The following is a 144179-nucleotide window of genomic DNA, read 5'->3' as shown; positions in this document are numbered from 1 at the left end:
CCAAGCCAGTACGGACAGTATCCAGGCCTGTAAGGTTGGCTTCTATTTGTCCGGCCTCAGGCCCAACTGTGCCTATATAATTTGGAGAATGCTTATTTAAAAAGTTGTGCAGAATGCAGCACGATAAAATGATAAAATTAAGTTTGTATTCCGCCAAATTAATGGCTGTTTGAAACAGGCGGAACCGGCTGGCCAGAATTCCAAACGCATTCTCAACCACTCTTCTAGCTCTGGCCAGCCGGTAATTAAAAACCCTCCTCTCCGGGGTGAGGGTTCTTTGGGGGAATGGCCTCATGAGGTGCTTGCTGAGAGCGAAGGCTTCATCGGCAATGAAGACAAAGGGGAGTCCTTCCACGTTATCCTCATCAGGTGGCAATCCCAGGCCACCACTCTGGAGACGCTGGCAGAACTCCATCTGGGCAAATACTCCTCCATCCGACATCCGGCCATTCTTCCCCACGTCCACATATAAAAAATCATAGTGTGCCGACACCACCGCCATTAAAACAATACTGTGGAACCCCTTATAATTAAAATAATATGACCCCGAATGGGGTGGTGGCACAATGTGGACATGTTTCCCATCTATAGCCCCTCCACAATTGGGAAAGTCCCAACGGCTGGCAAAATGGGATGCCACAGTCTGCCATTCCTGTGGCGTTGAAGGAAACTGGGAAATCAAACAAGAAAACCAAAATCAATTAATTTGGAAGCTAACATTGCAAGAAAATTAGACAATTAAAAACATTATTCCCCAGCATCAGTATAACATTCAATAATTTAATTGTTCTGGAATAACTAATATGGAAAGGCACACTTATCAGATTGCTCACCCCCTCTGATGGAACATTGATTACATTTTAGGGGGTTGTGAAATCCCTAAAAAAAATTACTTTTAGGACACGCAGGAATTTAGGGACTAAAAAGGCTACAAGACTGCAGTTGTCGCACTCTGCAGGTGCAGTTGCTAACCAGCTTACAGTAAATGAGGTAATGTAAAAAGGCATTCATGTTGCAAGGAGTACACAATCACATGCAAGGGCAATTAATGAAAACACTTTGAGGCTTGCATATGATTTGATGATGGAAATCAGCAGAGCTTCTGCTCATTTACTAAAGCACTGGAACAAATGCACTTGTAGAGTGCACATGCATTTTGCAAAGTGCAACATATATTTGCTTTAGACAAATCAACACCACAGAACATTCCAGCAAATTTTAACGAGGGTGGGGGTGGGGGGGTTGTGAAATCTAGATAATTGCTCATTAGCAGCACACTATTTGGAGTGAGTTTAGGTGGGGGGGGGGGGGTTGTGAAATCTAGATAATTGCTCATTAGCAGCACACTATTTGGAGTGAGTTTAGGTGGGGGGGGGGGGGTGGGGGGGTTGTGAAATCTAGATAATTGCTCATTAGCAGCACACTATTTGGAGTGAGTTTAGGTGGGGGGGGGGTTGTGAAATCTAGATAATTGCTCATTAGCAGCACACTATTTGGAGTGAGTTTAGGTGGGGGGGGGGTGGGGGGTTGTGAAATCTAGATAATTGCTCATTAGCTGCACACTATTTGGAGTGAGTTTAGGTGGTGGGGGGGGGGGGGGTTGTGAAATCTAGATAATTGCTCATTAGCAGCACACTAAATACACTCAAACAAAATACATTCCAAATGAGTAGACTAGGTGGATATGTTCCCATCACTTCATGCTGGGAAGGTTATTGAAGGAAAATATACATGCATGACAAAAGATAACAGTAAAAAATTCCAGCATGTGTGAGGATAAAAAGGGGACATTCACACTATATTGCAATGATGGTAAGTAGTGTTTGAAGCAAGAAATACATCACATTATCAAAGATTACATAAAAGAACATGTGATGCTAATAAAAGAAAAATATCTTACCTTAATATAGTCCTTCTGCAGGACCTGTATGATGGCAGAACAGGTCTCTGGGATAATGATCCCCAGAGCCTGGGGGGAGATGCCTGTCGAGAACTTAAGGTCCTGCAGGCTTCTCCCTGTGGCCAAATACCGCAAGGTAGCGACCAGCCTCTGCTCCGGAGTGATGGCTTGCCTCATGCAGGTATCCTGCCTGCTGATATAGGGGGTCAGCAAAGCCAACAAACGGTCAAAAACGGGGTCCGTCATCCGGAGAAAGTTCCTGAAATCCTCAGGATTATTCTCACGGATCTCACGGAGCAAAGGCATGTGACAGAACTGGTCACGCTGAAGCAACCAATTCTTGGTCCATGAACTCCTCCTCGCCCTGTTCATGGACTGGTCTTGGGCTGAAGAATAAACTACAGCACCAAGCACATACAATGCACGAGCTCTACAACGAGTACGTACAGGTAACATGGCTTCAAAACGGTCGGCTGGTCAGAACGCACTAAACAGAACGCACTGAAGAACAGCAAGGCCTGTGAAGAACGACCTGAAAATCAGGAACGAGCGGCCAATAAAACAAAGATTTCTCAATGCCAACTGACCAAACGCACTGAAAAGCAGATACAAACCTCACAAGCACAGACTGAACAACAGTTAAAATGAACTGAAAAATACGAGTCTCACAAGCGCGAATCGTCTCTCACCAAACTTCTACTAACACGAGATAAACACGAGATTAGCAGAAGGAGCCCAAAGGGTGTCGTACGGGCTATTGAACTTCCGTTTTATAGTCTCGTCGGACTTGGTGTACGTCACCGCGTACTAGGCTGTCGTACTTTTGTGTGGTCGTGTGTGTGCAAGTCCGTTCGTAAGAAAGTCTGCCGCAAGTCCGCCGAAGGTACGTCGGAAGTCTGTCGGACAGGCTGTCGGACTTTTGTAGACGAAAAGTCCGACCGTGTGTACGCGGCATAAGTCTCAGGTAAGCAGAGCCAGGGAAACAGCAGATCATGGATTCTCTTTTCTCAATCTGTTTTCGTAGAGTACAAAGGAGGCATTAGGGGTCTAACGGAAGGTGATAAACAATCTTCCAATGGGGACACCTGCTCTGATGATAACTGGCACACATATGGCAAGAAACAAAACTGACTGGGGCACCAACTCTTGCACACTGAATACAAAATGAAAAAATCAATTTTGGCTTGGGATACACTTCTCACCACCTCCTGAGGGCCCTTTAAATGGGCGTTAATGCTAGGTGCAGCTTCTCTATCACTGACCGCTTGATTGGCTCTCACAATGATCACATGATCAGGACCCAATACCCATTGCTTCTGATCAGAAGTCATGACAAAGAAGTGTCTGGGACAGCTCGCTTGGTCTGTTAGGAGTGGGCAGTGAGTGCATTCTTAGCACAAAACCTCTACCTGCCCAGGATACATATATGCAGCAGCTGGACATGAAAGTCTACCTTTGCTCCTACCGCAGGTATGCGTTAGGCGGCTGGCAGGAAGTTAACCATCATCTTGAATCCCAACTCTTGATCATAACTAATCATTAAACTTGTCAATCCTAGTCAGACTCAGAACTTTTACATTCTTATTGAATTACTTCATAACAAAATTACTTCTACAAATCTCTAACTGTGACACTAACCCCTAATCATCAATATTACTTTTATGTTTACGTTGATGTAAAAAAATATATAGCTGTGGTCTGTTAGCCAGTAACCTATGCCATAACAAATTACAAGTTCAAGATTGACCCTGACACACAATATGCCAATAAATCTGGTCCTGAAGTACAAGTGATCCGGGAAACCCGAAAAGTAAATCCGCAGTTCTGTTTACAGAGTGCATTTTTATTGGCATACCTTTTTTGAGAAAATGTACTTTGTGTTTTACGTTCCGCTCTGATGATGACAGAAACCAGCAGACGGGATTTCTTTCTGCCACAGGTATTCTCACATATTTCAGTTCCGAGTATTTAAAATATACTCAGCTGATAATGTATACAATGTTTATTTCATAATATTGCACTGAATTTCTTCCCACCGGATACAATGTTATAAAAATGTTTATTGAGTTTCCTTCTGGTTAATATTCTGAAGCAGTAAAATCTTCACGAGTGGGAAAACATGTCATCCTGATGTTGAATGAAAAAGACCACATTCAAATGGACCTGTTTTTAAATCACTTCTTTACTGTCATACATGGCATACATACCAATGTACAAAACAGCAATCATACAGCTTCCATCACAGTTCTGCACACATATTTGAGTGATAGGTAAATCTGATAGGTAAATTTAGTAACTTGTTTGTTAGGAAGGTTAGATTTGCCTCTGTTCCAGCTTGGCTGACGTTGCGTGTGTTTCCATACTGAGCCGTGGGTGTCGCTGTTACCGCTGGCTAGTGTTGGAAAGGCAATGTGTCTCCGAGTGGTCCTCCGAGTTGCATTCTGGGCGAGGGTATTTATGGGACAGACGCCATATTCTGGGGTTCATTTTACAGCCACCTGCTGGCCCTCATGGCCAACAGGTATGCGTTAGAGAGCTATCTCGTGGTCCTCCGTTCCGGAGGCCCATGTTGCTGCGGCGCAGGGCTGGGCCCAGAAGCTTGTCTGGGGCCTACCACAGCGGCCAAGCAATGGTCCTGAGCTGTCTATCCAGAGGGAAGAAGCTGGACAACCGAGGAGATCCCAGGGGAGGACCCGTCATGGAAGGATCATGCAACGTGCTGGTCTGGAGAGGGGCCTGGTGACTCGGTTGGAGGACGGATCCTAAAGAGATTATACAGCATAGTGTTGCCGGGTTGGCTTAAAGGTTCAAGCACTGTGACTGACTTTCACCACAAGGAACCAATACATCCTGTGGCAGAGGATCGTGCGGGTTCATCCCAAACAAGTCTGTGGCAGAGACTTTTGTTCGTGCTACCTACTGGCTGCTAGGCTAGTGAGAGAGGCCTATCCAGGCGTGCAAGGAGTGTGTCCCACCAAGGGAGTGCATTCTACTGAAATATCCAACCCTGAAGGACATTTGTCAAGAATCTTACTAAAAAGGTATTTTAGTTTTTCTCTGCGTTTTCCCTTCTGCCTCTTTCCTGCTACTTCCTTCATTGATGGTTTAATAAAGCATTGAAAACGTACTCAAGTGTTGGTGCGTGTGTCGTCCAGAGGTAAACTCAACGGAACCCTAGACACGGTGCCGGTGAAACAGAGGGAAGGAGAGTGAAGGTAACAAGCCCGCTTAAACCAGCAGCTCCACCGAGAATTATTGCTACATTTGCTTTTGCTATTGCTCCAAAAAGTGTAGGTATATCAGAAAATTGGGGTGTAGGGGGGATGAAGGGAAAGGCCTTTAGTCCTTTAGCCTTTCTTTAGAAGGATTGAGGTGGGATGGGGGCAAGTGCAAAAAATTTCTTCAGACAGTTCCTACTCATATAAGTAAGTTTAGGGAGGATTACGGTCTTACATAATTTAACCCCTTTCCGTCGAGCGTACGCAGATGTGCGTATTCGGTTTTCGGGGGTTATACCGGGATGATGCCCGCAGCTGCAGGCATTATCCCGGTACTGTTTTTTTAGAGCCGGCGATTGGCTTTCCAGGTATAACAACCGATGCGGCTAAAAGCCACTCGGCTGTTCTACCGGAGGAGTGGGAGGGGACGACACCCCTCCGCTGCCTCCCGCCGCTCTTATCGGGCCTCCCGATCCACCGGGAGGCCCGATCACCAATCCGCCGCCTCCGGCGGCTAGTAACAGTCTGGAACAAAGCCGTAAGCGGCTTTGTTCCAGCCTCCTAATAGTGAACACGGAAGCTTCCTGTTTATTCGGCTGCCAATGGCGCCGGTTTTAAATAAATATACAGTATTCAGAATCACAGAAAATGGCGATCTGAATACTTTGAAGTGCAAAGGAGGGATCGGGGGTCTTTTAGGGGAGGTGATAAGTTTAGGTTACTCTGTAAGAGAGAGGTTTACTGGATATTCCATCTCCATACAAGGCAGCCCACCGGCCTCAACTTTGAGTGGGATGTCTCACACTTCTATGAGTGACTTTCACCAAACTTGTACACTGGTTGTTTTATACTTGCTTTGATATGTCAGCGTTGTTGGTATATATATATTTTTTGTTTGAAATTTCCCTATCTTGGTATGTTCATGTATTTTGATTTTTATGATGCTCCTTGATAGGGGGTCATGGTTGTCCGTTGTGTGCTAGCATATTCCATCTTAGTTCTGCTTGGCTCACCTTTTTTCTTTTCCTGCTATGTTCCCTCTTTTCTTTCTTCTATTTCTCTTTCTTACTTTTTTTAGTGGTGAATAGAAAAATAGAGGAATTTTAGTAATCTAAACTTTGTCACTGCATGATTATATGGATATGAACTAATATTGAGGAGGGATTGTACCATCTTTTAGAGGATTATATATCTTTGAGCTACATGCACCAGTATGTATACACGGGTGATGGGTGTTATGGTCTTTTCCCTCGTTGTTTATTTGTTGGTGCATGATATATTTTTTATTACATACAGTACTATTTTATATGTTATGTTTTTCTTTTTTATGTTGCACCAGTGTCTCTTTTCTCTAATGCCCCATACACACGGTCGGACATTGATCGGACATTCCGACAACAAAATCCTAGGATTTTTTCCGACGGATGTTGGCTCAAACTTGTCTTGCATACACACAGTCACACAAAGTTGTCGGAAAATCCGATCATTCTGAATGCGGTGACGTAAAACACGTACGTCAGGACTATAAACGGGGCAGTAGCCAATAGCTTTCATCTCTTTATTTATTTACTTCCTGTCCATGGTGTGCTCTGGCCACGCCCTACGCGTTATGTCACTCCACGTGACTTCCTCAGGGGAGCCAGATTGGATGTTGAATCAATCTATTTATATCCTACAGACAGGAAGTATACTGTATATGCCATTTTGATGTAGATAATTGGCATAATGGGAAACGTTATTGCGGCAGCCATTTTCCCTATGACTATCACATCATTACAGGCAATAATAGATCAAGAAGACTTTGTGCCCATTTTCCTGAAGACCAAAACAAAGCGGCCATAATTCCATGGTGTATAAGGCAAACTTACACAGCAAAACGTGGACATTAAGGCTTGAAAGACTGAATGCTTAATTAGCTATTCAGATCAATCGCCAAAGGAGGTGCATATTTTCTATTGATATATCAATTAAAATTAATTGATTAAAATATTTACAATTAAAAATATGAAAATATAAAAATAAAATTTGAATTAAAATGTGACCTTAAACTGGCAAATGATAACAAATCCTATTGAGGATACATGACTGTATTTCATATATAAGTGAACATAATCTTACTATACGAAGTGGGCCAATGAAGGGACCTAGATAATACATATATCACCAAAGGTTAATTACTAAGTGAACCAATGAGCAGGTTGACGCACACCGGAAATAAGATGTGAGGCTTACATACAATCAAAACATGCCTAATTCATCAAAAAATAAATCAATAATTACTAATAAAGCAATTAAGATCAAACTCGATGTTTAATCCATCTGGCACAAATGTTCTCATCTTGTGCATCCATTTTGATTCGTTCTGGCTCAAAGATCTAATTTTATGGTTTCCTCTCCATGACTTATTGTGTCTCTGTATTCCCCAAAATACTAAATGTGCTGGATTTTTATTATGAGCAAGTGCAAAATGTCTAGATACATTATGCTTTGGACAACCTTTTATAATATTTTGTACATGCTCCTTGATTCTGACTTTTAAAGCCCTTTTTGTTCTCCCTACATACTGTTACAGGAGCATTCTAGAACAAACACTGCTCCCTCAGTGTGGCAGCTAATAACATCTTTAATGGGATAAATGCCTCCTGTACTAGTGGCTTCAAAGTCACTCTTTTTTTCCTTGAGTGTTGACATGCAAAACAATATTTGCATGGAAAAAAAACCTATCCCAGTATAGAAGGAAAAATTATTCTTAGGAGGTGGTTCAATCACATTTTTAACAAATCTCTTAATGTTGTTGCTCGTTTATATATAAAAGTGGGCTTATCAGGTAAAATACTCTGTAGATGTCTATCCCCTTTTAGTACATGCCAATGTTTTATAATCATTTTTTCCATATCTTTATGTTGAACATTGTAGTCTAAAATGAGAGCTGGAGCTTCTAAAATTTGTTGCTGAGCTTTTTTATTTTCATATATCATACATTGTCTGTCAATTTCTTTGACTGATTCTATTTGTTTTTGAATAGATTGTTTGGTATATCCTTTGTTAACAAATCTACCACCAATGAATTGAGCCTGGGTCATGTAGTCAACATCTTTATTGCAGTTGCGTTTAATTCTTATTAGCTGTCCCTTTGGGATATTGTAAAGCCAAGGTTTAAAATGACAACTTTCAATTGGCAGAAAACTATTCCTAGCTACATCTTTGAAGTGGGTTCTTGTAACAAGTTTATTGCCTTCAATACTAATTTCCAAGTCAAGAAAGTTAATTTGCTTTTCATCAATCTTCCAAGTCAATTGAATATTCCTATCATTTTGGTTTAAATTAGGTAGAAACTTTTCCAATGAAGCTTTACATCCATTCAAAATTATAATCAGATTGTCGATAAATCTTTTATAAAGTGCTAGTTCCATCTGTGAATTCTTATGCACTGCCTCTTCTTCCCACTGTGCCATGAAAGCATTAGCCACACTGGGTGCAAACTTTGCTCCCATTACTATCCCAATTGTTTGTCTATAATAAGCTTGATTTTGCCAAAAATAGTTATTCTTCAAGCAAAAATAGTTATTCTTCAAACAAAACTCAGTGCATTTAATTAGATATTTTCTTTGCATGCATTTGAGTTTACTCAGCAGCCATTTTGTAGCCTCACAAGCCTGGTGGTGTTGAATAATTGTATAGAGGGAAGAAACTTTGCTGCAGCGAGTAATGTTCTTCCCTCTAACACCGATGGCAATTTTAAAAGCTGCAAAACATGTTTGGTATTCCTTAGATACGGTTTTGATTGTTGTACTGCTAGTTGACTAAAGCTGTCAATATATTGGCCCATTCTTGCTGTTAGGGAATCAATCTGTTCACAATGGGTCTTCCTGGCAGGTTTTTTTTGTCTTTATGGATCTTCGGAATGGTGTAAATCACTGGTATTCTACAAGACTCAGGGATGAGATATTTGGCTTCCGTAGTATTTAATATATTTTTCTTACTTCCCAAATGGATAAACTTTTCCAGCTCTTTCCTACATTGTCTTGTAGTTGACAGTCAATTTTTTCTTGATACTTTTCTTTTGCCTGAATTACCACTCCATCGCCTTTGTCGGCTGGGTGCATTACTATATCCTTTCTTGCCGTATACCTTTTCTGATATGTATAGCAGCCCTCAAATTTTCCACTTGCCTACTCGCATTTTGCGACTGGAAAATGAGGGCTGGCAAGGAGCTGGGCTGCCTGGGAGCAGGGGGGGGGGAGCGCGGGGGGGGGGGCACCGCTGACAGGAGGGGATGAATGGGAGCCGTTCTCCCAGAGGAAGAGAATGTGGAGGAAGAGAGGGGGCGGACGGATCATCATAGCGGAAGACGCGTGGAGGAAGAGGAGAGCCGGCTTGAACACAGAACGGGGTTTGCCCGCTGTAACAGCTTACATTAGAATTGCAGTCCGCACGCCGTCACACGCAGCCCCCCCTTCTGACCCTGCACCTGTGACAGACAGAACGCACCCTGGCATTGGACTGGCGTTCTGTCTGTCACAGGTGCGGGGTTAGGACGGCGGGGCATTGTGTGACAGCGGACAAACCCCTCTCTGTGATCAAGCTGGCTCTCCTCTTCCTCCACGCTCTCTTCCGCTATGATGATCTGGCTGCCCCCTCTACACTGGTGAGGCTGCAATGATGAATACAGATGAGGCTGCAATGATGGACACAGCTGAGGCTGCAATGATGGACACAGGTGAGGCTGCAATGATGGACACAGGTGAGGCTGCACGGGTGAGGCTGCAATGATGGACACAGGTGAGGCTGCACGGGTGAGGCTGAAATGATGGACACAGGTGAGGCTGCAATGATGGACACAGGTGAGGCTGCAATGATGGACACAGGTGAGGCTGCAATGATGGACACAGGTGAGGCTGCAATGATGGACACAGGTGTGGCTGCACGGGTGAGGCTGAAATGATGGACACAGGTGAGGCTGCACGGGTGAGGCTGCAATGATGGACACAGGTGAGGCTGCACGGGTGAGGCTGAAATGATGGACACAGGTGAGGCTGCACTGGTGAGGCTGCAATGATGGACACAGGTGAGGCTGCAATGATGGACACAGGTGAGGCTGCACGGATGAGGCTAAAATGATGGACACAGGTGAGGCTGCACCGGTGAGGTTGCAATGATGGACACAGGTGAGGCTGCGTGGGTGAGGCTGCAATGATGGACACAGGTGGGGCTGTACTGGTGAGGTTGCAATGATGGATACAGGTGAGGCTGCGTGGGTGAGGCTGCAATGATGGACACAGGTGGGGCTGTACTGGTGAGGTTGCAATGATGGACACAGGTGAGGCTGCGTTGGTGGGCACTAGTTACGCTGCATTAATGGACATGGGTGAGGCAGCACTGATGGCCATGGGTGAGGCTGCATTGATGGACATGGGTGATAAAGTTGTTGTTAATATTTATTTGTGTAACTTAATTCTACATAAAACATTTAAGTGTCATTTCATGAGAATTTATGAGGGCGTGTATAGGGGAGGGATTAGGGGCGGGGCATGGCAGGGGTTGGGTGGGGCAACTGGTGGCGAGTAACCCTTAAGGCCTGGCTAGTAGCTCAGGACTTGAACTTTTGAGCCCTGTGTATAGGATCATGTTCTTTTTTAATTTTCAGTTGATTGAAATCTTGTAGCACCAATTTTTTAAAAACTTCAATATGCTGGTTATCATGTACCTGTGGGTTATAGAGAGATTTATTATGTAATGTGCTGTGTTCAATTACATCTGAACTAGGGCATGGTTTATTTGGACGTGTTTGCGGATTACTCAAAATATACTTCTTAATATTGATCTTTCTCGCATATTTCCATATTGCAATATATGTGTCAAATTTATTTAAGTTTTTTATTGGGGCATACTTCAAGCCTTTATCAAGCTCAACTTTCTGAGGGCTTATTTATTGTATTCATGTAAGCAGGTATTTTTTTAACTAATAAATGGTTTTATATGGTAATGCACAATTTGAGGCTTGTCTACTTTACATGTGGGACGGAATCCTTTATTTAAGAGCTGCAGCTGTGATCCCAGAAGGGTAATTTATCGATTTCTATTGGATCGGTATCCAAGGCTTATGTTTTATGCTTATTAGGTGAAGGTTCTGGGAGCACTGAGGTGTTGGTGACAGCGTTTTGACTCTCTGGGAATCATTAATAGACTTCTTTTCACTATTTTCACTATTGGAACACTGGATGAGCTACGTCATTGGACTTTATTCACTATATTCAACTATATTTATTCATTTTTTCACCTATGGTTTATATACTTATTAAGGAAAGTATAACATGTTTGTTATTTACAATCACTTTAAGCTTCTGTTTTCACTAGATGCCACTATCAACTAGACTATTCTTGTACATATGGTGGAAAAATGTACAGATCTTGTTACTGCTTAGTGGGGGAAACAAATTACTTAACTATAAATTAGCACATTTTCACAGTTTTTTGGCAATGAAATTTAAATTAATAATTATTAAGCTTGCAGTGAGTCCAAGGATAAATGATTTTTATTTTTTGAAAACAGCTGATGTCAAAAAAATAATGTAGCTAACAGCTATTGCTTAGACTCTTCATGATCTTCTATATGCTTTAATACTTTCTAAATGACATTACTAGTGTAATTAATAGCTATATCATGTGAAAATTGTGCTTGTCATGATGTAGTAATGCAATCTTAATTTCCTGGAAAATACTTTGTAATCTCTTGTAACACCAGCTAGCTGTTATGTGTAAAAGAGATCAGCTGACATGGGCCAAGGTTATACTCTAAATGTGTATGTTCTATACACGAGATTTCCTGGATCTATTCTATAACATGGATGATAAACCCAGAAAGAATCCCCTTAAGTGCATCTTTCCTAAATTTAAAACATGTTACTCTAATAATAAAATATTTAAAATAAACAACTACATTTCATGGTGTCTTCTGCTTGTCACAAATTCATTTTTTCCTGGGTTTGGTTGTTCTTTTTCAGCTATTATAGTTGAATCAGAAAAAATAGATTCATATGGTGCTTTCTCTGCTCTGCTCCTGCATGAACTGTGTTCTAGTCAGCATATCGAAGTGGAGATGGTGGGGAGATTGTGAGTGCTCTCGGTACTGAATAGCTGATATGTATTTGATGCCCTCCCATTACAAGCTAGGAAGGTTACATTTGCTTTTGACAAAACATTATCCTGCTTTTTATTTACACTAGAATGCGTCTTTAACCACATGGGGACCTTTGATGGGATATACAGTATTTACCGTTGAAGACTTATTTGAATCCTGTGTGTATACATATACAGTATATACAGATACAAGATAAATGTCCAAACCAGCTCACTCTCCATATGCTGTCATTGGAGATAGATTTGGGTAGATGAGCTTCACTATATTGCCAAAAGTATTGGAATGCCTGTCCTTACATGCACATGAATTTTAGCTATAGCAGCTTCAACTCTTCTGGGAAGGCTGTCCACAAGGTTTAGGAGTGTGTCTATGGGAATGTTTGATCATTCTTCCAGAAGTGCATTTGTGAGGTCAGGCACTGATGTAGGATGAGAAGGCCTGGCTTACAGTCTCTGTTCCAATTAATCCCAAAGGTGTTCTATCAGATTGAGGTCAGGACTCTGTGCAGGCCAGTTAAGTTCCTCCACCCCAAACTCCCTCACCCATGTCTTTATGGACCTTGCTTTGTGCACTGGTCCAAATCATTGGGGGGGGGGGATTATGGTGTGGGGTTGTCTTTCAGGGGTTGGGCTTGGGCCCTTAGTTCCAGTGAAGGAAACTCTTAAAGTGTCAGCATACCAAGACATTTTGGACAATTTCATGCTCCCAACTGTGTGGGAACAGTTTAGGGATGGCCCCTTCCTGTTCAAAAATTATTGCGCACCAGTGCACAAACAAGGTTTATAAAGACATGAATGAGTGAGTTTAGGGTGGAGGAACTTGATTGGCCTGCACAGAGTCCTGACATCAACCCGATAGAACACCTTTGGAATGAATTAGAGTGGAGACTCCAAACCAGGCCTTCTCGTCCAACATTAGTGCCTGACCTCACAAATACACTTCTGAAAGAATGATCAAACATTCCCAAAGACACACTCCTAAACCTTGTGGATAGCCTTCCCAGATGAGTTGAAGCTGTTATAGCTGCAAAGGGTGGGCCAACTCATTATCGAATCCTACGGACTAAGACTGGGATGCCATTAAAGTTCATATGCGTGTAAAGGCAGGCGTCCCAATACTTTTAGCAATATAGTGTATGTGCTCCTCCACATCAAGTTTGAAACAACAAGTTGATTAGCACAACTAGAATAAAAAACAAAACCCTGTATATGAGTCCTGTCAAGAATAGCTATCAGCTCTTGCTTCCATGTTACAATAATTCATTGTAATATTATAATGGTTACACTGCTAATATGTTGCAGTGAATAACTGCAGAGCACAGACTTGTTTTGTGGTTTGATTCTAAGTTTGGCTATTACAAAGCTACTGTATATAGTGAACAATAAACACTCTTTTATGTAGCTTTATCTCCTAATTAAGCTCTAGCACTACTACCTGTAGTTTAACTGTTTTACCCGGCAAATGTTCAGCCAGTCTTGTGATCCAGAATTTCAGACTTTATTGCTAGGTCAGAGACCTTACTTTTTATTACAGTATTTAAAGTGCCTATCTAAATGAAAACAACAGACTTGTGTACTGTAACCTTCACTGCTCCATTCACCTCCAGAAGCAAAATCATTAAAGCTGTTTAGCCTCTTGCACACTGCAGCTTGAAAAAGCTCAGTACAGCTTATTTTTTTACTGAGCTAAAATACAGCCCATTAATTGTAATGTGCCTATGCACACAGGCGCGTAAAAAAGTGCTGTGTATTCTTCAGAGAAAAAAAAGAAAAGAAAAATCTGCAGTTTTTTGTCAGTAATTTATGGCTAATGCACGCAATCACGCACATTTGCACTCAATCGCGCATTAACATATGGTGAACGTAAGCAAAAGTGTGTGCGTATGTGCACGAAAATGAGTGAAATTGTGTGAACGCATATGCATGAAAATACACACAAATACATACCAAAAAAAATGCCTGAAAAAATTGATGCTCAAACAGGAGTATCATGTGCAAAGGCCTTAGTCACATCACTTACCTGTAATGAAGGATGTCCCACATTATGCAGGCATCTGAATCCTGGAGAAATGTTCACTGCATTAGTGCCCTGTCTTCTTTCTGTTTCTGGACTTCCAGTGTTTTCCAGATAGCTTCAGGCCCCCCGTCAGGACAGCCGAACATCTGGTCTGATGGGGACCCGCCTCTTCCTCCTCCATTGAGAAAAGTTCTTTCATTGATTACACTGCTTACAACCCAACTTGTGAATTAGACAGTCTGATGAGTCACATGATTCTCTTCCCATTCACAGTTATAAGCAGTGTAATCAATGAAACAACCTTTCTCTTAGGAGGAGGAGGGAGGATCAACTGTACTGTTGTTCTGCCTGAAGACCCGAAGCTGTTAGCAGAAGCAGCGCTGGACGTTCAGGGGCAGTAAGAGGACAGGTATCCATGCAGTGAAGATTTCTCCAGGATCCAGCTACCTGCACAATGTCAGACATCTTTCTTTACAGGTAAATGATGTGACTAAAGATTTAAAGGAATTCCTTTTTTTTAAAGCTAAGCTTCAGCTTTAAAGTGTTACTAAACTCACTGTGGAACTTAAGGGGTTAATCCTCTGTATTGTGTAAAAAAGGCTCTGTGATCCTGTATGGACAGATCCTCACCCTCCTGCAGGGTATCTCTTGGCAAGGCCAGATAAGACACAGTGAGGACAGTACTGCTGCACCTGCTCAGTTTGGTCTATATTGCTGGAGAGAACATTTCCTGTTTGAGCTGAGTTTTTCAGGACACATGATATTGACATCACACATGTGGTAGTGTATACAGATCCTACAGCCCAGTCCCTCCCTCCTCCTCCAGGCCCAGTAAAAAAAAAGTACACAGTGGCTGGGATGTCACATCTTGATTAATGGATGATCTGCCTCCCACAACAGCATGAGGACACAGGCTATAGTGGAAATCTCCTCCTACCTGAACATTCAGGCAGACTCTGCAGTTTATCACGTGACCGTGGTATACAGACAAAAAGGTATATATAGTGGAAGTATTTTCATGTAAAAAGAAGATTTATAAGCTGTGGGCACTGGGGGGGGGGGTTGATGGGTGAACTATTTTCATATTACAGGGTTTAGTAACACTTTAAGCCATGTTTAAGGATAATCTCCACACCCCCTTGAGACCATGTTGGGTACCTGAGTGGCAAATCACTAAGCACCAGCATTGACACATGGAAAAAAAAGGAGTGATTGACATTTTCAAAAAAGTGGTGGAGAAGTAAACGAATGATAAGTATGTAGTGACGGTGAGTAGGGGGGTCAGGGGAACCTGTTACTCTGCACTGTATGGGCAAACCACAGATTAATTTTAAAGTGTTAAGTTACTTTTACTACTATTGCAGGGGCAGTGGGGGCATCATTTGGACATACAGCATGCTATTTCCTAAAGTAAAATCTCCAACATTCATTAACATGTCCCCTCTGCTATGCATTAGAAAATGTATTTACTATGAGATTCTGGTAATTTTTAAGCAGCTTATTGTATTTTGATATATAGAATGTTACAGGCCACGATGCCTAAGCCTTTTTAGCCTGTTCAGATCTGTCACTAAATCCAAAAATAAATTGTCACAGCAACTGTCACCTTTGCACAAATTCTGTTGTGGTAAGAAAACACGTTGGACTACAAGAGAAGGGAAATAGGAGGTAGCTACCTGGGCCAAACTACCTCCCTGCCCACCGCGAAGGTGAGCTTCCAGTGACATTGTTAATTGGCCCTAGACTCAAAGCCACTGTTTTTTGCTATTGGTGTTTCCAGTGCTCAGTTTGGACGGCCAGCTCTAGGAAGTTCTGGTCATCCCAAACGTCTTCCATTTAAGGATTATGGAGGCCATTGTGCTCTTAGGAACCTTAAGTGCAGCAGACATTTTTTTGTAACCTTGGCCAGATCTGTGCCTTGCCACAATTCTGTCTCTGAGCTCTTCAGGCAGTTCCATTGACCTCGTGATTCTCATTTGCTCTGACATGCACTTTGAACTGTAAGTTCTTATATAGACAGGTGTTTTGCTTTCCTAATCAAGTCCAATCAGTATAATCAAACACAGCTGGACTCAAATGAAGGTGTAGAACCATCTCAAGGATGATTAGAAGAAATGGACAGCACCTGAGTTAAATATATGAGTGTCACAGCAAAGGGTCTGAATACTTAGGACCATGTGATATTTCAGTTTTTCTTTTTTACTAAATACGCAAAAATGTCAACAATTCTGTGTTTTTCTGTCAATATGGGGTGCCGTGTGTACATTAATGAGGGAAAAAAATGAACTTAAATGATTTTAGCAAATGGCTGCAATATAACAAAGAGTGAAACATTTAAGGGGGTCTGAATACTTTCCGTCCCCACTGTATGTATTATTATTATTATTATTATACCGGATTTATATAGTGCCAACAGTTTACGTAGCGCTTTACAACTTGAGGGTAGACAGTACAAATACAATACACTTCGATACAGTAGGAATCAGAGGGCCCTGCTCCTTAGAGCTTACAATCTAAGAGGGAAGGTCAAGAGATACAAGAGGTAATAACTGTATAATGTACAATGTTAGGCTGGGCTTGTTCTATTAGATGTATAGCAATACAATATATACATTACATGCAGTAAGCACCTTTACCCTAACTGTCTCCAGATGCCAAGCACAACCACAGAGAAAATCATATTATAAGGGAGTAGTTTGGTATGAAAATGCTTGTCAGTCTTCAAGGTGTAGGCCATAGAGGCTCTACATCATGGGGATAGTTTGAGGATAAGACTTCTGTCAATATCCGGTGATGTTCAAGGTCATGAGTATGGGGGAGTGGCATGAATTGCATGTGTTAGCCCATCTCTTGAGAGAAAGTGAACCCAAACGAATGCGTATTTCACCAATGCTGAAGCTCTCTGTCAACTGAAAAGCCTTTCTATCTATGTGGATACAGAAGACAGAAGAACATCCTGTGCAAGATCTTCTCTGTAAAACTAATTCTCAAGCCAGCAATGGCTCATTTATTGGTTGATGGATACCTGTTAAAATGGTAAATGGCTAGAAACATTTATATACATGCAAAGGCATACCTGAAGATTTATTTTCCTGAGCAAAATATGGCAGATGCCAGACATTGATGCTGGTTATTTCTGGCTACCACTATGGATGGCTAAATCAGTGGCAGAATAGGAAACCCACACCCGACATTAAGAAATCATTCTAGCCATGTATGGCTTCTCGGCCTATTCATTATTCACAGCTCCTTTGTACAAGACCTGATCTTTTTACATTTTAAAATGACTCGTGTGTCAGAATTCCTAAAACAAATCTTTTAGCCTTTGTATTTTCTGGATCATTAGAAGGTAGTTATTTATACTATACACATTGATAAATGGTGTTTTCTCATTTCCTTGTCGTGACTTATTTTTAGATATCAATTTATTTTTGGATATTATTTCCATGTGGTAAGAGGATTGTGCTGAGATTGTCTAGAGCTTGTGTTTATGCTGCTTGCAGACATAGTAGCAGCTGCAGCCTGGAGTCTGATATCTGAGCATGGAATGACTGTATGATCTTGGTTTCTGCCTGGTCATTGCTGGGACGCCTTTAAGGACTCTCTAGGTGACAGCTGGCTCATTTCAGTCTCCATTACATAAATCCAGTTCATAAAAGGATTAACATAACTTCAGTAAAACCACGTAGGATCATATTGTGAATATGCCGTACCACATTACATTGCATCATAAATATGCAGCGAAAAATATAAACCATCTGGTGGTCTGAACAATATTATTTAAAGTTAAAATGTTTCTGGAAAGAGTACAGTCACCTGTTCTTGTCTATTGTGTCAGGGTTGATGTATTAATGTTTTAACTTTGAAGGAAGGAAATACCATTTTTACAATATGCACTAAAGGTAGGCATCATTCAAGCCATGGGAAAAATACAGTGCAGTGGTGCAATCATCAGCACACATGTAGCACGGTCCCCTTGAGGACTGCTTGGATTTACCTGCTCCTCTGCATCACCATGACCCTGTGAACCTTACAACCCACCTGACACTCTGGGTTCCGACATCTTTTCACAAGCACCTTTAAATCACATTTATGTTAACTCAGCTTTTACTGAAGTAGCAAGTAGTATTAGTTTGTCAAGGAGGGCAACACAGTTCTGAATAACAGCACAGACTCAGTAAAGGAATTTACAGCTAAAGAACAGCTTAAGAACAGTTTAACAGTAGGAAGATAGAAGATACATATATTTACAATGGTATACCACCTGTAGCATGACCTGAAGGACAATGAATGGTTACGTTTTTAATGCAAGTAGTTACTCTCTAAAGGGGAATCCCAGGCTGGCCTTTTCAATCCTTAAATCCTAATGAAAGATCAGACAGAATAAGGATAGTGTATGGCCCTTTAATTAGTGACAACAGCAATGTCCGTGGTGCAGGCCTGCTCACCAGCACTTGGAGCTCATTAGATTATATCCAATAAGGCACAGTGATGAATGAACAGACTGACTGGCTTAAACAGGCTAATGGTGTTCCTTGAAGTGGTTATAAATAAAGGTGTCTATGTACAGAGTTCAAATAGAAGTGCAGTAAAGTGTTCCAAAGGTAAAGGTGTCTGTACGCAATGTTCCAATATAGTAATTAGGGAAATAATGCAGAATGTGGGCGGTTGCCCTCTCACCAATGACTGGTCCGAACTAGATGCCTTGAAGTCAGCGACCCGTGAAGAGACATCTGTTGATGGAGCCATCAGTGATGACACACGGATGCGGAGTGTGAACGAGCGTGGTGTCGAGCTGCTGAGTTGGTGCCGTGAAGATGTCTGGCGAACAGCCCCACGAGGGGCCCCACGAGGCCGGGCTGGAGTTTCTTGACACTGCGTGGTAGGCCGCTGTCTCTCTCCGTCACGGAGAGGTATCCATTACACCAGACCCAGGAAATAGAGACCACGCAGCAGAACTCCTATCTCCTTTATAGTCTCTCCCAGAAGTCCCCTGGATGGTAGCAAAGATCCCTTGGATGTGTAGTTCTGGTGTATAGTTATGCAATGGAACCGCTGGTCACACCTAGTCCCACAATCCAGTGGGTTGGCTCGCAAATATGATCACAGTCACTGGCGTCCAGCATTAAAGGGATACACCTATAGATGATTAATGATTAATTAATGTTACCCTATAGTCTGCCGTCGCTACACACATAAGGGAAGAATTCATCTCATTTTATTATATTTGATATAGCTGCTGCCTATAAACAGTTTTAAGTTGTCCAATTAAGATGTCACCTCTCTTCGATGGAAGCTGGGCTGATCTGCAACCGATTTGGTTATTAACAATGATACATGTAACTAGAGTGTGTGCTGCCCACCTATATTATTTAGAAAAACAATGGAAACAGTCACTGAGAGTGACATGTTTGTGCAAATCATGTCTTCAGACAATTAGATCTACTATCTCACCCAAACAATATTCAACTGTGTATTGCTGGGGAAAATAGGCAGCGCATACACAAGCTATTATTAGTAGAAAAAAATCTAAAATGAATCACAAATTCTGCAAATGAAAGGACAGACATGCTAAAATAGATCTAAACCCCAAGAGCGTGGCATTTGACCTGCTAAAGCTTTGTGCTTCATAAGCAATTCCCATGGCTTTTTCAAGTACTGTTTTTTCATACTTTTTTTGCATCTCAGTGTTGCTGATCTTCTGTAGCTCACTTAAACCACTTTGTGTCTACATACCTGTGCTCCAATGTTGGCTGCACATCATTGTTCAAGACTGGTTTCCTGATTGCAAAAACAGTGGACCACTCATGCACAGTCTATGTGTGTTTGCATGGTCGCTTGTAGCCTCTTTTGTGACAGGGTGAAAACTCTAGTGACACTTGTCATCCCATAAAAGGAAGTGCCTTGGCAATTTTATGGGAGGAGCACCAGGTATTATTTTAAATACTTTTAAAGCTGTGGATTTGAAATGGTTAAAACTTACAAAATCATTTTTTAAAATTCTCTTTATTAAAGTATTTCATAATACATATAAAACAAATACATTTATCACCTACCAAAGGTGAACTCTCACATTAGCTTCCATACAAAAAATCTTCTAAAACATATACCGATAGAATAAATAAGAGCTTCACCTATACCCATTAAAACTACCCTAAATCAGGGTTCCCCTGATGAAGTCACGTGATGACGTAACACGTAGGGAGTGGCCGGAAGTGGAGGTCGAGTAAATACACTTATCTCTTGGAGACTGTTCTTGATCTGGCCAACTGTTGTGAAGGGTCTTTTCTTCACCAGGGAAAGAATTCTTCGGTCATCCACCACAGTTGTTTTCCGTGGTCTTCCGGGTCTTTTGGTGTTGCTGAGCTCACTGGTGCATTCTTTCTTTTTAAGGATGTTCCAAACAGTTGATGTGGACACACCTAATGTTTTTGCTATCTCTCTGATGGGTTTGTTTTGTTTTTTCAGCCTAATGATGGCTTGCTTCACTGATAGTGACAGCTCTTTGGATCTCATATTGAGAGTTGACAGCAACAGATTCCAAATGCAAATAGCACACTTGGAATGAACTCTGGACCTTTTATCTGCTCCTTGTAAATGGGATAATGAGGGAATAACACACACCTGGCCATGGAACAGCTGAGCAGCCTATTGTCCCATTACTTTTGGTCCCTTAAAAAGTGGGAGGCACATATGCAAACTGTTGTAATTCCTACACCATTCACCTGATTTGGATGTAAATACTCTCAAATTAAAGCTGAAAGTCTGCAGTTAAAGCACATCTTGTACGTTTCATTTCAAATCCATTGTGGTGGTGTATAGAGCCAAAAAGATTAGAATTGTGTCGATGTCCCAATATTTATGGACCTGACTGTATTTTCACTACATTTACACTAGAACTGTACAAATTTCCTTTTCTATTTTAATTATTCAATTAAAGCTATTAATGTAGCACTGTGTGCTGCTAAAAAAACCCTCTTGCACTGGTAAATCACAAGAGGGATAAACATTTTTTTCTGCGGGCTGGATACTGGGATGTTGCGATGTGCCCTGCAATAAATGAGTGTTGGGTCCTTGTGCCTTTAGCCCTAATTTGGGAAAAAAGAAGGATGTGCTAACCTTGTATGAGCCTGGCTAGGTCACAAGGTTGTTGTGGGTGGGTCCTGTCAGGCCCAAGGGCGGACAGATGTCTTGTCACACTTTCTTCTCCGTATGGGTAGGCTAACCTATATTCCATAAGGAAACCAATTACATAAACTAGCTGTTGACTAGCCTACTGCTTACCCTCCTTTCCTTGGTAATCTATAAAAAGGCTAATAAATTCATCACTTTTATAATTGATGTTCTCAAACTTCAGAACTGAGATGGTGAACTCCTGTTTTTATTCAGCGTGATGAAAAATGTATGTGAATAATACAGACATGGTGTGAGAAGCTGAATGGATTGTGACATGCCAAGGGTGTGCCATGCTGTGCAAGTCCATGATCTCTTCATAATAACTGTCTTTATATACCAGATTTTCATGTGACAGCACTGTGAAACAGTTGAAAGGCAGTAGGTAGGAAAGTCACAGTGCTGACTGAAAGTTGGTCTGTACTCTGCAATGTGTTTATTTTGGTGTGCTGCATACTTTCCTACTGATCGTCAGACTCCAGGTATTTCTAATAGACTTGTAAATATTGCCCAGCATAGTTGGGTGACATTACAGTAAAGGAGATTACAAAACTGAAACTGGAGATTGTCAGTGGGTAGCTGAATAAATAAATAAATAAATATATAAATGATTGAATGCTTTGTTTTATTCTGATCCTTATCATAATCGTCAAAAATGGTTTCGGATAGCTATGCCATATAGACTTGTACATTCCTATGGTACAGCTATTCAGGTTGCATCATTATTTTTATGATTTAATTATTGCTTTTTATATTATTTTTAAGTAATTTCTTATTTTTTATTACAGATAGAGATGTTCCCACAAGTATTGGATTCAAATGACCACCCAGCTTTCATGCAAAAATGCCTTTCTTCTATAAATTTTTCATATATCGTTAGTATAGGGCCCTACAAAATGTTGTGGCACCTGAAATTAGCAAGTTCCAACTGTTCAGCATCTGAAACCTGGGATTAAAAAAAACGTGTACATGAGTACTTTTTGGTTACTGATATGTATTTAAATACTGAGTATTTGTCTCTGATGTATTATGTATATGTATATAAGCTTTCAAGGTTTAACGCTAACCTTATAGCTTACCCATAACACCAATTCATAGCGTTCCTACACTAATCCTGGTTAACTAGCCTTATGGTTACTCATAAACATGATGACTTTTGCTAGATTTAGCTTAATCAGGTGACAAACACATATCTGTTAGTGGTCTGCAAGTTGGCTGTCTACTGTTGAAGGAAACAAATGATTTGATAGGGTAAAAACCTATTCCAGTTGCGGCAACTTTCTTCTCCACTTCCCTCCCCTCCTCATGCTGTTTGTAAACCCATCCAATTATACCTTGATAAAGCACTCTATAGTACTTTAGTGATAGCTTGTCCTAATCAGATCAAAGATTAAATCAGCACAGTTTATCACCCTCTAAAATCTATACGCACCTTTACCATACTAACTACTGTATGCTAGCTCTAACCCTAATGTTTAGTAGCTAACCCTATCCCTAACCCTGCTAACCACTCTCACCCTAAAGCTGGGTATACACTACAGTTTTTTTTTTTTGTGCAAAAAAAATCTGGCAGCTCCATCCAGAGCCATTGTACTAACTTGTACTAACTATGCAAGGTTTGTACAGTGATCCCCCCTGCTGAGCTGTTGTTCTCTGACAGTTGGACGCCCCGCCAGAACACTCTGATCAGCGCTCTCTGCCATTGGCTGAGAGCGCTGATCGGGAGTTGGTCGGCTGCTGGTTTTCCAGCATGCTTGTCCGAAACGGCTGGCTTATGTCGGACTGAACGACATACACACGGACCGAATGTCAGACATTTTTTCTTAACTCGCCTTAGTCTTCCGACATTCAACCCGTGTGTACTGGGCTTAACTCTCTGGCAAGTACCAAAACAAATTTATGCAATTGTGCAAAGTAAAAATTTTTGATAATTTTAATGCTGAAATACTAATTTCCAAGTAATCAGTGCCAAAAGTATGGCAGATTTTTTTTGTACAGTACACAGTATATCTGGCCAAAAGGAACTAATTGAGGGTCTAAGTACTGCAACATCAAAGCCGAAGTGTGAAACAAATTTGCCTCATTGTTTTAGCCAGCATGCTAAAAGTATTGTTGATTTTTAGCAGTTCAGTCAACACATCAATAATTAAGATATTTTGAGCTTCATGAAGCAACTTTAAACGCTGGTGACCCTTTAGGAGGAGAACCCAAACCAATGGAACCAAGACATCATATGATTGACTCCAAGTAGCCTTTTGTACAAAAGCACATACATTGAATAATTAGAAAACTGCCCTTAGATGTTAGGGGACTGTCAGATGTGTGGCCACAATCCATCCATCTTCAGGAAAACCTTGGGGCTCTTCAGAGTTCTTCAAAACTGTAATGGCTGGTGACGCTTTTCCCAGGGGAGTGAATAGTAGTGATTGAAGCCGTTTTGCATGTAATGTTATTTCAAATAAAAGCGTTTTTTCAATAAAAGGACATCTTTCAAGGACAACCAACCAAAATACACAAGATTTGTCTAGTTAGCGCTTAATTAAAGATCTTTCATGGAATGTATTTACATTAGTATCTGGTGTGACAGCTGTCCCTGCTGAGTCAACTTTTGGAAACCTCTTGTGTTGTTTAAAAATAACAGTCACTGTGCAGGTTTTAATGGTCCCCAACTTCAAACATTTTACTAAATGTAGAATTTGATGACCTGACCAAAGGCTTATGAGTGGATCTAAACGTAATGCTTTTTTGGGTACCCAAAGATGGGTTTACATCTTCAAGAGAATTACAAAAGATGACAAAGTATTTTCCCTTGTCATGCAAGCACAAGGATGTGTTGGGCCTGATTGCTCCTTGTACTTCTGACAAGAAGAGACCCTCATTACTAACAGAAAGGTCAGAAATGACTAATTATAGGAATAGGCGCACAAAAGTAGAATAGGATTGTAATTATTGGACAGTTTTAGATGGACAGTTTTAGTATATATTAGCATTACACTTCTTCCTGTGCTGCATAAAGTTAGTGTAGACCTGAATGGGGGTCAATTCACCATTATAATGAGGAAATATTTATCCAATAACTCATTGTTTTCCTTTCTCACAAGTCAGAAAAGTACAACCAGTTCTAAGATTATAGCTAAAGTTTGGCTAAAAAAATGTTCTTTTCCTCTACAGTTCTAGTCGCATAACTTACCTGTAATGAAGTAAATCCCACAATGCTCAGGCTGTAGGATACTGTAGAAATCTTCATTGTAGTGCTGCCTGTCCTCTTCCTGCTGCTGAACTCCTGGCACTGTGGGAGTTAACAGCTTCGGGTCAGCAAGCTCAGCAACACTAAAGATGGTATGCCAGGAACAAGCTCCCTCCTGCCCTCTCCTCTTTCACTGATTATGCTGCCTGGAACACTATTTGTGAATGGGGAGAGAATCATGTGACCAGTCAGACTCTCCCACATTCACAGACCCCGTCACAAGCAGCAAAATCATGAAAAGAACTTTTATAAATAGAGGAAGAGGGTAGGAGGGGGCTGTGTTCTCGTCAGATTATCTTTAGCACTGCAGAGCCCAGAGACCCATAGCTGTTAATGCCCACAGCACTGGAAGTTCAGCATCAGGAAGAGGACAGGCAGCCCTGCAAACACGATTTCTACAGAATCCAGCACCCTGCACATCGTGGGACATCCCTTATTACAGGTAAGTAATGTGATTACAAATTAAAACCTGCACTCAGTGCCCAATACAAATAAAAATAAAGCAATGAAGCCAAAAAACTATAAAAGTGAATGAGAATGAAAAATATGTGGCAAGTAATCACAGACAGCAGCACTCACTGGTATCACAATACAAAAAGCACAAAGAAAAGCATGTTTCATTGCCTGTTTAAATATAAAGTGTCATAATAATACAAAGTCCAAGTGAAAAATAATATAAAAAAAAACAAAAAGTTAGAGTGAAAAACCTATAAAACCTGTGGGGGTGCTCTTGGACGACATTGTTGTGACAAAAGTATTGGGCAGAGCTTAGTAGAAATGTCATCACGCTTGCTTGGTGGTGGCAGTTTGACATTGACATGCTGTTTTCTTATAAATATATTTGTGTACCTTTCTTTTACAAATAAATGATTTACTCTACATGCTACATTATGAAGTTCCTCTGCTTTATCGCCCCATTCTGTCATTCATCTGGTTTGAGCCTTATGAAGGTGTGAACGATTAAGACCGTTTGTACATCAGCTGTGTAGAGCGCTGGTGTATTTGAGCTTTACAAGACCTCCTATAATTTGGGGTCTTAGCATCTGGTAAGATGCTATTGTGTGTCATTGGAGGTGATCACACCCAAGTGAGATATTGAAGATTCACACTATTGATTTGATGGGTTTGCATTTATTTGCGGATGGACACTATTCATGTTTTATATATATATATATACACACACTGGAATGTTACACAACTGGTGTTTTTTTTTTTATATTTCACTATTTTCCAGGAAACAAAATGCGTAAGAGAGGCTTACAGATGTGATGTCATAATGTTCGTCTGACCTGGCATTTTTTAACTATTTGCCTGTATTTCCAGTGCCGGAGTTGGTACATTACATTGTAAAGTACATTTGATTATGTTTTATTTTAATAAATGAGATGGGATGAGATGGTTTTACACAATGGAGATTTCCCTTTGCTTCCTTGTCTGAGATATGGTAAAATGAGGATGGTCTGAGGTTCGTGGAGTTTGCATGATTTACTGTCACTTTTTTAGATACATTTTATAGACGGTTTGCACAAAGCACTTTGATCGTTTAGCAACCACCCACTGTAGATACATTGCGGCAGGGCGGCCACTCTGCATCAGATCATGTACCTGGTACGTGATCTGACACCTCCGGGTCTGGGACGCGCGGCGACACGCTCCCGCTGTAATTGGACACAGCAGGAACGGGACCCGCCAATCGTTCAGGAGAAAGGCAGAACAGCGGTCTGCCTATGTAAACAAGGCAGATCGCCGTTCTGTGAGAGGGGAATGTGCTGATCCTTCTAAGCAGGAACACGGATCTTTACATTTCCCCAGTTAAAGCACCTCCCCCACAGTTAGTAATCACTCCCAGGGAACACATTTAACCCTTTGGTTGCCCCTGATGTTAACCCCTTCCCTGCCAGTGTCCTTAGTACAGTAACAGTGCATATTTTTTAGCACTGATCACTGTATTAATGTCACTGGTCTCCCAAAAAGTGTCAAAAATGTCAGTTAGGTGTCCGATCTGTCCGTCGCAATATCGCAGTCTGGCTATAAGTTGCTGATCCTGCTATTACTGGAAAAAAAAAAAAAAAATATATATATACCATAGTTTGTAGACGCTGTAACTTTTGGGCAAACCAATCAATATACACGTACTGGGATTTTTTTTACCAAAAATATGTAGCAGATTACATATTGGCCTAAACTGATGAAGAAATTAGATTTTTTTACATTTTGTTATTGGGAATGTTTTATAGCACAAAGTAAAAAATATTGGTTTATTTTTCAAAATTGTCTTTTTTTGTAAACAGCGCAAAAGTGATCAAATACCACCAAAAGAAAACTCTATTTGTGGGAAAAGGGGACATTTTATTTGAGTACAGCGTTGCATGCCCGCTCATTTGTCAGTTAAAGTAACGCAGTGGCGTATTGCAAAAAAATGGCCTGGTCATGAAGGGGGTAAACCTTCCAGAGCTGAAGTGGTTAATATCAATTTTGCTGCATGTGAATTTGCTGCATGGGAGCATATATCACATGAAGATTTATATAATACATTTAACGCCGGGCATTGTGAACTTTTTGATTATCAGGACTTTGCGCTTTTTATATCTTTTTTCCACTAGTCACTGTATGTATGGTTTTTTATTTGCAATCAATGTATGGTAGAGGTTTAAGTTTAGTAACACTGTATCTGTAATAGCGCTATCTGTCTATTTACATTCAATGTTTTTATTAAACAGATATAACAAAATGCTTTCAATGGTATATTTACTGCACAAAAGGGGAGAAAGAATAAAAGTCCATTGTTAGGGTTTGCATGCACTTTTAATATTTAGTTTTTTCTATATTTTTTCTATAACATTTTAAGCAGCCTTTTGACCTGCTTTGGCAAACATAAAGAAGGTGAAGACAGACAGCCAGAAAAATTATTCTTGGATCCAACATCAGCTGTGTGTCAGAAAATAATACCCACCATAACAAGCCCTTTATTTTACATATATATTCTGCTCAGGTGTATACAGTGGAGGGCTGATGGGAATGGGGAAAATGCTGCTTGGGTCACGCTTGAGTTTGGCTGTCTATCTAACTAAAATCCGTCCCTCTTTAGATTCATTCAGCTACATGTGGAATTTGATCTCTTGCTAGATCTTGTCAAAACACAGGACATTTACTGCATAGCAGTAAATAACTTCACACAAATGCTGACTTCATCATGCCACCTGCTATCTGCAAGTGCTAAATATAATATATACATAGAATTCTTCTTATTTTCCAGACTAAAACAAAAGCAACGTTATAAAAAAATGTTGGTTTTTACCAAAAAAATTTTGAAAATAAAGAATTACAATTTTATACCTTCTCTAAACTTGGAACATGTAGCAATAAATAATACTAAAACATGCATAAACTTATGTACAGTATGAAAGTAAGTATATATGGTGGGTACAATAAATAAAAAAAGTGAACGTCAAACCCGCATTGTGGAGTGCCAGCAGATTGTACATGTAGAGTTCAGTTAGAACCATTGCTTATGGTTGTAAAGAGAAAATTCTCCCATCATATATACAGTATACATGACATAATTGAGCATGACATGATTTTTTTCCCAAGAATAAATCAACATTCCTTTCCCAATACATTCTTCTGTAGATTGGTGGCTGCCCCTTACACTTCCGCGCACAAGAACATATGCTATACACAATGTACTAACAGAAATAAAAACTCCGTACTGTTTCCATAGCGACAACATTCAGCATTTGAAAAAACTGCATGCAGTCAACATGACTCACTTTAAATGCTCCATTTTCACCAGTTATTTATTTATTCTTATTACAGCATTTCATTCTAAACATATATACTTTAACAAGGCAAATTATCCTTTATTACCGTATATCGCCAACGACTTTAGCAAATTTTCTGTCATACTGTAATATGTTAAGTATGACATCACTTGCATCACTGAGTAAGTTTAGGTTTTTTTTTGTACAAAGTGATTTAATATATTTTTTCTACTACAGTAGTAATCTTAGAACAAGAAATAGATAACTCAAAGAGAAATGAGGAACTGCAAAGTACCTCATAAGGCTTCATGTACACTAACCCACACTGTAGCGGTCCCAAACTTGAGTTTAGGAGCTTTTGGCATTTTTTTGCCAAAGCTCTTAAACTCAACTCCATAAAAGCCTATGGGGTTTATTTACTAAAACTGGAGAGAGCACAATCTGGTGCAGGTCTGCATAGAAACCAATCAGCTTCCAGGTTCTGTGCCAAAGCTTATTTGAACAAGCTTAAGTTAGAAGCTGATTGGCTACCATGCACAGCTGCACCAGATTTTGCACTCTCCGGTTTTGGTAAATAAACCCCTATGTGTAAATGTTCATAGGCACGTTTTGCATCTTCCTGCAGCCGCGGTAAATGTAGGCCAGTGTACATGAAGCTTTAAAGTGATTTTTAAATAAAAATATTAAACATGTTATACTTACCTGCTCTGCTGCAGTGGATTTGCACAGAGCAGCCTGAATCCTCCTCTTCTCGTGTCCCTCTTCCGTGATCCTGGCCCCTCCCTCCTGTTCAGTGCCCCCACAGCAAGCAGCTTGCTATGGGTGCACCCGAGCTGAGTCACAGCTCCCTGTGTCCATTCAGACATGGAGCCCCAGCCACGCCCCCTCTCTCCCCTGATTGGCTAGCTGAATTTGATTCACAGCAGCGGGAGCCAATGGTGCCGCTGCTGTGTCTCAGCCAATCAGGAAGGAGAATCCCAGACGGCTGAGACGCTCGTGGACATCGATGGACAGAGACGGAGCTCAGGTAAGTGTTAGGGGGGGCTGCTGCACACAGAAGGCTTTTTTATCTTAAAAGAATGCATTAAGATATAAAACCTTCTGCCTTTACAACCATATTAAGCTGGCTAGTAGAATTTTGGTAGAAATTGTTTTAAGGATGTTCGTCTAATTTTCTAATCATTAATGGGGTCAAATTCACGGTCTTGTCTGATTGTGTATGTAATTTTCATTTGGGAAAGTCTGTTTGTTCCAAAATTGAATCTTGACAGCACACAAAATTGAAGTACTTTTGAATGACATCGAATGTACTGAGAATTTTCATATGAATTTATGTACCTTTGTTTGAACATCTGCTAACGTATGGCCAGCTTTAAAGTGTATCTAAAGCTCAAACTTTTTTTCTAGTTTGGGATAGTATGTGGAAGGGTTGGAACTTTTGTCAGGTTTAAACAAAAGGCACACCTATATAGTGCTTACCCTTGGGAGATATTGGCAAATGTGTTCATTTAAAGCCCTTGTGCCCAACACACGATCTGCTGGCCCTTCTACATGTGGCCCACTGGTTATTGGGGACCAGTCAGATTGTAGAGTGCCAGTGTGATGCTGAGCACTCAGTTACTCTCTGTAAGTCTGTGCTCTTTTTGAGAGGCTGTACTGTGGGCGCGTTACCTCTATCCACAGTACAAGTAAAATACTGGATTAGGGAGAAGGAGCGTTACAGTAACATGTGATTGGTAATTGATCAACAATGGGGCAGGGATTAACACTTTCACTGCCATGACCCCAATACAGAAGAGGAGGATGGGGGGCTAGTACTTTCACTGCCATGACCCCAATACAGAAGAGGAGGATGGGGGGGCTAGTACTTTCATTGCCATGACCACCCATAGAGAGGAGTTAACACTTTCACTACCATGACACCCAATACAGGGGGGGGGGGGTCAACACTTTCACTGCCATGACACCCAATACAGGGGGGATGGAGAGGTTAACAATTTCACTTCCATGACCACCAATTCAGGGTGGGATGGGGGGGATTTAACACTTTCACTGACATGACCCCCAATATGGAAGAAATACATTTTACTGCCAAGATCACCAATGCAGGGGGGGAGAGGGGTTAATTATTACTACCATTATCAACAATTAAGGGGGAGATAGGGGGTTAACACTGCCATGGCAACAAATGTGGGGGGGAGTGGTAACATTTTCACTGCCGTGACCACCGCTGCGGAGGGTGAGGGGATTACCTCTTATTACCAATACCACAATACAGGAGGGGTGGGAGGGTCAACTTGTCATGACACCCAATGCAGGGGGGGGCAGGGAATAGGGGGGTTAACTTTCACTGCCATAACCACTAATGTGGGAGGGGGTGGGGTTATTTTTCACTGCCACTGACCACCAATGCAGGAGAGAGATTGCGGTTTAGCTTTCACTGCCACTTGCCACCAATGCAGGAGAGAGATGGGGGTTAGCTTTCACTGCCACTGACCACCAATGCAGGAGAAAGATGAGGGGTTAGCTTTCACTGCCACTGACCACCAGGGCCGATGCTTAACTATATAGCCCCCTAGGCAAGATTAACCCCCCCCACATGGGGGTGCCGTTCGTCTTGCCTAGGGTCGCGCAGGTGACAGGATCAGAAAGTGGACCCACCGGACTGCAGCTACGTCTCTACCTCCTCCCCCTCCCCAGTTGTGCCCGCTGCCTCCTCCGCTGACCTTATGCCTGATGCCTCCTCCGCCTTCCCAGCTGTGCCCACCTTCTCTGTCGACCTCATGCCTGGCACCTTCTCCGACTCCCCAGCTGTGCCCGCCTCCTCCTCCGACCTCATGCCTGGCACCTCTACCAACTCCCCAGCTGTGCTCGCCTCCTCCACCAACCTCATGCCCGGCACCACCGCCTTGTGTTCCCCATGTTTGCCGGCCAGGCTAACAGTGCAGTCAGATACCAACAAAGCCTGGGGAATGCCCAGGAAAAAATCCAAGCCTATTTACCACCAGCTCGCAGACAACCAATTAACCTGTCTAACAGTATGCGTTAAAAACAGTGGTTTAGTCTGCACGCATTTGCAAACACATGCTTAAGCCACAGAGCCTCGTCACCGCACCCTGATATCTGTGGTCCTAACACTAAAATATAAGTGTCCCCACAGTGGAGGCACATACATTCTGATGGATAAATGAGGGCAGGTGGACTGAAGGGGAGCCCACACCTTCTTAAATGTACGGGAGCACACCAAACACCCATCAGGTAGCTGCTGCTCACAGACAACCAATTAACCTGTATAACAGTATGCATTAAAAACAGGGGTTTAGTCCGCACACATTTGCAAACGCATGCGTAAGCCACAGAGCCTCGTCACGGCACCCTGATATCTGTGGTCCTAACACTAAAAAATGAGTGTCCCCACAGTGGAGTCACAACAGTGCAGTGCAGTCAGTAGGCCGTGGCTGCGCCCCCTTGGCAGCAGTGCACTCTAGGTGGCTGCCCAGTTCGCCTAGTGAGAGCGCCGGTCCTGCTGACCACCAATATTTGGTAATGTTAACAGTACTGGTTACACCTATCCTGATAACAACTATCATTGGAATTTCCCCATACTTCCTGTTCTGTAGCTGGAGCAGGAAGTAAAGGGAAATCTTTCCAGTGGGAACACAGACATCAATTTAAGCCAACTTACAGGCCAATGAGAGTGCCATAAAAGACCAAGGTTTTTAATAATCAAATTGATTAATAACAGAAGAGCTCAACACATTTTAGGGGCCAAACACACTCTCCCTTCATCAAGACTTAGGAATTTTGACTGTGACTAAATGGACCCAGGTAACCAGACTCCAAATAGATCTACCATGTGATTTACTACTTGGAACAGTTTCAGGAGGGCAGGTTAAGCCAATGTTGTGAATGTGGCAAGGGATCAATTAAACCTGACAAAGTTCTAACTTTCCCACACTCTATTCTAAGCAAACAAACAAAAAAAATGTCAGAATTTTCACTTTAAATAAAGGCATCCTCTGAATAGTGGGTTCTGGACATTTGCCATGGAGTATGTTTAATTGTCTACATCTGGGTGGAGTAACACTTTCAGTCTAAATAATCTTTAGCTACCAAACGTAAAATAATACTTAGCCTAGCTGCATCTTTTTGAAGGTAATGAAAGAGATTCTCTCACTTCTCCACTCAGGGCAAAAATGGTGGAGTCTATTTAAGGGCCACCCCTTGACCAACCTGTGATTATGCCTACCCCCAACATTTCTAGGTAAATGTCTAGATTTGTGTGTGGAACTATTGTATTTATATGGAAGGCTTTGCCCATTGATTCATGGTCCTTGGGGCATACATTATCATGCACCCCCCCCCCCCCCCCCCCAATTCACCAATGTAAAAAAACCTCTAACAGCTTTTCAATTATACGTAAAATCATCTAAACCTTTGCAGTGCCCCATCTGACAGGGACAACCTGTGATTTAGTGCTGGAGTCCAGGCCAATATTTTTTACCCATTGCAGTTTTTTGGGCCCAGAAAGACCCCACCAAGAGAAAACCAATGGGAAGTGCCCATCTCACCCAGGCAGAGATGTGGGTACTCAAAAAGGACCCTCCTTCTCTGTAGTAAAAACATAGAAGATTGAAGACCCTGCGTGTTGTGTGACTTTGGATTCAGGTAATTTAAAGGGGCTTCGAGATTATTTTTGCTCTTTTTGGAGTGGGTAAAGGGAGGGTTTGGGTGCGTTAACAGTCCAGAGACTGACATGCATTTCTATTTCCAAAGTTTGAGTTCCTTTATTGATTTGGGGTTGGGGATTGTGTTTGGTCTACACTTTCTGGTTTCTGAGGATTGCATGAATATATATATATATATATATATATATATATATATATGTATATACTCATACAAGTTCCTGATTGATGCTACAATGTTACTACAGTACATTGTAAAAAGAAAAACAACAAAAACTGAAAGATATGTGCTGTCAAAAAGAAAAGAAAGCCAGCTGAACAAGTCTTATTTTTCTTTTGTTCAGAATGCTCCTGTTATTATAGACTTTTTGGAACAAAGCCTAGCGTTATACATATACTTTTGTATCTATTATTAAATCAGCGCTCTGCAATTTATCCTTCATCCCTTATTGATGTAATGGGCTATACAAACACAGAACATACTGTAAAACACAACCTACTGGAATCAGTGTGATGTAACACAAAAGTGCACGGGGGAAATACAATATCTTTGTACTTAAGTCAAAGAGCTGACAGCTTGTTAAGATAGGAACTTGTGCTGTGTGTCATTGCTGCCACCGGTTATGTGAGAGGCTGCCTGTAGAGCACACCCTTCTCACATGAGCCTGGCTGGGCTGATCCATTCAGACTTGCTTCAACCCATTAAGAAACTCTCCACTTCTCTCCACATTAATAGATCTCTCTTGGAACCTGCAGCTGCTCTCTTCCTTTCCTTCAGTTGTGCCGCACTTACTCTCCAGCTTGTCAGATCCTGAATGTTTTCTGTGTAACTTTACAGGATGGAAGAAGCAGAATTGCTGAAAGAAAGGCTCCTGGCCATTACTGTAAGTTCTTTTATTTTTTATTTTTTTTTACACTATATAACATATCATTGAAAGTTGGATTCATGTTTGTATGATGAGTTGTTATATTAACTTGCTATAGCAGCTGTGAACATTTGTCAGGGTAAGTGTTACACTGTTTACAGAGATATAACCATTAGCGTGACACAGCGAAAGAGTGACACCCTGGCCACTTTGTACTCCATTCAAGGGCACTGGGTCATAGGCTGACCCGGCATTGGGTGACACTTACATTGAAAGAATAAATGGCATGGACAAAAAAAATTGAAATATTCATGAGCTGTTAAAGATTTGGACTTGCAAGTGATTAAAAAAAAAAGTCTGTTACAAGTGTGCTTGGACATGCTGTATTTTTCTAATTATATAGCATTGTATTATCTTAAAAAAAGAACTATGGTTGGCCAGGTTACCACGTCCACAAATATATAGCAACTTTCTAAAATTTTGGGAAGGTGCTAATTATATAGCATATTTTACTGGGTTTGTGAGTGTCCAGATTTAGGACAAGTGCATCCGTCATTCATATATCTCCTGAGCCAACAATGAAGTCACTAGTCCCCTGAGTGTGGGGGTCCACTTAAAGGGGCCATTGAAAAAAACTGGTGCCAAAGCTAGTCAACTGGCCCAAAACTCTCTTCAATTGTTGGTGTCTGGGAAGTGTTTGGTTGGTGGTTGGATATGCACCCAGCACCCCATTTGATGTTTGTGAATGTTATAATTTGGTATTATAACTTTGGGGACATCTGTTATAAATAATCATATGCAAGGGTAGGTTTCCTCCGGGTACTCTGGTTTCCTCCCACACTCCAAAGACATGCTGGTAGGTTAATTGGATCCGGTCTAAATTGTCCCTAGTATGTATGAATGTGAGTTAGGGACCGTAGATTGTAGGCTCCTTAAGGGTAGGGACTGATGTGAATGTACAATGTATATGTAAAGCGCTGCGTAAATTGATGGCGCTATATAAGTACCTGAAATAAATAAGTAAATAAAATAAAATAAAATATGCAAGCTTAAGAGTTTCCAAATCAAAGGAGCTTCCTGCTATAGAGTCAGAAAAAAGAACCAAACCTGCTGATACCTAATAATTGGCAAACGGGGAATTAAATTAGATATATAGATTGATTTGCTAAAGGAGTTTGGGCTGTTCACTTATTGCAAAGTAAAATGTTCACCGAGCTTAGTAAATAAGGTGAAAGCAGTAATAAACCCAAAAGAAAAAAATATATTATATTGCACCTTTCCCATTCTTAAATGTAATGGCCGCATTAGTTTTCTTTTTTGGGCTTCTTTCTTCTATTTTCACTTGGTGATCTGATCAGTAGGTCTGTTGTTTTTCAAAAGAACAAGCTCTCCTCCAGATGTATCCATTTGCAGGGATGATGCAAACCATTTAACACTGGCAGAGGTGCTTACAGTAATCAGCTTTTATTTTTTTCATGTAAACCCTTCATCCCAAAAGGAAAACACTGTTTGCTGTAACTGATTATAAAGTGTGAGCTGGAGTTTGGCTTTAATTTGTTAGTGCATCTAAATCTGCTAATACATTTAACACTCCCCTTCCTCCCAGACTGACAATGCTGCTGTCTGTGCTCCCTGTACTTCTTCATGCAGAGTGGGGGGACTTTAATACAGGGGGTGTGTTACTGGCCAGATCGACCAGGTGAAAACAGAGGGAAAAAAAGCCTAAAAATAAAAAAATAAAACAACCACCACAGCTAATGATGGGTAGGCTGCAATATATTACGTTTTGGTTTTTGGGATTTTTATCGCTTGAAGCTGTTCACTGCAATCAACCAATCACGTTGTAGCAAAAATTCAGTTTTTTTAAATTTCCCTTACACGCGACTAGATATTCAAAGTGAACACAACTTCTTATTTTTGTCATTTACTTTGCAAAAAGAATATACACTTTCTAAAATGAGCATTGGTTTTCCTTGTAAACAGTTTCTATTGTTTTAGTGAATCAACCCCTGAGTGTTGAATGAGCTTTCATTGCACCTTAAAGTAAAAAAACAAGGTCCTGCACAATTTTTTCAGAGCATGTGCACCTGTATGCTGTGGTGCACTACAACACAAATGCATTGCAGTGCATTGTGGATGTGCATTGGTGTGCAATTCCCATCATGCCTCTGCCTCTAGGAGTCATGCCTGTGATTGTCAGGGTCTCGCAATGTCTTATGGTAGTTTCAGAACATCTGGAGGGCAGAGGTTGCCTACCCCTGCCCTAAAGTAAATTTACCTGTATCCACTTGTGTCACATTGGACAAGATACTGCAGCTTATATGATTGTTAGAAGGTCACAGGTGTTTTTTCTGCATGCTAATGATTTACATAGGTGGATGTTTTCTGATCACTGTCACCCATTTCCCATTTTACAACTATTTCATACAGAAGTTTTTACAAATTTGTAAAGCAGAGGAAAAGTGTACACATGAACCATAGATTTACTAAAACTGGTGCAGTCAGAATCTGGTGCTGTTGTGCATGGTAGCCAATCAGCTTCTAACTTCAGCTTGTTCAATTAAGCTTTGACAATGAAACCTGGAAGCTGATTGGTCTCTAAACAGAGTTGCACTACAGTAGGAATTGCACTCTCCAGCCATAGGGGTTGATTTACTAAAGGCCAATAGACTGTGCACCTTGGAACGTGCAATTGCACTCTGCAAGTGCAGTTGCTCCAGAGCTTAGTAAATGAGCTAAAGCTTCACTTTGCAAAGAATACCCAATCACATGCAAGGAAAATAAAAAAACAGCATTTTTGCTTGCAGATGATTGGTTGATGAAAGTCAGCAGGGCTTCTGCTCATTTACTAAACTCTGGAGCAACTGCTCTTGCCGTGTGCAACTGCACTTTCCAAAGTGCACAGTCTTTGTGCCTTTAGTAAATCAACCCCATAGTGTCATCCTCTTCCAACATGAGAAAAATGGCAGATGTAGTGGTTGATTTGATCAAAACAACTTTCCTTTCCTACAGTTTTTATACTGGAGCCCAACAGGAAATAGGGCAGTTGAAAAGAACAAAGAAGAGGTGCAAAGTGCAGTAACTCCTAGCAACTATTTAAAATATAATTTAATGCCCAACTGAATTTTCAGTTTAAATCAGCTAAATAAGAAAACTTGATATCACCAGCGCTGGGATCAAAATGCAGGTCAATTCCTATAGCAAGGGATATCACAATAATCCTCCAAACCTATACAGCGCTGACCTGTAGCATCAATATCTAAGTCACCTAAAGTGCAAACATTCTTTATATACCTAATCTATATATACCAGTGCAATAAAATTTGCACTCTCACCGGGGGGGGGGGGGGGGGGTGTTGTCCCTCCTCTATATACTTTATCCAGCAGTCCTCTCACAGAGCTCATTCAGACGTCACATGAAAAAGCAAGGGGGATCAGCATAGTGTAAAACCTTTAGATGTTTATTTAAATTAAAAACTCAATTTTCCTACTCACATATGGTGGTGCTACATCTTGCATCAAGGAAAATTCACAATAAAACACTTTAAAATCCAGTGCAGTGTATTCCGTTGTAAATTACCGTGCATACCGCTCTCGCTGACGTTTGTCCAGACAGCACTGAGGCACTTTTCCTTAATGGATTTTTGACACCTTTGATGAACTTTTTTGCACATTACTATAGCACTTTTTTCAGTTTTATAACAGGTTACTGTATATGGACACTTTATTAAGTGGTATATGGACTTTTTGGTAACATGTTTTTGATATTTTATTGCACTGGTATATATAGATAAGGTATAAACAGTATGTTTGTCCTTAAATCAGCTAAATACATTCTAGTTACGTCAAAATAAAAGGAGTGCAATGCTTTACTATGGGTTTTCTTTAAAAAGCAGTCATAGCTTGAGTAGAAAAGCCCCTCCTCTGCCTTGCTTCTAATCCTTGCTCTCTGTGGTGAAGCAGCGGTCTCTCTGAGGACACTCTACATGCTTTCTGCTGAGTCAGAGCGAAAAGTCTCCAATCAGCAGGAAGCTAGACTTTGCTAATTGCAGTAATAGCTCTAGAGCTATTGGAGTAATAGCTCTGAATTTGCAGGGGGTATGTTGGACCTCTGCAGAGAGCAAGGCTCCTTCTCTGGTTGGGAAATTTTTTTTCAACTCTTTAAAAAAAAAAGAACAAACAGTAAAACTTACATTTTTGATATAAACTGAAAGTTCCTTTGGGCTTTAAAGTAAACAGTTATTAGATGGTTGCTATGGTTATTTTGTTTTGTGTGTCACCAATACTCATTGTGCTGCATTAATTAGCAAGCCCTATAATCCATTCTGTTGTATATTAATAATTATTGCTTCAGTTAGTACTGCATATGGCCAGAAAGATTCAGTAATGTAGGAAACTCAGCATTCATTTCTAATATACTGAAGAGAGTAGACTACTTGTATTGTTCATCACAGCAGGAGACCAAAATAATGGAGTCTTCAAGTGATAACGCCAGCAGCATACATGTTAAGAGACCGTGCAGATATCCTGGAGGCAAAAAACTCCAGCCATCTAATGGAACTTGGGTGTTAGGCTTAAAGGAAACCATATTCACTCCAAGCACACCAAAAAAAAGGCAAAGCAGTGGCACGTCAGTGATGTACAAATTATCAAGGCTTTTCTCTATCAATAACTACAGTCATAGGCCCCGTCTAGAGACCACTCACTCTAATGCATTTTCCCATATCAAGATTCCTCTATCTCTAAGTCCGTTAACATGTTAGGCTCTAAACGCATTGGTGGCCACATTGGACTTCCACGATGCAGTGAAACATATTAGAGTGGGTGGTCTCTACATGGGAGCTATGGTTGTTCATTTGTACCTCACTAGTGTGCGGCTGCTTTGCCTTTTCCTGTGGCCAACATGTACTGTTAACAATACTTCTGGCTAGCGACTCTGTAATGGTGATGTTCAAAGTTAGAGAGCTCTTTAATGAATTATACATAAATTTGAGTACAAAGATCAATCCAACCTTTTTGTTTCATGGAGTGACAAGAATGGAAGCTAATACAGACCCTAACATAAATCTGAAATGACTATTTATACCAATAAGATCACTGTCACATGTGTATCTGTGGTGGGGCCCGGTGTGGACGGGATGGCTGGGCTTGGGCAGGGTGGACATTGTAACAAAGATGGAGAATTCTAGCAGACATATAATATACATATCTAAGGTTATAGAAAGAAATACCTGACATATAACAACTGGTATTCCAAAAAAAACACATTGGGCAGTCTGCTGCTTCATATCTAAAAACCTAAAAAAACAATATATTCTCTCTAATGAATAAGAGAGTGCTTAACTTACACAACAGTTCAAATCAACATGTCCGTCTGAATTTCAGGAATTAGTAAGCTTTATGTGGGTGGAGTAGAAAAGACTGAGAAATGTTGACTAATTAATAATTTTGTGTATAGGGTTTCAGGTTAATGTAATTACTGTAATGATTTATATCATAAAAACCTGGATTTTAAATTGCTACATTTGCATTTGTTGCTCCGACATGTTGCGCAATTTTGAGTATCAAATGTATATTGTCATTTATAAAGCTGTCAACAAGGATGTATAATGATACTCCTTTATTCCTGACTTCTGGCAATAGTGCTGGCTAGGTATGCAAACTGTGTTACTGCAGAGGACAAGCTGTTGTCCAATCAAGATTTTTTTTCCTATTCTTCAACCCACAAATGACAGCTAGTATCTTGTTGGTTATTAATAGTAGCAAAGCCACATTTAATATATATGGCCTACTGCTCTTTGAAGTGTTACTAAACCCACAACAGTAAAATAAGTCTGTATATGCAGTAAAGCATGCTTGTTATACTCACTATGGAACCTAAGGGGTTAAGCCTGTGCATTGTGTAAAAAGCCTGTTTGATCCTGTCTTCTCTGATCCTCCACCTCTTCCACTGTCCCAAATTCATATCCTGATAAGACACAGCCTTTGGAGTCACTCTGCACATGCTCAGTTTGCTGGGTATTGCTAGAGAGTTTTTTTTTCCTTGGGAGGGTGCATGTGATCAGCACAGGGCCAATCAGCACTGTCCAGACAGAGGGTCAGGGGTCCTGCAGCCTTATAGGACAGTCAGAGGAGAATGAAAACTCCTTCTACAACCTTTCACCAGACATTGATTGAAGTCACAAGAATGCTAAATACTGCTGATGAGAAAAGGTATTTAGCAGTTTATATGTACTATAAAAAATAATTGCATCTCCATGTGTACTGTGGGAGACCAGATATAGTGAATGCAGGGTTCTGGGTTTAGTAACACTTTAAGTGATAAAGTCACCCTTTATCACAATGCTCTCTATGTAGCTACTCTGTATCCTCATCTGAGATTTTTCAACAGAACAAACATGCTGGAAGAATCTATATTGTTTCCATTATCCATTTCTCGTTGATAAATTGAGGTTTGCAGCTAAAGTATAAATTGCAGCTAAAGTATCAATGGGAAACAATATAATATTGAGTGTATTAACAGAAGTCTACATGAATCCTTCTAATGAGTTAATGAATAATTAAACAGTTATAGCCATCAAACAAGCTTTCTTCAAGCATTACCTGAGCCTGTTGAATGCTAAAAAAGCAAAGTGGAGCTATTTATTCAAGTTTGTGCCTGCTCTAATGGGACCATGAAAATCTTACATCTAATTGCCTTAATCCCTCTCAAGATGTTCTGTATAATGTTATAAGGAGGAGCCGGCTGGGATTTAAAGATACAACTTTTTACTGCCAGGATAAGTTTCTCTCTTCTTTTCAGCAATGTATTCAAAAGACACTAAACACAGGGCCTTATATATAAAAGGATTCTGGAAGGAAATGGCTTGCTTTGCACATAGTAACCGCATAGTAGTACAGTCAGAATGTTAAACTGTAACACAGGAGACCAAGATATCTCATCAGACAACCCAGCAACACGTTTTAAGATGGGGGCTTTACCAGATCCTATCATGGGGATCTAATCCAATTACTCTGGCGATGCACCAAGTTGCATACGTACTGGACAGATACAGTGACCACCCTTAATGGAGTATTTCAAACCACTATGCCTGTCGATCCCAAATGCAGTGTGTTGGGTATCCTAGGTGATTTACAGGTTGATAACAGGTTGATAATAATCATTAAAGCGGTAGTAAACCACACATTTTTTTCTTTTAACCCTGTAAGACAATGACATAATGTGCTTGTATACATGGCATACTAGCACATTAGGAAATGTTTACCTTAGAACGAATCCCTCCAGTGGTGTGATGTCACCGCTGAAGGCGCTCCCATGTTCACCTGGTCTTCCTTTCGGGTTTGCCATCTGATTGGCCGCACCACAACGATGTCACTCCTATGAGTCACGGACTGTGGCACGGAGATCTGAAGGGACAGCACTGGTATGTCGTCCCTTCAGAGTGCATGAGCCGGTGACATCCCTGGCTGCATGCAATGTGAATATCTCCTAAACCGTGCAGGTTTAGGAGATATTCACTGTACCTACAGGGAAGCCTTATTATAGGCTTATCTGTAGGTACAAGATTAAAAAAAAGGGTTTACTTCCACTTTAATAGAGATCCATTTCAGGCCCGTAGACTGATTCTTATTCATCGGAAATCTCAGGATCCCCCTACACATGCCGAATGAGTTAAATCTATAAGTAGTATGCTCAGATTGGAACGCTTCTTATACCAGCACAGGGGCTGCCCAGGGAAATTTGAAAAGATCTGGGGCTTGTGGCTGCAGACCCCAGGCCTCAGGCTCGGTTCACATAGGGGCGACTTGTCAGGCGACCTAGTCGCCTGACAAGTCGCCTCCCGTTCTGTGCTACGGAACCGTTCTAATAGGAGCGACGCAAGTCGCTCCGACTTAGAAAAAGGTTCCTGTACTACTTTGGGGGCGACTTGGGGCGACTTGCATAGACTTCTATACAGAAGTCGTTTTGCAAGTCGCCTCAGAAGTCGTTTGCAGGTCGCCTCGCTGAGGCGACCTGCAAGTCGTGCCGCCCCTGTGTGAACCGGCACTTAGACCCACTGACCCTGTTATGGATAGAATATCATTGTGAGGTTATGTGTCCTAAGTTATCTTTATTTTTGGAATGTCCTTTTGTTATTGCTATGGCACTGATGATGACTTTGTGTCTTGTCATGTGTGAAAATTGTGCTGGATCGATGTCATTGTTTTATTGAACTTACTTTCGCAATAAAAATGTATCTTTTTTTTCGGAGGCCTTGTAGGTTGTTTCCCATAGAGAACACAACTGCAAAGTCAATACTTTATTTTAAAGAAGGAATGCAAACACCATTGACATTTTGTTTGCGCTGATAGTTATCATTAGATAGGTATCATAAATAATAGCCTTTTTTTCATAAAATACTGTTTTTTATGATTTTTATACTTTTTACCATCTCAATGTTGTAAATATCCTCAGCCTCTTTCAGCCACTTCCTGTCTACAAGCACTCACTCCAGCTACTTCAACTCCGGTCTGGCTGCTTGATAATGACAACAGTGGACCAATGTCTCAATGAGGCCAGTTGTAGTAACCACCAGTGAAGCATGTAACAGGATGACAACACAGGAACACAATAGGGAGACAGTTGTTGCCCTATTATAAGAGGTGCCTGAACAAAGAACTTTATAGCAGGAACAGTGGGTATTCTTTTAATAATAAAAACTGCAAATTTAAAACAATTGAAAACAACTTTTGGAATCACAATAAATGTTAATGTATAACTAAAGTCAAAACTTTTTTTTTAGTTTTGGATAGAGTGGAGAGGGATTAGAACTCCCGTCAGTTTTTATTGCTGTCTGTTCTCCCATTAACCTCCCTGGCGGTATGATTATTTCAGATTTTTGATGCTGAAAGAGGTACAATTATTTTGCATGGAAATTTGGTGTTTTATATTGTAGGCCTGTAATTCTTAGGAATAACTCACTTAAATCTGTCCAAACCAGAGTCTAGTAGACATCCCGGGTATGATAAAGTTTAAAAAACAAAATCATAAATTATAATATAATAAATAACTATAAATAATTATAACAAATAATAATATAATAATAATAAAAAATATTCAATAATGCAATCAAATCAAAAACACTGAAATTTGCTCAGTTGCAGAATTGTCGCTGTCATTACTTTCAGTGTTTGATGACGGATTTCCCCACAAATCACTATCGCTCAATTCTCCAGTTTCCTGGCAGAAAGAATAGTTATATAATATAAAACTGCATGCAGGACACTGGACAAACCACTAGGGACAAAGGGGATGTGTAAGTATTTGATACAGTACTGTAATCTGTAAGATTACAGTATACTGTATCTATACTGTGTTTTTTACTTTTTGAACTTGACGCCAAACTCCGTCCCCGTGCGTCACAACGCTCGCAGGGAACGGAGCTTGGCACTGTGAATCGAGCGAGACACAGCGGCTTGTAGATCACAGCGGGGAGACATTGCAGGATCCAGGGGACAAGGTAAGTAACCTCTACATGGATCCTGCGATGCGATCCCGAGTGTGGCTCGGGGTTACCGCTTTTGGTTCTGAAATTCCACCCGGAGCCAGACCCGGGAATACCGCCAGGGAGGTTAAGGACATTTCCCCCTCTCTATTTATCCTGTTTACCATTATCACTGAAAGTGAATGTAAAAGAAAATCACAAATTTTGTGTTGTCCCCAAAAAAGTAATAGAAGGGAAATCTTCCAATGAGGACACTAGTTCAGGTGACCTGGGGGTCCCCAAGAAATTCCCTTTATTTGCAGGGATTTCCCCTCACTTCCTGTTTGGCTATAGAACAAGAAGTAAAGGAAAATCTCTGCAATGGGACACAGATGGTGAAAAAAAATCTAACAGGGTCCCTCATCTAAAATGACAAAAAACATTGCCTATAGTTCTACTTTAAAGCTTATATGAAGCTTTAGTGATTTGGTTGATATATACTTTAGAAATATTTAGATATGTATTTCTTAGGTTGCTCCTAATAGAAATACAAAAAATTAGCAAAGTGGCAGCAGAAAAAGGCCAAGTCGTTCATCAAGTCTGCCCATTTCTTTCTTTCTTTCTTTCTTTCTTTCTTTCTTTCTTTCTTTCTTTCTTTCTTTCTTTCTTTCTTTCTTTCTTTCTTTCTTTCTTTCTTTCTTTCTTTCTTTCTTTCTTTCTTTCTTTCTTTCTTTCTTTCTTTCTTTCTATGTTCCAAACATGTCCAAAGTCTCCTACTGCTGACTAACTAATGATAACTCTTATAAACATCCAATGAAGTACTGGAGATGTGTGATGCTACACTGGCTATATACATGCTTTACGCTTGTTGACATGAAGTTCCTTGTATGTGTTTCCACTTGTTGTCCTCATCATAGCGATAAACATGATATCTCCTTTCATTTCCTGATTTCACTAGAGCAATGATACCAGAGCAATGACAATTTGATACCTATGAGTAACACAAAGTCCTACCATTTATTTTGCTGGAGGTGTTCCAAGTAAAGCTATTTGTTCAAATATAACCCCTTTTCCATTCACAAAAACTTTCCTGCTTGGAAATTGGCTCCCAAAACTACCTGTTTGGCTCATTATTCGATTAAACGTCATCTAATAACTGTGTTTCTTGCCAAGACTCAAACGGCATCCTATGTTTTGATGAGTACTGCAATTCTACAAAGGAAATCCACTAAGCACTACCTACTTCATTCTTGTCTGTGTTTAAGATGTATTACCACACTCAGCAACAGATCATTTTTATTATTATTATTCATGATTTATATAGCGCCAACAGTTTATGCAGCGCTTTACAATGTAGAGGGGGGACAGCACAATTATAGTACAATACAGAAGGGACAGGAGGGCCCTGCTCATAGAGCTTACATTCTAAAGGGAGGGGGTGGTGGTACAAAAGGTAATAGATGCGGGGAATGATTTAATGGGGTTGTTAGGTGGGTGTGGGGTAGGCTTCCCTGAATAAGTGAGTTTTCAGGGATCTCCTAAAGGTGGACAGGTTAGGGGCTGATCGAATATAGCGGGGCAGGGAATTCCAGAGGATGGGAGAGGCTCTGGAGAAGTCCTGAAGACGAGCATGAGAGGAGGTAACATGGGAGCTAGAGAGCAGGAGGTCCTGGGAGGAGCGGAGGGGATCATTTAGCATATACTGTAGATATTGACAAGTGGGCAATACCACCCAAACATATAAACCATTGGACTCAACAGATTTATTTGCATTAATATTGCAGTTACATTGAGCATTGCCCAAGGAACCAACAAACTGTCCATCTCTGACAATATCATGTCTTCACTCAGGCAAAAGTCTGCCTGAAAGTGGATAGAGCTTAAAGTGATTGTAAACCTCAGACATGACATATGAACAAAGTATGTTCTGCTGTAGTGTTTACTTGTCTCAATTAAAGTGGATGTATGCCCCTTTTTAAAATTTTTACCTACAGGTAAGCCTTATTATAGTAAAATTAATATCTCCTAAACCTACACGGTTTAGGAGATATTCACCCTGCATGCAGCCGCTGACGTCAGCAGCGCATGCGCAATGAGGGTCCGGCTAAGGTCCGGTGTATCGTGCCTTTACTAGCCACTGGAATGGAGGACTCCCACACGCATGCACGAGAGTGACGTCATCATGGCTCTGGCCACTCACAGCTCTGGAGCCGCGAACCAGGAAGAAACGCAGAGGGGAAAATGTCAGCTCCCTCGGTGGTGACCAGGATGCGAGGCCAGCACTTCCTTCTAAGGTAAACATTTCACAATTTTCACAATGAGATAGTATGCCATGCATACTAGCTCATTATGCCTTTGCCGTACAGGTTTTTTTTTTTTCTTTTACGGGTATACAACCAGTTTAAGGGCATTAAGTTTCACTTTTGCCTGCTGCTTCGTTCCTCTGCTATCAGCATGAGTCACTTCCGAAAAGTTTTCCTGACACCAAGAGAAAAATGGTGACATGGGAGTGTGCTCCAGATGATTGATAGTCTCAGCTCTGTTCCTGTGTGCTGTGTCGAGGGGCGTGTGTCCCTTCCCTCCAATCAGTTCTTATGCCCCGTACACACGGTAGGATTTTTTTGTCCGATCGGAGCGTGTTGTCGGAAATTCCGACCGTGTGTGGGCTCCATCGGACATTTTCCATCGGATTTTCCGACACACAAAGTTTGAGAGCAGGATATAACATTTTCCGACAACAAAATCCGTTGTCAGAAATCCCGATCGTGTGTACACAAATCCGACAGACAAAGTGCCACGCATGCTCAGAATAAATAAAGAGATGAAAGCTATTGGCCACTGCCCCGTTTATAGTCCCGACGTAGGTGTTTTACGTCACCGCGTTTTACGTCACCGCGTTTAGAACGATCGGATTTTCCAACAACTTTGTGTGACCATGTGTATGCAAGACAAGTTTGAGCCAACATCCGTCGGAAAAAATTCTAGGATTTTGTTGTCGGAATGTCAGACCGTGTGTACGGGGCATTAGAGTTTTCCTCAGAGTTCTGCAGAGTGTAACTTCAGCTCTCCACCTCCTTTTTTCTGACCTCTCAGAGAAGCTTTATATTTCAGCACTTTGAACAGATGTAGAAAAGATCGGGCTGCAGAGAGAAACAACTTATGTAGAAGGATTTGTTTCATCTCTGTGTATCACCTGAGGCCAGTCACTTCTCTGGGTATATGTAAGGGTTTACAACCACTTCATAGACAGAGTTTGTCGAGATGGTAGATGGCTATGACAATTACACTTTAAGATTGCACCCTGTGCAGAAGTTTTCCTGCTCTGGGACAACAATCTAAGCACCAGCATACTGAAACTGATTGTCACTGGGGTAGGATAACTACTAGGTTAACTCTTTCCACAGACACAGCAGCTATCACCATGTGCTTTAATGATAATGCACACTGTGCACAGCTTCTGCTGTTTCAATTCTGGCCTTTTAAAAGGAATGTCTGTATCCCTCACTGCCATACCCAGAGAGGAATGTAACAGAGTTTACAAATTGGTAGTTTTCTACAGATGCAAAGTACATGTTTTTCTGTTTACTGCATTCTGAGATTCAGTGTAACAATTTTTAAATATTGTTTTAATGAAAGAAAAGACAAACTGTACGAGAAAATATTTACAGAAGAAAAATATTACAAAACAGAGAATAAGGAACTGTAAGACCCCTTTCACACTGGGGCGGTTTGCAGGCGGTATTGCGCTAAAAATACCCCCTGCAAACCGCCCCTAAACAGCCTCCGCTGTTTGTTCAGTGCGAGGGCTTTCACACTGAAGCGGTGCGCTGGCAGGACGGTGAAAAAAGTCCTGCAAAGTGCTTCTTTGGAGCAGTGAAGGAGCGGTGTATTCACCGCTTCTAAACCGCTCCTACCCATTGAAATGGGACAGCGCGGCTATACCGCGGCAATACCGCGGCTATAGCCGCGCTGTACGAGGGATTTTAACCCTTTTTCAGCCGCCAGCAGGGGTTAAAACCGCACCGCTAGCGGCCGAATACAGCTGCAAGAACGACGGTACAGCAGCGCTAAAAATAGCGCTGTTGTACCGCCGACGCCCCCACCGCCCCAGTGTGAAAGGGGCCTAAGACTAAAAGTAAATTATACTTAAAGCGGAGCTCCACCCAAAAGGGGGAAGCTCTACTTATCTGCCTCCTCCCACCCCTCCACCATCCGTTGCCACATTTGGCACCTTTTGGGGGGGGGGGGGGGAACGGGTACCTGGTTTTGACAGGTGCCCGCTCCAACTTCTGGTTGATCTCGCCGCGCACCCCCTCCTCCTTCCCTGGCCGCCGGGCCATTCTTAAAGTGCAGAGTGCTTTGCACATGTGCAGTCGGGAACCACAAGGCTTCACTGCTGGGTCACCTTACAGGCGATGGCGGCGGCAGCACCCGAAAGTCGATGGAAACATTGGCTAGGGTGCCGACATCCCTGGATTCCAGGACAGGTAAGTGTCTTAATATTAGAAGTCAGTATTTGTAGCAACACACATAGAAATAAGTTGGCGCTTGCGACAAGCTCAGTGTTAGCACGCCAGCCTGTTTGACATCATGGGGGATGGTCAAGGGGAATTAAAAAAATTACTAATACAAGTCCATGTGATAGCAGCTGGAAGGCAGCCCAGTGGAAGGTAAGAAGCAACTTCTAGAACAGCTGAGGAAAAAACACAGGCACCACTCTAAGTGCAGTATAAAAGAAAATTGAATTCATGAACGGGTATAGGTACGCACAAGGGTAAAGTAGTAAAAGGCATTGGGCACAAATTGCTGGGTGTGCGTGAAGAGAGTGCATTCGGGGACATTCTCACCAGCGGCTCAGAGCAGGTTGCGCCTGTGGTAGCCGACACTTTCTTGATCTGGAAGGGAGCCAGGAAATGTCGTCACTTCCGGGATATGGTGAATCAATAGGCGACGCGTTTGCAGAGCATGCGCTCCCTCTTCAGGCCTCTGGATTTGTAGCTGCTAACTTTTAATTTTTTCGTGGGGGGGCTGGACCTCCTCTTTAAGCAAGGTTTGCTTGGTCTCTAGTTCCATGCAGAATTCAGTTTGCTTAAAGAGTAAGTCCAATCTAATGTATCAGAGTCAGTGGTTTTAATGTTGAACAAGAGTGGAGATATGCCAATGCAGCCATTTTTTCTGGTCCCTGGGGAAGGCATTTATAGAATTAACACAACCAAGCAAAGAGGGGTGTGCTGAAGGGGTATTGAAGTGTTATTAGTGTTATTAGGCTCCAGCCAACTATTCCAAATATATTTATATTTCCATTTGACGAGGTACAATCTGAAATCTGAAAACCAGAATGAAATTTAATGGACACAAAATATATGAATCCCATTTATGTCTCTCTTAGTTGGTGTAATGTGTCACATGAGCTTTGTGGACCTTTACTTCTGGGTTACATCAAGCATTTATGACTGGGCACATTGAGAGTCATTGCCGACATTGATAGTGGAGGTTTTTGACATATCTGCATTCTATCTAATCTTTCTGAAAATTGTGTCTGTGTTCTGTCACCTTCTCTTCTTCTTCTTTGGAGAAATGATGGTAGCACTGTGTTCAATATGACTTCCCCATACTCTCCGCACAGTTTGGGTTATCAGACCTTACTATCTCACAGTGGCCTTTGTTGTACCCACAGAAACCCTAGTTACAATGTAATTTGTAAAGACTTCATGTCTGAACCTGCCGCTTATACTGATAGAATTAGTAGAAAATCATTTATACAGCCATACATTTTAAGGCAATCCATTCTATGTATGATTCCTCTTTACATTTTAACGCAAAAGTAGAAAATAGTATTGCATTCATGTACCTGTCCATAAAGACATAGTTGAGTGAGTTTGGGGTGGAGGAACTTGACTGACCTGCACAGAGTCCTGACTTTTTAACCCAATAGAACACCTTTGGCATGAATTAGAGTGGAGACTGCGAGCCAGGCCTTCTCATCCAACATCACTGCCTGACCTCACAAATGCGCTTCTGGAAGATTGGTCAAACGTTCCCATAGACACACTCCTAAACCTTTTAGACAGCCTTCTCAGAAGAGTTGAAGCTGTTATAGCTGCAAAGGGTGGGCCAACTCATTATTGAACCCCATGTGCTAAGACTGGGATGCCATTTAAGTTCATGTGCGTGTAAAGGCAGGCGTCACAATACTTTTGACAATATAGTGTATTAGCAGCCATCTAACTCTTGTCTATATCTATATGTATTATACAATAAAAAAAATTTCATGGAAAAATAAATAAATTAATAATTAAATAAATAAATAAATAAAAATAATTCATTTCATGACAGTTGCTCTACTTCCCGCCCGCCCACCGTCATATGATGTCCTGGGATTTGAGCGGGTATATCTGAATGATGCCTGTAGTTACAGACATCATTCAGATATTGCCGCTTTTAGCCGGCGAATCTCTACACCATAGGAATGATCATAGCGGCCGTTCCACCACTTGATCGTTCTTACGGGAGGCGAGAGGGGACGTCCCCCCCCCTCCCGCCGCCCTCCGGTGCTTGTTCCGACTCACTGTTACGATCAGTGAGGTGGAGAGCGGATCCGCCGACGCCGGATGTAGATCATAGAGATTTCCGGCGGACCAGATGGTCGCCGGAGTCTCTATGATCATATGAGGCCAGGCGTGATGTTATGACGTCACGCCCGGCCTCTCCATTCAAAAAAACGGCGCCCCCGGCTGGGAAGCTGTGATCGTTTTATTTTTTTTTTTTATTTCAGGCTTCCCAGCCTAGTGGTGAGATGTGGGGTCTTATTGACCACATATCTCACTATTAAGAGGACCTGTCATGTCATATTCCTATTACAAGGGATGTTTACATTCCTTGTAATAGGAATAAAAGTGATCAAATTTTTTTTTTTCAAAAAAGTGTCAAAATAAAAAAAAGAAAATATAATTAACAATAAAAAAAAAAATTTTAAAGCGCCGCTGTCCCCGTGTGCTCGCATGCAGAAGCGAACGCATACGTAAGTCCCGCCCACATATGAAAACGGTGTTCAAACCACACATGTGAGGTATCGCCGTGAACGTTAGAGCAAGAGCAATAATTCTAGCCCTAGATCTCCTCTGTAACTCAAAACATGTAACCAGTAAAAATTTTTAAAGCGTCGCCTATGGGGATTTCTAAGTACCGAAGTTTGGCGCCATTCCACGAGCGTGTGCAATTTTGAAGCGTGACATGTTAGGTATCCCTTTACTTGGCGTAACTTCATCTTTCACAATATGCAAAAACATTGGGCTAACTTTACTGTTTTGTTTTTTTTTTAAACACAAAACTGCTTTTTTCCCAAAAAAAACGCATTCGAAAAATTCCTGCACAAATACTGTGTGTGATAAAAAGTTGCAACAACTGCCATTGTATTCTCTAGGGTCTTTGCTAAAAAAACATATATAATGTTTGGGGGTTCTATGTCATTTTCTAGCAAAAAAATGATGATTTTTACATGTAGGAGAGAAATGTCAGAATTGGCCCGGTAGGGAAGTGGTTAAATAGTACTTTGCCAGGTTTATTAAGCAGTACACTGCAAAAAGCTCAGATGATATTCAAAATACAGCCATCAGTACAAACTAATTATATGTTAGCATCAGGGCAGCTAAAACATTCTTGCTGAACTTAGGTTGACTTCATATTGTGCATTGTGATAGCGTAAAGGCTCACAATGTTTTATCCTGTATGTGAGTGGGAAGAAGAATGATGATAATAAACATCATAATAAAATAAGCAAAAGTTAATAGCTACCACCCCAATTTCATCTCACCAGAAGGCACATCATAGATGCATTATTGAAAATCATTAGTCAAATCAGATCGATCATTTCTGATTGGTTGATATAAGACACTTTTACAACATCACCATTGCTCCCTGCAATGTCTTATGCCCCGTACACATGAGTGGAATTTCCGTCGGAAAAATCTTGGATGGTTTTTCCAACGGAATTTCGCTCAAGCTTGCCTTGCATACACATGGTCACACAAAAGTTCTCTGAACTTTCGACCGTCAAGAACGCAGTAACGTACAACACTATGACAAGCCGAGAAAATGGAGTTCAATGCTTCCGTGCGTCAAATTGTTTCTAAGCATGCGTAGGAATTTTGCGCGTCGGAATTGGTACAGACGATCGGAATTTCCGATCGGAACTTTTTGGGACCGAAAAATAGAGAACCTGCTCTCAATCTTTTGCTGGCTTGAATTCCACCAGCAAAAGTCTGATGGAGCATACACACGGTCGGAATTTCCAACCAAAAGCTCACATTGGACTTTTGCTGGTGGAATTTCCTATCGTGTGTACGGGGCATAACTCATTGCACCCTGAGAACCCATACACACTATACAACTTTTGTTGTCAGATTTCCTTTAGATTTACCAAAACCATGTAGTGCAAGGGCCTGCCTGATTGCATACAAATTGAAACTCTAAGGCCCCTTTCACACTGGAGCGGTTTTCAGGCGGTATTGCGCTAAAAATACCGCCTGAAAACCGCCCCTAAACAGCCTCCGCTGTTTGTTCAGTGTGAAAGCCCGAGGGCTTTCACACTGAAGCGGTGCGCAGGCAGGGCGGTGAAAAAAGTCCTGCAAACCGCTTTTTTGGAGCGGTGTATTCACCGCTCCTTCACCGCTCCTGCCGATTGAAATCAATGGGACAGCGCGGCTATACCGCGGCTATAGCCGCGCTGTATGAGGGATTTTAACCCTTTTTCGGCCGCCAGCGGGGGTTAAAACCGCACCGCTAGCGGCCGAATACCACTGCAAGAACGACGGTACAGCAGCGCTAAAAATAGCGCTGTTGTACCGCCGACGCCCCCACCGCCCCAGTGTGAAAGGGGCCTTAAGGTTTGACCTCATATTATATGGTTTTGGTAAATCTAAAGGAAAAAAATCTACAGAAATTTGTATAGTATGTATCCAGCTTTAGAGTAAAATAAAATAAACTTCCAGAAATTTGAGACTAGCTTGCCAGATCTCCGCTAAGTGAATCTGTTGCTATGAAACCATTTCCTATGTTGAGTAATATTGTAGCGTGAGATTGGAAGAGATATATATAATGTATTTTATTTGGTACATGAATTATAGAAAACAAATAAATAATTTATTTCCTGTTATATGATTTACAGATGTAAATGATAAAGTGGAAAGCGCCGTAACCATAACAACCAATCAGATTTCACCATAAATCAGTTTAGAGCACTCAGTAGAAGGTGATTGGTTTCTGCAGGTTTGTGTTTTAGCCTTATTAAATAAGCCAAGAGGAGTCTGTGCAATGTTTGATCCTTTTATTAGAAATGTACAACAATTACCAGCAGTCAGTCTGCCCACCAGCTACACTTCATTCATTTCTGTCTCTGCATAGTTCGGTTCAGTTCAGTCCAGTTCAGAAGAAACATACCTTTTTAACAACTATAATAAAAGAAGCAACACCCACAAAATTACACAGAACTAACGTGCCAGTGAGTGCCTTTTTTATTTCACATATGCCTGTTTTGGCTTGCTATATAATGTTGGCTGCTAAAAAGTCAAGCTCAGCCAACAAATGACCCACATTTAGGAGTAAAAAGAAAGTTGAACTATAACGTAAAATGGCCATTTAGCAATTTTTGTAGCAGTAACTTTCTGCTGTGTAATCAATTCTATTTATTCTCTATTGGGATAGAATGTGAAGGAAAATCCAAAGCTTGTAAAGTTGTAACTTGGACAGGAAATGTGAAAATTATTCAATAGGGACAACTGTCTGAATTTGCGGATAATTTATTTTGCTTCCTGTTGTACATTAAGAAAAAAAAAAAAAGTGAAAGAACCCCCCCTCCCACAAATAGGATACAGAAAGGATAATAAACACCCAACAGAGGTTGTAACAGTTCCCTACTGTATATAAAACAGAAGAAAACATTTTGGCATTTAATAAACTTTAATTAACCTTCATAACTATGTGTTATGTGGGATTTCAGCAGATTCATATCATAGTTCAAAAATAGCGTAACTGTAGGACATGGCCATAATAAATGTATTATGCTTAGTCATTATTAATGCAACTGAGAATTGCATGGAGAGAATAGGAAGGGTAGTTGTCTTTAGTAAACACAATGACTTTGTCAAGATGTCAAAGACACAAGATACATGGACGTCAATAGGAAATTGTCACAACCTATGAAAATCGTCACCTTTATACTAAATCAAGAGCCATTGTCAACTTTGCTTAGGTACAATGACACAAACGCTTTCTTTTGTGTCTTCATACCAAAGCACAGTTAAGTGAGCAGTAGCATGCTCCAGGGATCAGTTTCTTTAAACATATGATGCCGGCTTTATTATTTATCAGTCATACCATTCTAAGTCAAAAGCCATGTACTTGAGCATGGGGTTTTTCACCTTGTAGCAGATGTAAACATCTAACTAGAAATGCCCTCAGAATTCCTGTGAGGTTGCAGCAGTGTCAGGTTATAATTCTTTAGCTCAGATCATGTTGCAGTAACATGCTTGGTGTCAAAAAACAAAACAATGGCCAGTAAGGGGATAGGACGATTTTCCTACTAGAACTGTTATTTTTGGTAGTGGTTGTTTATAGATGGGCGATAAGAAATCAAATGTTGTTAGTCAAGCCATCTAGAGTGCAGATAGCAGGTTTCCTATTGGTTGTCGATAGTCAATGTCACCATGGTTTTTAAGACATCTTGCATTAGGATGCAAATATTGTAATAGCAGTTCAAATTTTCTGGAACCCAAAATGACATACACTATATATCCAGATGTTTGTGGACATGTAACCATCACACCTAGATGAGCTTGTTGGACATTCCATTCCAAAACCATGGGCATAAATATGTGAATTGCCAGCCCATCCCAGTGTTGCTATAGCAGCCTACATTCCTCTTGGAAGGCTTTCCACAAGATTTTGGAGTGTGTCTGTAGGAATTTGCGCCTATTTAGCCAAAAGAGGATTTGTGAAGTTATCTAATGATTATGAACAAGAAGACCTAAATTGCTGCCTAGTTCCAATTCATCACAGAGGTGCTCTTTGGAGTTGAGGTCAGAGCTCTTTACAGGTCACTCAAGTTCCTCCAAACCAAACATGGCTTTGTACACAGGGGTCCAGTCATGTGGCCACAAGGTTGAAAGTGCACAAATGTCATTGTATGCTATAGCTTTAACAGTACCTTTCAGCGGAAACACTTAACCTTAATAATTTGGGAGGGGGTCCAAACAGTGGCGTCGCTATGGGGATGCGCCCTGCACCCGGGTGATACCTGCCAGAGGGTGACACCAAGCCCTGACTGACACCGGCGCCGCATTGAGAGGAGTGCTGGGGCTCCCTTCTCTTCCCCCTTCCCTTCCGAGATTTTGTTAGCTACACACGATGTGCGGGGAGGGACCAAGGCAGAGACAGACAGACAGGCAGGGTGCCCGAGGTCTGATTGTCACGGTCCCACACACACCCCCACACGCCGCAAACGCATTCCTCTCCCCACCGTCTGCACTCACTGCACACCAGACTATAGCCGCCTCCTCCTCGGCTCTGACATGACAAGTACACAGACCGGGAGGAAGAGCCAAGGAGGAGGAGGGACAGCGTGTACAGCATCTGCCCAGGGGCTGGGGCTGAGGTCTGTAATAACAGTAGTCTTGTGGGACATTGTGATGGGGGGGGCTTCTGAAGGGCCTGGAACTGGGTAGTTAACAATTATGCTGCCAGGATTACATTTTAGGGAGGGGGTGGGGGTTAGAGGATATGTGGTAGAAGGGTGCTTTGTTTTGGGTTAGAGAGGACTTGTGCTAGAAGGAGGGGGGCAGATTTGAAGTTCGACACCCCCAGCACAATTCCTCTCCCCTCCCAAAGCACTCCCTAGCACATATCCTGTAACCCCCATCCCCCCTCCAATCAAAGATCCCATTCCAGCTCCAGCCATCCCCCCAATTCCATCCCAGCTCCAGCCACCACCCCAAATCCATCCCAGCTCCATCCATCCCCCTGATCCCATCTTGACTCCATCCGCCACCCCGATCCCATCCCACCTCTATCCACCACCCTGATCCCATCCCAACTCCATCCATTCCCCCAATCCCATCTCAGCTCCATCCACCACCCCAATCCCACCCTGGCTCCATCCATTCCCCTGATCCCATCCCAGCTCTATCCATCCCCTGATCCCATCCTGGCTCCATCCATTCCCCTCAATCCCATCCCGGCTCCATCCATCAACCCGATCCCATCCCAGTTCCATCCATGGCCCCGATTCCATCCCAACTCTATCCACCACCCCGATCCCATCTCAGCTCTATCCATTCCCCCGATCCCATCCAAGCTCCATCCACCACCCCAATACCATCCTGGCTCCATTCATTCCTCTGATCCCATCCCAGCTCTATCCATCCCCTGATCCTATCGTGGCTCCATCCATCCCCCCGATCCCATCCCGGCTCCATCCATTCCCCTCAATCCCATCCCGGCTCCATCCATCACCCCGATCCCATCCCAACTCCATCTATCCCAATCCCATCCCAGTTCCATCCACCACTCCGATCCCACCCCAACTCCATCCACCACCCCGATCCCATCCCGGCTTCATCCATTCCCCCGATCCCATCTCAGCTCCATCCACCACCCCAATCCCACCCCGGCTCCATCCATTCCCCTGATCCCATCCCAGCTCTATCCATCCCCCGATCCCATTCCGAGTCCATCCATTCCCCTGATCCCATCCCAGCTCTGTACATCCCCTGATACCATCCTGGCTCCATCCATCCCCTGATCCCTTTCCGGCTCCATTTATTCCCCCAATCCCATTCCGGCTCCATCCATTTCCCCAATCCCATTCCAGCCCTATCCACCACCCCGATCCCATTCTGGCTTCTTCCATCACCCCAATCTCATCCCAGCTTCATCCATTGTGGCAGGTTAAGGGGGGAGAGCCGCGCCAAACCACTAGCCTGCTCAGTGCCGGGGGGGTTGGAGTGACACCATGTTTTCTAGGTTGCGCCAACCCTAGTGATGCCATCTTGACTCCATCCGCCACCCCGATCCCATCCCACCTCTATCCACCACCCTGATCCCATCCCAACTCCATCCACCACCCCAAACCTATCCCAGTTCCATCCACCACTCCAATCCCAACCCAACTCCATCCATTCCCCCAATCCCATCTCAGCTCCATCCACCACCCCAATCCCACCCTGGCTCCATCCATTCCCCTGATCCCATCCCAGCTCTATCCATCCCCTGATCCCATCCTGGCTCCATCCATTCCCCTCAATCCCATCCCGGCTCCATCCATCAACCCGATCCCATCCCAGTTCCATCCATGGCCCCGATTCCATCACAACTCTATCCACCACCCCGATCCCATCTCAGCTCTATCCATTCCCCCGATCCCATCCAAGCTCCATCCACCACCCCAATACCATCCTGGCTCCATTCATTCCTCTGATCCCATCCCAGCTCTATCCATCACCTGATCCTATCGTGGCTCCATCCATCCCCCCGATCCCATCCCGGCTCCATCCATTCCCCTCAATCCCATCCCGGCTCCATCCATCACCCCGATCCCATCCCAACTCCATCCATCCCAATCCCATCCCAGCTCCATCCACCACTCCAATCCCAACCCAACTCCATCCACCACCCCGATCCTATCCCGGCTTCATCCATTCCCCCGATCCCATCTCAGCTCCATCCACCACCCCAATCCCACCCCGGCTCCATCCATTCCCCTGATCCCATCCCAGCTCTATCCATCCCCCGATCCCATTCCGAGTCCATCCATTCCCCTGATCCCATCCCAGCTCTGTACATCCCCTGATACCATCCTGGCTCCATCCATCCCCTGATCCCTTTCCGGCTCCATTTATTCCCCCAATCCCATTCCGGCTCCATCCATTTCCCCAATCCCATTCCAGCCCTATCCACCACCCCGATCCCATTCTGGCTTCTTCCATCACCCCAATCCCATCCCAGCTTCATCCATTGTGGCAGGTTAAGGGGGGAGAGCCGCGCCAAACCACTAGCCTGCTCAGTGCCGGGGGGGTTGGAGTGACACCATGTTTTCTAGGTTGCACCAACCCTAGTGATGCCACTGGGGTCCAAACACTTTTGGCTATATTGTTGTAGGTGTGATGATCACGTATCCACAAACATTTGGCCATATAGTGTAGATACCAATGGACTATATGCCAAAATCCCAAGCAATGAACCTTGAAAATATACTGTTTAACATGCTTGGGCTGTGTATCTCTACCCTAAATGATATGAAATCCAATATAAGAAATCAGAATGCCACTGTTAAAGCCAGTTTAACACAGGGCTGGGCGGCATGCAGTCTTACATCCTGCTGGAACCTGTTGTTGTTACCCAACCCTATCTTCTACTCACCAACTGCTCTAGAGAACATAGAGATAAAAACTTAAATTGTACCTCAAACAGACAGTTATGCACATACAGGAGCTGAACACTATAACCTTGGAGATAACTAGGTGCATAGGAACAACTGCTCCTGAGTACTGACTACTGATCTCTCCAAAATACAGGTGAAAGAAAATCATGGATGGACAGCTTATTCACCCTGCAACATTCCCTTCCCTCCAGCAGTGTCATGGTCTGCTTGAGTCACAGTTCTTCTGTTTGCGTAAAAACCAACGTAGAATAGCCAGTGCCGCTTAAGATATTAAAATGTCAACTTTTATTCATTCTTTTAAAAGAATTACAACACAATTACATGTTTCAAACTAGCGTCCTTACTCATGACAACCCATACTCACTATGGCTTCACTTTTCATAAAACTATTTTTGGAGGTGATGGCTATTGTTCATTGATTCAACCTACTCTTACGTGGTGCTTATCCTTTTAGCTGGGAGCAATATGCTATTCTTTAAAAATGGATTATAATCTCTCTGCTACCTAAACAAAACACAGCTGTACAATGTCATTATCAGAGCCCAACATATGAAAGTGACTAAGCTGCTGACAATGCCACCTGTGCTAAGATGAAACTGGGAAAGTCTGATTGAAATGTTATTGTAACCTTGAAGTCTGTATGCCTCAGTAATATCCTGCTTGCACATACACATATACACACAAATACACAAAGTGGAGTTACCATGGAATTGTCAGATGGATTTTTGTAACTACCTACACCCATGTCTGTAAATCTCCAATTGCATCAGTCGTCTTTGTGGGTGAGACACTGGAAAATTGGCCTGTTGGCTTTGGCACTCTCAGGAACAGCTGTGTTACCAGCATAAACTTGAATTACCAGTTGCTAGATCCTAGATTCACAGTCACTAGTGAGATGTCTCCTTCATCTACAGTTAACCCTCTATGTGGAGTGAATGAGTACAAAAAAAAATCACTTTTGAATTGATAGAAAATATATTTAATTGCTACATAAGCAATTTTGTAATTTAATGGTATTAAGGTATTTTTTGTACCTAAACCGTCAGTCTGAAAAAAATATATAAATTCAATTTTCTTGATATCCACTTTTGCCACTCTGCTTTTTTTGTTCTGCTATGATCGCTGTGAAACCTGTGGTTAACATTCTAGCCCCTCACACAATAAAAAGAAGACCATGCTGCCTCTACATGCACTGTAAGAAGCCTCACCATTGTCGCCTTTCTATGCAAATTCTGAAAGCAAATTACCAGGGGACAGGTCCAGCATTGAGCATGTCACATCATTGGACAGCTTTGGCATCGCCCATCACAGCATCACTAGGTCTTGCCCTACACAAGCCTTTGTCAATCTTTTCAACACACTGAAACCCTTGAACCAATTTTCCAGTCTCAGGGAACCCTGGTAGAATTGACTATATATACAACTCATAATGCATCAGTGTGATGGTCATAGGGAACAATATTTATTCCACTTTTGGCCATTGGGAAGAATTACCCCTTTACAGATAGCTCAAAAGATCAGTGGTGCTAGAGGGAACATATCTGGGAGCAGTTGCTCATTGTTCAAGGAACACCTAGCAACCTCTGGAGGAACTCTAGAGTTCCATGGAACCCTGGTTGAGAAACCCTGCCCTACACAGTCACCACAGCACAGTACAAACATATTTCTATGCAAGGATAGATGCAATGGACTCAAGAGATAAGCTTAAAAAGCTTAGGTAATATTTTATTTTTAAAATTACCTGATTATTTTACTATGGATTTGCAAAATTTTTATATTTAGGGTTTATTACTGCTTTAAAAGTTGTAATACTCATACTCCTTCCGCTCTACAGAAAAGTACCCGCAAAACAATCAAGTATTCAAACACTAATTCTGCTGTGCTTAATAAATCCCCCAAAGTACACAAAAACATGTGGAAACTAAGAGATTCTCCCAAAGTACAGCGCTAGTGCCCAAAGAATATTACATACGCTCATATAAATAAGAAACAGTCAAAAGGTTATTATTGTAAAGTGAAAAAAAAAAGGAAAACAAATATAAATTAATCAAAAGTCTCATAAATAGTTCAATGTGCCCAAAAAACGTCACCACTAAACTGAGTGATGCTGTGTATATATTTAAAAAGTGAATTGTTCATTTCACACACCACCTGGACCGTTTCTCAGGGAGCCATCCTCCGTTCCCCGCTCTGTACATAGCTCAAGGGTCTCAGGTTGGATAGACAGATAAACTCTCCAAAAAAAGAGGACTTCACATAATGTAAAACCGTAATCATAAATGACTTAAAATGATTAAAACAAAATCTACTCACAGATTGACAGAAAAATGTAGGCAGACCTATACCAGCAGAGGAGGTATGCAGCTTGCAAATCCTAACCACTGACTAAAGCCTTGTACACACGGTACGATTGTTGGCAGGGGATTGTCTGTTGACAGACCGTTGTCCTAAAATCTTACCGTTAGTACGCTCCTTTTGACAATTGTTGTCCAACTTTCAGCGAATAAATGTTGGATGACAGGCCAGTAAATTTTCCGCGGACAACAGCTTGAGGTCTGATTTTCGTATGGTCAGTACACAAATCCGTCACACAAAAGTCGAAAGTACAAACATACCTGCTCGGAATCAATGCTCACCAAACACAAAATTAGCAGAAGGGGCCCAAAAGGTGGCGCTCGAGAGCTGAAATTCCTCATAGTACGTCACTAAGTTTGTGCCACAACAGTTGTGTGCCGTTAGTATGCAAGACAAGATCCTGGCACACGCCCTTTTGACAAGAATCAGACGGTCGGTTGGCAAACAATCGTACCGTGTGTACAAGGCTTTAGACACAATGAGGCTGAGTTACTAAAACCAGTGCACTCATAATCTGGTACAGCTGTGTATAGTAACCAATCAGATTCTATCTTAAGCTTGTTCAATTAAGCTTTTGGCAATAAAACCTGGAAGCTTATTGGCTTCTTTGTAGAGCTGCACCAGATTTTGCACCCTCCAGTTTTAGTAAATAATCCCCTGTATCCCACTGGCCACTTAGCTCACTGCCGCTCAGAGCCAAGTGGTGGTCCAGGTAATCTATTTGAAATAGACCCATGCTGTAGTTGCCTTTCTGTGGCAAGATTGGCAAAAGTTTCTGGTGAGTGCATTTCCAAACTTTGATGAAGGGAGCACAGCGTAATGCATTTATCTTTGGATTTAAGAGTCACTGGGTGGATTGTCCAAGAAGTGATCTTTTGAATGATTTATGGATTACTTACGTTGTAAAAACAATTCACTTTTTAAATATAAACACAGTTTAGTGTGAATGTTTTTTGGGCACATTGAATTATTTATAAGACTTTTGATTCCTTTATATTGGTTTCCCATTTTTTTTTTCACTTCACAAAAATAATTTCTTTCTTTTTTTTATTTATATGAGTATATATTGTTTTAGTTTCTTCCTGGTTTTTGTGTGCTTTAAAAGTTACTACTGTTTAAATGAGTAATTATATCATTTTCTAAAAGCTGATATAGAATTCAAATGTTCCTGTCAATATAGACCATCTCATAGCACTATATATTATGCTGTATTCTAGTATAATACAGTACGTCACAGTATCAAATAATATAAAATACTATAATAAAAAGCGTTTGAAAATGGTAAAATATAGTCAACTATGATATAATAGTACAAGGTGGCACATTATAGAATATTATACTACACAGAGAGTAGAATACCACAATATATGATATTACAGTACAGTGCAGCCTTGTGCAGAACATTATAAAGTAATGCCACATAACATAGTATATATAGTACAATAAAAGATAGTACAAGGGGGGCACATAAAATCCCTGTAACCTATTCTAAGAGAGAGCCCTCACCCTGGTAATTACTTACAATACCTTTCCCTGGCACCCTCCTCCAGTGTTTCTGGCTCAAAGGACCAATTGATAGGGAAATCCCAGAACTTAGGGGTTTCCAGTAACATTTTGACTGCTGGACCACATTCAAAAAGATGTATTTAATATTCAAGCCTATAGTTTTAGCTATAGGCAGGGAGAACAATACAGTAAGTACATGGTGACATTCAATATGATTGTTCTAAAATGGCTGAGAGCCTCATAGTACAATTTATACATTCTGAAGGGGGTGGCACATTGAATGGGACTTTTTTGAAGTCACATTCAACTCTTTGGTGATATTCATTGATATGCAGATGGTCATTTAACATATACATGTCACTTTCCAAGCTCTGTGGGAAAGCCAGAGATAGAACTTTTCACAGCTGAAGGTGTGAATGGCATTTGACCACAACCAAAAACAGCTGATAACTCATATGACTTCTAACATGGTTGTATCAAGTATATTTGCTTAATCAGAATACATGTTTTGATAATCAGAACTAAATGTTTGATAAATAAATAGCTATTCCATTTACCCTATCAATGGCCACCATGGCATTGGGGACATTTCACTCTGTGTGCAGAAATAGCCTCCTTGTGTGATTAACTCACTGCTTTCTTCATCAGTTTTTTGCTACGAGGCTGATTATGTAAACAGGCAGACCCATACACTTAGCACACGGGATGTTGAAGTCAGTGGCATGGGTGAAAAAATTAAAAACGTTGAAGACACAGGCAATTTGTTTCCCAGATATTTGCGAAAAATGTAAAATCCAAGAAGAGTTATTAGGTTAAAATATAATACAGTGAAAAAAGGATTTTGGGGCAAACAGAGTGCTGTCAACGCTGCTGTAGAGTTAGTGGACTTTGCTAACTCTTCAGCACTTTTGACAGCAGTTTAAGAAGCTGGTGTTTGATTTGTAATCTCATTAAATAAGTGGGCAGCTATTTACCACAAATGCACAATATGGTTATTTGCACTGTCTCATAAATTTAGAACATGTCCTGTTTGTTACAGGTATTGCTGCACACTTTCTAAAGTAGTGGGACTATAGACATATAAAGTACAGTTTAACAAAGGATTTTCTTGCTACAGGAAGGAAGTTTCTTGTATGATGCCAATTAATGTTACAGTACATTCTGTTGTTACTCAGTGCTGTTGGCCTGATACATCTGAGAACATTCACCAAATATTTAGAATTATTGTGTTGCTTCAACTCTTGTGGTATGCAATAAATGCAGTAATATATATATATATATATATATATATATATATATATATATATATATATATATATATGTGTGTGTGTGTATTTCCATATTTTAATAGCTGTAACAAAGCAGTAAAGTGTTTGTTAAACCAAAAAAAAATGATTTCCTGGTCCCTTAACCCCCCCCCCCTAATCTGACACTTCCTGTATGGCCTCTCTAAACAGACCACGAAAATCAGGGCTGCTCCGCCCTGATCACTGTAGTCAAAGTGTGTACCTCCATCATACGCTGTCCTCTCTACTCTCCTCTTTCCCCCTCACCCCCCTCAATCCTGCCTATCATCTTGTGTCTGTGTGTTCAGTCTCTGCCCCCTCTCCCCTACCACTATTAGTAAAATTAAAAATTGTAAATAGACACTGCCAGCCCCTCTATGATATCCTAGTATACCACACTGCAATATTCTTTAATAAAAACGAGCGCCGGAAATACTACAATTTTAGTACTGTCTTCAGGCCGGTCACGAGACTCTCGGCTACATTACCAGGGCTACTGCAGGAGAGGCTGAGATTAGATGGAGATCATGGCCCCTCCGGCAGAAGCCATCCATTGGTTGAATACAGCGGCCGCGAGTCATGGGATCGGCCTGAAGTTTGTTGTAAATCGGTATTTACATCACTCATTTTTATAAAAGACTACTGCAGTGTGCTCTGCCAGGCTCTAATAGAGGGGTCTGGCAGTGTTTGTATTCTATGGGTTAACAAAAACTTTAATGCAAGAGCAGGGAGAATATATAGGGGGGAGAGAATATAAATATTTAAATTCTCTCTCACCCCATCCAGCTCCTCTTTCTAAATATATTTATATGTACATTATATACAGTAATACCTTGCTCCCAATTGTCCCTTATTTGAGAGAGCGTTCCTTTGTTGGAACCAAAGCCCTCTGTCCCTTGTTCCTTCTTTAAATGTCCCTTTTTTACCTGTGATTTAGAGATCGGTTTAAATAAAGTACTGTTTAACAATGTATCACCCAACTTCAATATTCTTTTGAATACCCTAGGGCACCAAGTGCATGTAGCACTGTGCCTGTTCTGACTCAATAAAAGCACATTTTTATGTGTGTGTGCTGGCTGTCAGCTCCACCCCAGTCTGAAGTCTAATTTATGGGCATTCCTATGGTGGAGTTACATCACAGCACAGCACTGTAGCCATCACCCCCTCTCTTATCTTCCCTTATAGCAAAATAAAACAATAAAATTGAGAATTAGATCACTCATTGTGGAGCAATGCCCACACACACACACACGCTGTCTACCCTGGTTTAGCTGTTGCAACCCTGCCTTCACTGACTGATCCTGTGCTATTATGAATGCAGTGGATGTTTACTAGCAGCCGACAGATCGCTCACACAGCCCTGCCAATGCTGACTGAGCCCTTATTATTATTAGAACCAGTAGAAGCTGCAACTCAACCCCCACCATACAGGATCTATTCATATCACTGAAGCCTGCAACCCCCTAGAGAGCCAGCTGGAGGGGGAAGACCAACAGGGAAACACCACCATCTCTATGTAATTCTAGAGAACAGGTTTCTACTGTGTGTGTATGCCTGGTGCAGGTGAAGGTGGTGTTCATGCATACATCTCCCTGACAGGCAGGCTACTGAGGAACAGATGAGACATACTGTACATTTCCAGGTGACTCCACAAACGCTCCTCCTATTGCAGCACTAGTAGCTAGTTTTGTAGGAGGTTGCGTGAAGATAAGATGTAGTGGCAGGTGGTGCCCCAGAACAAATCTCCAGCAATCAAGTGAACCAGCTTGGTCGTAGATTGCATGATCTGAGAAAACCGTCAGCCTGCAATGAATGTGCTACTGATGATCATGCCTGGGTGTATGGCTTACCTGAGGAAGTTCTATCAATAAAGGCAAGCACCTGGCAGCGAGGGTGAGATGTCCATATGTGCCTGGCTATATACAGAATAAGGGCTGCACTCAAAGAAGTCAATCAGCACTGACTGGGCTGTGTGATCAATCTGCAAGCTCCTAGTAAACTTCCACTGCATTGTGCAGTGGATGTTTACTAGCAGCCCATATATTGATTACACAGCCCCACCAGCGCTGACTAATCCTTTACTATGGTGAGTGCAGTGGATGTTTACTGGCAGGCAGCAGATACTGTAGATTACCCAGCCCCACCAAATACTTTAGGGGTTTAAATAAGGGACAATCAGGAGTGTTTGTCTTATGACCTGAGCTGAACCCTCCCCCTGCTGTGGTGAATGAGGATGCTGGTCTCCACTGTGCACCTGCTGCCAGATATGAGCATTCTCAATTTTCAACCTCATTAGATATACAGTACCTCTTTTTCTGAGCAGTGTGGTTAAACTGAAGTGTCGGGAGGGATCACACTGTTGACCACAATAGCTCAGCAAAATCACAGCATGGTTTAGAATCTAACCAAGTGCTATATCATTTTTTTCATCCATCTTTCTGAGCATTGTAATGGTTAGTTTTAAAAGCAAGAAATAAAGGAAAAGTGGTCATAAAGAAAGCCTAGTGGGTTTAACTGATCATTCATATGTTTTAAAGGAGAAGTATGGCCAAAGCTTTTTTGGTCATATTTCTCCTATGGATCACAGGAATGCAGTTCATTCTGCACTCCGGTGACCCATTTTTAGCCTACAGTGGGCTAAAACCCGCTGTCGGCTGAGGTCATTCAGCCGGTCCAGGCTCAGGAAAGATCCCGACCACATGGTCGGGATCCACTCAGATGCCTGGACCTGCACCTGGGTCGACCTCTCAGCGATGCTCTGAGAGACTGAGCCAGCCCCTCCCGTCCCCTCCACAGCCCAGAACTTCAGTGAGCACTGGAGGAGAGAGCAGAGAGCTGGTGACTGACAGTCCTGGCTCTCTACTCAGAGCAGGGGGGGAGAACTGAGCAATCCTCAGCATTTGATTGCTTAGTTCTTACTGCAGAGCTGGCGGGGGACCTCACCTAGCTGAGTATAATCGTTTGTCCTTTTTAAATTCCAAACTTCTAGTGGTCCATGTTACAGGGACCTGTCTATTGCCTGAATATTCAATCCTACAGCATGTCCCTCTTTTCCATATTAGAATTGTGGAATTTATGTACAGTATATGACACTGAGCACATGCACACAACTCCTTTGGTCGACCAAGTACTGTTCTGAGTGGAACCTGACCTGTTAAACCGCTGTATGGTCTTGGCCACCGTGCTGCAGCTCAGTTTCAGCGTCTTGCCAATCTTCATATAGCCTAGGCCATCTTTATGTAGAGCAATAATTCTTTTTTTCAGATCCTCAGAGAGTTCTTTGGCATGAGGTGCCATGTTGAACTTCCAGTGACCAGTATGAGAGAGTGAGAGCGATAACACCAAATTTAACCCCATTCACACCTGAGACCTTGTAACACTAATGAGTCACATGACACCGGGGAGGAAAAATGGCTAATTGGGCCCAATTTGGACATTTTCACTTAGGGGTGTACTCACTTTTGTTGCCAACGGTTTAGACATTAATGGCTGTGTGTTGAGTTATTTTGAGGGGACAGAAAATTTACTACAAGCTGTACACTCACTACTTTACATTGTAGCAAAGTGTAAGTTCTTCAGTGTTGTCACATGCAAAGATATAATAAAATATTTTCAAAAATGTGAGGGGTATACTCACTTTTGTGAGATGCTATACATATATATATATATATATATATATATATATTAGTATATACAGTATATATATTCAGTATGCCAACAATTATCTGTTTTTGTCTGCAAAAATATGTCCCACTGTAAAAACTATAATCTTTAGATCTCCCAGATTAAACCTTAATATCTACTCTTGGTTTTTGCTGACTGTTTTAGGACATGTTTCCCCCTGCCAGAATTATAGTGCAGATTCTCAAAATGAGGTGTTAGTTGTTGAATGGTGCTAAATTACATACACAAAACAACATAAATATCCAGTATGTGCTTTTGCAAAGGTTTCTACATTTTTCAAACGTGTAAAATCCCCAAGCTAAGTGCTTCCTGCATGCTCAACACAATTAGTTCTTGGTGCTAGGTTTATGAAAATTAAAAGAATAAAAAAATATATGTCCAAAATTGTCCTCTTACCTAGTACTAATGAGATCCTAACACAGTGGTTCTCAACCTGGGGGTCGGGACCCCCGATTTGCCAGGGGTCACCGAATCCTGGGTTGTTCTTGAAGCCCGCACCGCTCTCCAAGCCAATTCGCGGCTGCCCGGCAGGGCTGTCCCTGGTGCCTGTAGCCGCCCTGCTGGGCTGTTCCTGGAGCATGCAGCCGCCCATTCAGTTCATGGCATGGCTGGGAGGGAGAGACTAGAGGTCAGCTAGAGAGGAATGTGAAGTGGGAGGGGCCGGAGGAGACCCTATACCTGATTTCAGCCTAGGTGTCACTGCTGCGAGACACCACAGAGCTGGAGACACAGTGAAGCCGGAGACACAGTGAGTAACATTACCTATGATTAGAATTGTCATTAAATGTCCCCACTACAGTTCTCAGATCAGCAAATGACCTTAATCAAGGGCACCTAAGTTGGCTGATCAGAACTCCCCCCAGCACTCCACTGATCCCACCCCCCACAAGCACTGCCACTCGCCACTTATTCCAACTGCCCGCCAGCACTGCCACTCATCCCATTCCCCCCCCCACCAAGGAGTAAGAGAAGGAATAAAAATAGAGAATACATGGAAGGGAAAAGAAAAGAGGGGGAGGAACAAAGAAAAAGGAGAGAAAGAACAAGAAAGATGGCTAGAGAGAGGGATGGGGGGGGTGGGGGCACAAGAAAATAGGATAGAGAGGGATAAAAGGGAAAGAAAGGAGAACAAAGAGAGAGTGGTACATCCTAAAGTCTACCATAAGGGGTTTTAATACTGTACGAGTGGAAGGGACTCAGAGAGCACTAAATGTCCATGGGTTAGGGGCGCAAATTACTTGTCTTGCCTTGGGTGCTGACAACCCACACTACAAAAATTTTACTGTTAGGGGTCCCCACAACTTGGGAAATTTTATCAAGGGGTCATGGCACTAGAGAGGTTGAGAACCATTGCCCTAACACATAACGTCAATTCTCACATTAATCATAAAACTTAACACACAATTTATTAAATTACCATAAACACTTAGGCCCCTTTCACATGTGCGGACCGTTCAGATCCACCTGTCAGTTTTTTCAGGCGGATCTGAACAATCGCTCCATACAGCTCTATGGAGCGACAGATGTCAGCGGTGACATGTCCGCTGACATCCGATCCGCCCTCGATCCACTCCGCAAAATCCAGACGGATGGATGTCCTATTTTCCATCCGTCTGGTGGATCGGATCCGTTGAAAACAGATAGGCAGTCCGTAATCTTCCGATCCCCCCATAGAGGAGAGCGGTCTCTCTGACAGATCCATGCCTGCAAAGTGTGCAGAGATGGCTTGTCATCCGCCGGCTCAGCCGGGATCAACGGAGCGATCCCCGCTGAGCAAGAGGGTGCCTAAATACGGATCCGCACATCTGAAAGGGGCCTTAAATGGAAGCTCAACTCATACTCAATGAGTTGATAGTTTTAATTACATATTAACTATAAACTTATACCTGACCCTTAACTTTAACCCTCTCTCTTTTATCCTAACCTTAACTTATTCCTTAAAGTGATCCTGTGTTTTGCCCATAAAGGGCAAAGCAACAGGTTCACTTCAATCATGCTCCCCCAGAAGCATGTTGTCACCTTATTATTTTTGCAGAAACTGGAGATGTCTGCTGTGTAAGCTACAATTTGCTTAAGTCATAGCTTAGACTAGGCTATGGATTCTCCACATGTGATAGTGCTTGGGGATTAGCCATGGCTGTCAAATACTGTATATATCTCTGTCCTTTTGTAAAATGAGCCTTTGAATAAAATTTTAAAATGAACTATAGGCAAAACTTTTTTTTTTTTCATTTTGGATAGAGTAAGGGAGGATTATAACCCCTATTGGTTAATTTTTTTGCCATCTGTGCCCCATTGGGGAGATCTACCTTCACTTCCTGTCCCATAGCTAAAACAGGAATTGAGAGGAAATCCCTGTAAATTCCTTGGGAACCTCCTAGGCCACCAAAACTAATGTCCGCATTGGAAGATTACTCCTCTATTAGTTTTTTGAGGACAACCCAAAATTTGGGACTTTCCTTTACTTTCACTTTCGATGATAATGGTAAACAGGACAAATAGAGAGGATGAATCTCCCAAATGAGGGCACAGACACCAATACAAACTGACAGGTGGTATAATCTCTCTCCACTCTATAAAAAACTAAAAAAAAAGTTTTGCCTTTACTTATACTTTACATTATTTAATGTTTGTATAAATACATGTGAAAAAATTTAGCTTGATTAAAAATTAAAAACTTTTCTTCTGTATACTTTGTAATTATGTATATTTATGGGGCAGCCCTTCAATTCCTTTTATCTAATTTTTTGCATTAAAAAACATATACTGTATTCTCTATAGTAAACACCAAAATGACCTGGGTTGTAACTTGGGAAATGCTGATATTTATTTTTGGCATGCAAGAGAGTCTTATTTACGCAAAATACTCTGATCTGGCAGTGTTGACCTTTGGTACAATTGTCCCTTATTTAATCCCCTTAGCACAGACGACCAAGTCAAATACTTGACTGTGTGGCTCAGATTGACGCTGCACATTGCACAGCCTTTTCAGGAAAACATCCCTGTTGGCAGTGGCGGCTGGTGCTCAAACTTTTTTGGGGGGGTGCAAACAAACTGAAAAAAAAAACCCATCAATTGCAGCTACTGTGCCCATCAAACATAGCTACTGTGCCCATCAAACGCAGCTACTTTGCCTATGAAGCGCAGCCACTGTGCCCATCAAACACAGTTACTGTGCCCATCAAACGCAGCCACTGTGCCCATCAAACACAGCCACTGTGCCATCAAACGCAGCCACTGTACCCATAAATTGCCGCCACTGTACCATCAAACGCAGCTACTGTACCCATCAATTGCTGCCAGTGTGCCCCATCAATTGCTGCCAGTGTGCCCATCAATTGTCGCTACTGTGCCCCATCAATTGCCGCTACTGTGCCCCATCAATTGCTGCCAGTGTGCCCATCAATTGATGCTACTCTGCCCCATCAAATGCTGCCAGTGTGCATCGCCCGGGAGTCGGGACTTACCTGTCTCGCAGTGGGTCACGGTGGTGTCATCCACGTCCATGCTCCTCGATGTCTCCAGTCCTCTCTATCAGGCGTCTAATCACAGCGTCTGTTTCAGCCAATCAGGTGACAGGTGACCAGACCCAAGATCCTGATTGGCTGAGAGGTGAGTCAGTGTTAAGAAAGCGATTTATTCGCTTTCCTAACACAACACTGAGTAAACAGCGAACACACAGCATTGCACCCGCTGTTTACCATTTTGGAAGCCCATTAGAGCCTATAGCTCTAATCAGGACGCCTATTAGAGCCCACGGCTCTAATCAGTCGCTTCCAAAAAAACCCGCCGCTGTAATTCAGGTGCCCGGCTCCCGACAAAGGGCCGGACACCTGAATAGGAGGCGGAAGCGGCGACCATAGATAGATTCATGGAATGCATGAATCTATCTAAGGTGAGAGAGAATTGACAGGTGAGAGGGGGCGGCGCTCCTGCGCCCTTTATGGACGCACCGCCACTGCCTGTTGGGCTCTTTTTTGCTGTGCATGCACACCCATTCATTCCTTATGCTTGGTACACACAATGAGTTCATCGGACGAATGATTGTCTGTTTTTATTTTTTGCATTCTAGTCTCATATCGAAAATGAAGAGTTTACTAAAGTGCCGAAATATCTCCTACGACAGAATAAAAATTTGGAAGTGATGTAATGTGATGTATTGTATTTGTATTGTATTTTTGAGCAACAACTGTACTAATTACATGAAAATCGTATGATCTGATATCGTTTGAGAAAAATTTTTGTGCTTGTCCCATCGGGTAATATCAGATGAACTGTCGTGATTGGCTCTTGAAAGCTGTGTACTAATGATCAGATTATTGTATGATCACTCTGAAAGCGGTATTTTTCGTATGATTTTCTGATCGTGTGTACGGTCCATGAAGGTGACATGTACTCTAGTGGATGACTGTGGGCCCTAATGAGTGTGGTTCACCTTTAGATATAAATGTGTGTGTTGGTGATTTATTTGAGTAGACACTATTTCATAAATGTGTTCATTGTTATGATGTGATTTTACAGCAACTTTGCAAGATTTTTACATTTATACATTTAAAGCAATTAAAGTGGTTGTAAAGTGTTGTTTATTTTTCCTATAAAAATAACAAACATATTATATTTACCTGCTCTGTTGCAGTGGATTTGCACAGAGCAGCCCGGTTACTCCTCTTCTCGGGTTCCCCTTCTGTGCTTTTTGCCCCTCCCTCCTGTTGAGTGCCCCCACAGCAAGCAGCTTGCTATGGGGGCACCCAAGCTGAGCTGCAGCTCAGTGTGCCCATTCAAACACCAAGCTGCAGTTCGGCCCCACCCCCTCTCTCTCTCCTGGTTGGCTAACTGACTTTGACAGCAGCAGGAGCCAATCAATAGAATGCAATATTGTGCTCCCCCATCCTTTAAGGTGGGGGGCACAATATTATTGATTTAGGGCATGTGCTTTGTTTCTTTGAACGCCTATTTAAAGGAAATAGGGGGTTATCTTTCACAAAGCTAGGCAACCAAAAGACCCTGTGAAGTACACTGTAGTGATGATGGCCACAGGTGGGAAGGTAACTTCTAGAGAATGACAGGTGCGGAGACATTTGTCTGTCCTCTGTAGGATTATGACTTGTCATTTCTCATGCTATTCACCCATTGACATTTTGAGATTTTCCACCTAGCCAGGAAATCTCTACTGTAAAAATATACATTTCCAGCAGGTGATGTTCTTGTTGTTGCTCCCTAAGTAACAATAGAATATCCCTAAATAGCCTGTCCTTAAAGTGGAGTTCCACCCAAAAGTGTAACTTCAGCTTTAAGGGCTCCTGACCCCCTGACACGCCACATTTGGCATTTTTTATTTTTTTGGGGGGGGGGGTACCTGGTTTTGACAAGTACCCAACTCCCACTTTCACTCTTCCTCCCTGCAATCTTCTGGGACACATCACAGGTCCCAGAGGATTGCCCGGCCATTCAAGAGGTGCAGCACGACTCATGCATGCACAGTGCGCACCCAGCTGTGAAGCCGCAAGCTGTCACAGCCGGGTGCCCACACTAGTGATGCCGACGTTGGGGAGAGAACAGAGGCTAAAAGTGGCCACATCGCTGGATCGTGGGACAGGTGAGTGTGTGTTTATATCTTTATTTATTTTTTTATTTTTTTTGGGGGGGGGGGGAATGGGTCTGTTCCCATTCTTCTCTTCTTTTCTTTTTTTCTTTTCTGTTATTTAGATGGCCCAGGAGAATTAAGAGTATATGCTGCGGTATAGATTCATTTTCGTATTTAAGTGCATGTTAGAGGATAGATCCATTTGTGTACCTATATGTATATATGTATTTATGTATTTATGTGTATTTTGAGAAATGATTTGTATTTTTATGAATGATTTGCGGATTGTTTTCTAAAAGTATGTAAGAATTTTTTATCTGTAAAAACTTAATAAAAACAATTTAATCAGAGTGTGTGTTTATTAAAAGTCAGCAGCTACACTTTTTGTAGCTGCTGACTTTTAATAAACACAGAAAGGGCTGGAACTCTGCTTTAACTGGGCAACATAGGGCCATTATATAATGAAGGTAGGGTTGGGACTTTTATGACCATACCTTAGTTAGACTTTTCCATAAATTATTCATCCATCGATTTATATATATTTTTTGCTTCAGGATAAGAGGAAGTTGCAAGAAGAAATTGCACAAAGACGCCTTAAAATTGAAGAAGGAAAATTAAAACTACATCATTTAAAGGTACAGCAAATTGCAGTATATCAGCATTTGAAAATAGTTTCTTTGTATCTCTAGAATTTGCTTATTTGCATCATTTCTTTTATGGATAAATATTATGTTATTTCACTTGATTGGCTTTAATATTATGCTGTGTGAGTTTATTTGCTTTCATTGATAAATATTATGTTAAGTGGGTTTATATTCTTTAATTTTTACATTTTGTTATTCGTGTTTATCTGCTTTATTTTTATGGGTTTTTTTTATTACTGTTGTTTGGAGCATTTTAAAGCATTTAAAAAGTACTGTGGAATTTAATATAAACTAAAACACTCTCCCCGCCACAGATGCATGCTTACCTTAGCCTCTTGATTGTTTACAAGTCTTGCTCTCATGGCCACATTTTTATTATAGCCCAAAAGACTTCTAAGTGGTTTGTGTCCAGAGATCGAAAAAAAAAAACCCAGAAAAAATAGTTACACCAGTTACATCTATGATCCATGATGAAAGTGGTTCTACAGGCTGAAGGTTTTTTATCTGCATGCATTCTATGCATGCAGGTAAAAAACCTTCTGTGTGCAGCGCTCCCTTCAGCCCCCCTAATCCTTACCTGAGCCCCCTCCGATCCAGCGTTGTTCATGATAGCCTCGGCTGTATGGGGACTCTCCCTCCTCATTGGCTGAGACAGCAGTGGGATCCCATTGGCTCCCACCTCTGTCGATCACAGCCAGTGAGCCAATGAGAAGTGAGCAGGGGTGGTGCTGAGCCGCAGCTCTATGTGTCTTATGGACGCATAGATCAGTGGCTTGGAAGCCAGCATGCAGCGGCACCCACAGGGCACGCTTTCCCTGTGGACACTTCATGAGGGGGAGAAGCCAGGAGCGCTGGCGGGGGACCTGAAAAGAAGAGGATCGGAGCTGCTCTGTGCATAACTAGAGCAAGTAAGTATAACGTGTTTGTTATAAAAAAAAAAAAAACAATACAAAAATGTTAGGTGTGTGCCAGATAGGCTTTTCTGAAGAGATAAGTTTTCAAGGATCATCTGAAAATGGACAAAGTAGGATATAGTAAAGTAGGATATAGTCAGACAGATTTGGGTAGATCATTCCAGAGGATAAGAGAGGCTCGGAAGAAGTCCTGGAGGCGAGCATGGGATAAGGTGACAAAGGTGCTAGAGAGCAAGAGGTCTTGGGTGGGACGAGTGCGATTTGGTTGGTATTTTGAGACTAGGCTAGTAATGTAGCTGGGAGGCAAGTTGTGGATGGCTTTGTTAGTTATTAATAGTATCTTGAATTTAATTTATTGGTTGAGTGGCAGCCAATAAAGGGACTGGCAGAGAGGGCTAGCAGATGCTTTGTAAGGTGGACAGGCCTGGCAGCAGCATTCATGATGGACTGAAGGGGAATAGCCTATTTAACCACTTCCCGCCTGGACTATAGCAGATTGATGGCCGGGAAATGGTTTTGTTATCCTGACAGAGGCTTCTTACCACGTGATCAGCTGTGACCCAGTCACAGCTGATCATTGCGTGAACCAGGAAGTGCCGGTAAACAGCATTCCTCGATCAGCGGCTCTCCCTGTCAGAGGGGGAGTCTGTGCTGATAATCAGCACATTGATTATCAGCACAACCCCCATCAGATGTGCCCATGAGCTGCCAATCAGTGCCCAACAGCTGCCAGTTAGTGCCCTCTCAATAAAGACTCTCAGTGCCCACCACAGTGCCAATCAGAGCCCACCACAGTGCAAATCAGTGCCCATCACAGTGCCAATCAGTGCCCAGCAGTAACACCTTTCAGTACCTCATCATCAGTGCTGCTCATTAGTGCCATCTATTAGTGTCCATCAGTGCCATCTGTCAGTGCCAATCAGTGCCGCCTATCAGTGCCAATCAGTGCCACCAATCAATGCCCATCAGTGTCGCCAGTCAGTGCCCATCAGTGCTGCCTGTCAGTGCCCATCAGTGCCGCCTATCAGTGCCCATCAGCACCACCTATCAGTGCCCATCAGTGGCACCTATCAGTGCCCATCAGTGCTGCATATCAGTGCCAGCTATCAATGCCCATCAGTGCTGCATATCAGTACCACCTATCAGTGCCCATCAATTCTACATATCAGTGCCTCCTCACCAGTGCCCATCAGTGCCACCTTATCAGTGCCAACTCATCAGTGCCCATCAGTGCCACCTCATCAGCGCCCATCAGTGAAGGAGAAAACAAAATTTTATGACAGAAACAAAAAAACTCTTTTTTTCCAAAAATGGTGGTCAAATACCACCAAAAGAAAGCTCTATTTGTGGAAAGAAAATTACAATAAATTAGTTTGGGTACAGTGTTACATGACTGCGCAATTGTCATTCAAAGTGCGACAGAGCTGAAAGTTGAAAATTGTCCTGGGCAGGAAGGGGCAAAAGTGCCTGGTATTGAAGTGGTTAAAGGTAAGCCAATGAGGAGGGAGTTGCAGTAGTCATGGTGAGAGATGACCAGGGAGTGGATTAGGAGCTTTGTGGTGTCATTGGTTAGGCAGAAGCATATCTTGTAGATGTGGAGGTTGAGGCGGCAAGCTTTGGACAGAGATTGAATGTGTGGCTGAAAGGATAGTTCTGAGTCCAAGATTACACCTAGGACCTTGGCATGGGGGGGCGGGTTGACCGTTGATTTTGACAGAGAAATCAGGGGAAGAGGCACGTGGGGGAGGAAATATCATGAGCTCAGTTTTTGATAGGTTGAGTTTGAGGAAGTGATGTGATATCCAGGCTGATATGTCTGTGTAAGTGTAAGCTGGTGATGCGTGAGGAGACTGGTGGAGTGAGCTGGGGGTAGAGAGATAGATTTGGGTGTCATCCGCGTAGAAATGGTATTGAAAGCCATGGAAGGCAATCAACTGACCCAGGGAGGAGGTGTAGATTGAGAAAAGGAGAGGTCCAAGAACAGAACCTTGGGGGACCCAACAGAGAATAGAAGAGGAGATGAGGCAGTACAGTTGTAAGTGACACTGAAGGTAGGGTGGGATAGGTAGGATGAGAACCAATGAAGAGTACAATCACGGAGACCAAAGGAGTGGAGTTTTTTTAAGGAGGGGGTGATCCACTGTGTGGGGTTTTTAAGGATGGGGTGAGGGGTTTTTAAGGATGGGGGTGACTAGCACATGTTATAGAGAGTTGGGGAAGATGCCAGAAGAGAGGTTGAAGATGTAAGCTGGGGAGTGTAAGATAGAGTCAGAGGGTGAACATGGCATTTGCTTTGGAGCAGGATCCAGGGGGCAGGTGGTTAAATGGGTGTTAGAAAAAAGTTTAGCAACCTTGTTAATACTAGCAGGGTTGACTGAAGAAAGTAATGATTGTACCTGCGGACATGGGGTTTTAATTGAATGAGGTTTCTGCACAATGGAGATCTCCTCACGAATTGTATCAATCTTATTTTTGAAGTGATTGGCGATCTCTTGGGCAGTGAGTGAGCTGGTGGGTGGAGGCAGGGAGGACAGAGTAGAGAGTTAAAGGTACAGAAGAGTTGACGGGGACTAGATGAAAATGTGCTAATGAGTTATCAAATTAGTCTGCTTGGCAGTGAGGAGTCAGGAATAGTATTTTTGGAGGGCTGATTTATATTGGTTGAAGTCCTCCTGGGATGTTTTCTGAGACTTCTGGTGTCGTCTGTTTGCCAGGGTTGTAGACATCGGGGCCTGATTCTGCACATAGTGAGGAGGGCAAGCTTGTCCAGGAAGGATGAGAGTGAGCTGTTGTTGGCTAGGTTGGGGCAGGACGGGGTGATATTTTGTCATAGAGGTGCTCAGTAGCAGAGTAGAGAAGAGAAGGGTTGACGTGGTGAAGGTTTCTATGGGTAACTGTTAGGCAGTTGGAAGGAAAGGAGGTGGAAGACAGGGAGAGAGTAAACTGATAAGGTGGTGATCAGAGAGTGGTTGGTGAGGTTGCAGGGAGTGCATAGGTAGGAGAAAACAAGGTCAAGGGTGTGGCCATTGGAGTGAGTAAGAGCCTGTATCCATTGCTTCAGGTCAAGAGATGAGGTTAGACTGAGGAGTTTAGAAGTAGAAGTAGTAGTATTAGCATTAACAGAGATGTTGACATCGCCAAGAATGATTGTGGGGATTTTAGAAGAGAGAAAGTAGTGTTGCCAGGCACAGAAGTCCTCAAGGAAGGTTGATACCGGTCAGGGGGCCAGTAAATGACAGCAATTCTTAGAAACACAGGAGAAAACAGACGAATACAATGTTCCTCAAAAGAGGAGAGTGTCAGAGAGGGAGGTTATGAAGTACCTGATAGGTGCTGCATGGGGCTAGAAGGATTCCCACTCCACCTCCCTTCCATCCACTGGGTCTGGGGGTGTGATTCCAGAGAGGGCCACCATGGGAGAGGGAAGCAGGAGAAGCAGTGTCAGATTCATGAAGCCAGGTTTTGGTAATGGGAAGAAAGTTAAAGGAAGTTTAACAAAGGAAGTTGTGATAAAGAGGTCGTAGAGGGAGGTGAGTTTGTTACAGACAGAGCAGGCATTCCAGAGAGCACAAGAGAAGGGGGGCTGGTTTTGGGAAGAAGAGGAATAGAGACTAAGATCTGTGGATTGCAGCTGCTGCCAGAGGGTGTAGGGAGATAGGAGTGCCGGGCAAAGCCAAATGATGTAGGCCCAGTGTTTGGGGTTATGTCATCAGAGGTTAGGAGAAGCAGGAGGGTGAGGAAGGTAATGTGGGAGTGCAATTTATATGAAGGGACATGCCCCAGAGTCCTGGAGGTTTTGTTAGTATATGGATGTAGAATTAGCAAGAGTTGGTAGGAACATAATAGGGAGAGGACAGAAGGGAGGGTAATATATATAAGCTGTGGGGTGGAGAAGAGGGGTGAAGGTAAGAAAGTTTGAGGAAAGAGGACACAACTGCCAGAAGGAGTGGTAGAGAGCGCATGTTACAGAGTGGAAGGAGAGCTGAAAAGAGAGACAGGGTTACCTGCAGCCTGTTTGGTGCTTTTCAGTGTAGTTTGCTATGTATGTTCGCTTCATGCAATCGATGAAGTGAAGAGCTTGAAGTGCATATCACTTGTATAAAGAATCACTTAGAAAAAGAAGCCTTAAGGAAAGAAGCCCAGAAACGTGCTCCCCCAGCAATGGGCATCGATAATATATTTATTATCGATGATGAGCCATAGCAAGATTATTCCATCAGCATATACATCTGCGGTAGCAGAAATAAGGCTGCCTTGTCATTAACCACTTCACGCAAAACGATGTATCCGTACGTCAGTACTTTGACGCTAAATACCGGGGTTATGGCAACAGCTAGCTTTCGCCTGAATCATGCTCATTTTGCGAGACAACACTCGCAAACCGAGTTATTGTAAAACGCTCGTTAACTGCGTTACTCGCAATCCGAGGTTCCACTGTATAATTTTTTTTTTTTTAAAGCGCCCCGTCCCCACGAGCTTGCGTGCAGACGCAATGAGAACGATGTTCAAATCACACATGTGAGGTATCACCGCGATCGTTAGAGGGTGAGCAATAATTCTAGCGTTAGACCTCATCTGTAACTCAAAACTGGTAACCTGTAGAAATTTGTAAACATGCCCTATGGAGATTTTTAGGGTTAAAGTTTGTCTCTATTCCACGCAATTTTGAAGAAGTTTTAAAAAAGTGTATTTTTTCCAAAACAAGTGTGCTTGTAAGACCGCTGCGCAAATACAGTGTGACAGAAAGTATTGCAACGACCGCCATTTTATTCTCTAGGTTGTTATAAAAAAAATATATAATGTTTGGAGGTTCTAAGTAATTTTCTAGCAAAAAAAAAAATTATTTTAACTTGTAAATAACAAGTGTAAAAAAAGAGGCTTGGGGATGAAGTGGCTAATTCAGGATATATTATTGTTCATAAGCCTTGACTTCACTTATGCCTTGCCCTTCTGTGTTTGCTTGAACACAGCAGGGTTTTATAAGGAAATAAAAATTCAAGTTAAGAAATAATAAATGAAAAAATATATAAATGCTAATCTGAGTTAGTTAGAAAATATTAAAATATAAAAACTGGTGGAGGGTGGGAAAATAACCGGGTCTGTGCCAATATTTGGCTCTCAGCAGTATCAGAGCTCAAGTTTCTGCCCTTTCTACCTTGTTTCAAAGGAAGTTGGTCTTCCACTCCTTTTTATAAGATGTAATCTGTCTCATAGATCAGCAGTAAAGCAGATCTGCTTTGTGTGGTTTTTTTATTAGCTCATCTTCCTTGCTAAAGCATGCTTTCTTCCAGGACTGGGAGGAATAGATGTCATTGGATCTCACCTGCTGATTTTTAAAACACCTACAGTGGAAGTTCTCACCCTGCCAAAAAAACTCACTATTTAGCTGTGCTCAAACCAATACCTGTTGTCAGAGCATTAGGGTAATTTTCTAGCCCTGATGCATGTTATTTCCTGCGTTCCTTTTTCTCAATTTACTGACTTCAGCTTGTATCTGGCTACATTTGTTCACCAGCCACCCTGACCTTTTGCCTGTCCGTTTCTGATATTGGTTGTTTTTGATTCTATTCTTCTTCAGCTGCCATCTGCAACGTGCTGAAACTTGGTCTGGCCATTGGTATAGTTCATCACTCCTTGTGGGGGGTTTGGCATAGATCTAGTGTGTGTGCCTAGATTCTGTGCCATTTTAAGAGCTCATACCCTCTTCAACGTCAACGTTAGGATATCACAGAGGGGTCCTCCATTCATATTTCATGTGACAATCAGTTTTTTTCTGCACTTCAGAAATGGCATTTTTCTCTACTCTCGCCTACAAGATAGAATTCCCTGTAGCCAATGGCAACACTTCTGCCAGTGTACAATGTTTTTATTTTTTGCTGCAAGCCAATGCACTATGCATAGTTTCACTGTATTCATCTGACTTTTCTATGTTTATTCTTTCTAGCTAAGACTGCCTTTCTGTCCTTTATATGTCTTCTTGACTGGCTGTAATTAAATCACCCACATTTTGATTTTTACTGATGCACTAAGTATTCTATTTAAATCCATCACTTGATAAATACTTTGATTTGATAGCTTAGATGAGACTTCCATTTTTTTTAAACATCACTGTCTGTCTTTTCTATAATACTATCAATAACCTTTACCTGCTCAGAAAAGCTGGAGAAGGGATGCAGTTGAGACCAAATCAAAAGGCTGTGTTACATCCTAAAATCAATTTGAGGATATTTCCAAGAGAATTCCTTCTAGCCATAATCACTTCTGCCAAGCCAATGTTGAAATATGGGCTGGACACTACAGTTGTGCACCCCTAGCAGCCACTCTAGGCTGTACAAACAGTGCACATGCACAGTGCTCTCTCTCTTTCTTTCGTTTAATGAGCTTATTATGGCTGCTCAGGGCCATTAAAATTATCTGTGTACTGTGTGAATATGTGCTAAACTCGGCTGCTTCAGCTAGAGAAGGGCAGAGCGAATTGCGCATGCACGCAGTTTGAACGACCTAGGGGGAGCACAATTGTTGTGTCCAGCCCAGTCTCTAAACGGCAGGGTGAAGGGTGATTGGAGGGGCTAGTGGTTTTTGAGGAGGGCCACCTACCCAGCTGCATGTGCAATGGGAGGAGGTGCATCATCTAAAATAGAGAGGTGCTGGTATTGTACTATTCAAAAAACATGGAAATGCAAAAGGACGGCCTTAAATATGGCCTTCTAAACTCACAGCACTAATCTCAGTATTTAGCCAAATGATCAATATTTTTTAACTCTCTTTTTACAATTTTTTTTTGTTTTTCTTCTTCATTTCATAATGGCTTGTCACCATTAGTGACTGGTGATACAGTATCTCACAAAAGTGAGTACACACCTCACATTTTTGTAAATATTTTATATCTTTATATATTTATATCTTTGCATGTGACAACACTGAAGAAATTACACTTTGCTACAATGTTAAGTAGTGAGTGTACAGCTTGAATAACAGTGTAAATTTTCTGTCCCCTCAAAATAACTCAACACAGCTATTAATGTCTAGACCGCTGGCCTACAAAAGTGAGTACACCCCTAAGTAAAAATGGCCAAATTGGGCCCAATAGCCATTTTCCCTCCCCGGTGTCATGTGACTCATTAGTGTTGCAAGGTCTCAGGTGTGAATGGGGAGCAGGTGTGTTAAATTTGGTGTTATCGCTCTCACTCTCTCATACTGCTCACTGGAAGTTCAACATGGCACCTCATGGCAAAGAACTCTCTGAGGATCTGTAAAAAAGAATTGTTGCTCTACATAAAGATGCCTAGGCTATAAGAAGATTGCCAAGACCCTGAAACTGAGCTGCAGCATGGTGGCCAAGACCATACAGTGGTTTAACAGGACAGGTACCACTTAGAACAGGCCTCGACATGGTCGACCAAAGAAGTTGAGTGCACGTGCTCAGCATAATATGCAGAGGTTGTCTTTGGGAAATAGACGTATGAGTGCTGCCAGCATTGCTGCAGAGGTTGAAGGGGTGGGGGTCAGCCTGTCAGTGCCCAGACCATACACCGCACGCTGCATCAAATTGGTCTGCATGGCTGTCATCCCAGAAGGAAGTCTCTTCTAAAGATGATGCACAAAAAAGCCAGCAAACAGTATGCTGAAGACAAGCAGACTAAGGACATGGATTACTGGAACCATGTCCTGTGGTCTGATGAGCCCAAAATAAATGTATTTGGTTCAGATGGTGTCAAGCATGTGTGGCAGCAACCAGGTGAGGGAACCATGAATGCCAAAATGTCCTGTGACATACTGAAGCAGAGCATGATCCCTTCCCTTTGGAGACTGGGACGCAGGGCAGTATTCCAACATGGTAATGACCCCAAACACACCTCCAAGATGACCACTGCCTTGCTAAAGAAGCTGAGGGTAAAGGTGATGGACCGGCCAAGCATGTCTCCAGACCTAAACTCTATTGAGTATCTGTGGGGCATCTCAAATGGAAGGTGGAGGAGCGCAAGGTCTCTAACATCCACCAGCTCTGTGATCTCCTCGTGGAGGAGTGGAAGAGGACTCCAGTGGCAACCTGTGAAGCTCTGGTGAACTCCATGCCCAAGAGGGTTAATGCAGTGCTGGAAAATAATGGTGGCCACACAAAATATTGACACTTTGGGCCCAATTTGGACATTTTCACTTAGGGGTGTACTCACTTTTGTTGCCAGCGGTTTAGACATAAATGGCTGTGTTGAGTTATTTTGAGGGGACGGCAAATTTACACTGTCATACACATAGGTGTGCGCAGCCTATTGCATTAGGGTGTGCACCTTAAAGCTCAAACAAGTGTGTGTGTGTGTGTGTGTGTGTGTGTGTGTGTGTGTATATATATATATATATATATATATATATATATATATATATATATATATATATATATATATATATATATATATATATATATATATATATGTATATATATATATATATATATATATATATATATATATATATATATATATGTATATATATATATATATATATATATGTATATATATATATATATATATATATATATATATATATATATATATATATATATATGTATATATATATATATGTATATATATATATATACATACACATATACACACACACACACGCACGCACACACATGCTTCCACACTTAAAAGTATCATGGGCCCCTGGGCAAAGTGATACACTGGGGTCCCTACCAGGGAGATGGCAACAAAAAGTGTGTGTGGCAGGGTGAGGGGGGTTAACTTTTGCTTCGTACAGAGTGCAGGGCCCAGGCGTGTACTACATACAGTGTCCAGGGTTCAGAAGAATGCTACATACAGAGTGTACTGTTCAGAGGTGCACCAGCAGACTTCAGGCGTGCGCTATGCACAGGGTGCAGAGTTCAGAAATGCTATATAAAGAGTGTAGAGTTCAGGAGTAAGCTAGGTACAGGGTGCAGAGTTCACGCATGTGTTGTGTACAAAGTTCTGTCGTTCAGAAGTGTAGAGTTCAGGTGTGCGCTACACACAGGGTGCACAGTTCAGGAGTGAGCAGAGATCATGTGTGTGCTATGTACAGAGTTCAGACGTGAGCTACGTGCAGGGTGCAGAGTTCAGGTGTGCGCTACATATAGGGTGCACAGTTGAGGAGTGAGCTATGCACAGGGTGTAGAGATCATGAGTTTGCTATGTAGAGAGTTCAGACGTGAGCTACGTAGAAGGTGCAGGTGTTCAGAAGTGCGCTATGTAGAGTGCAGAGTTCAGGAGTGCGCTATGCACAGAATGCAAATTTCAGGTATGCACTATGCAAAGAGTACAGAGTTCTGGCGTGCACTACACACAGGGTGCACAGTTCAGGAGTGAGCTAGGTACAGGGTGTGGAAATCATGTGTGTGCTATGTACAGAGTTCAGGGGTGAGCTGCTCGCTGGGGTGCAGAGAAGTGCGCTATGTAGAATGCAGAATTCTGGAATTCCCTATGCACAGGGTGCAGAGTTCAGACGTGTGCTATTGTACACAAACTACTACTTACAAAATTCAGGGGATGCTACACCAGTTTACAGACCCTCCCCCCAGTACAGAGCTCTCTCCTACAATATCTCCCCAAGTGAAAGCTTTCCTCTCCTTCCAGTGCAGCTGGAGTTACAGCTCTTCAACCTTCCCTGTCCTATACCCACAGCAGCTCTCCTCTGCCCCGCAGAACAGAATCTTAAACTCACTGTGGCTAGTCAGGCCGCTGCCGCGGGCTTCTCTTGATGCTGCGGGTGTGAGGCTAGAGCGGCTGAGTGGATACTCTGCCCCGCCCCTCCTCTGTTGTTTAGGGAGAGCAGGGAGGGATTTGTGTGTGCAGACACTAGAGGCCAGCGCTGGAGGTTCCGATCCTTAAAAATCCCAGCCGCCGACAGTGTACTCCTTCCTGTGCCGGGTGCTGGTACACAGAGAGGGTTCCAGCGCCCAGCTTCCGCTGCCACTCTGCTTGCATCTCCTTTCTGTGCCGGCTGCTGGAACACAGAGAGTTCCAGCACTGGCCACCCAACTGCCGCTGTGCGTGTTGCGCTCGGGGTGATTAGGGTGTGCCCAGGCACACCCGGCACACCCCGTGCGCACGCCTATGGTTATACAAGCTGTACACTCACTACTTTACTTTGTAGCAAAGTGTCATTTATTTAGTGTTGTCACATGAAAAATGTGAGGGTGTACTTACTTTTGTGAGATACTGTAAGTACTTGCCACCTATTATTATCTCTGCTATCACTGGGATTTAAACTTCTCAGCGGTTTTGCTGATACTGGATTTCTGTCACAATCCGAGTTACCTGGTGAATGTCAGCACTAACTGGAATGAACATCTCAATTTTACATATGCACACATTCTGTTCCCATAGTCCAAAATTCCTTTATGACTGTGCAGATTATAATATTGTGAAGCCTACACAGAATTATATAACTACACATACCACAGAGATAGATTTGATTTACTCCTTTCAGTAGAGAACTGGGAACAATGGAGTGCATGCCATGTGGTCTGCTGAAAAATAAATACAGTGCAGGCACAGAAAGACATCCTTTGTGCATAATTATGTTTGCTCTGAAACACGTGCATTTGGTAAACAGAAATGTGTTGAAATGCCTTTAAACAATGTTCATTCCAAACTTGGGTTACATCAGCCCGATACTTCAAGATAGAAAACAAAGCTTTGACCTTTAAGCAGCCAAGATGAATTTTGATTAAAGTGGCCATAGAGGAGATGAGAGTTGGCCATTTTTATCTGATTGATTGGGCAAGGTTTACAAACCTTTTACTTGCTCCTTTCTGATTTATGCCAGCACCACCAGTGACTCTTCCTTGCTCCCTTCTCTTTGTCCTTCCCTATTTCACAGGCATAAATATGAATACTTTGGCAACTCCAGTGTTAACATTTATACCAACATCTGGCCAAATAACTCTACTTCTCACAGTTGGACCATGCCTCCATAGCTCAGAGTTCTGTGGCCAGCTTTAGCTGTTATAACATGTCTCCTTGTGCCCAACACAGTATAACTTTCGAAAATGTTTAGATTTGGGTTAATTAAGGAAGGGTTACAACCTTGGTCAGTTTTTTTAAATTGATGCCTAAACCTTCTTTAGGGAGCTATCCTTACTTCCTGTTTTGGTGACCATTATCTGGAAGTAAGGGGTGGTCTCTCCAGTGGGGACACAGACAGCAATAAACAAGGTTTTTAACTCTTCCCCAGTCTACTAAAAAGTATTATTATTGCTATATATGCCCCAATTGTATTGGTATCCCCTCATTTCCTGCTTTGTGACAACCATCACTGGGACAGTAATCGTAGGAAATCTACATAAATATAAAGAACTCAAAGACACTCGTAGACACTCCAGTCAGGTGGGGTGGGCGCAGCGCACGTTCAGAGCACCTGGAAGTGACATCAACAGTTTCCCAGTGTCTCCGAGTTCTCCAGGAAGTGCTGGGAGCCATCAGTGCCCCCGCGGACCAATGGCCACGTTACCAGCGGCTTTACACGGATGAGCACCAGACTCCTTAATGCGGGATATTGTTTTTAACATTGAGCGTGTCATTCCACTTTTTTTACATTAAAACTGTGATCATACTACTATAAACTTAGATGGCGCTGCTCTTTTTGCCCTTCGTGTCACCTGATTAGGACTTTTTAAAAGAGACAACCCCAGCTGGAGTGTGCCAATAACCTGTGTTTTTTGTGCCTCTAATTGTAGGAATATGGTTACAAATGGTTGTGCAATGAATCATCTGAATTTTCATTATTTCTTATGGGGAAATGTGCTTTGATATGGGAATGCTTTGGATTACAAGCACATTTCAGGAACAAATTATGCTCGCAATCCAAGGTTTTACTGTATTTTTGATTGTGAGTTAGACTGTATTACTATTGAAATTTCTAGCCAGAGCGTTCTATATAAAGCATGGCATTGCCATAATGCAGTGGATGAGATAAAGATCCCAGCAAATCCATGAACCAAACTGTCCTTTATCAGCTATAGGGGCAAAGCTTGGCCAAAACTGGTGGCCATTGTTTTTTTTTTCTGTTTGATAAGACTTTCTACCACCTATAGCTTTTCCAATGCCATGGGACCAAAGCTGGCCTATTACTGATACAAAATTGTAAGTACTCCTGATCTGCCTCCCCCTGAAATTTAATCAGCCTGGATTGCATGGTCTCTTGCCAGTAGTAATGTAGATTATCTCATGTAATTTGGGAATGCAGAGAGTCTGTTGTTCTCCATTAGATAGATCTGAAGTCTGTTAAGAGGGACAACAAGTCACAGCCACTATGCAGACCTACTAATCGGAAAGCACAATGTACATATAGAATAGGAAAATTCGGCTGTCCCTTCGTTGTAAATGTGCAACAAGCTATCCACAGACACAAACATAAAAAAGGTGAAGTTTACCTGAACATTTTTTTTCTAAAACTTTAGTTGCATTAATTACCTGTTATGTAGTATGTCCCTTGATGTGCAGGCTGCTGGACTCTGTATAAATCTTTACTGCAGAGTGCCCTGTCCTCTTCCTGCTGCTGAATTTCCGGCGCTGTGGGGGTTAACAGTTTCAGGTTTGCTATTGTTACACAGTTACACAACTGGGTGGGATCGGGGTGCAGAGGACTGCGCCACGAGCCCACCCTTTTTTGAAGCCTATTAGAGCCTCCCCCATTGGAATCCATAGTCTGGTGCCCTGTATGTAGATCAGGGGACCGGACGCATGGATAGGGGGGTCGGTGCCCGTGCGCCCCTAGTGGACAGGCCGCCACTGCTCCAGCAGCACTTTGGGGGTGGAGGATGGCAAATTAAAAGTACACTGTGGCACTATGTGGTATCTGATTTACAACTCTAGCTTTTAGCTTGTATAATAGAGCAATACATGTATACTTTGAAGCTTAATAAATAAATACTCCAACTACGTAAAAAGTTGAAGTGTTTTAGCTGGGATTTGTGATTTAGTATTGGGATCCAGGCAGTCTGGCCAGAGTACACAGACAAATCATTGACCTCCACTGCAGCAACAACAGCAGCAGAGCCTGGTCAGGAACACATCTTGAGTCTGCTCATACAACAATGATGGAGCAGCAGCACAGTCTCTGCTGTCTCCTGCTGTCAGCATGCTCACTGATAGCAAATATGAACTGCAGCAGGACCTGACTGTCTGCTAGTGCAGGGCGTCCCTCTCCCAGTCTCAGAGGTGCTTTAAAAGGGAATACAGGGGAGTGATGTGAAGACAAATTCTGTACTTACACTAGCAGCATTTAAAATACATTAAACCATCTTAAAATGAATATAAACTCTAAAAACGATTGCTTTACATTTCTACCATTTCAGCTTTGATATGATCTATAAAAAAGTTAAATCAAGTCTAACAAAGCTCTCCATGACAACACAATGATTGCCCTGGTTCCTCCTAAAGTCACTTGTAAGTTTTGAATGAATTCATAGTTGCTGTGCAGTGGTGGGCACAAACAACAGTGGGCTTCTGTACAGCAGTGCCTGAGTCAGCAGAGCAGCCGCCTACATGCCTGATATATACATAACTCTTTGCCTACCCTAATGGGCCAAAAAAAAGATATTAAATACAAGCTTTAGAATTGTGGAAAATTTGAAACAACTCTTTGTAGTATCTACTGCAGATATTGGTATTATGATAAATATGAAAAAGTCTTTATTATTACATTTTTAGAAAAAAGCCACGCGGGAAAAATGGCTGCTGGATGGATTAAATACAATGAGCCCAGAGGAACAGCAGGACATGCTGAGACAAAACCAAGAAGACCAGAATCAGATCAAAGACCTGGAACATAATATTGGCAGGTTTGTAATGTAGCAATAGTTGTTGGCTTTACTCAGAGCTGTTTCCCTGTTGATGCAAGCATTTTATGTTTTGTTTTTGGCAGGGGTGGTTAATAGGACGCTGCTAACAAAAATACAGCATTGCACATTTAGACAGCATTACGGCTGCTTTCTCACATTCGCATGTCAGTTTTAAAAAATAAATAATGATATAATAGACAACAACATATGATGTTTAGCTGTTCTTCCAGTTTTTTTGCAATCTACAAAAATTAATTCTCATTCATACTTGAGCTTATTCCCATTCACTCCTACACTCAGTGGCGGCCCATCCATTAGGGACACAGGGCCCCCCCCCCCCAATCCAAGAGTCCCCTAATCTACATGCAGGGCGCCAGACGCATGGAATCCAATGGGTTTTTTTTTGGGTTTTTTTTTTAGAAGCACATGATTAGAGTTCTAGACTCTAAATGGCTTCAAAAGGGGTGGGCCCAGGGCACATAGTATTGCGCCCCAAGCCCACCCAGTTGTGTGACATTAGCCAATTAATATTCGCTAATGTCTTCCTGTTTTCTCCTCCTGGCCAATCAGGAAGTGGATCCTGAGTCCCGATTGGCCGGGAGTTCTGAGACCCGATTGGCCACGAGTCCTAACTCCTGATTGGCCGGGAGAAAAAGCAACCGCCGGTTGAGATGCGGGGGAGGGGAGCTGCCACCTGGATGGGGTTAAGTGCAGGGGCTTGTGGAGGGCCTGGGGGGCGACAGGCAATTGATCAAGCGACGGAGCAGCCGATAAAGCGAGCGACGGGGGGGTTATGTGGTTGGCTGCTTAGAGGGGGTGGCTGGCTGGCTGGGGGGGGCGGCCAGGAAATTGAGCGCATCGATTTACTGGTGTTTTCTGGGCATTTTTTGCAGCTTTTTTGCAGCTATTTAGGTTTTTAATATCGTTTTAGAGGCGTATTACAAGCATTTTACAGCTTCAGGCTTTTTTGTATAGTCAGTAGAAAGCACTAGGGGGGAGATGGAGAGGAAATTAGGGGTGGAAATCTGCTGTTTGAGCAGAAAATTTGCATCAAAAAGCTCATAAAACGCCCAAGTCAGGCACTTCTATTGAAGTCTTTGGGACCAAAAACACTTGTAATCTGCCGAAAAGAAACTCATATACTTTTTTGAGCTTTGGGCATTTTGCCTCAGGTGATAGAACACTCAGATGTCACCAGGGCCATTGAAATAAATGGGATTTGGCTTGTTGAGCATTTTAGAGTTACAAGATTCAAGCAAAAAATCATTCAGGTGTGAATGGGACCGATCTTTCAGGATTGCTGGGAAACACTAAAGAATAAAACACCTATGTCATTAAGCCATGCTGGCACTGACTGCACACTAAAGCCTAGTACACATTATCAGTTTTTTTGTCGTTCAGCGACAAACAGTGATCCCCCCGCTCAGCTATTGTGCTCTGACTGGGTGACACTGGGGGATGCCACCCATCCCCACCAGAACACACCAGAACACACCAGAACACACCAGAACACACCAGTCAGCGGTCAGATGCTGATCAGCAGACCTTTTTCGGTCATACCCCTTCGACAGAAGTTATACGTTCGACCACCTTCTGTCATAACAGCTGCCATACACACTGACCGAATGTTGGCTTCTATTAAACCGGCCAATACCGCCTGATATTTGGCTCTTGTGTACAGGGCTTAAGGCTGCAAGTGGGCACCACTGTGCGGGATAATTTCACGTCCAATAAGCCCTGAAGACGTCATCTTGACGAAACACATAGGTTGGGGCTTATTGGAAGTGACGTTATCCAGCACAGCAGTGCCCGTTTGCAGCCTTATGCCCTGTACACACGGTCGGACATTGATCGGACATTCCGACCACAATTTCCATGGATTTTTTCCGATGGATGTTGGCTCAAACTTGTCTTGCATACACATGGTCGCACAAAGTTGTCAGAAAATCCGATTCTGAACGCGGTGATGTAAAACACGTACGTCGGGACTATAAACGGGGCAGTAGCTAATAGCTTTTGTTTCTTAATTTATTCTGAGCATGCGCAGCACTTTGTGCGTCAGATTTGTGTACACACGATCGGAATTTAACCGATCGGATTTTGTTGTCGGAAAATTTTAAAGCCTGCTCTCAAACTTTGTGTGTCGGAAAAAGTCCGATGGAGCTCACACACGATTGGAATTTCCGACAAAACAATCCGATTGCACTTTTTCCGTCGGAAAATCCGACCGTGTGTACAGGGCAATAGTGTGCAGCTGAAGCCGGCACAGCTTAAAGACATATGCATTTTATTCTTTAGTGTCAGGAGTGACACTTAAACCATGTAAGTGCAATGTATTGCTTTTAATGTTCTTAAAAATAGAGTGTTTTACACTATGGACCCTTTGTTGCTTTCCACCAGTATCCTCTTGAGTTTTAGAGAAATGGGAATACCATAAGAGATCATTTGTTTTGGAAGGGAGCTGGACCTGTATTGTGTTTTGAGTGACATAAGACAGATCTGGTCATTGCCTCTGGTGAGGTATTAGAGTGGAAGGTGGAGGATTCACAGCGGTGTGTGCACTTTGAACCAAATTTCATTTCTGCAAGTGAAGATTTGAAGTGTTATATTTATATGTTTTGATATTTATTGATGTCACATATGAATTTGGAGCACATATATTTTTTCTGACATATAAAATAAGATACTGACAGTGCTGTCATATATTTATCTTAATACCTGGGGAATGCCTATTTTGTTTGCGATTGATGTGCGATTTGATCACAACAACTGAATCCACAATTAATTGAATAGCCATAACTTGCCCCTCGATTGATTTAGTCTCAATTTAAATTGGATTTGTTTTAAACTGAGTTGATTGACCAGGGTGGAAAATGTTTGATTGAGTGCAGCAGCACTGAAATACTTTGTTCATGAATGCGATCGATCAGATTATGACATTAAGTTGTGATAGTACCATCGATCTATGAAACCTGAATTGCTGCCCACATCCCTGAAAACTGGATACAAAATCAAACGGGTTCCTCTGTGGGACTTTTAAAGGCAGAAATTCCTTGACAATAAATGTAATTAAAATATATTGATATTTTATTAGAAAAGTTTAAAAAATGAATTGGTGACTTATGGGAAGTCACAATAGGATGCATATATATATTATACAAAAATACTAAATAGATTATGACATTACATCACAGAATCGGAGATGCAATCGATAATTTATGATCATAAGTTATGATCGTATCTTAACTACGAATTGAATTCCACTTCCCTGTGTGTGTTATATCGATTATATCGACTATTTCTATCACAGGAGGATATTCGGAAAATAAATTGATCATTTTACACAGCATGTATGGCCACCATAAGACAGATTGAATATCTTCATTAAAGTTTTTTTTGTTTTTTGTTTTTTTATTAAAACTGTCATAGAGACTAAAATGTACTATATAGCATGTTTAAAACATCATGGCTACTTTTTCCTTTAATAAGTAAGGTAGATACCCTTTGACACAATGACACAGATATTGTGCATACAGTAGTACAGTTGAGCTCTAAATAGAAGCAATTACTTAGAACAATGCCTTAACTGCTAATATGTGCTAAGCAGATTTCTTAGCATGGTTTTACTCATCTGATTAGAATACTCCTTTATGTTAGTTAAGGTCATGCCCCTTCTTTGTTTCTCACCTGAGTTCAGCTTTTCTTGTAGTTTCAATACCCTAGGCCATAATCTGTATGACTGCTGACAGAGGTCAGAGCGTCTTGTTAGCCTGGCCATGTTATGGCACATTCTATGATTACTGTTAAAGGGATGTTTTTCTCAGCTGGGGTCACCCTCACATTTCCATTGTACTTCTATTTAACGGCTTCAGCCCCGGAAGGATTTACCCCCTTCCTGACCAGAGCACTTTTTGCTAATCGGTACTGTGTCGCTTTAACTGACAATTGCGCGGTTGTGCGACATTGCACTCAAACAAAATTGACGTCCTTTTTTCCTCACAAATAAAGCTTTCTTTTGGTGGTATTTGATCACCTCTGCAGGTTTTTTTTTGCACTATATACAAAAAAAGAGCGACAATTATGAAAAAAAGCAATATTCTTTACTTTTTGCTATAATAAATATCCCCCAAAAATATATAAAAAAAACATTTTTTTCCTCAGTTTAGGCTGATATATATTCTTCTACATATTTTTGGTAAACAAAAATTGCAATAAGCATATATTGATTGGTTTGCTCAAAAGGTATAGCATCTACAAAATAGGGGATAGTTTTATGGCATTTTTATTATTATTTTTTTTAATCGGTAATAGCAGCGATCTGAGATTTTTATCATGACTGCGACATTATGGTGGACACATCTGACACTTTTGACACTATTTTGGGACCATTGTCATTTATACAGCGATCAGTGCTATAAATATGCACTGATTACTGTGTAAATTACACTGGCAGGGAAGGGGTTAAACACTAGGGGGCGATCAAGAGGTTAAGTGTGTCCTAGGGAGTGATTCTAACTGTGGGGGGGATGGGCTACTACTCACATGACAGCGATTACTGCTTCCGATGACAGGGAGCAGTGATCTCTGTCAGGTCACTAGGCAGAACGGGGAAATGCCTTGTTTACATAGGCGCTTCACCATTCTGCGGCTCCATGACACGATTGCTGGGATGTCCGCCGGTCCCGCGGGCACGGTCACGCTATATGCGGCACGCGTGCACCTGCTATCCCCGGCTCTTAAAGGGGACATACAGGTACGCCCATTTGCCCACTGCTGTCATTGTGCTGACGTATATCAGCATGCAGCGGTCGGCAAGTGGTTAAGGGGAAGAGTCTAGGCAAGAAGAAAAAAAGGAATTCATACATGTAATACTATAAATACTTGTATTAACCATGTTATTGGAATGCAATGGGGTTGATTTACTAAAATTGGAGAGTGTAAAATCTGGTTCAGCTCTGCATAGAAACCAATCAGCTTCCATTTTAATCCATTTCCATTTCCAGCTTAATTGAACAAGCTGAAGGTAGAAGCTGATTGGCTACCATGCACAGCTGCACCAGATTTTGCACTCTCTAGTTTTAGTAAATCAACCCCAATGTTTTTACAATAGTAGTCATATCGAATATTCTATAAAGATAACTGTACAAGTAGAATACTTGGGATGATTTTAGGGTAACATCACCATTCCAATTTTCCCATTCAAAGAATTGACACAAATTTCATAAGATAAGCTCTACACCTCAGATGCATGCCAACCAGAATGGGACGGCTGTGACTTCTTGGAATCTTTTGAACCTTCTGCCAAATGTTTTCTTTTCCCTGGCCGCCTCTGTACAGTTAAACCACATAGATGTCTTAAGGGCCCTATCCTGACCCAGAAAATGAGCTTCCTTAAGCATGAAATGGTGTATAGTTTTTGTAATATGGTAGTAAAAACATGGGGCCACTCTAAAGTTATCTTTTGGTGTACACTGAAGTCTGATTGGTTAAATGGGTTTTCTGCACCCTGCTCTATCCAAACAGTATCCTTCTGTGGATTTTACATTGTGGTTATTCCCCATATATCAATTATTTAGTTTAAGAGGCATTGATAAGTCCAGCTTGGGCCTTGTTAAAAGAAAGCTACATAAATTTCTAAGAATTTACACTGCTGATTTTGTATCAGTTTTAGTAACTATATACGGTATTTTAAATAAAGAGACGTGACCAGCTCTACAATTTGCATAGACACAAAAATGGAATATATCTCTTCTCAGATCTGATTGCATTACTCTCCATTTTTCAAGCTTACTTTCCCTTTATTTTCTCCTGGTGATCCTGCCAGTAACACACTTCTTGTCCTAGAGTGACAACGCTCACTTAGTATAAAGTATTTAATAAGAAATAAGGGTTGGTAATCTTAAGGCATATAAACATTTTTCCATTTTGTGGGTTTGCCTTTGCTGAAGCAACATTACTATAGAAACCAACAAGCCGGTCAGAGAATGTTATAGTGTCTCCAGCAGATCAAATCATGGAACTTTACCCATAACAACTTGATAAAAAATAATGTTCTTTAGTAACATACACTCACTGGCCACTTTATTAGGTACCCCTTGATAGTACCGGGTTGGACACCCTTTTGCCTTCAGAACTGCTTTAATTCTTTGTTGCATAGATTCAACAAGGTGTTGAAAACTTTCCTGAGATTTTGGTCCATATTGACATGATCGTATCACACAGCTGCTGCAGATTTAACGGCTGCACATTCATGATGCGAAGCTCCCTTCCAACACATCCCAAAGGTGCTCTATTGGAATGAGATCTGGTGTCTTTGGAGGCCATTGGAGTACAGTGAACTCATTGTTCAAGAAACCAGTTTGATATCATTTGAGCTTTGTGAGATGGTGCGTTATTGTGCTGGAAGTAGTCATCAGAAGATGGGTACACTGTAGTCATAAAGGGATGGATATGGTCATCAACAATACTCAGGTAGGCCGTGGCATTTAAACAATACTCATTTGGTACTAAGGGGCTCAAAGTGTGCCAGTAAAATATCCCCCTGACCATTACACCACCACCAGCCTGAACCGTTGATTCAAGACAGGATGGATCCAAGGTTTCATGTTGTTTACACCAAATTCTGACCCTACCATGTAAATGTCACGGCTGAAATCGAGACTCATCAGACCAGGCAACGTTTTTCCAATCTTCTATTGTCTAATTATGGTGAGCCTGTGCGAATAGTAGCCTTAGTTTCCTGTACTTAGCTGACATAAGTGGCTTCAAGGTTCGATGTGTTGTGCGTTCAGAGATGGTATTCTGCATACCCTGGTTGTAACGAGTGGTTATTTGAGTTACAGTACTGTTGCCTTTCTATCATCCTGAACCAGTCGACCCATTCTCTTCTGGCATCAACAAGGCATTTTTGTCCACACAACTGCCGCTCACTGGATATTTTCTCTTTTTCTGACCATTCTCTGTAAACCCTAGAGATGGTTGTGCGTGAAAATCCCAGTAGATCAGTAGTTTTTGAAATACTCAGACCAGCCCCTCTGGCACCAACAACCATGCCACATTAAAAGTCAATTAAATCCCCTTTCCTATTCTGATGCTTGGTTTGAACTTCAGCAAGTCATCATCACCATGTCTAGATGTCTAAATGCATTGAGTTACTACCATGCCTTGTGTTAGGAAGCTATTGAACAGGTGTACCTAATAAAGTGGCCGGTGAGTGTACATTCCACATTAATAATTATGCTACCAAAATTACTGTCTGCTGTAAATAATCCAGCATTGCTCCTGATTCTTCTTGCCATAGGCAGCTTGTTTGCTAAAGCCCAGAGCCCCTGCACAGCAGTAAATCATAAAGTGGAACTAAGCCCATCGATTTAACGGTTTAAAAAAAACAGTTAAATTTCTGAAATCCTGGGGTTGCTAACTGTCACATTTTCTTGTGTCCTCAACCAAACTGTTAATCCATCAAATGCCTTGTGACAGAACAGATCAAATGTGCAGCACCATGGCAGTTGCAAATCAAACAGAAGCAGCTTCCTTGGCTGTAAAGGATAGGTGGGTTTAATTCTGGTTAAAGGCTGTCAGCAGATCGGCCTCTACAAACTCAGCAGTGCCTAAAAATAGAGAGCAACTGAACATGTGCATAGCAGGGTGAGACAGTCTATTACTGGATATTAAACAGTAAAGACGCTTATTTTTAATGTTTTACATAGCTATACCTGCAATAGGGGCCAGCCTATAGTGATCTAGCAGGACTTAATTTTCTGACTAAAGTTCCACTTTAAAGCAAAACTAAACTTTATTTGTAGGGGACTGTGAACAGGCAGCTCTTTATTACAGAAAAAACATGCTATGTCTTATCTGCAATACATACAACACACATCTACCTGCCTGCTCACAGACTTCTACTACAGTATATACATGCAGCTCAGCAGACATTCCCAGCAGACACCAGCTGTTTCCAAATGACTGAATCCTGTGTGCATGCGCGGGATGATGTCACTGTAATCAGTAAATATAGATGTTTTAAACAAGGAAACATTTCCATTAAAAAGATCAAACTATTGGTTGAGCTTTGTCATCCTACAATGTATCAGACACAGCACTCATATTATTACTACCTTATTTGGACTTGTATAATCCTTCCAATGGAACATTGATTGCTGAGCAACTGTAGAGTGCAATGACCTTTTCATCACCCACCCTATTTGTTAGCCTTTTATTGTTCTGTTTCATGTTTTCATGCAGTCAGAGTACACATTGTTCAGCATTGAGCACTGATTAACTCCTCCATGTAGATATGCAGCAGGCAGAGCAAAGCAAAGTGATGCCCATGTTGTATCCTGTGGCCACACACATTTCACAATTTCACATCAGTTTCAGGACCCCAGATAACGAGGTTCATGGCCACACTGTGCAAAACGAACTGCACAGTGGAGGTAAGTATCATATGTTTGTTATTAAAAAAAAAAAAAAAACAAGGGTTTACAGCCCCTTTAGGTTCTTCAAGTTGTTAGGTGGGGCCTCCATGGTTCGGACTTGTTTTTCTAACATATCCTACAGATGCCTGATTGGATTGAGATCTGGAGAATTTGAAGGTCAAGTCAACACCTCAAACTCATTATTGTGTTCCTCAAACCATTCTTGTACCATTTTTGCAGTGTGGCAGGGTGCATTAGCCTGCTGGAAGAGGCCACTGCCACCAGGGAATATTGTTTCCATCCTTGGTCAGCAATAATGTTTAGGTAGGTGGTACAAGTCAAGTAACATCAATGGTAGGATCCAAGGTTTTCCAGCAGAACATTGCCCGAAGCATCACACTGTCTCCCCCTAGCTTGCCTTCTTCCAATACTGCATCCTGGTGCTATCTCTTCCCCAGGTAAGCGATGCGCACCCCCCTGGCCATCCACATGGTGTAAAAGAAAACATGATTCATCAGACTGGCCACCTTCTTCCATTACTCTGAGAATCAATTCTGACGTTCACAGACCCATTGCAGGTGCTTTTGGCTGTGGACATGGGTCAGCATGGGCACCCTGACTGGTCTGCGGTTACTCAGCCCCATACACAACAAACTGCAATGTCCATTTTTTCTGCTTTCAACACATCAACCTCAGGGACAACATGTTTACTTGCTGCCTAATATATCCCACCCACTTTGCCATTGTAACGAGATAAGAAATGATATTCACTTCAAAGAGAAGAAATGACACTTTGCTACAATGTAAAGTAGTGAGTGTACAGCTTGTATAACAGTGTAAATTTGCTGTCCACTCCAAATAACTCAACACACAGCCATTAATGTTTAAACCCCTGGCAACTAAATTGAGTACACCCCTAAGTGAAAATGTCCAAATTGGGGCAGCTGGCTCAGCCTCTTAGTGATCTGCCGAGAACCTGAGCCAGCCGCTCCCACCCCCTCCACAGCCCAGCACTCCAGTGAGCAATGGGGGGCAGAGCAAAGAGCCGGTGACTAGCCGTCACCAGCTCTGTACAGCCTGCAGACCGAGAGGTAAGCGATCAGCAGTGTTTGATCGCTCTGTTCCCTTAGAGCCAGCGGAGGACAGCTGCTGTTTCAGGATGGATGCTGCATCCACCTAGTAATATGTATTGTCACAGTGTCACCCAGTGTTAGTTCTCCTGCAGCCTGCTCTAAAGAGCGGACTGGGACAGACTGACGCTGTTTGAAACCCATTTTGGTAGTGGAAAGCTTCTTGAGGATGCAGAGAAGTATTTGCATAGTGGGGATATGTCTGCCAACCAGGGGCCCCTGTGCAATTCACAGACGATCATCTGGGGGGATGTGTTCACTCTACAAAGACATTATCGGTTATGGGGGATGTGCGCTCGTGTGTCTCTGTGTGTCTGATCAGCACGTAGGGAGGCTATGTCATGTCCCTGCAGATAATCTCCCATCCTCAGGAATGGTAGTATAATCCGGGTATGCATTGTTCTCTGAACAATGCAGAATAAGGATTCACGCCAACGGTGAAAACGGCAACCTTTAAATGTGTTATGGTCGAGGTCCATGATTTCAAGGCCATCCATGCGGCTTCCTTTGTCTTACTGGAGTGCATGGCTTACAGGTACAAAAAGCGGGAAATCATACACACTGCCCCTGCCCAGACACGCCCATAGACTTCCCTATTCATTGTTCATTGGTTGAGATTTGTATAACTCCTCCTGTTTGAAAGAATGCCTGTGCTTTATTGGCCGATTGTGAAGCCAACAAGCTCTATTGTTATATAAATTAAGATTGCTCCCATTATCGGCAGGTCTGCCTGTGGAGCTAAGGCTGTGAGGATGGTGGTCATGTCTGTTTACTTGGGAAGATATGGGAAACAGGGCTGTGCACAGATGCATTATACCAAAGGGCTGGAAGGGCGCTTTATTAGCGCAGGAGACATGGATTACGCACAGCGTAAAGTGGAATTTCCACGACAAACCCAAACTTCTCTTCTAATCTATCAGTGGTCATACATTTATGGCTGATGTATGTCGTAGTAAGAAAAGATATAATGTAGCAATTCAAAGAAAGAAACAGTGGTTACTTTTATTTGTTAATTCCCTCCAGCAATCTCTAGAATTGTTATACTGTATCTCACATTATGTCTTTCCTCATGCTCATCAGCTCCATCTAGTGGCCACAGTGCAATATTTTACTACTTTACTTCGTTCAGAAGAGAAAATAGCCGAACGAACATCTGTTTCAGATTCCAAATGGATGAATGGCTATGTAATTTTTTTTTTTAAATATAAATAGACCCCTAAGTGTTATATATATTAAGCACACATTTAGATATCTTTTATAGAAATAATAAGTGTTGAAGCTAACAAAGTTAGAAAAATATGCGTTTTGAAATGAAAAGCCTTACTCACAGTAGGCCTGAGAAATACAAATGATTAAAGAGACTTATTTCTATAGGCACCTTAACTTCGGACTCCATCTAAAAACCTTTTTATTTGCTTTGGAAAGTGTGGAAAAGGGTTAAAACTTTTGTCAGACTGATTTTCTGTTGTGTCCCTGTTGTAGAGATTGCCCTGACTTTTTGTCACAGTGATAGTGAATATTGATTCAGGAAGTAAGTGTGAATCATCCCAACAGGGAAACAGCACAGTAGAACTTATAGTTCTTTCCTATTCTATTTAAAATGGAAAAAAAAAAGATGAGTTTGATTCACACTTTTATGGACACGTTTACTTTAAAGTGGAACTGCAGTCTGTTCACATAATCTGTAATAAAAACATCTTTGCCATCCTGAAGCTTCCCTCCAACCACTTTGAATCTTATTTAATATATACTGTGATTCTGTACTTGCCAAATATGCTGCAGAAATCTCCCTCCACTGAGTCTGACTGCATCCGTTTTAACTGTGGGCAGCTGAAGCTGCTGCCTGTTCACTTCCTGGATTTACACAGACACACAGAGGCACACCTCCAGCTCTGCAGCTCTCATAGGCCCTCTTATGACTCATTCCCCTCCCTTCCTGGCAAACTTTCACGAGAGTGAGAGAGAGAGTGAGAGCTGTGCATGATGTCATAAGCCTAGGCTTTTTACCAGACTAGAAACAGGAAGTGGGCTCTATAAGGTATTTACTGGCAGAAAAAAAAAATTACTGAAGGTCCACTTTAAATGAAGTGCATCTACACAGCACAATTTCTGTTCATTCCCATGGATATCTATGCTTAGGTGGAATATATACAGAGCCATCAACAGCAATGAATGGGGACTATATGACACATAAGCATAAGTCTAGGTTCACATCTATGCAGCTGCATTTGATGTGTTTTTTAGATATGTTTTGCAGTGCTTTTTTCATTTTTTTTGCGTTTTTAACCACTTCAAGCCCACGGACGTCATATGACGTCCTGGGCTTTGAGCAGGTATATCTGAATGATGCCTGTAGTTACAGACATCATTCAGATATTGCCGGTTTCAGCCGGCGAATCTCTACACCATAGGAATGATCATAGCGGCCGTTCCGCCGCTTGATCATTCCTATGGGAGGCGAGAGGGGACGTCCCCCCCCTCCCGCTGCCCTCCGGTGCTTGTTCCGACTCACCGTTACGATCGGTGAGGCGGAGAGTAGATCCGCTGGCGCCGGATGTAGATCATAGAGATTTCCAGCGGACCAGAAGGTCCCCGGAGTCTCTATGATTGTCGGAGGCCAGGCGCGATGTTATGACGTCACGCCCGGCCTCTCCATTCAAAAAAACGGCGCCGCTTCAGCTGGGAAGCGGCGATCGTTTTATTTTTTTTTTTTTTCAGGCTTCCCAGCCTAGTGGTGAGATATGGGGTCTTATTGACCCCATATATCACTATTAAGAGCACCTGACATGTCATATTGCTATTACAAGGGATGTTTACATTCCTTGTAATAGGAATAAAAGTGATCAATTTTTTTTCAAAAAAGTGTCAAAATAAAAAAATAAAATATAATTAACAATAAAAAAAAAAAAAATTTTTAAAGCGCCGCTGTCCCCGTGTGCTTGCACGCAGAAGCAAACGTATACGTAAGTCCCGCCCACATATGAAAACAGTGTTCAAACCATACATGTGAGGTATCGCTGCGAACGTTGGAGTGAGAGCAATAATTTTTGGCCCTAGACCTCCTCTGTAACTCAAAACATGTAACCAGTAAAAAAATTTCAAGCGTCGCCTATGGGGATTTTTAAGTACCGAACATTGGCGCCATTCCACGAGCGTGTGCAATTTTGAAGCATGACATGTTAGGTATCTATTTACTCGGCGTAACTTCATCTTTCACAAAATGTAAAAACATTGGGCTAACTTTACTGTTTTTTTTTTTAACACAAAACAGTTTTTTTCACCAAAAAAACGCGTTCAAAAAATTCCTGCGCAAATACTGTGTGAGATAAAAAGTTGCAACAACTGCCATTGTATTCTCTAGGGTCTTTGCTAAAAAAACATATATAATGTTTGGGGGTTCTATGTAATTTTCTAGCAAAAAAATGATGATTTTTACATGTAGGAGCAAAGTGTCAGAATTGGCCCGGTATTGAAGCGGTTAAACCCTTTTTTATGCATTTGTGCATGCAGTTTTCATGCATTTTGCGCTTTACATTTTTTTTCTCTTTAAACACATTGTACAATGCTGGTTGCTAAGGAGCAGCCGGCGCATCCTTTACAACCAAAAAGTCATCAGCTGTAATGTGAAAAAGAAATTCAGTGACGTCATTGGATAGCCACTTTTCATGGCTATATAAGAAAAGGCAGACAGCAGGAGACAACACAACGAAGGAAGACAGCGTTAGAAGAAGATCATTTTTTTTTAATCTTTAGTGGTTAAGCAGCGAGAAAAAAGACAGCTCAAGGAGAAGACAGCACAAGGAGAAGATAGCTCAAGGAGAAGATAGATCAAGGAGAAGATAGATCAAGAAGAAGACAGCACCAGGGGGAGAAGACAGCACCAGGGGGAGAAGACTGCACCAGGGGGAGAAGGGACTACCGGAGAAAGAAGACATTGGAGCTACGACGGGGAACATTTTTAATTTTTAATAAAGGACCTGTCAAAAACCGTCTCTTGTTTTTTTAACACTTCACTGCTTTTTGGGGTGAATGGGTAGGGGTACAATGTACATATTCACATAGGGGGGGGCGGGATCTGGGGGCCTGCTTTCGGGGGCTTCCAGATTCCGATAAGCCCCCTGCCCACAGACCCCCACAACCACCCATCCCCCATGTGGCCTGGTATGGTTCAGGGGGGGTGCTCACTCCTCCCCTCCCTTTCCTGACCTGCCAGGCTGCATGCTTGGATAAGGGTCTGGTATGGACCTGGGGGGGGCCCACACCGTTTTTTTTAAACATTTTTTTTGTTGCCAGCAATTTGTTTGTTTTTTACATTGAGCTGTCAGCGGGTAACCCCGCTGACAGCAGATGACTCATCGGTTCTTGAGGATGCATTGGCTGGCTTCCCGGCCCACTCCTTAGCAATCAGCTATATACAGTATTTAAATGGAAAAAATAAAAACTGCAAAACACATAAAAAATCACGTCAAAAACACAACACTTGTGTTTCTGGTGCGATTCCATTGAAGTCTATTACACGCAAAATGCAGGAAAAAAGTCCATGACAATTTACAAAAACGCACAGCTGCAAAACGCATAGATGTCAACGTGTACCATAGGAAACCATGTTAAATGGACTGTAGTGTGTTTCTGCAAGCTGCAAAATGCACTAAAAAACGCATAGGTGTGATCCTAGGGTAAAGGACCAACCAGGACTGCTTTGAAGGAAAAAGTTCAGCATTGGAAAAGTCCATAATGAAGCTCTCAGGAGCAGGACCTGAAGAATCGATTATAGGGGAGGGGTTCTATAAAGAACAAGTTCACTAAAAGCAGAGTTTCCATTGCGATTGGATTCACACTGTAGCTTTCTGTTGTGATGCATCAACACACGCCTATGAATGGGCTACCAATATACCACAATGGAGAAAAATAATCCTCTTTGCAATGTAGTGCACTACAGTGCTGATGTGGGTTGTGATCTTCTCTACAGTGTATTAGGCTGTCATTTACAATGAATAGAGCAAGTGCACTGATGTGTGTAAATTTGCACCAATTAAAGTAAACCTATACTGAAGGAGGCATATAAGCTGGCATTGCTGATCTTTCAGGAAAATGCAGTTTCCCAACTGTTAACTACCTCCCGTTTGCCATAAAGACAAATGATGGCGGCGGGGTGGCTCTCTTGTTCTGGGACAACGTCATATGATGTCGCCTTAGTCTGACCGGGCTTGCACGCCAGCAGGGGCACGCAGCGCAGCGATTGGCAGTGCACTGTGTCCCTGGGACATGATGAGGCTCTTTACCCATTTGATCAGCTGTGTCCAATCACAGCTGACCACATGTAAACAAGGAAATGCCAGGTATCCGCTCTTCTCTCCTCATACTGACAGCGTGTGAGGAGAGGAGAGCCAATCAGCGGCATTTCTTCACAGGGGAGACCTATACAGATAATCAGGGCACTGATCATCAGTGCCCTGATGATCAGTGCAGCCCCAACAGTGCCCAGCAGTGATGACAATCAGTGCCCATCAGTGATGCCAGTCAGTGCTGCCTTTCAGTGCCCATCAGTGCCTGCTAGTGTCTCCCATGAGTGCCCATCAGTGCCACCTATCCGTGCTGCCTATCATTGCCCATCAGTGCCACCTATCAGTGCCCATCAGTGCCACCTATCAGAGATCATCGGTGCTGCATGTCAGTGCCGCCTATCAGTGCTGCATATTAGTGCCGCCTCATCAGTGCCATCTCATCAGTGCCGTCTTATCAGTGTCCATCAGTGCAGTCTCATTAGTGCACATCAGTGAAGGAAAAAAATGACCTATTTAAAAAAATTTCTAAAGCCGCGCACACACGAGCGGAATGTCCAACAGAAAAAGTCAGACGGAAGCTTTTCATCGTATATTCCGATTGTGTGTGTGCCTCATCGGACTTTTTTTTTCCAAAATTCTGACGGACCTAGAAATAGAACATGTTCTAAATATTTCCGATGGACCCAATTCCTATCTGGAAAATTGATCGCCTGTATGCTGTTCCGACGGACCAAAAATGACGCATGCTCTGAAGCAAGTACGAGACGGAAGCTATTGGCTACTGGCTATTGAACTTCCTTTTTCTAGACCTGTCATAGGTGCTGTACGTCACAGCGTTCTGGACGGTCGGACTTTGGTTTGACCGTGTGTAGGCAAGACCGCTTGAATGGAATTCCGTCTGAGTTCTGTCGGAGAAACAGCAAAACCGGTCGTGTGTACAGGGCATCACAGAAACTGCGAAAAAAAAATGTACAGTCTTTTTTTTTGTTTTTTAGCAAAAAATAAAAAACTTAGTGGTGATTAAATACCACCAAAAGAAAGCTCTATTTGTGTGAAAAAATTATAAAAATTTAATTTGGGTACAGCATTGCATGACCGCGTAATTGTCATTCAAAATGTGACAGCGCTGAAATCAGAAAATTGGCCTGGGCAGGAAGGGGGTGAAAGTGCCCTGTATAGAAGTTGTTAGTCTAATCCAACGGCCTCCGTATTTTTATTAGGTAATATTTCCATTCAATTTAATTGTTTTCTGACTATTAGCTTTTGATTATGGGTTACAATCAGGGGCGGATCCAGAGTCTAGTCTCGGGAGGGGAACTGCCAGAAAATAAGGTGTTGCTTAACTAAACTAAATTTAATGTATAATACAGTGTACAGTGTACAGAGGTCAGTAGGATGTAGGGCAGTGTACAGGGAACAGTAGGGCAGAGAACAGGGGGTCAGCAGGGCAGTGGACAGGAGTTGAAAGGGGTAAGTAGGGTGGAAGACAGGGGACAACAGGGCAATGTACAGGGGTCAGTAGGATGAAGAGCAGTGTACAGAGGTCATTAGAATGTAGGACAGTGTACAGGGGTCAGTAGAGCAAAGGACTGTGTCACCGGGGGGGGGGTCAGAACGGCACATGTTGGGGGGGCATATACTGGGGGGGATCAGGAGGGCATACACTGGGGGGATCAGGAGAGCATACACGGGGGGGATCAGGAGGGCATACACGGGGGGGATCAGGAGGGCATACACTGGGGGGGATCAGGAGGGCATACACTGGGGGGGATTGGGAGGTCATACACTGGGGGGGATCAGGAGGGCATACAGTGGGGGGGATCAGGAGAGCATACATTGGGGGGGGATCAGGAGGGCATACACTGGGGGGGAACAGGAGGGCTTACACTGGGGGGGATCAGGAGGGCATACACTGGGGGGGGATCAGGAGGGCATACACAGGGGGGGGATCAGGAGGGCATTCACTGGGGGGGAGATCAGGAGGGCATACACTTGGGGGGGATCAGGGGGCATACACTTGAGGGGGATCAGGAGGGCATACACTGGTGGGGGAAATCAGGAGGGCATACACTGGGGGGTAGATCAGGAGGGCATACATCAGGGGGGATCAGGAGGGCATACATCAGGGGGCAGTCATAATGCTTTAATGCGTTAAATTTATCACTGTGCTATATGAAGAGGTGATGCAATCCCATTTGTCAGCTAACAGCACCTCTATGCTAAGCTGCAGTAACTCAGCAGACTCAGGTTCCTGTAAACTAATCTACAATGTATTGCTAGCAGAGCTCACCTCCAGGAACATTCACTCGGCTCCCTCTGCTCAGCTGCTCACACCTCCCTCTTCCAGACGAGCGTGATCTCGGGGGAAACGGCACATCCCCATCCCGCCCACTCAAGCAGCAGCCTGCAGGAGAGGCTGAAAAACTGCTGGGGGAGGTACAGGGGGCGGAGAGTGCAGTCCCGAGGTTTCTGAGCAGTAATTCATGCTTAGAATGGCTGCGAGTTGTCCCAACCTTGGCTCTGGTTACCCGGGGTGCGCTCGGCCTCAGAGTCTGTAATATTTTCTCGGGGGAGCAATTGACCTGTTGCCCCCCCCCCCCCCCGGATCCGCCCCTGGTTACAATTGAGATATTCATTGAAAGAGTAGTGAGCTTAATGGCCAAGACAAGAACTTTATGATACCACACGTTGGTCAGTCAAAAGTAGCATATTTGTACATAACCACTGTGGCTGGCCACTATGATTGTGTTTTTTGTATTGATATTATTTCATTCAGGTGCAAGCCAAGTAATTCTGCAGACACTCACTGTATATAGAAAAATGTACAAGAATGATGCATGGGCCAAGCTATGTCACTCAGTTGCCATGGTGGTTTGGGATGGAACTAAAATTTCCCTCTTGGAGTTGAGTTGAGTCAAAGATTTTGGTTTCACGAAGAGATCAGTTTTGGATGGACCCTTCCTCCCTACAGTATTTGCTTTACAGATTGACTTCAGTCAGAAAAAGTGGCATTTAATGAGAACCGTATAAACGAATTGGACAGATTGTGATTTCAGATTCAACAGTAGACATACAGTAGCTTACATTTGGTTTTTGGTTTTAGAAAATGTTAACCCTTCCACGCTATTACATGAAGAGGACATTCTCTGTCCTGGTTGAATGCTTCCTAATTTAAGAAGTACTCATTTAATGATTTCAACTGAGAATATAAGTTTATTTACATACTGTGTGGCATTAGCAAACATTTAATAGCTTGCAATCCATTACTCTTATGCAAAGGTCATCTTGCGCTATTATGGCTCTGTGTCAGAACTAATTGTGTTGTTCCTCTACTGTAAGTCAACTAGAAGGTATAAATCAAGGTGCAAATTGGAGCAGATGCTTCCATCCAGAAAAGTGGGTGTTTATTGTATGTCCGCAGCTCCCAACCAGAGGTTGAGACTCAGTGACTCTCGAATATGGTTGATAACATGTTGTACTTTTGTCTTGCAATGGGTGTTTAATAATACATCTGTCCAAATGCCTGCTACATTAAACTGACACATGAAGGCAGCTAAGGAAAATATCACTAAAAGGCCCATAGCAAAAAATATTATTTGGTACCTGTATGGGGTTATTGCCCACAACGAAAGTATTCAGTAAATTAATTCAGTTTTGTATTTCACTTGTTTTTTTAATATCATTTAAATGCCCATAGCAAAAAAATATATATATATTATATTCTGGTACCTGTGTGGAGTTATAGCCCACAACAAAAGTATTCAGTATAAAAATTCATTTTGTATTCCACTTTTTAAAATATTTTTTTCCACATTTACATGGAGACTCAAATGTCCAGCAAAAGTGACAGCTACCAGGGTCACAGCAAACCATATAAAAGTGCTGGGGTGCTTATAACTGTCCGTTTTTATTAATTTGGTTTAAACCCTTTTAAAAAAAAAAAAAAAATTCACCGGGTGACAAGACTGCATGATTTCACAACAGAATGAACAGTGTTTTCGCCCCAGTAACAGGATATGAAAAAACAACAATTCTACTGGCAGAATCAAAGGTTAATAAAACTATTTTATGGAGGGATATAGAAAATGAAAAGCCTCTGTGTTAATGCTAGTGGCAGACTGCATCTTAAAAGACATTTTTGATATTGTCCAAAGTTCTATTTTAATTAAAAGTATTGTTTATGTTCATTTTTGCATAGCTCATTTCTTTGTTCATTTTTTTGTCTTTATTTTTTTAGTAATTTTTTACTAAATCTAGGCATAGGTTTTGATAACTATTGGATGCGTTCCTTAATGTGAGATAAGTGGTGGCGCATGTATCACTGATTTATCCTATAAAGCCAAAGCTTCTATAATCCTGCGATTTAGCAGGCTGATTGTTTCAGTCTCCGGCACTCGTGAGGATTATTTGTTCATACTCCTGGCTGTTTAATCTTTAACCAGAACTGTGCTTTCCTAGCTGAGTGTAACTGGTCAGCATGTGAAAAGGAACGTTATATAATACTTTTTCAGTTGTGGGAGGAACAAGGCGGGTTTTGATTCCAGCCTTTAGATGTTCCCATATACATGGGGTGAACTTCCTTTTCCCTCCTTTCTGGAGTCCAATATTAACATATGGAAAATCCACAAAAGCACTAGTCTCACCAGTATACATATACCAGCACTACATCCTAAACTATCAAAATGGCTAGTGCTAAAGTTACTGATCTCATGCAAGGATCATGGTTGAATTGAGCATTCTAGTTCTAATATCTTAACAATAAAATTATGATTTTGGTCTTCACTGCTGGCTAATATCAAATGAAGAGAGATCATATCATGAATTGCCAGAATGGCAGTTGTAGGCAGATTATGTTTTTTTACATCTTCCATGGTTGCATTGATGGATCCATTCACACATTACAGAAGTTTGGCTTATGCAGTAAATGGCCAAGGGTTCATACATACTGTATGTTTTATGTTTATGGAAAGATCTAAATGCTTTTTCACGTCAAGATCTGTAGAATTTGGAGTCTGTTAAGAATGAATTAAGGTGAGCACAATGTGCCCACCATCATGGGCTTGTGGCTGCGGCTCAGATCTGAAGGTTATCCCCATTCAAATGAAGGCTAATTAATACAGGTGTGTGGGGTATTTGGCCCTTTAATTGTGTCCAAGCTTAGCTGTGTAGGTGTCTTATTGGGTTTCCCCTCATCACACGCCGTTCTGGAAGTTCCTCCCTTGGTGGAAGTAGGTTATATAAGCAACCTTCTCTAGAAAACGGGCCTTTCGGACAACCTCAGGACAAGCAAGCACCCATCCACCCACCCTTCTCGCAGGCACTGTTATGTGGTCTGTCACCCTTGCATCAAGGGGGGACTTGTAATTTAAAGACTGTTGCGTTATCTGGCTTCAGTCCTTTGACTAAGCCAAAATAGAATACGCTATTTGATCTTGATATCAATTTTTTTTATATCCGATGGATATGCATATTATTTTGTAAACCAAAAAAGTGCCACGGCCAATCTTTCTGCCAATTTCCGATCTGTGTATATTTTATTTATTAGTATTTTTTGGTGGTATGTGAGCATGCAGCCTGCAATCCCACAAGTCCAGTAAACCTTACACTGAAGAAGTTTAAGAAGTGCAAAATTTAGTTTTTCTTCCAGGATCATCCATCGCTAGTCAGAGACCCATTGTTTCCTACTTTAAAATATCTGGAAACAGCAATGCCATGGCATTGTTTTCAATCACTGCCCTTTTATGCCGTGTACACACGGGTGGACTTTTCGACCGGACTGGTCCGACGGAACAAATCCGTCGGACAATCCGACCGTTTGTGGGCTTCATCGGACCTTTAGCAGACTTTTTCTGACAAAAATCAGACGGACTTTAGATTTGGAACATGTTTCAAATCTTTCCGATTGACTCGGGTCCGGTCGAAAAATCTGTTTGTCTGTATGCTAGTCCGACCGACAAAAAAGGATGCAAGGGCAGCTATTGGCTACTGGCTATGAACTTAGTCCCTTCATACGTCATCGCGTTCGAACCAACGGACTTTCGAACTGACTTTAGTCCGTTCATGTGTGGGCAAGTCCGGTCGTCCGAAAGTCCGTCGTTACTCCGTCGAAAGTCCGTCGGAAAGACCGTCGGACGTTTGATGCTAAAAAAGTCCGCCCGTGTGTAGGCGGCTTTAGATTTAAACTGGTTAGCAGAAATTTCAGAATAAAAAGTGAATAGCATTTTGTTTGTTGTGTCAAATATGGACCATTCAGTTGTGAAGGGAAATACAAAATATTGAGTTGTCACTATAAAAGGGATAGAGGAGAAATTCTCCAATATAAACACTTAGTCTGGGGACATCTATCTGAAAGGAGATGTCCCTTACTTTGGAGAAACGTCCTCTCACTTTCTGCTGTGTCTATCAGACAGGACGTAAAGGCAAATCTCTCCAACAGAACGCAGACAGGAAATAACCCTGACAGGGCTTTTAACTATCCTCCCAAATAGCAAGCAGTTAAGCTGCAAGTTTGAACATGACTTGCTAAGCTATTGCTAGATTTGCCAGGCTTCACAAGTTTGTTGCACAATTGTAGCAAGTGCACATTGCATGACTCCAGATCAACTTTCTTTGCAAACATTCTGCAAGTCTGCTGCAAGTTCTGGTTCAGTTATGTTGTGCAATAGTCATCCCACCACAGGGGTCACTGTGACTCACAGAACTTTAGCTGGAGACTCACCACTGTAACTTCGCTCTTGCTAGAGACTTGCCATGCAAATTTGATACAAATCAGAAAAGTGTCGACTGGGGCTGGGGAAAAAATCGATTTAAATCTTGAATCGAGTTGAGAGGTCAAATCGATCCAAAATTTAAGCAAATCGATTTTTTTTAGATTTTTTTTTTTCACCGCGCCGGTCCTGAGGCGCTGCGGGCATGAGTTTTTACGCGATGCCGTGGCCTCGGCCTAGTCCGCAGCTTCGGCCTGACGCCGTGGACTAGGCCGAGGCCACGGCCTTGCCTAAAAACTCCTGCCTGCAGCTCCCGAGGACCAGCGCTGACACCGCGCCGGTCCTGAGGAGCTGCGGGCAGGAGCCTTTAGGTGAGGCCGCAGCTTCAGCCTAGTTCGTGAGGCCGGACGCTGCGGACTAGGCTGAAGCCGTGGCCTCACCTAAAAACTCATGCCCGCAGCGCCTCAGGACCGGCGCAGTGTCCAAATAAAAAAAAAAGTTTTTTATAAGAAAATCGAAGATTTTTTTTTTAACCACTTCAGCCCTGGAGGATTTGGCTGGCTAAAGACCAGAGCACTTTTTGCTATTCGGCACTGCAACGCTTTAACGGACAATTGCGCGGTTGTACGACGTGGCTCTCAAACAAAATAAGAGCGACAATTTTGGAAAAAACGCATTATTTTTTACTTTTTGCTATAATAAATATCCCCCAAAAAATATATAAAAAAACATTTTTTTTCCTCAGTTTAGGCCGATTATTGATTGGTTTGCGCAAAAGTTATAGCGTTTACAAAATAGGGGATAGTTCTATGGCATTTTTATTAATATTTTTTTTTTTACTAGTTTTGGCGGCGATCAGCGATTTTTATTGTGACTGCGACATTATGGCGGACATGTCGGACATTTTTGACACATTTTTGGGACCATTGTCATTTATACAGCAATCAGTGCTATAAAAATGCATTGATTCCTGTGTAAATGACACTGGCAGTGAAGGGGTTAACCACTAGGGGGCGGGGAGGGGTTAAGTCAGTACTAGGGAGTGTTTTCTAACTGTAGGGGGGTTGGGCTGTGTCTGTCAGTACACTGATCTCTGCTCCCAATTTACATCAGCATCTCCCCATTTCTGCTCTCCGTGGGACGATCGCGGGTATCCCCGCGGTGATCGAGTCCGCGGGACCCGCGACCTGACTCATGGAGCTCCCGAGCGGCGCACGCGCGTGCCGCCGGCGGCGCACACGCAATGACACGGCGGGAAATTCAAATGGACGTATATATACGCCCATTTGCCCAACCGTGCCATTTTGCCAACGTACATAGTCGTGCGCCGGTCCTTAAGTGGTTAAAGAAAATCTCCCAGCCCTAGTGTCAACTAGAACTTGTGCCTCAAGTGCTCTGCAAGTGTACAACTTGCCAGTGAAAATGTGCAGTAAGTTAACAAGACTTACAATTCAACACTGCCACAAATTTGTGGCAAGTTATTCTTGCTAAAAAGTCCACATGCGGCGCTGAAGTAAAATGTGAACAGTCTATTAAGTAAATGAAGAGATGAGGTCCCCACACCAGCTTCAGTGTGAAATATGTAGCACACCACACCACAGTGACAAATCAATCTCCTTACCAAAAAGAAATATGTAAGAGCATATAACAATTCTGTCACCAACGCCAACGTCAGGCTCAATGGATGGATGTATACTGTGGCACCATCACAGGGCCGACTGATATCCAACTCCTCTTCCAAACCAAATTAAACCAGTATATCCGATATCCAATTGCCTTATGACATTCCCCAATCATAAAACCGGTATCACCAGCAAACAAAGAGATAGCACCACGTAGTGAAGCCCGTAGGAAATAGTCAAACTGTTTATTTGAGTTTGTACTTACAAAACAGTAGTTAAAATGATCATTGGTTTGTATACAAGTAAAGCCGCGGCTCAGAGTTGGCTTGTGTCTCGTCGCATGCATATTTTTGTTAATTCCGGATATTACGTCAACTGGAAATTTACACAAACCGATTATTATACACTTATTGGGATTTGTTTTCACCAAAGGCATGTAGCAGAATACATTTTGGCCTAAATGTATTAATAAATTAGATTTTATTGAATATGTTTTATAACAGAAAGTAGAAAATATATTTTTTTTAATCAAAGTTTTTTCTTTTTTCCGTTTATGTAGGAAAAAATAAAAAACCCAGTGGTGATCAAGTACCACCAAATAAAAGCTCTATATGTGTGAAAAAAAAATTATATAAATTTCATTTGCGTACACTGTTCCATGTCCGCACAATTGCCAGTTAAAGTAGCACAGTGTGAAGAACTTGAAGAAATAGGAAGGAGATCTCAACAAATGAGTCTTTACTTATTCTAGGGTTTTACTGGTACCACATTCTCTATTACAAGACACTTAAAAATTTACCACAAAGAGCTACTAGGACTTTAGCGGTACCACACAAAATCAAATTACAGGTTTTGCAGGACAAAAGCCCGCTTCCTCAGGGAGAACTTCATAAATCTCTGCTGTAGGTTAGCATTATATGTAACTTGTTCCCAAAACTTGGAAGATCGCAGGCACCATGCTGGAGAGGCAGTAAGACTAGTTTGCTGGAGCTTGATTCTCTGGATGGATTCTGGGGGACCTTTTGCTTTTGGACGCTTGGGGTAGTCTGAGAGATAGTTGTGGACTATTGGGACCACCATTAATAATGCCTTTACATAGTAATTGATGAAGTTGTACTGCCTCTCCAGCATGGCTGCTGCAATTCTTCAATTTTTGAGAACAAGTTACTTTTAATGCTAACCTAGAGCAGAGATTTATGCAAGTTCTCCCTGAGGAAACAGGCTTTTGTCCTGCAAAACATGTCGGAGAGAAAGAATTCTATGTGAGATCCTCTTGGTGATCAACTGGGAGCTCCAACAATAGCATGATCTGTAATTGTATTGTGTTTTGAAACAATACCTGGATGTCTGACATTCGTATTTTGTGGTACCTCTAAAGTCCCAGTAGCTCTTTTTGGTAGGGAATTAACTATTTTTCAGTGTAAAGTAGCACAGTGCCAAATAGCAAAAAATTGCCTGGTCATGCAGGGGGGTAAAACCTTCTGGAGGTCAAGTGGTTCAAACCTCCAGCTTTCAGACCATGTATCATGTAAACCCATATTTACGATGTACCATGAAACATGGCTGCCATTCACAGTTCCCATCCCCAAACTGCCCCTCCCACTATCAGGACTGTAGCTTTCTTCTTGACTCCTGCTTCTGTCATTTTTCCCACACAGCATAGGAAGCTGTAAATGAAAAAACGACAGTTCATCTTGATGACTGTGGAAAAGGGACTATAGCTCTAATTGGAGCACAAGTGTGGTGACATCAATGCACTAAGGCTGCTCTCACATTGCCCCCTGCCTGCAGGGTTTTTGGTGCGCTTTCAGAAAATATACCAAAACTACAGGACATAATAGCAGTCTATGGAAATGTGCAACTAAACTGCACTAAAACCGCCGGTACACTGCGCTGCAGCCATTGCAAAGTGGATCCATATTGTCCACTGATACTTCCTCCAGCTCTGTGGCTCTGTAGCTGAAGGTCAGTATTTTTGTATGACCCAGGGGAATGGAGGACTAGTCTGAAGGAGTAAAAATTCTCCTTTAGAGTTTGTAATTCAAAAAGAAAATCAGAATAAAAGTGAAATATGTGTTTCATCTACCATATACTGTATGTACCATTTCTAGCAGTTGATCTAAATACTGTATGCATAAGTATAACATAAGATACAGAAGGACTTGGGAGGGAAAAAGTAAAACATATAACAAAACTACAATCACCCTACAACACTACCCTAAATCAATAAAAAGCCTATCTATCTAAACAAATCATTAAAGTGGATGTAAACCCAATGTCATCCTTTCTAAACTACTGCCATAGGGGTTATCTATAAGGATATACATGCCTCCTGCATGTATCTTTACCTGTCAAATGTCTCCCCTCTGTCTGTTATTAGACCCGAAAAACTGCAGATTCTGTGGGTGTGTCTGTTGTCTGGAGCTCGGTGGGTGGAGTCGTGATGTCAGTTGACTCCCCGCCCACCTCTACACTCCCCTGTGTATTTCTAACACTGAACTTCTGCTATGATCTCTAACATCCAGTGAAAAGACAGGAAAGTAACCACATAACTTCAGCATGCCAAATCATGCTGAGGTGTGGAACAGCCAATCCTTACAGAGCTGCTGAAGAAAGGAGTGGGGGAAGGAATTAAAAAATACTGCATGTCTCTTAGGCAAGTGCACGAGATGTAAATCACCTGTCACTCACAGCAAGGGGGAGGATTTGACAAAGTTTTTCTCAGTTTGTCAAGAATTATCTCACTGAACAATAAAAGAGGATTGCTCAGAGATGGATTAACTGTGTGGCAAGACTGGGCTCAAATGATAGGAAATCTTATACTCTACAGTATGATATAAAAAAAAAAAAAAAAAAAACATTTTTTTCGGGTTTACATCCACTTTAAGCCTATGTTCATACAGGTAAAAAATATTTGTTTGTCAGAACATTGCTTTTATATTGTATTGTGGTTAATCTTTCCAGTTTACATAGGACAAAATGAGAGATCCTACAAGTTCATTTAGTGTGTTAAAAGGTTGCTAAAATACAACAGCTACCCTGGGTTCGCTTTAGCTAGTGTCATCCAAACCTAGCCATAGTTATGGCACATGTGGTTGGTGTTAAAGCGGTGGGATTTGTATTTAGGCAAATCGATTGTTTGATTTGTCTTTACTGTCACCCGAAAAGAGACAACGTCATGCTTGTCTGTTGTGTTATGGTGCTCGCAACTGAAGCAAGCTCATAGGTAAGTATTATAAAGCATTATTTATTTGCTTGAATTAAAAGATCTGATAAAACAGGTGAGTATTACATTAGGGTTTAGAACTGCTGTAACATGGAGGATGCGCAAAATTCAATAAGCTCAGTCCTTAGAGTAATTATTCTTGAGATGTGGTTTCCAATATAAGACCATCTAGTTGTCATTTAAGTGTGTTACATTACTCAACCTTTTGTTGATTCTCAGAGTTTTTGCAATATTGGCTTACAGTATATATTTTTATAAAGCAAATTTCACACTGATAATAACAAGTTGAATCAGTTGAGAACACTAATTGAGCACAATTTTTATCGTAGATTTTCGAGGCTTTATTAGTTATGGCACCAGTACAAGAGTCTGAGAACTGAGATACCTTAAATAAGCAGTGTTATTATTTATATCATTAGGATATAATTATAAAGACTCTTTTGCAATGAGTAGTTTGTTGTGAGAACAAACATATTCATGAACATACAAGGTTTGTCTGGTCTTGTTAGTAGCTTATGATCCTTGTTTCCTCAAACAGAACAATAGAATGCCTTTGTAGCTTTCTAAAGCTGTCCTGTTTAAAAGTGTGATCTTTGGTAGGGAGCTACAAATGCTGATGTAGGAACAAGACAAACTGGGGTGTGTGCAGGGAAAATAAAATTATTCTACTGAGATGATGTTTTTTTGTGACTTTCCTGGTCACTGCCTCAACTCATGTGAAGAAGTCACAAACTGTGTGAACTTAATTAGACTACTCCCTTCTGTTACTTTATACTGTCTCCTGGTGAAAACAAGGCTCTTTCTGGGAGCCATGCTTCTCTTAGGAAAGGTTTTGGGATCTTGCTCTTAAAGGGGAGCTCCAGGCTTCCCCCAAAAAATTAAAAGCCAGCAGCTACAAATACTGTAGCTGCTGACTTTTAATAAAAGGACACTTACCTGTCCAGGGATCCAGCGATGTCGTCTTCCAAGCTGATTGTTCAATCAACTTCGGGTGCAGGTGCTGGTGTCTTGCCAAGAAAGTTCCCCCGGCAGATAAGGACCCCCCTGTACTGCGCATGCGCTGAGCTTGCGCAATACGAATGACTACGGAGCCGCCGAAAATTGCCGAACAAGAACAGCTGATCGTCAGCTCTATACGGCGCCTGAGCACTACATTCTAACCTAAGTCCACGTTAAAGCCCCACCATCCAAGTGGACATAGAGTTAGAACATTAAAATGCCGAGCGCAGCGAGGCCGTGCACGAAGCATGGCGAGGGGCCTGTTACAAAGTGTTTTTTTTTTACTATAGTCTTGGCACGCAGGCGCCCTGTACAGCTGACTCAGGTGTTCAGCTTCGGCTCTTTTCGGCGGCTTCTTTGTTGTTCCTACTGCGCAAGCACTGCGCCTGTGCACTACAGGGGGGTTATTATCTGCCGAGGGGAACTTTCTCGGCAGAACACCGGCATCTCTAGTAAACAGGAAATGAAGCCTTGCGGTTTCACAGCAGGTTTTCTACTGCTCATGCACGAGCCACGCTGCGTCTTGTGAATGGTCCCATAGTCTTCTGGGACCTGTGGGACCTGTGATGTGTCCCAGAAGACTGCGGTAGAAGGAGGGTAGACCAAACTTCTGGCTCAGATTGCCGTGGCAATCTGAGCCGGAGGTGGGAGCGGGTACCTGTCAAAACCAGTGCCAAATGTGGCAGCGGAGGGGGGAGGGTGCAAACAAGCGTAACTTCCCCTTTTGGGTGGAGCTCCGGTACAATAAACCATAATAGTCCATCCTATATTGCTTTGATCCCAAACCATAACAATTTAAGCTAATTTAACTGTAATAATAATTTAATTACAACTAATTTAATTGCCATTGAAAATCTTATATTGCTTTTAACTGTTGTGTTTACAATGTACTGTAGTTTTGAAGAATATTGCGCATGCTATGTGACAAGGTGGGGAAAAAAACCTACCAAATGTCCTCTAGTTTTATTTATAATTTAATAGATTTTTCGGAAAATACGATAATACTCCAACATAACTTTATACAAAACCTTACGAGCTACCAATTTATATATCTAATGAGAGCTGCTGACACCTAAAACATTCCCATATATATATGTGCAACCTTAATAAATCAAAATATTGTGTTGCACTAATAAATTAAACACTCTTAATTGCGTTCCTAATTAATGAATCAATTCCCCTGTGTATTAATTACACCATCCCTATTAGATAATGTGCTCTTGGATATGTTAACATTGGTGAAGTATTAGTAACAATCCTTGGCAATCATCTTGTGATCCAAATAAACATATATGCCACTATATATAAATCAAATAATAAGTAAAAAATTATAAAAAATATATTAAAGAAAAAAGTCCAAATAATAATATCACACAAATAGTCTTTCAAATAAGTGCCTCCTCCTCTTACAAGATTCTTCCTTGTGCGTATGCCCTTGCAGTGGTAATTTCATATAATTGACTCGTGCTCACCCACCATCACATATTCGCTCACCTGATAGCGTGTGACTTTACAAGTACTTATAGATATATCTGACAGGTTCTCCTTCTTCCTCTGTGTAGATCCTCTCATAGCATGTCAATGTTAGCCGTGGCCACAATAGAAAGGAAGAAAATTGCCACAATCGTGCTTATAACATTTAAAAAATTAAATACTTTTATTTAAAACTCCATACAATTTACTCACATTTGTTAGGTGCTTACAGCGCACCATACTACTCCTGCATAGTTAAAAATCATTTGTGTCCAAGTGACTGTAAAACGACACCAGCTCAGCAATATGTGTTAAGTATGCTCTTCTTCCGATGCTCAGCGTTGTGACATCAGTATGTCCCTCCCCTACGCATTACGCTACTGGGTCACGTGGCTTCCTCAGGGGGATTCCCACAAAATAAAGCTTGTTCAAACCAATACCCAATACAGGAGATGGATATTACAAGTTAATAATGCAGATATGTATATCAATATAAGGATATAAAAGCACAAGCATAGAGGAGAGGTAGGGATCCCTCTAGGACAGTAGGGAGCTAGGTAGGTGTACTCATGGCGCTACTTGTACTTCTATATCTTTTAAAGTTGTGGCATCATAATATGTTTAAACCTCACAGGAATGTACCTAACAAATCTTATAAAATATGGAGGGAAGAAATGTATCTTATGTACTTGTGTCATGTTTATGACCGTGATAAATACAGTGTGTTCTAGGAGCGTGCTTTATCCATTGATACTGATATGCAAACTTCCTCTGAGAGTCAAGTTCACTGCAGGTCTGTTTAAGCCAATCTCCAGGAATAGCAGGAATGCAAGAGCATTAAATATCAGTATTTAAAATATTTTGAATACATTTGTCTAGCACATTACAATGGGAATCACTGCTATCTATTTACAGACTAGAGCAAGAGATTGACGATCTTGAGATGCAAGAAACACAACTGTCTGCCAAGGAAGTACAGGTCTTAAAGAGACTGAAGTCTGTGGAGAGAACTACAGAGGATATCATAAAGGTATGTAAAGGCTTACCAGTAATGTGGTATAGTCAATCTAAGCTTTATGCCCAGGGTTACAATTTCAACTGTTTGCATAAAGCCAGAAAATGCAGGAAATAATAAAAAATATGAGCATCCACGGATGGAGGGGGTGGTAGGGGCAAGGGGACTCTTAGCTCATGGAAAACTAAGGCGCCACCAAGTGAAAATAGTTCAAGAATTGCCTTTCCCCTTGACCTCTAACCTTAATATGTGTGTATCCAAGAGCCATGGTACCACATCATGAGCAGAAATCAAGTCAACTGCTCCATCCCAGCAGGAAGGGTATATTCACTGGGCCCATCTGATTGGCTGTTGCCCTCAATTAGAAGCCAAGGGAGGGTCCAGTATGCAACCAGACTGTCAGGATAGAGTTCTTATGGTCCTTGCCCTACACAGATATAGGTATGTGGAAATGTGTGTCCATTCAGCTAAAAGAGCTTTTGTGAAGTCAGGTATAGATGTTGAATGAGAAACCCCTGGCTCACAATTGGTATTCCAATTCATCTCAAAGATGTTCAGTAGGGTTGAGGTCTTTGCAAGCCACTCGAGTTCCTTCTCACAAATTCATCAAAATATGTCTTTATGACTGGCTTTGTGCACAGGGGCACAGTGATGTTTAAACAGGGAAAAAAAAAAAAGTTTTCCCTATTTACAAAATGCCATTGTTCTATATGCTGTAACATTAACAGTACCCTTCACTGAACCCATGAACTAAAATATAGATGTTGCTGCAGCTTTTATATTATTTACATAACTTCCCAATCTGGATCCCTTTATCAAAAGTAATTATTTTCAGAGACTTGATTTGGAGAAACAAAACTCGCAGGATTAAGTTAAGCCCCTACAGTACCCCAAAATTTCAGGAGGCCTTGAAGCCCCAAATGCCTGGGTGTCTTTTATTGCTGCCCAACTACAACATCTGACAGGCTGGGACCGTGGGAACCACTGTACCCCATCTTTCAAAATACTTAGAGTTGTATTCTATAATAGACATCCGACATATGCTTTTAAGACTCCTATTCACACCAAGCTACAACCCACCCTAGTCACTTCCCTCCTGCTTGGGAATATTTGTGCTGCAGCTAAGAAATTACTGGGAATCTCAAACCTTACCGGGTTTACTCCAATTTGGGACAGCTTGCACTTTCCAGAACTCCTTAATTTACATTAATTTTACAGTAATCTGTGAATGAGAGAATTACAAGTCCTGGCAGACGACTTGTAGTTCTCAATGAACTACGGGGTCACTGATTAACACCCTTGTAGTTCATTCACAAGCCCTGCAGCTTTCAGACTGACAGCCTGTACAGAGGTACAAGCTGAAAGCTGTAGGGCTTGTCTGCAGAAGCCTGACATTGCACCCATGATCCACTAATCACAGGTGCAATGCTTTCCAGACTCCTGTGGAAAAAGATAATAAATGCACAATCCCAAAAATATATTTAATATTTTTTTCTCAAAAGGTGAACTTAGTCTTTAAATCCTCTCAATTATCCTCTGAATTCTCCCTAGACCCAAAATGGTTTTAATAATACCTTCAACTTAAGCATGATCCACAATTGCAGATGGAGTAGGCCTCCATATCTTTTCCCCCCAAGAGTGGTAATAGACAGTTTAGTAGAAGTGCCCACGACCAAAGGTCTTATTTCATCATCGTCCAGTACCTGACTCTGTTAGACAGATTTTTATTGAAGTTTCCCCAGCTTCCAGATTCAGATTTAGGTCCTATTATCGATAATGCTTGGGATCAAATTGTGTAGTCTACACAACTGGTCTCTGTACCCCCCCCCCCCCAAACTGACCAAGGTGTTTCTCCTACATAGAGTACACAAGACCCCCTAATTTCTTCAAAGATTCAGAGTCAGGGCTGACTCTAGCTGTGACAGATGTTGCCATCCAAATGGGACCCTAATTCACTTTTATGGCACTTCCCAAAACTAAAGAGGTACTGGGCTGAAGTAGTTGGCACTCTAACTGGCCTGTACGGCACACACTTACCGACAGAGCACCTTATTATTTGCATAATGCCATGGGTAAGTTTGATGCTGTATGGTCACATTGGATGGATTGTATGTTTCTACCTGTTCTTAGAAGTTGGTAGCAGGCTATGTGTTATACATAATTTGCATCGCAAATCTTTAATAATGTACTGCAATGTGTTAGTTTTTAGTCTTTTTACATTTTTGAATATTTTTTTTCTCCCACTTAAGCCAGCTGTTTCAGAGTTGTTAACAATGAAAAACATTTTTAAAAAATCAGATTAAAAAAATAAAATAGGGGTTGATATTAAAGTCAAATGGGCTGTTCACTTTGAAATTTTCCTCAACTTGCTGAATGTGGTAAACATTCACTGCAAAGAATACCCAATTTTGTGCAAGGAAAATAAGAACACTATACTTTTGCTTGTACTTGTTTGAATTATGGAAGCCAGCAGAGCTTCATCACATACTTTACTAAGGTAATTAAAAATTCCTTTGCAAAGTTAACAGCCTATTTGCCTTTAGCAATTCAATCCCATAGCCTATAGTAAATATATTGCAGTTATTTTTATTTGCATTCATTTTCTTGAACCATCATATTTAAGGATCAGGTTTATGTTCTAAAATCCTGGCTAATGACAGTGCTGACCTTGTTTAATACTTGAGGTTTACCATTTTAAAGGCTAAGTTCACTTTCAGTAACATGTTATCTGTTAGACCCCTATTTAGGGTGTAATATGTAACATGCTACAATGCAGCCCCCCCCCAATGGCATAACAACGGGTGGAATGGGGGTGCGTTCCACCCCAGGTGCCACACATTGGGGGGGGGGGTCAGGCCACACCCAGGTGAAACCTGCCAGAGGGGTGACACCCTGGGCCGGCCGCTGGATTGCCTCCGCCGCTCACTAACACGGGAGAGTGGAGCAGGAAGCAGGAAGCAGAACGGGACAGAGAAGCAGCAGTCCTGAATAGACAGCGGGAGCTGCCGGAGTTATCTTCCAAGTTAACCAGCAGGTGATTGGTTGCTAGGTGATCCTAGCAACCAATCACCTGCTGGGTAAGTTGGAAAGTTAACTCCGGCAGCTCCCGCTGTCTATTCAGGACTGCTGTTTCTCACTCCCTCTCTGTCTCCTGCTCTGCTCTTCTGTGTCTCCTGCTCTGCATGCTCGAATAACGTACCAAGGGGCTGAGCTGAGGGTGGTGGGGGCTGTGTCCAGAGGTGTGGGAGGTGCTGTGTAATATAAAAGGGTCCAGAGGTGTGGGGGGCTGTGTAATGTAAAGGGGTCCAGAGGTGTGTTGGGTGCTGTGTAATGTAAAGTGGTCCAGAGGTGTGTGTGTGTGTAATGTAAAGGGGTCCAGAGGTGCAGAACTGTGAAATTTAAAGGGGTCTATAGGTGCAGGAGCTGTGTAATGTAAAAGTGTCCAGAGGTGTGGGGGCTGTGTAATGTAAAGGTGTCCAGAGGTACGGGGGCTGTGCAATGTAAAGGGTCCAGAGGTGTGGGGCTATGTAATGTAAAGGGGTCCAGAGATGTGGGGGCTGTGTAATGTAAAGGGGTCCAGAGGTGTGGAGCTGTGTAATGTAAAGGAGTCCAGAGGTGTGGGGGCTGTGTAATGTAAAGGGGTCCAGGGGTGTGGAGCTGTGTAATGTAAAGGGGTCCAGGGGTGTGGGGGCTGTGTAATGTAAATGAGTCCAGAGGTACAGGGGCTGTGTAATGTAAAAGGGGTCTGCCTACCTTTTGCCCGCAGTTATAGCTGCAGTCCAATAGATTTCTATTAGCTTGCGTGTTTTTTTCTGCATTTTCTGAAAGCACACCAAAAATCTTCAGAGCACTTTCAGAAAACAGGAAAATATATATTTTTTTTTGGGGGGGGTGATACCATGTTTTACTGCACCAGGTGACACCAACCCTAGTGACGCCATTGGCAGTAGCACATAGTAAGTGTGCCACTGCCAGTTACATGTATTTCTGTCTGGCGCCGGCCACCCTATGACAATCCTTGGGTCGGTCGGTGCCATTTTTGCAGAGGAGGAGGAAGGGCCTGGCTGCCCGGGGGTGCAGAGGGAGGAGGATTCTTCTGGGTTCCAGGCTGCAGTGCGCGGAGGCGCTACATGTGCGTCGCCTGCCCGACTTGGGGGGGGTACCAGATATAGGATCCGCCCCGGGTGCCAAATGCTCTAAGTATGCCCCCCACCCCAATTCCTCACTGTGACAGCAAATGCTGGTTCTTCTCCCCATACCTGTTGTCACAATTCAAAGTTGGTGCAGCTGCGTGGAGCAATCGTGGGTGCAATGCTCCGCAGGCTCTTGAGAGAAAAAAAAAATAAATGCACAATTTTTTTACCTTCAAAAACATTTTTTATTTTTAAAAAAAGGTCAACTTAACCTTTAATCAAGAATTAATGGGGCGGTTTACTCGAAGGAGGGACACACGTGGGAGGGAGGGGAAGGGAGGAGAACCGTATGAGATATTGCTTCCTCCCTTTTTTTTGTTGTTATGGTTTTTGGACTCTGTGGTGCTTTTTTAAATAAAATAGGAAGGAGGAGACGGTATGACATTTATGAATTATATAAAGAGACCCCCCCAGAGCCCGGGACACTTTTTAGGGCCCTGGATTTGGGGGGGGGGGGTTACTGAGTGCATGACTGAGGGGAGATAGTTACTTTTAAAGTATTTGGTTGCTATGTTTTCAAGTTCTATGAAAAATTGAACCTAATGTATAATGGTTTAGTAGATAGGTATCAATACCCTGTCATGTATGATTTCTGTAAAATGTGCTCTTTGATTTCTTCCAAAATAAAAAAAGGGTATAAATTGAAAAAAAAAAAAAGTATTTTTATTAAAAAAAACGATGTGTGCCATTCTTTCTCTTGTTCTAGAAATGCACTATTAGGATAGAGTTTAATTTGTTTATAAAACATTGTGACCTGCATTGTGATGCTGTTATAGATTAAGATTCCTTAGATGTGGCAGCTGCATTTGTTTTCATTTTTAGAATTTCCTTACTTCTAACCTGTTGATCTGGCCAAAAAATCTGTTATTTTTCAACTTCCTTTAATAGACCAAGCTGTCCAGCAAAAGTGTCAGAGGGTTGCAACAAACCGTTTACCACTGACAGGGGTGCTTACAATGGTCGGTGAATCTAACATTACCCTCTCCCCGGATTGACAATGCTGCTATCTAAGGGTGTTTCCATATCGCCACCATACAGTGTGGAGACACCCTAAGACAGGAAGTGTGTTACTGGCAGGATCACCAGATGAAAAGAAAGGAAAACAAAGGCCTAGAAAAAGAAAACAAATGCACCACCACATCTAAGGACTAGCAAGCTGCAATATATTATTTTTTTGTTTTTGGGTTTAATACCGATTTAGTAAACTTAAAAAAAAGTACACAAAAAATAAGATTTAATACAATTATACCTTTTTTTATTTAAAAATAAACGACACAATATAGAAGTTTTTTTGTAAAATACATTTTTGCTTAAGAGATTGAAACTGTTTGTGGACAGGACTTAGATATACATTTTAATCAAGCTATCTTAATTATTGCAGGCCGTGAAAACAGAAACTCGAAAAGGTATGTACATGGGTGGTATTCAGTAAATAATAATATTTGTAATGTATGAATGAAACTTGTAAGCAGGTGCTTAATAAGCGCCATTGCTGCCATGACCATTGCTGCCTGTGTTAATTATCTTTTTGGGTTAAGTGTATTTTCAGCTTAATCAATTGCACTATTTAGTTAATGTTGCCCAGCAGAAGTGGTGCTGCCTGAGAGTAAAGGGTTAACACTGCTGGCCAGGTTTTCCTGGGCTTTTCTGAGAAGTACCGCCCTCTGCTGGAAAAAAGATATAAAATGGAAACTGTATCTAGGTCAGGGATTTTTGGTTGCTCTCTGCATGGGTAGAAAAGGAAAGAGGTGCTGGGAATGTAATTGACCCTTGTGGGGGCCTAGTCAGTGTTCCAAGAGATATGAACTTTGCTGTTAGATGGACTAATGGACTTTTTCACCTATTTAAGGTATGACCACCTCATGGAGCAAAAGAGAGCACCAGGGACTCATCTAAAAGGGCATTTAGAGGACTTTGTACAGGAATGTATATAGAAAAATGTCTTTGGGAACTGTTCATTTGTTATGTTTAACTACTTCAGTAAAAGAACTTTGATGGTACCTAAACTGCTTGGTCTGAAGTCACTAAAGGGGTGCAAGGATGGTGCATCCAAGGAACAGGGCTTAGCATGGAACAGAGATGAGTAAGAGAAGATGCTGTACAATAGTCTAATGAGCAGAGAAGCTGTCCGGAGGAGGCTATATTGCCGTTGCTAATGACTACAGTACTAGTTTTGTGTGCATACGCAGCCAGCCAGTAGACAAGTGGGTGACGGAGGTCCTGGTAGTAAAGGAGCTAGGTGCTTAGGCTCCTTCCTTGGCAACCAGTTTCCCTCATACTGGGAACAACCTCACGGCACAGGGCATTCCAGGGACCTAGCCTGGGAGTCACGGAGGAAGATGTAAGGAGGCCTCAGGAGAAGAATAAGCACAGACAATGCACATGCATGAGCTTCCTAGAATCCAAGTGAATATGATTACTGGATAGGTCAGCGATACTGTCTCGGAAATGTTGCAAAATGTAGGTGAAGGAGAAGTGTTTTGAAGCGTATTAAGGAATTGTGTCCATAGTGAACAAGGTGAAGTGTTACAAAAGTTACCCACAGATTACAAAGAGTTAACTGGAGTTTGGAGTGCAAAGAGTTCTGGAGGAGGAGCCTCGCTTTCAAGTTGGAGTGCCGCCTTAACTCTGTATCAGTGTGAAAGTTGGCCTCAGCCAGCCATTGGAGGCACTAGTGAGAGCACGCTCCAGGTCTCACACTTGAGCGCAGTAAGCCCCGCCCACACATTGGATTGCTATTTTTTGGCACAATGATCTTAGGAGTGGTAAATGATAGTGTGAGGGGTGTACTCACTTTTGTGAGATACTGTATATATATTTATATAAATGTTTGGGGATTCTAAGTAATTTTCTAGAAAAAAAATGCTGATTTTTAAATTGTAAACTAAATTTATCAGTTTAGGCTTGGTCTTCAAGTGGGTAATTTTCCTTTAATCCCCACTGCTCTGTTTTTTCACAATGCTTACACAGTAGATATGGAGATGAACAAAGGCTTGTTTTAAAGTGGTTTTACTTCTTGTTCAAAATATGTATACTTTATACTTAAAGGGGTTGTAAACCCTCGCTGCATTCTATGCATTGAGGTAAAAACCTCTTGTAGTGCATCTGTGCCCCAGAGCCCCACTTTTACTTACCTGAGCCCGATCGTTCCTACTCTGGAGACGAGCACCCCCAGTCAAGTCCGTGTCTCGGGTCCTGATTGGATTTATAGCAGTGCAGCCATTGGCTCCCACTGCTGTCAATTAAATCCAATGATGCGGAAGCCCGGGGCGGGGCCAAGTCCCACTGCCTGTGTCGACGGACGCAGCAACAGGACACGGGTGCGTGCCCGCACGGGTGTCCCGAGGGAGAGCGCTTCTTTGACGGGGCACTCGAGAAGAGGAGGAGCCAGGATCGCTGCTGGGAGGCCCCAGAAGAGAAGGAACGGGGCCACTCTGCACAAAACCAACTGCACAGAGGAGGTAAGTATGACATGTTTGGTTTTTTTTTTAAAGAAAAAAAAGTGAACCTTTAGTATCCCTTTAATACTTTAGCATGCATGATCTGGGCACAGATCCATTTTAATGGTTTAAGAAGGAAAGTCAATGGGGTCAGGTTAAGAAATAGGCATGGGCTAGATGTCATGGACTTTTTGGGACATGGCTTAATTTTACCATGATTTTGTCACCAAAGACTTGTAGCAGTTCTATATGGAAGCCATGTGGGTAATTATGACAGATCAAATATCAAATAAAGACGTATGTAATCTCAGTTGTTCTTTACACAAGGCTAACCTGTACTTTGGATTTCAATCTTTTTTTTAACAAGAACAAAAAAAAAAAAATACCAAGTTGTAAATTGCATGCCTAGATTTTACTGTCTATAACGCCTGAACTTTTATTGTTATATATGTTTCATTTTCTCAATAATGATTTCTTTCACAGAACCCATAAAGGATATTTATGCTGGCATACCCGACCTACCACTTTCTTATAAGCCAAAATTTGTCAGAAAAATGGAAAGTGCCCATGCTGAGAATGGGGAAGAACCAAGAAAGGGTATCTTTATTTTATGTATCACTTTACTGTTAATAACTTTTTGCTCTGCTAACAGACATAAACTGGTACTGAAAAACTCACACTATCCACCGACTTGTCTACATAAGGTGCTTGGAAAGAGCTGCTTTTGTAGGGTTTATTCATAGTATTAAAGCAGAGCGCCGCCGAAAAAATTTTTTTTAAAAGTCAGCAGCTACAAATACTGCAGCTGCTGACTTTTAAAACATGGACACTTACCTGTCCAGGGCGCCCGCGATGTCGGCACCAGAGGCCGAAGCGTCTCTCCGTCCTCGGGTGCTGCCGCCTCCATCTTCGGTAAGGGAATCAGGAAGTGAAGATGTGCGGTTCCCTACTGCGCATGCGCGAGTCGCGCAGCGCAATACGGATGGTCCCTGCTGCCTCTGGGACCCGTGTGTTTCCCAGCAGGCAGCGGGGAGGGAGCAGGAAGTGGCGTAAATAACCGCAGATTCTGCGGCTATCTATGCCGGAAGTGGGTACAGATACCTGTAATATACAGGTATCTGTACCCCCCTCCCCCCTGAAAGGTGCCAACTGTGTCACCGGAGGGGGGGAGGAATCTGATGAGTGGAAGTTCCACTTTTGGGTGGAACTCCACTTTAAAGCACATTAATACGTTAATAGTGAAGAATTATTAGCAATAACTTTACTCTTAACCCCCTTCCCGCCTGCCCTGATGTCCCTTTAAATAGTCTGGAACAGTTCAAGGGTGGGAAAAAAGATTGGCACTGTCACAGTGGTCACATGATCGGAAGCTAGTTGTAGCGTCACATATGGCGACATATGGCGACCCATCACATTTGGCTACTCACTGGACAACGCATGCGCGACACCTCCATATGCCTTTCATCACTGTGGGGATCTGCGCTTGCACAGAATTTTGTGGCCACACCCCTGAGTCCAGGTTCAAGCCCCACCATCCAAGTGGACATAGAGTTAGATTATAATTAAGCCAAGCGAAGCGAGGCCGTGCCCGAAGCATGGCGAGCGAAGCAAGGCCGTGCCCGAAGCGTAGCGAGCGAAGCGAGCCCGCGAGGGGCCCTGTGGCAAAGTGGTCTTACAACAGTGTTGGAACACATATGGCGGCATCGCGCATGTGCACTCCAGCGGGTAGCAAAATGCGTTGGGTAGCCGAATGTGACGTGACATAGTCCCTATGACTACTGATCTGCAGCCCAAAGCGCTGACTGCGAAAGCTCAGTCTTTGTGCTGACAGCACACAGTGAACGCAGCACATAAACAGCGGCCGTCCAGCAACACATACACTATATTACCAAAAGTATTGGGACTTCTGCCTTTACACGAAACATGAACTTTAATGGCATCCCAGTCTTAGCCTGCAGGGTTCAATATTGAGTTGGCCCTTTGCAGCTATAGCAGCTTCAACTCTTCCTGGGAAGGCTGTCCACATGGTTTAGGAATGTGTCAATGGGAATGTTTGACCATTCTTTCAGAAGCGCATTTGTGAGGTCAGGCACAGATGCGGACAAGAAGGCTTGGCTCACAGTCTTCGCTGTAATTCATCCCATCTATCAGGTTGAGTGGCCTGCACAGAGTCCTGAACTCAACCTGATAGAACACCTTTGGGATGAATTAGAGCAGAGACTGCGAGCTAGGCTAAACATTTTACAGAGATATAATCTTTAGTTGAAACCCAAGTTGAATTTGAGGCTATTGCACAGCAACTCTATGCAAAGTGCTCTCTGATTGGAAGAGGTGGAGGGGCAGGGCGGGGATGACATGATCTCCACATCATTCAATCAGTGAATGCTTTGGATTGTTTGAGAAAATGCAATGTGTTATCTAAATGGAGCCTGTGCTGAGCAAGTGACCTCTGGTGTTCACTAAGCAGCAGGGCACCCACTTGTGATGAGACCCAAAAGCCAATGCCATCACTGTATTAGCTGTGCCTATTACAGTGATTTCCAGCTTTATTCATAATCAAAATCAAAAACTGAATATTCTACATAAATAATGTAATTTCGTTACAGCATTATTTGCCATGGAAATCAAAGTTGAAAAAGACACAAAGACTGGAAAGAACATAGTGTTATCCTCAATCCCGGTCCCCTCCAGTGAGTTTAAAGATACAGGAGTTAAAGTTTATGATGATGGCAGGAAGTCTGTGTTTGCTGTAAGCTCTGAAGGAAAGACAGCTAAAAATGACATAAACAGTCTTGCTCCCATTGAAGTAGAGGAACTCTTGAGGAAAGCTACAGAGAAGAGCACACAGTCTCCCACAGAATACCATGAACCTGTGTTCTCCAACCCTTACAACAGTTCCACCCTTCATAAAGGGCAGGTTCAACAAAATTTAAATGGCCACAACTCACCCATCATTGTGAACCAGCAAAATGGTCACAGTCCAATAGTAGAGGAAGATATATTCCCAAAGATTCAATCTGTGCCAAAAGCCCCAGTTTATTCACAGCCAAAAGTTATCATGCAAAATGGACAATCAACCCATGTAGAACCACAATTGAAAGAAGATTACCATCAGGCAGTGTTTATTAACTCAGAAGGATGCACCACCAAACACTCTACTGCTCCTAATATGGAAGATGATCTCCAACACAGTGTTGTCAATGCCACACCATGTTACATAGATGGCTCTGAGCCAGTTACTATGATTTTCATGGGCTACCAGGATGCTGATGAAAATGAAAGCAGACCACTTACAGATTATGAGGGAGTCATTCGAGCAGAACTGGTCATCATTGATGATGATAATGACAAAGAAGAAGCAACTGTGGAAGGACTGATTAAGCAACCGGAAACCAAAGCAGAACCCGTTTCTAATCCACCTTTGCCAAATAGCGTTGCACATAAACTACCCAAACACAATATCACACTGCATGGTCCTCAACCCTACAAGAACTCAATATCCTTACAAGAACAAGAATCTAGCCTAGGTTCTCATAACTATGTTCCCGTTTCTAAACAGATCACAGATGATGGAACTGAGGACCCATCATTAACAGGTGAGATACGAGTGAAGAAATGCAACTGCTGTTCTCTAATGTAACATTCCTGCTTTGTTCCCACCAACTTGTACTAGCAGAACTATCATGCCAGTTTAATGTGGCTTCATTTTGAGTTATTATTGTTAGATTTGCATGTTTTAGTAACTCAGGTGTTGCTAAATTTAGAAATCAAATTTAAACTATAGTAGAAACAGGACTTGTTTATCAGTGAGTTACAATCACCAATATGATTCAAATCTGCTATGGGAATTGACAGTTGGAAAGTGAAAATTGCAATCTGACTGGTTGGTATGGGCAATTTAGCTCTTATATGAGATTTACTGATAAACAAGGACAAACACGTAGGACTTGTTGATTTTACCTCCTATTGACAGAACAACAGTTCATACTTGCACTTACTGCAACTCAGGGAAACCGGGCAGGGCTTTTGAGCACACTGATAGCAGCCTACATATTTTATTGAATACTGCATGTGAGTTGCTTTTATTCCCCATACAAATCAATATGAATGCAAAAGCAACAAAAAGCAGTTCAAGGCAACTCAGAAACTGGTCCATGCAGTTTAGGATCAACTTCTCAAGCAACTGGAGGACAAATTAAAGTAACTCAAACATTTGGCAACACATCGCAAAAGTACCTGACTTGCTTATAAGCGTGAAACTTGTGTATACACGTCCTGGTTTACATTAACTTCTTATGGACCAGATCTAGTTATGTGCCTTTATAACAAAGTGATTTTCAGAAGTCTTTTATGGAAGCTTGTTCTGAAAAAGTATAGTTGGCTAACATTGCCATAGTTTTCTTCTGAAAATACTTGCTGCCTACTGCCACCTGATCGAGCTGTCCTTGGTCTAAATTGCTTGCTCCAGGCCACTGATTAGGGTTACCACCTCATCACTTTAAACCCCAACACATATTAATTACACAGGTTCTGGGGCTAATTGAATGCAGGTAAGGCATTAAGTGAATTTAATTACCACCTTAATCAGCCACAGAACCTGTGTAATTAATATGAGTGCAGTTTTAAAGGGATGAGGTGGCAACCCTACCACTGATGTAAAGTATTGATTCCAGAGACAACCAGGTAAGTAGCATTTTCAGAAGGAAATCAACATATGCAGCCTGCATACAGTATTTACTTCATTATTAATGTCCTTGTTTTCTCTGTTTGCCCCTTGACACAAAGGGCATGGGGAGGTAATCTTTGTTGATGAAGCAATGTCTTTACGACAATGCTTGGTCAGGTGACCGCTTTCTCATGAAAACAGTTATCAGTGTGGAGTACGTCTTCAACTCTCAGGACGTTTACTATGCCTTTGCTGTAGAGACTTGAACACAGCGAGTATACAGCACACCTATGGATGTATACTTTGTGCACACACTTGTTTTCACATTTTAACATCTAAAATATTAAACACTCTCAGAGAACTGTTATATATATATATTTCCTAAACTTACTTTTCTTATTGCAAGACATTTTCACAAGCGATACACAAACTACATTACATTTGTAGACTACAAATAAAGTAACCATTATTACTGTGATAAGCGATATGCCATGGAAATGTATGCACTCTTCAAGTGACGGTTAATGATTGCTTATGCTTATTTCCATTGACAAGTACTGTATATATTTCAGAATATTTACACATTCAACACATGTCCTGATTTTTATGTAGGATGAATTACTTATGACATCGGCACAATCATTTGATTAGCCTTATGTGTAAATCTTAAGAATCATAAATTTTAACAATCAAAATAATGATCCTATTCAAATCACTGTGAAACAGCCTTCTTTCATGACGATATTATAATTTTGTGCGGTTTAAATTTATAATATAAAATTATTACAATTATTTATTTTAATTTAAATAGGAAAATATTCTTAGGTATCTACCAAACCTATTACAACAGAATGAATAATGTCTTCCCAAGTATGGTATTCAGTTTTTGGCAAACTTAAAAAGAAACACCATAGGGTTTGCTATGCAACTCAGGGACTCAGATGAGAAGATCTCTGACTTTAAGCCTAGGTTCACACTAGCCAGCACGGTAAAATGCAGTGTTTTATTTTTTTGGTCTGCACACCTGCTTCAGCCAGTAACCCCTTTCCCCTCACAATTTGTATATTAGCTTTCTCCATGCTGAGAATACGTTTATAAGCCATTCCTCTTAAAAGCCAACAGCCGACACTTTGTGTGGTTGGTAGCTGTCAGCCCCAGGCTGTCACTGACCTGCGGCAACTGTTTTTCGATTATGTGATCATTGTGTCAGCTATAACAGAGTAATCACATACAAGCTGGGCTAGATTTCTGCATAACCATAGCCCAGATCAGCAGGGCTTCTAGAGGCAGCACACAGCCACTGATGCTCAAAGCGGAACTAAACCTTTCGATTTAACGGTTTCCCAAACAGTTACATTCAAGCCCTGCTGTGAATGACAACGCTCACATTTGCTTATGGATTCAACCAAACTTTAAAGTCATCAAATGGCTAATGTCATAACTGGGGTTGCCACCTCACCCCTTTAAAACCAAACACATTTTAATTATACAGTTTCTGCGGCTAACTTAATTCAGATAAGGCGAGTTTAATTACCACCTTAATCAGCCACAGAACCTGTGTAATTAACATGTGTTTGGTTTTAAAGGTATTAGGTGGCAACCCTAGTCATAACGAATCACATGTGCAGCATCATGGCAACTGAACTGCAGATCAAACAGAGGCTACGATGGCAGCTTCCTTGTCTGTAAAGAATAGGAGGGTTTAGATCCACTTTAAAGGATAGATTTACCCATACCAGCATGTTACACCCGTATTTAGGGTATAACATGGAACATGCTTGTAATCACCAGCCCCCTCAACCCTAGAGCCCCTGTAACAGCGCGGGGGGGGGGGGTGTCTTCTCTCCACAGTTGCTGTTATATTTAATTGGTGCGACTGTGAATGATTAAACTACAAGTAATTTCTGCCACTGTGGCAGACGGACTAAGCATGCACCGATCAGTGCCCTCTTATAGTCCATTGACACTTCCTGCAGCTCAGGCTCAGTAACTGTCTGCCCATACAGGGGTACTGGCAGAGAGGTATAGGTAGTGTCTGTAGGAATCTGAGAGAACAACCACAATCCACTGATCCACAGGCTTCTGTGAAAAAAATAAAATAAATGCACATTTTTTTACATGCAAAATCATGTGTATTTATTTATTTCTATCAAAGGTGAACTTAGCCTTTAATGACAGTAACACATTCCTAATGTTATTATCAGCCCTTCACAATTAAGGCGTGAAAAGGGGGAAGGCACTAAAGTCTAGGGGGGATGGGGGGTGGTTTAAAATGCTAGCTATCAGTGTGTTCCCGATATCCCATTTTTGTTTTATGTATATATACGGTACGTGAAAACATGAATGGGCAGAGCATGCATGTTTATGGAAAGATACTTCCTCACATAGGTGTGCGGAGCCTCTTGCATTAGGGTGTGCACCCCAAAGCTCAAATACATATGCATGTGTATATGTACTGATGGTGTCAGTAGGGTAGTGGACAGTGTAATTTAGTTTATTTTATTTTTCAAAAAATTATTTTCTTTTGTAACATTTTTTTGGGGGATGAAATATCAGTGGTCTAAACAGGGGGGAATATGCACCACACAAGGCGATTGGGGTGTGCCCAGGCACACCTGGCACACCCTGTGCGCACGCCTATGCTTCCTCAAATAGATCTTTCAGATCTTTCATCAGCTGAATTGTGCCTGCAGAATTGACTGCAGTTTAATATATGAGGGAGCGTGGGAGGGAAGGACGTACAAACAAGTGTGAAGTTTCATTTCAAGATGGATCTAATACTTGTGATGGCTGAGGCTCCTAACCGGGACTAGTGTCCGGTCTATATAAGTCCTACGTAACATCATGCACAGTCAGTAACTTCCATGGACCTAACATCATTTCTGGAATACAGCCAATGCCATTGTCCTGCTAAGGCAGGAATCTCTGCTAAACTTGCTAACTACCCTGTCAGATTAACTTTCAAGAAAAAAAACAAAAGTTTACAGGAACATTTTGATATCTTATGCGATCCCATTTTGGAAGTGCTTTTAACTTTCCATTTTTAAAAAATCTCAACAGTTGCAAGCCAGCTTTTTCCTTTTTTTATATAAATTACATAAAGCAAATATGGCTCTGACTCTGTTCTTTTTGTCTACAGCATTGAGGATTAGAATGGCCAAGCTGGGGAAAAAAGTGATATAAGACTCATAACTACATAAAGAGATATGGATGAAGAAGATCCCCGGAATTTTTGTGTATACTAGTTTTACATGGACTTTCGTCTTGTTCCTGCGACAGACAACCCATTCATGGTGCTCCAGTGGTTCAACGATAGCTGGAGGGTCACTGGTGTTCATCTCCTACTATACTTCAGCTTTCTGTCTATTGCTATGCAAGCTCATGTGTTTTTATATAGGAATATATTATTTTGTTTTGATAATGGAAGGCGATTCCTTATGTAACAAGGAAGATACATGCTGTCAGTGTCATTTGTTATTGCATTTAACGTAGCCATGTAAACAGAAGCAGATCCAGGCAAGATTTGTCTCAGTTTTCCACCTATTTACAAGCTTGGTCTTACATCATGAAAGAATGCTGGCAAATTAAATATCAAACCTGCATCATAATCACGCTAATTGAGAGTTACATAATTACTGGTGAATTGTTCTTTTTGTGTGTGTCGGTGAAGCAGACAAGTACTGCACTGACAGTGGTGATGGGTTCATGAACAATGCTGACTCCCGAATGCTGTCTGTTGTACTGCATCAGATTATATATTCGGACATAAAAGGTGCTTAGGCATCTAAAGTTCCAGCCACTTGAACCACGTAAAGGGCTCTTAAATATTTTTTCCATACATGTATATTAGCATGTCTGAAAACTCAAATGTTTAGTATTTAAGTTGAACAGGAAACGGATGCAACAGCATTGCACAGGAAATGGTGGCAACAGCGGTAGGATAACTGTATATATACTTAACAGATGCTTTTGTATAACCAGATGTTTTATTCTGTCTAGTTAATGTCTGAATGGATTTTGTCAAGTCATGGGAGTTGTTTTCATCCCATATACTGTTTCATTATTGGCGTTAAAACAACTCTGTGAGCTACAATGACTACCATGAGAGTTTCAAGAAACCCATCATAAATTCTCAGCAGTACATGATCAAGTTACAAATTTCAGTAATGTTTGTTTCTCACTAAATTTTCAAAAGGATAAAGATAAAACTACTACATAAAGTATAGTAGTGCTGCAGGCAAAAAGTAAATGGATTATTCCATTTATTGCATACCACCATGAGCATATTCTTTAGGGCAAAACTGGAATGTTGGTGGCTGTAGATCAATATAGGTGATAATCCCATTATCTTTACTGTAGGTACTGCTTTTATTGGCTTCTCATATAATATGATGTCACTGGAAAGACAAGAATCAAGGTGATCACACATAAGCGCATTATTTTAGACCTTCTCTGTTGACAACTGAAACATATAGATGCTACCCCTTTTATAGAGGAACTATACACATGATGAAATTTAAGAAGCCTTTGTGTGAAGGTCCACAACGGCAAGTGGATGCAGTTAAATGGCAATGTAGCCAAACGTATCGTAACTTGCCTATTCATAACCAAGAAGCAGAAAGGCTACATGACCCAACCTGCTTGTGTATCAACAGCTTCAGAAACTTTTTCTGATACCTGATGACTGTTCCTTCTTCCTAAAATACTTTGAGACACTGGTGATGAAGCCAATTTTTGTTGATTGGCATGCCCATAGCCATGCACACAAATATATTGTTACCCAGCTAATTCATTAGATAAGAAGAGGACATTGGCTGCTGTACTGGTGTTTGCTTTACAGTTCAGCATAAATAAACAGATTGTAGGTGAAATTAGTTTTGGTGTGTATCTACTATGACAGGCATTCCACTTTCTCATGAGACAAAGAGATCAAAGTATGGTGGAAAATCTTTGGATGAACCCATCACTAAGACTCAGTCATTCCATGTACTCCATGCAGTTTCATTGCAAACAGGATTATTCCATATATGAAACAACCTACTCCAGAGAATAACCAGTATGGCAATGGGCATATATCATTACCATTCCTCTTATGTAACTATTACTGACTATAGACAGTTGCAATTGCAGAAGATATCACTTGACAAATAAATCAAATTTCTTTCTTTTTTTCTGCTTTCATATTTTAGCATCAATGTTAAAAATTGTAAATGTAAATGAGTCAGTTTTCTGCTCACAAATTAATCCAAGCCCTCATATGGCATTCAGGATAGATTGCTCTTTTTACTTGCTTTAAATAAACAAAAAAGCCTTATTGTCACAGAAGAACTCCAGACAAAACTCCTCATACATATTTATTGTGAATCACAATTTTCAAGATGCACTGTTGGAAGAAAAATAATCTCAAAAGCCTGAGACACAAACTTTCGATTGCACAAAATGTTGATTAATTCAACAGCAGATCCTCCTATATGCACAAGTGCCATTATGGAAAATATCCACATTTCATCCAGGAAGTGACTTAACCTTGAGCGCAGGTATTTCTGCATAGTAGTTAATAAAAAACTGTTAGGCAGTTGCAAAACAGCACATTAGCATAAGCCTGGTATAACTAAAGTCAAAACTTTTTTTTTTTGGTTTGGGTTAGAGAGAAGATGGTTTGGAACACCTGTTAGTTTTTATTGCTATCTGTGTCCCTGTTAGGGAGATTCACCATCTCTTGTCCAATTGACCATTATCATTGAAAGAAAAGTAATAGATGGGAAATCTTCCAATAGGGACACTAGTTCTGGTGACCTAGGGATCCCCGAGAGATTTCCTTAATTTGCAGAGATTTCTCCCGTTTGGCTATGGGACAAGAAGTGAAGGTAAATCTTCCCAATGGGACAAGGATGGCAAAAAAAAAACCTTATAGGGGTATAACCATCCCTTGCCCTATCCAAAATGACAAAAAAAGGTTTTCCTATAGTTCTTGTTTAGGCTGATTTCTACTGGAGCTCTACAGTAAAAAGTAGACAACACAAAGTGCCTGCAATTCTTATGTAGGCAGCTACCAATTGCTGATGTACCATGATCATCAGTGGGTGCATTGGATAACTTAATTATTGACCAAGGCTGAGATTTTGTTGCTAGTTCCATGTGCAACTAGTTTCAGTGAATCAGCTATAAATGCTGTGACAAAGACTTTTAATTGACAACAATTATTCTCCACCAACAAAAATGCTAAGGAGAGTGATTATGTGGATCATTTTTAACTGCTATTATACAGTATGTACATGTTTATTTGCAAATTTTGTCCCAGGTAGAATCCTCCTTTACTATTATTTATCCACAACCTTGCTGCATCCAACACCAGGATCTTTTAAACAAAGGTGGGATAAATTACACTTGCCAAATACTAACAGAAATGTAGATCCACTAAATCAGTGGTTCCCTACCTTTTTTTCCCACTTAGGTACCCCTTGGTAGCCTATTTGTATAAATTGTACCCCTAGGTGGGGGTGGGGCCAATAGCAGTACAAATATCACATCACACTAAATGACGGATGTGACTAAATTGCACTAACAGTGAGAAGGGCTTAAAGTGGAAGGTAAAATGCCACTGTGTAGGTGTCAGTAAGAGGAAAAAATAGAGCTATGCTGGTGTAAGTGGGATGAAAGACAGAGTCTGGGGAGGTCTTTGGGGTGTGCCATATTGCAGTGGTGTGTGCAGTTATATTCGGGCATGTTTGCGGCGCAGCTTGTGTCATCAGATTATCATAAAAAGTGTAGAATGTGTCATGAAGTGCAAACTTTACCAAAAAATATGTTTTAAAATATTTAAATAGAAAAAAAAAGTAGTCCATGTACAGTATATACAAATCTTTGCTAGTGATAGCTCATAGGGATGTTAACACCTCTCAGTGATATACAAGTCTTTCTGAACTCTCCAACAAATTCCTCAATGTGTCCCACCACCAATCCAATGCACTTACCAGAGCATATGGCTGTACAAATTCTAGGCAGCAACCTGGGCTCAGTGATATCATCCAAAAACTAACATTATGACCTTGGAGACAGTCCCTTTTAAAAGATGACCCTCTATAAATGGCAACGTCCGGACTCTTTTACCACTGAAAACAAAAGATATTTGGCAGAACTATGTGGAACAGATGCTCCCTGCAAATAGAGTAAAAAAGAGTATATATAGTGTAGTATTTAAAGAATATAGTGAAAAAATAAAAAGTAAAAGTGAAATAAACGTTATCTTAACAAAAAATATATAGTAAAAAAATTCTCAACATTGTGTACCACCAGCAATCCAATGCACTCACCAAATCAGATTGCTGCACAGAAATGTGAACAGCAAAAAAGGCACAGTAGAAATCATCAGGTCCCAGCAATTCATACTTCAAGAACGGTCCTTTTAAGGAAGTGGTCCTCTCAATATGGCACTGACCAGGTATGTATCACGTAGCAACGTCCAAATGGATGGTAGGACACAGGTTTGGCCGCTACTGCTTCTGCCTTTCTAAGTTATGCTTTGCAGACATCCAGATCTAAACGGCAGTACTGCAAGATTCTTCTCTCCGTAGAAATGGTTTTCCAGGTACCTTTCAGGAAATTGCGCAGAGTGGTAAAGAAATTGAATGAAGAAGAGTGAAGTCTCTCTCAGCAATTCCTAAATGCTTCTGAGTCTCTCCAACCTTGATAAGCATTTGTCCATAAGGGGAGCTTAGTCCAAAGTCATTGACAGCCTCATGTACTGACCCAGCAATTCTCCATTTGTCCCTCAAGAGGGGACTTTTCTGTCCAACTTCTCACACAAGAATTCTTCAACCCGTGCACTAGGATTGGGCTGTAAGAGAACTTCTGTCTGGCGCAGGATCTTCTCAGTCTAGTTCTTTGCATTATCAGCTCTTGTCAATAGGTTATCAAAGTGAGCGTCTAGCTCAGTCCTCTAAGCTTGACCAAGCTTCTCCTCTGTAAACTGCACAGGCCTGGTGAAGAATATTCCGGCCATTTTCTTTTTTTGAGCACTGCACTTTTTATTATATTTCTAAGCAAAGGTTTGGGCATATTTACTATTAGTGCTAGCAGCCATTTTTTCTACGAAGGCTTCTCTTTTATTTTGTGACACTGAATTGCCTGTATTTTGGGGCTGCTGTGGGTTGGGAGGCTAGGCATTTCTCCACAATGGATGTCTGGGCCATGGAGGATGCAGATGGAGCAAGGTTACAAGTCTGGTGGCTCCCCTGTATGTTGCAATTTAGGGAGGGCACAACAATGCTTTCAATGCTCCATGGAAAGTTTAGTGGAGTGGGTCTTATCTTAAGGAGGCAACTTAATGGACTTGGAGATAAGGTGGGTCATGGCAATTCCTGTGCTGCTCAGGTCTCGGGTCTCACAGTCTTTGTTCTATGCTACTTCATTTTCACACCAGGGTGGAAAAGGCAACATCCACACTTAATACGGGAAAAGAACATATCACTCCAGCAGGGACCAATTGAGCTGCTGGCAGCTGCAACTATAGAATAAGTGGCAGAAAACATGGTCACAAACTTCCCTCTGTCACAGCCTTGTACTTCGTGGACCAAACAAACAGAATTAAAGCAGTTTTAAACCCAACAGCAAACATTATATTGCACCTTAACATTACTTAGCTGTGATGGCTGCATTGTTTTTCTTTTTTTAGGCTTTCTTTCTTCTCTTTTCACCTGGTGATCCGGCCAGTAAGTCTGTTTTTTTATAAGAACAAGCTCTCCTCTTTATAGAGATGAAACAATCGATTTAACACTGGCAGGGGTGCTTTCAATGATCAGTTTTAATAAATTAATGTAAAACCTTTATCCTAAATAGAAAAAAATCAATTTGCTGTAAGTGAATAAAAAGTGCTAGCTGGAGTTTGTTAAAATAATACAGTCAGCGCAAAAATGAAACTAACACGAAATATAAGCTGCTGTGCACTGAAGGTAAACATATAAAACCCCTGGAAACATATAATGCACTGCTTTATTGTATTACTAGCTGGAGTTTGGCATCAATTTTTTTGTGCATTTAAATCTGCTAGTACATTTACTCTACCACTCACCCCATACTGACAATGCTGCTGTCTTCTGTGCCCTCTGTGCTCCTTCACCCAGAGTGGGGACATTCTAATACAGGAGGTGTGTTACCAGGTGAAAACCCTAATAAAAAAGTAAGCAGACACTGCATTAAATGATTGGTAACATATAAATTACATTTTTGGTTTAATAATGCTTTTAGGTACCTAGCACTGCCACAGCCCTATTCTGCCATTAAAAAAAATGTTTTCAAGAAGTGGCGGACTGATGCTCAATATTTTGGCAAACCAACGCCAAGCCCCCCACCATGGGAGATGGTTGGGAAGGGGGCGAATCTCCCCCTCCTTGTCTCAGGAAGACAATAGTGAATATTAATTTGCTATTGTCACACAACTGGGTGTGCTCAGGGCGCAGTGCTCTGCGCCCCAAGCCCACTCTTTTTTTTTTTTTTTTAAGCCAATTAGAGCCTCAGGCTCTAATCATGTGCCTCAAAAGAAAAAAAAAACCCATAGAAATCCATGCGTCCGGCACCCTGTATGTAGATTAAGGGCCGGGCGCATGGATTAGGGGGGCGGGGCCCCTGCGCCCCATATGGACGGGCCGCCACTGTGTTCAAGTATCCTTTGGGGCACACCTACCCTAGGTTGGAAACCCTGCACTAGAAGACTTATTAGTAAAATAGCCTGATAGACGATGACCAAAATAAAGGTACCATCTCTCTTGGGAAATGAAATACTACCAGCCTAATGATCTCTCTCATTTAGAACATTAGTCCTGCTTTTACCAACGAGGTAGTAACCTTAGATCTCTAGAGAGCAGATAATACCATCATCTGATATTTTACGGCGTACAATATCCTTGTGAATGTTTATAGTATTCTAATTACAAAAAGAGTGTCTTTCGTTGCTGTCCTCAGTGCAGTATTGCCCATTTAGGTGACACTCAGGGACAGGAACTGAGAAGAAATTCCCCCTTTGGAGACAGTCTTAAAAAACCCAACAGAGGTTCTAACCCTTCAGTACTAAGTGCCTCCCCATAAAACTTTTTGAGCTTGTGTTATAAAATGTTTCTCAACAAAGCCAGGTAATTTGTACACTCTACTATATTTCTGTTACTAATTTTATTATGCTTAACAGTGTTAAAAAGTTCTAACATGTACACTTTTATTGTCATCTATTACAAGTATTAGATCTAGACGTAAAACACTGCATTATGAACATTCACCTGCAGAGGTTTTTTTTTGGTCATTGAATGCATTATCCAAAATCCAAAATATCCCGGTGAAGTCTCTTGATTTTTTTTTTCTGCCAGTACTAGTTGTGACCAGCACATTATGCCAAATAAATGACTCATATTTATGCTGAAATATTGTTAAAAGGGACTGTGCCTTAATCTGTCTTGTATATGTTTTCTGTTGTGCTTGCCTCCTCTTACTTATTTGTGTTGTATGATTTCCAAGTATCGCGGGAATAAATAGTGTAAGAGGGACCAATGGTGTATTTTTGGACATTACGCTTCGATATGTTTTAAACCTTAGCATACTGTTTTGTTTTTTTCGCTCTCTCTCTAACTAAATTAAAGCATAATTCCAATTTTGTTGAGAAAAAAACACATTCCCCCTTGGGTGATCTATGTGCATTGCAAGGATTATAACAACCTTTGTTGCAGATTGCTACCTTTTGTTATTCTGAAGAATCCTATGTGTTTGTCTATGCCTATGTGGGAAAGTGAATCTAATGGGAGTGGTTTCATAATTATTAATCAGCTGTGGCACCTGCAGGGCACTAATGAGGAAAGCTTCTGGGTCTACATCTCTTTAGACGTGATTTCCTATTGGAAGTAAACTACAGCAGATTCAGATTGAAAAGGAAAGGTCATTTTTAATAACATTCATTTACAATATGACTTGTGTCACAATTGTATACGCTATATTATTTTTCTTTTTTTGCTTTTTGTTTTATCCCCACAAAAGTGGAGTTACCCTTTAAATGCTCCTGCAATTGTTAGCTAACATGTACAGTGGGGCAAAAAAGTATTTAGTTAGCCACCAATTGTGCAAGTTCTCCCACTTAAAAAGATGAGAGAGGCCTGTAATTGTCATCATAGGTATACCTCAAATATGAGAGACAAAATGTGGAAACAAATCCAGACAATCACATTGTCTGATTTTTGAAAGAATTTATTTGCAAATTATGTTGGAAAATAAGTATTTGGTCACCTACAAACAAGCAAGATTTCTGGCTCTCACAGACCTGTATCTTATTCTTTAAGAGGCTCCTCTGTCCTCCACTCATTACCTGTATTAATGGCACCTGTTTGAACTTGTTATTGGTATAAAAGACACCTGTCCACAACCTCAAACAGTCACACTCCAAACTCCACTGTGGAGAAGACCAAAGAGCTGTCGAAGGACACCAGAAACAAAATAGTTGACCTGCACCAGGCTGGGAATACTGAATCTGCAATAGGCAAGCAGCTTGGTGTGAAGAAATCAACTGTGAGAGCAATAATTAGAAAATGGAAGACATACAAGACCACTGATAATCTCCCACGATCTGGGGCTCCGCGCAAGATCTCACCCCGTGGGGTCAAAATGATCACAAGAACGGTGAGCAAAAATCCCAGAACCACACGGGGGGACCTAGTGAATGACCTGCAGAGAGCTGGGACCAATGTACCAAAGGCTACCATCAGTAACACACTACGCCGCCAGGGACTCAGATCCTGCAGTGCCAGACGTGTCCCCCTGCTTAAGCCAGTACATGCCCGGGCCCGTCTGAGGTTTGCTAGAGAGCATTTGGATGATCCAGAAGAGGATTGGGAGAATGTCATATGGTCAGATGAAACCAAAGTAGTTTGGTAGAAAAACAACTCGTTATGTTTGGAGGAGAGAGAATGCTGAGTTGCAACCAAAGAACACCATACCTACTGTGAAGCATGGGGTGGCAACATCATGCTTTGGGGCTGTTTCTCTGCAAAGGGAACAGGACGGCTGATCAGTGTACATGAAAGAATGAATGGGGCCATGTATCGTGAGATTTTGAGTGCAAACCTCCTCCCGTCAGCAAGGGCATTGAAGATGAAACATGGCTGGGTCTTTCAACATGACAATGATCCCAAACACACCGCCCGGGCAACAAAGGAGTGGCTTCGTAAGAAGCATTTCAAGGTCCTGGAGTGGCCTAGCCAGTCTCCAGATCTCAACCCCATAGAAAACCTTTGGAGGGAGTTGAAAGTCCGTGTTGCCCAGCGACAGCCCCAAAACATCACTGCTCTAGAGGAGATCTGTATGGAGGAATGGGCCAACATACCAGCAACAGTGTGTGACAACCTTGTGAAGACTTACAGAAAACGTTTGACCTCTGTCATTGCCAACAAAGGATATATAACAAAGTATTGAGATGAACGTTTGATACTGACAAAATACTTATTTTCCACCATAATTTGCAAATAAATTCTTTCCAAATCAGACAATGTGATTGTCTGGATTTGTTTCCACATTTTGTCTCTCATAGTTGAGGTATACCTATGATGACAATTACAGGCCTCTCTCATCTTTTTAAGTGGGAGAACTTGCACAATTGGTGGCTGACTAAATACTTTTTTGTCCCACTGTATGTTAAGTCTTGCTGGGATGGGAAAAAAAAGAAATTCTGGAATACTTCCTTTGCTGGAGAAAGTGATGCATCAGGCTTCTTTTTGTGCTCATGTCTATAAAACAAATTTGAACTGTTGCCATGCAGAATCAGTGGTCTGCCTTGCCTCTTCAGAAGAGGCAGGTGCCTAGGGATTCTGACATAAGCCAGCGCAGAATTGGACCTAGAGAAACATTTTGTTCAGAAAAGGTAAATGTCAGCACTACATCTAGGGCCCATTCACACCAGATGCAGTTGTATGCACTTTTGACTGCATTACTACTGCATAGACAGTCCAAAATCCAGGTTATCTTATGGGCATAGTTCACACCATTACAGTGCAGTGAAAAAAGTACAGTAAGCTGTATTGTTCCACATTGCAAACATGCAAAAATGCATGCATAAGCATGTAAACACATGCAAGCGCATTACAGATAAAAGCACAAAGCAAGAAAGAGGAAGGAAGTGACCTCAAAGGACAAACGTGGATGAAAGACATGCGCCAACTGTAAATGCAAATAAAAACTTGCAACAAATGCATGGAAGTGTGCAGTTTCTGGTGTGAATGGGCACTTACTCTTTAACCACCCAGTAAGGATGTTACAAATTGTTTTTAGGTCAATAATAATTACACTCTTTCTTGATTTTCCTCAGCTTGTTGAGCATGCCCACATTTCAAATTTTGCTTAAAAAGGAGAAGTTTGGGGGTTGGTAAAGCAAAAACAAACCTGCATGGTGCAGTATTAGCGTCACACTGCAGCTGCCTCTAAGACCATCAACTGAGCGAGCACATCAGAGATCACTCAGCTGTATGTGCAAACTGGCTGTGGGAACCACCATTAAAACTTCTAAATTAGCAGTCTCCACAAATACATACCAGTTTACATAATTCTAGCCATCTTTTGCATACAAATTTAGTCTTGGAATGTATATATTACAGTGCTCTCCAAACTGTGGACGGAAAGCAACCCTTTGCTTGCCTGTATGCAGCCCTTGGGTTCCTCGCAATGATATGAGGCACTATTCCTCCCCACAGACACCAATGATAGGGGTTCATTCCTAACACTGAAAGCAATGATGGGGCATTTTTGGGAGGGAGGGAGGGAGGGAGAGAGAGAGAGAGAGAGAGAGAGAGAGAGGGCAGGAGGTGGAGAGAGGGCGAGGAAGGGAGAGGGGGGGAGAGAGAGAGGGGGGAGAGAGAGAGAGGGGGGAGAGAGAGAGAGGGAGGGAGAGAGATTCACACACACACAGAGACAGAGACACACACATACACAGGCAGACAGAGAGAGAGACACACACATACACAGGCAGACAGAGAGAGAGACACACACATACACAGGCAGACAGAGAGAGAGACACACACATACATATACAGATACAGAGAGAGACACACACAGACAGGGAGAGAGAGAGTGAGAGTGAGAGAGAGAGAGGGGGAGGGGAGAGAGAGGGAGAGTCAGATATAGAGTGTGAGAGTGTGTGTGTGGTGTGAGTGACACAGAGAGAGAGTATCAGAGAGAGAGAGAGTGTGTGTGTGTGTGGTGTGTGTGAGTGAGAGAGAGAGAGGGGGGAGAGAGAGAGGGTGGAGAGAGGGCGAGGGAGGGGGAGAGAGAGTGAGAGAGTCAGAGAG

At 42.0% G+C, this 144179-nt stretch overlaps 1 protein-coding gene across 1 annotated transcript; it reads left to right on the top strand.

The window, feature by feature from the left end:
* Positions 1 to 33718: 33718 nt before the first annotated feature.
* PALMD (palmdelphin) lies at positions 33719 to 135039 on the top strand. Its single transcript, XM_073593072.1, has 8 exons — positions 33719 to 34025; positions 72875 to 72955; positions 87567 to 87697; positions 117472 to 117586; positions 123146 to 123170; positions 125688 to 125801; positions 127811 to 128800; positions 133010 to 135039. Exons 1-8 carry the CDS (start codon positions 33981 to 33983, stop codon positions 133051 to 133053), a joined length of 1545 nt encoding a protein of 514 aa, XP_073449173.1. The 5' UTR covers positions 33719 to 33980; the 3' UTR covers positions 133054 to 135039.
* Positions 135040 to 144179: the final 9140 nt, after the last annotated feature.

The sequence above is a fragment of the Aquarana catesbeiana genome, linkage group LG07 (genome assembly GCF_042186555.1).
Source record: "Aquarana catesbeiana isolate 2022-GZ linkage group LG07, ASM4218655v1, whole genome shotgun sequence".
Lineage (NCBI taxonomy): Eukaryota > Metazoa > Chordata > Amphibia > Anura > Ranidae > Aquarana > Aquarana catesbeiana.
Note: the sequence above shows the minus strand (reverse complement) of the source record. Positions and strands in the feature narration are given on the sequence as shown.

Bases quoted from the DNA above. Each gene is read 5' to 3' on its own strand.
- PALMD (XM_073593072.1), top strand. From the start codon at position 33,981: ATGGAAGAAGCAGAATTGCTGAAAGAAAGGCTCCTGGCCATTACT. The intron at 123,171-125,687 runs GTATGTACATGG...TTTCTTTCACAG, and splicing joins GAAAACAGAAACTCGAAAAG to AACCCATAAAGGATATTTAT. The intron at 128,801-133,009 runs GTGAGATACGAG...TTTTGTCTACAG, and splicing joins TGAGGACCCATCATTAACAG to CATTGAGGATTAGAATGGCC.